Below are 144179 nucleotides of genomic sequence, written 5' to 3'. Positions count from 1 at the left end.
TGGAGATGCATGATCCCTTGTATACAGTAACAACAATTAACCTTTACATTAATGTGTGTGTGGGTATGTGGGTGAAGTACATATAATAGTAGGTTTGTCATAATTGCAGGGATGCAGTTCAAAGTCAGGATTTTATGAATGCTGGGAAACAGCACTTACCCTGAGGTGTACCTGAAGCTTTCTTTCTTCTCTAATGGAAGAAGATATCTATATTTTACCATCATGACTGTAAAGAAATGTTGTTTTCGTGATTCTCCTTTCATTTTTGAAGAGAAAAGCCTTAATAAAAATGTTTCGCCTGGTTGTATGAGTTTATATAAATTCTGCTCTTTGTCTTCTGCTCTCAATTTTGTTGAAGTAATGTGAGCAGACTGCATTTGTCTTCACTGGGATAAGAATTCAACATTTGTTATCATAAAGGAAGTCAGTGCTTATCAGTAAACCTTGGAGGAAAAATCAATTTGAAATACTTAATTCTTGGTATTTATTTTTCCTATTTGTTAAAAATACATGTTTTTGCTTACTGACAGAAGTTTTATATTATATTATAATCAAAGCCTACTTGTCCTTTCCCATGAACCCTGCAGTGCATAAACTAAAGAAGTATATATAGATGCATGTGTCGGGGGATGCTTGCAGGTGCATAAAAATGGTTTCCAATTGGTAATCTCTCTCTCTCTCTCTCTCTCTCTCTCTCTCTCTCTCTCTCTCTCTCTCTCTCTCTGTCTCTCTCTCTCTCTCTCAACTCAATGCAAAATCCTTAGAACAATATTCCAAAATTCCAATTAATTATGTGGCATTTATTCATTCGCTCTCTCTTAGTGTGGTTACCAGTGGCATATGGGGATAATACAAAACACACTGCATAATTTCTAGCAGCCAGTTTATGCCTATAGTTACATTCTTTCTGAATTCAACTGTGAGTATCATAATTGGAGAATTGTTTTAAAATGTAAAGCAGCAAGAAATTAAGTTTGCAAATACCTTAAACCCATGTTCATACAGTTCTCTGCTTGTCATGTTCTGCCAAATTTTGTACCTGATTTCCATTTCTTCTCTTCACTTTCCAGGAAAACAGTTGGAGTTTTCTGCTGTGGACCCAGTTCTATTTCCAAGACTCTTCATAATTTGAGTAACCGGAACAACTCATATGGGACAAAATTTGAATACAATAAAGAATCTTTCAGCTAAAACCTTAGGAGACTACTGGGACTCTAAAGAAGGAACAAGTGCAATTTCTAAGACTTAGAGACTCGGCTGAATCAGACAGCTATGCTATGCCAAAGAATATCAAAGTTTTGCTATTTATGATTATTTAAAATGAGAATTCAAAAAATGTGGCAAAATGACATGGTTAATCTGCAAGCCAAAGGGGCCCTGAAGAATATTTGATGTGGTGATTCACATATTGATGGGCAAATTAAAAGAATGCTGTTAGATGCACACTGTTGATTTTTATGGGAAATTCAAGAACTCTTTAATGAGGAGCTGAACTCACTCACTCTGAAGCTGATAGCCGCAGCCCACTTTAAATTGTTTTCAGTCGAACAGGTTCAAAGATTGAACAAAATTAAAAATTCATTGAAACTCAGACTCCATTTTCTACCTTGTGAATAAGTGGAGTGGCTTTAATTTAGATGGGCTCCAGGCAAACACTTGGAGGTTGAAACTGTAGCACAAAACTTTCTATCAATACGGGTAGATCATGTCTGCTGCTTCACTACTGACTCTCATGCCTCCCTGTAGCGTTCCTAGTCTACACGCTCACAAGTCTTATGCCCCTGTGGATGTCGCACCGACTTTCGTATTTTTGCATCTTACCCTATGTGTAGGAAAATCTGCTCCCCCTCAGCCAACCTTTGACACAATGAAACAATAGAACTGTTTGATGACAAATTTGTTCAACTTAGTGCTATGGCGTAGTTATGAAAACTGAGAGCAGAGCCCCTTAAGGTGCTGTTTTAAGTTTATGCTTAGACCCCAAAGAGCTTTGTATCTTGCACGGAACACGGAAGCACAAGACCTCTCTCCACTGACTCCCTCTGTTTTCAGACAAGAGATGTGGAATTCATGTACCAGAAATGGTACCCTGCTTTGCTTTCTACAAATGTAGAACTTAAAATTTTAGTTTAGAATCACTAATATTATTTTTCCACCGTTTGAAACCATGGTGAGTTACTAGTTTTAAGTTCCCTGTTCATGTGATCCAATCAATGTATGACCTCTCACTATTTAATATTCCCAAATCAGAAGGAAAGTCTACATTACTAACTTAATAAAGAAGATATTCATACAGTTTATCCACTTTAGTTTGGTAGATAACTATTAATGCTATCAAATAGAACAGATTGCTGAAATTCATACCTTGCCTTATTCTTGTTAATCTTTTGTGTATCACATGATAACGATAAATGTCATTATTATTTGGCTTTCATGTGATTCACCGATAAATAGTCAAGCACACTACAATATCTAGCACCAACGACCACATGTATATTTAGCTACACATATTGTTCTTTTATCCTTGGAACACTTTCTTATCCCTCCTACGGGCAACGTGCAATGCTCCTGTAGATAAAACTGTGGAGACAAATAAATTACGACATCTTTGCAATACTGTCTAGATGAAAAAGGCTTTTCACAAAACACATATGGCAAAGAACTCATAAAAAAGAAACTTGAGTTGATCCAAGCTTAATGTGCAATACTGACTTCTTACTGATTATAACGTATTCATATGACTGACTATGAGAATCTATCAGATTTCAGTAATTCAGGTCAAACTTTTAAAAAACAAAGATGATATTTCAGACTTGCTTGCTAGGTGGAGTGAACTTCCTTGCCTAATCTAAATTCCGGCGCATGTTCAAGCATCTGTTTGTTAAACACGTTTATGTTAGAACAGGAATAAGTTAAAGCTTTCTCACACATAGAGAAGACAGCTTCGTTTCCTTTGAAAGATTGTATGGTGGCAGATTCTGCTGTGTAAGCCCTAAATCGCTAATTTTGATGGCAATAAATACTAAAATTAAAATGGTGTCCATGGAATTTTTATAAATTTAGCCATGCAACAGATAAATCAACAATCTCGAGGAGAGGGAGTTGTTGGTTTATGAAAAAAGAAAAATGATTGAAGAAGTACCGTCTAACCACACACTGGCATGATAACCTTAGGAAATGGGGTTCTATCATTGTTAATGTCATAGTCTGGTCATGTGAATGTGGCAAGTTGCCTCTCATGCTGGCCTTAAGATTTTTCAGTTGAGCTTGGTGAATATTGTAAAATAGTATTACATCTTCAATTGTTTTGAAACAAAGTCTTATGTAGAATAAATCATCCCCAAACTTGTTATGTAGCCAAGATCCTTGAGTTTCATTTCCTCCTGTCTCTTGTTTCCCAATTTCTAGAATTAGAGCATGCACATATGCAAATATTAATTATTTTATGTAATCTATCTTTTTGAGAAAGTAATGCAATCGTGTTATGATATATAGCATTCTGGATATAATTTGGGGAGACAAGCATTCTCAAACAGCAAGATCATATATTTAAAAATCTGTAGAGGACATAATTTCCACTATAGGTCTTCCTGTGTATTTCTTTTTATTTAAGAAATTATCATTAATTTATAGGATGTTACTAACAAATTTATTTTATAGATAGAATCTATAGAATCAGCCATTCTGATGTGTGTAAGATGGAAACTCCAAGTTATTTAGATTTGCATTTCCCTGGTGACTAAGGACTTTCAACATTTCTCTATGTGTGCCTTGGCCATGCGAGATTCTTCTATTGTTAATTCACTGTTTAGTTCGGTAACCCACTTTTTAATTGGGTTATTTGAGTTGTTTGTGTCTAACATCTGAGTTCTTTGTAAATTTTGGATATTAGCCCTCTGTCAGATAAGGTTGATGAAGATACTTTTCCAATCTATAGGGTAACATGGCCTTTACCTTGCAGTCTCATGCTATTTATTAATTGTTTGTCTTAGAGTCTGAGCCATTGGTGTTCTGTTCAGGAAATTGTATCCTGTTCCAAAGTATTGAAGGACATTTCTTATTTTTTTATGAGATTTAGTGTATGTTGAGGTCCTTCATTCACTTGGACTTTTATGCAGGGTGATGAATATAGATCTATTTTCATTCTTCTACATGTAGACATTCAGTTACATCAGCATCATTTGTTGAAGATGCTTTCGTCTTTCCATTGTATGGTTTTGGCTTCTTTAATCAAAAATCGAGTGTTCATAGATCTGTGAGTTTATTTTTGAGTCTTCAATTTGATTCCATTGATCAACCTGTCTGTTTCTATATTAATAACATGCAGATTTTTACGCCTGTTGTTCTGAAGTACAACTTGAGAACAGGGATGTTGATTCCTTCTGCAGTTCTTCTGTTGTTCAGAATTGTTGTGGCTATCCTGGGTTTTTTGTTTTTCCGTATGAAGTTGAGAATTGCTCTTTGAAGGTGTATAAAAAATACATTTGAAACTTGATGAGGATTATGTTGAATCTATAGATTGCTTTTGATAAGATGGACATTTTCACTATGTAAATCCTACCTATCATGAGCATGGGAGATCTTTCTATCTTCTGAGATCTTCTACAATTCCTTTCTTCATTGACTTGAAGTTCTTTTTATACAGATCTCTCACATGCTTGGTTATATTTACACTAAGAAGTTTTACATTATTGGTGGGTATTGTAAAGGTTTCCTAATTTCTTTCTCTGCCCATTTATCAAAAAGGAGAGCTACTGATTTCTTTGAGTTAATTTTATATCCAATCACTTTGCTGAAGGTGTTTTTCAACTGTAGGAAATCTCTGGTAAAATTTTTGAGGTTGCTTATGTATACTATCATATCATCTGCAATTCCAATACTTTTTGACTTTTTCCTTTCTAGTTTGTATCCTCTTAATCTCCTTTATTTGTCTTACTGCTCTGGCTAGAACTTCAAGAACTATATCGAATTGACAGGAAGAGAGTGCTTAGCCTTGTCTTGTCCCTGATTTTAGTAAAATTGCTTCGTGTTTCTCTCCATATAGCTTGATGTCAGCTAATGACTTGCTGTATATTGCTTTGACTATGTTTAGATATGTGTCATATATTCCTGATTTCTCTACATGAAGCGTTGTTGGATTTCATCATAAGTGTTTTCAGCATCTAATGAGATGATCGATCATTTAATTTTTTTCTTTCAATTTGTTTATATGGTAGATTAACTTGATCGATTTTTGAATATTGAACCATTCCTGCATCCCTTGGATGAAGCCCACTTGATCCTGATGGATGATATCTTTAATGTATCTCTAGATATTTTATTGAGTATTTTTGCCTTGATTTTTATAAAAGAAATCAGAGTGAAGTTCTCTTTCTTTGTTGAGTCTTTGTGTGGTTTAGGTGTTATGGTGACTGTGGCCTTGTAGAATGAGTTTGGCAATGTTCCTTCTGTTTCTATTTTGTGGAGTAGCTTGAGGAGTACTGGTATTAGCTATTCTGGTAGAATTGTGCACAAAACCATCTGGCACTGGGGTTTGGGAGTAGGGTTGTTTTTGTTTATTTTTTTTTAATTTGGGAGACTTTTAATGACTACTCTTTCTTTAGAGGTTATAGGGCTGTTTAAGTAGTTTATCTGATCTTGATTTCAATTTAATAAGTACCGTCTGTCTAGAAAAGCATTCATTTTGACAAGATTTTCCAATTTAGTGAAGTACAGGTTTTGAAGTAAGACATAACAATTCTCTGAATTTCTTCAGTGTCTGTTCTTAATGTCTCTCTTTCATTTCTGATTCTGTTGATTTGAATACTGTTAAGGTTATTCGGTTAAGGTTTATCTTGTATATTTTCTCCAAGAACTCCAAGATTTTGTTGTTTCTTTGTATTGTTTTGTTTCTATCTGATTTATTTCAGCCCTGATTTTGATTATTTCCTCCCTTCCACTCCTCTTTTGTGTGCTTCCTTCTTCTCTTTCCAGTATTTTTTATTGGTTGTCTTATTTATTTACATTTCAAATATTATCTCCTTCCCAGTTTTCCTTCTGAAAAGACCTCATTGCACTCCCTCCCCTGCCTCCAGGAGGGTGCTCACTTACCCACCCACTCCTGCCCCACTGCCCCATCATTCCCCTATGCTGGGGCATCAAGCCTTCAGAGGATGCAGTACTTCCCCTCCCATTGATGCCAAACAAGATCATCCTCTATTACATATGCAACTGGAGCCATGAGTCTATCCATGTGTATTCTTTTGTTGGTGATTCCTTAATTTTCTTGTTGTTGTTGTTGTTGTTGCTTTTCCTACAGCCTTCAGGTATACTTTTAAATTGCTGGTATGAGAACTTTTTGATTCCATTACAGAAGCATTTAGTTAGTGCTATGAACTTGCTTCTTAGTACTGCTTTCATTGTGTCCCATAAATTAGGGTTTTGTGTGCTTTCATTATCATTGAATTCTAGAAAGTCTTTAATTTCCTTTTTTTTCTTTCCTGACCAAAGGGTCATTGAGTAGAGAGTTGTTGAATTTTCATGAGTGTATAGGCTTTCCAGTGTTTCCACTTTTAAAGTCAAGCTTTATTTTATTCCAAGTTGTTTGGATAAAACACAAAAAGTTATTTCAGTTATTTTGCTTTATTTTTTAAACTAATTAATTAATTTATTTTTATACTCCAGATTTTATTTCTCTACTGGTTCACCAACTGACTGTCCCACATCCCATACCTACCCCCCCCACTATCTCCACAAGGATACCCAACCCCACCCATCCCGCCAAACCTCTAAACTTCCTGGGGCCTCCAGTCGATTGTGGGTTAGGTTCATCTTCTCTGACTGAACCCAGACCCAGGAGTTCTCTGCCATATATGTGTTGGAGGCCTCATCTCAGCTGGTACATGCAGCCTGGTTGATCATCCAGTGTCTGAGAGATCTTGGGGGTCCAGGATAGTTGAGACTGCTGGTCCTCCTACAGGGTTGCCCTCCTCCTCAGCTTCCTCCAGCTTTTCCCTAGTTCAACTATAGGCTCCAGCAGCTTCTGTTCATTGACTGAGTGCACATATCTGCATCTGACTGTTTCAGTTGCTTGTTGGGTCTTTTGGAGTGCAGTCATGATAGGTCCCTTTTTGTGACTGCCCCAGAGCCTCAGTAATGGTGTCAGGTCTGGGGGCCTCCCTTGTGCTGGATCCCACTTTCTGCCTGTCACTGGAGCCTTGAACTTATTGGCACAAGGGGAAATTTCCAAAACTGAACTCCAATGCCTCATTCTCTAAGATCAAAAATTGATAGATGGAACCTCATGAAACTGGAAAGCTATAAGGCAAAGGACATGGTCAATAAGATAAATCGTCATTCTACAGAATGGGAAAAAATCTTCACTAGCCCCACATCTGATAGAGGGCTAATATCCAAAATATATAAAGAACTGAAGAAGCTAACCACCAAAAAACGAAACAAACCAATCAAAAAATGAGGTATAGAACAAAGTGCAGAATTCACAACAGAGGAATCTCGAATGGCAGAAAAGCACCTAAAGAAATATTCAAAGTCCTTAGTGATCAGAGAAATGCAAATCAAAATGACACTAAGATTCCACTTTACACCAGTCAGAATAGCTAAAATCAAAACCTCAGGTGACAACACATGTTGGCGAGGATGTGGAGAAAGAAGAACACTCCTCCATTGCTGGTGGGATTGCAAACTGGTACAATCATTCTTGAAATTGATTTGGAGGTTCCTCAGAAAATTGGAAATAGATATACCTAAAGACCCAGCAATAACACTCTTGGGAAAATACCCAAAACATGGCCCACCATGCCACAGGGGCACATGTTCCACTATGTTCATAGTGGCCTTATTTATGATAGCTAGAAGCTGGAAACAACCCAGATGTCCCAAGGCAGAAGAATGGATCCAGAAAATGTGATTCATTTACACAATGGAATACTACTCAGTTATTTTGTATCTATTGAGACTTTCTTTGTGACTTTGTGGTCAATTTTGTAGAAAGATCCATGAGGTGCTGACAAGAATGTGTGTTCTTTTATGTTTAGGTAAAATGTTTGATAGATGTCTATCAAGTCCATTTGACTCATAATATCAGATAGCTTTCATTATTTCAGAATTGGGTCCTGAAGTCTCCTGCTATTAATGTGTGGTATTCTATGTGTGATTTAAACTTTAGCAATATTTCTTTTACAAATGTAGGCGCCATTGTGTTTGGAGCATAGATGTTCAGAATTGAGATATCAGCTTTGTAGATTTTCCTGTGATGAATATGAAGTGTCCTTCCCAATCTCTTTTAATTAATTTTGGTTAAAAGGCTACTTTATTGGATATTAGAATGGTTATTCCAGCATGCTTCTTGCATCTGTTTACTTGGAAATTTTTTTCCAGTCCTTTATTCTAAGATAATGTCTATCTTTATTGCTGAAATATGTTTCCTGTTAGCAACATAATGATGGATCCGGTTTTAGCATCTATTCTGGTACCCTGTGTCTTTTTGTTAGCTCCATTGACATTGACAGATAAAAAAAGACCAGTAATTCTTTTTGCCCATTATGTTGATGTTGGTTGGGTTAGTGTGTGTGTGTGTGTTTGTGTGTGTGTGTGTGCACGTGCGTGCTTTCTTCATTTTTGCTGGTATGGAATTACTTATTTTCCTGTGTTTCTTAGATTTGTTGTTATGCTTCTTGAGAAGACCTTTTCATTCTAGTGTTTTCTGTAGGGCTGGGTTATCTATCTAGGAAGATATATTGTTTGAATTTGGATTTGTATTGAATTATCTTGTTTTCTCCCTTTATGTTGATTGTGAGTTTTGATACAGTTGTCTAAGATGTCACCTTTTCTTTTTTCTTTTTTTTCTTTTTTTTTTTTTTTTCGGAGCTGGGGACCGAACCCAGGGCCTTGTGCTTGCTAGACAAGCGCTCTACCACTGAGCTAAATCCCCAACCCGTCACCTTTTATTTTTAAAGGTTGTATGATATCTGTCCAGGACCTTTTAGCTTCTAGACTCTCTGTTGAGAAGTTGGGTATAATTTTGATACGTCTGCCTTTGGACATTACTTGTCCTTTTCTCCTTGCTGCTTGTAACTTAACTGATTACAGACTAAAGTAAGGATACCTCTAAAGTCCAACTTAGTGAATCAATGAGTTTTATTGGAGTTTTTTATAGGAATATTAGTGAGGGGCTACTCTCCTACTTCACCTATCATGGATGATGCCTGCCCATACCTAGAAACCGGAAAATTCAGATCTTACTGCACAACTTGCAGAGAATTTAACAGGATGAAGAGTGTCTTTTGTACACATCTTACTTGGTATGGGCTTCATCCATGAAGCTCTGCCTTTTCCAGATGACTTGGTTTCTATCAGTGACCCTACTCAGCTGGTTTGAGTCTGAGATTTTTGTCTGCCAGAAATCTTTTACAATTTATATATGCTTTCAGATGAAGAAACCTAGTATATCTGTTCTGTGTCCATGACTGCCTGAAGCCTTTCCATTACTTTCTAAACTTAATGAATGATGCTAATATTTAAACTCCCTTTGGAACAGTCTGAGTTCTGAAGAATTTTCCTCCAAGAAGAAATGCTTCATCTCAGAGGAAATGGCTACACAAGAGACAATATGGACATGAGTGCAAAATCATACAATGAGGAATTGCTCATTTTTAAAAGACTATACCATCCTCTTATGGCTATACACAGCAGTAGATGAAAACAGAAGCAGATACCCACAACAAAACATTAAACCGAGCGTAAGGACACCTAAGGAAGAGTTGAGGGTAAGATCAAAGGCCCAGAAGTAGATGGAAACTACACAGGAAGACCAACATAGTCAACAAACCTGGACACCTGGGAGATCTCTTCCAGAGAAATAGTTGTGAGATAGGTGACCCATTTAAGAATGAGCATTCCACAGATTATTATTTTAGTCACTTTTCCCTGGAGGTAAACCTTGGAAGCCCAATGATCTTACTTCCATATGCAGAACCCATCTAGACAAATATCCCAAAACTCTGAAAGATTGCCTCACCAGGGTAACAGAAAAAAATGACTCCCAAAAAGTTTCGCTCTGACCTCCACAAGTAGAGCACAATATTCTTGTGTCAATCTCTTCCTTCCCCTCTTAAATAAGAAATAAAAATAGCCATTGCTATTTATGATAAAGTTTATTTTTTCTATATTCAGTTATGATACAGTACTATAAAATGCTGAAGATAGAACTCTCCTTTTGTACTTAAAGAAATGGTGCCCAAAGAGAATGTGACATATTTTAAGATATCCATTTATAGCAAAATTCAGTTTTTAGAAATCAACTGACAGGCTCGTTCCATGTCCGTATAAAATATACATCCAACTGAATAGCAAGCCCTGTTATCTTGAATCTTTCTATAAATACCCTGTTTCATTTGGTATGGAAAATCAGGTCTCATTACTTTCAGGTGGACAAGGAGAACAGACACGTTTTTTGATCCAATCTTTATTCTTTGTGTGTTATATTTTGTCTACTGTATTTGTCTATTGTATTTTGTCTATTTCTATAGAGCAGTATTTAACTTTGGTGCAAAGTTAAATGCTAAATGGTAATTCTCCATATCTTAATGTTGGAAAATGCAAAGTAAAATTTTAGAGAGATCTTAATATTTAATATTTTCATTTTCAATGTAAGTACATAGTTTCAAATCATAACTTTACCAGCTTTCTAGCCTGCAAAACTTTTCTTGATGTGAAGACGTGATTATTTTCCTGTCTTCCATGACTATGACTTGCTGCTTGTTCATCAAGGCCAGTCTTTGTAAACTAATGAGAAAAGACATTTATGAACTAAAACATAATTGATTCAACATCACTGAACAGTAAGAATCTTTGTTCTGCTAAATATAAATTTATTTTCCATTGTCCCATATTTTACTCCATTGTGTGTTATTTTCAACAAACAATATTTTAAAATCTGTGAGACTAGATTTTCTAAAGAAAAGCAGAAAGTTCTAATAAATCACAAAGGAGAGTCAATTAAAGGGAGAAACAACTGGTGTAGTTTTTAAATTTAGCATAAATTCCATAATATGTTGGAATAGATATTTTCATTTAAATGTGGGATGCTAATGTATATACTTAATAATTGGTCGGGTCAAAAACATTCTCATAAGAACAATGTTAGAAATGAAGGAAGAATTACAAGAAACTATTTAAAAACATCAAGACAATTGTGCTTGTGTTTGTGTTACAGAAAATGCACAAAGAGTGGGAAGATGGAATGTGATTTTGACCTGTTTTGTTTATTAAAAACCTTTCCATATTTTCGTCCACATTAGTATTTAACAGAACCTTTGTCGTTTTACAGAATTGTGTCTGGTTATCTAAGAAATAGCAATTTGATGAGTTGTTTGAACTAGAAAAAGAACTGAGTACATTTTCTAATATAATATTAAATAAAGGAAGGGTGCCACCCATTGCTTTAGTTGAAAACCATGCAGTAAAACTGTCATTACAACATCCTATTTCACAGTTAATACTGAATGCAAAGCTCAACAAATGTAGACACTAATAAACCCATTCTCTATTGTGTTACTGTAAATCTGTTTGCTTATACTGACACATTCATTTGAACACTGTTATCAAGTTATATTAACTATATAATTTTAGTAATGAGAATTATGCATAGTATTCAACATAGAGACTTTGTTCATAGACTTACAAATTTGGCTTGGTAGAGCATGACAAATACAGATGCTGATGCTCGCAACCAACCGTTGAACTGAAAACGGGGTCCTCAATGGAGGAGTTAGAGAAAGGATTGAAGGAGCTGACCACGTTTGCAACCCCATAAGAACAACAATACTAACCAACCAGAGTTCCCAGAGACTAAACCACCAGCCGAAAAGTGCAGATGAACAGACCCATGGCTCCAGCTGCATATGCAGCAGAGGATGGCCTTGTAGGGCATCTATGGGAGGAGAAGCCCTTAGTTTTGCCAAGGCTCAGTTCCCCAGTGTAGGGGAATGTCAGGGTGGGAATGTGGGGAGGCAGGAAGGGGTGAATGGGTGGATGGGGGGACACCCTCATAGAAGAAGGGGAAGGGCAGATGAGATAGGGGAATTATTGACAGGAAACTGGGAAAGGCGATAACATTTGAAATGTAAATAAAGAAATATCCAATAAAAAAATATGGCTTGGTGAACACGTTAACTAAAAAAGACAGGTGGTTTTTTTTTGTTTGTCTGCTTGTTTGTTTGTTGTTGTTTTTAACTTCAACTGGGTCCTGAATGTAAAGTATCTTCTTGTAGCTATGTAATATGTGGCAGAAATATTATAAACTACGTAGTTCGGTAGAGTCTAGCTCTTAAGTCCAACTGACATCTTGGACATATCTGCTACTTGCCTGGATACTTTACACCTTTCTTTAACACATATGGTTATCTGCTTCGTGATTTCCATTACCAAATATTTTATTTTCTTATAGTTATAATTTGCTTTTAAATAAATTTTTATTTATTTAAGAAGTAAAACCATTTTGCTGCCCATATAATCTTAGATGCATGGCTTTTTTTTTAAATACATTGTATTCCACACAGAAATGGCCACACCTATATAGAAAACTAACTTTTCTTCTCCTGGTAGCCTCATTAGCTAAGGATGAAACTTAATGCCAAGCACCCTTCACCATGCTGAGGTCTTTGTCTGGCTTGAGCTTATTTAGGTCTTGTGTGCACTACTTTGAACATTGCTGAATGTTCATATATGCCATTTCCATGATGTATCTGGAAAATGCATTTTCCATTTAGTCACCCTTCTCCTCTGACTCTTACAATCTTTCACATCTTCTTCTCAGCATTGGAAGGAGAAAATGTGAAAAAGTGTGTGTCAATGAAATGTCTTAGCAAACTAAAAGTCTATTGTTTTAACTGAAATAATTCTAGAAGGAGTATACAATACGTTATTGCTTTCCTTCCAAAAAAAAATCTCTCATCAAAGATACTTTGCACTACTTGTTTCCAAAGCCATGCTGCTTTTTAGACTTTAATATTTAAATTGTATATGTAAGATCACAGAGGATGACCTACAGACAATGGGAGGAACCACATGGTCATAGCAGGTAAAGGACAGAAAATGAAGTGGAGGACTATTGCTAGAGAAACAGAAACTATTGTTAGAGAAGTGTTTAAAAAATGTCACTTTGTCTATAAACACCTCTTGTATTTATCTATTACTAGGAAGTATATAGGGTATGTTGGACAAGAATTGAGATAAACATCAGCTCTGGTATTGTTATTATTTAATCATAATGGAGAAACTTTGCACAACACCATGACCAAGCTTTAAAGTGTCTAGGCATCTTTACAACTGATCTTAAGAAAAGCATGTTTGAATGAAAATGAAATGCAGCCAGCTTATGTAATGACATTTTCCAAACTTCATAGTGTGGGAGTGGTTACCATTCAGTTGAAGAAAGCAAAGCATACTTTTAACAAAACATGATGTGTATACTGTCTCACTTAATGCTATAAGAGCTTTTCTAGAAGAGCGAATTAATACTGGGGAAAAAATTCAACTCCCTCAATTGTCAACTAATTTTGTGTCCTGGGCGGGAAATCACCTAGAATTTCTAGCAGAAATTTGTTTTCTTTGAACCTCAAAGAAAAACCAAATAATCAGAATAGTTATACATGTAAAGAAGGAAAGAAATTACTATTGAAGAAATGTTCTGAGAGCTGGAGAAGTAGCTCAACCTTATATATAGGCTAGGCTTACAACCAAAATAAATTTATTTAAGCCACTCTCTGAATGGTTATGCTTTCCATCTTAACACTGACACCTTACTTTCTATACGATAAGTAATTGGGAACTGTAGATTCTCATCATTAATATGTATGTGCTGAGTCTAAGACTTTAGTTTTATTTGAGGTGATTTTATTTTATTATGCTCAATTCTTACATTTGTTTCAAAATAAAAACACTAAATATTTATGAAATTTAGAAAGTCAAACCTAAGTAAATTTTAGGCCAAGAAAAAACAATATGTAATCTATTCCTTATAAAATCTACATGTAATTTTATATTTGATTGTTGTCAGTTTTAGCATGACGAAATGTTAACATAATGCCCAACTTCACATTCTGGTAATCACTCCTGATTCCAGCTCACCTCAACCTGATTGTTTCAAATGTGTCCTATCTACAAAATGAAGAATAATAGAGTACCTCCAGGTTTGTCTGATATTTGGGTAGGTGGGAAAGGAGACATTTGCATCAGTTTGCCTGCTATTGTCTGAAAATTGATTTACCTATCAGTAAGTTGAAAGCCAGAATTTTCTCTATAAATAATTCTCTTTTGTTTTCCTGTGTTGGCTGTCAATTTCAAGAGAATCTGTAATTCATCATTAGCTGAATAAGTAAAATGCTTTAATATTCATCAATATGATAGCCAATAGATCTTAAAATGTACCTCATATTGTACACAAAGTTGGAATAGGATGATGACTTTGTTTAAGCAGAGTGAAGAGAGTTTGCATCAGAATAAAAGACTTTACATTATTTATATTCCTAAAGAAAGTTCTTTACATTAGAGAATTACTTTTTATATGCTACTTTAAAATATATTTCTGAGTTAAATTAGAATGTGCTGTGTTCCAATTTTCAGAATATTTTAATAGTGATGACAAGATTGTAGGGTTTAAGCAGGTTATTACAATATACGGTTCTGAAAATTTTCAAATCAATTCCTACCTTGTAGCAATTCTTCAAGTCATTTAATTTCCAAGAATCTGCTTCCTTAAAATGATGCCTTGCCCCTCTTTTCACAATGCTGTCATACAATCTGTAATGAGCATTTCAGTAGGTCAAGTTCAAATGCATTTAGAAGACAAGATCATCAGTTATGTGCATACATTCTTCATCCACATTATCTGCTTTGTGTCAAAATGGGGTCATGAGTACATGCATTAATAGCATTAGTGTTGTAAAATTGCCCAGTAGGAAGAACACAGAAGATAATTGGAAAAATGGTTTTGCTGTGTGTGTGTGTGTGTGTGTGTGTGTGTGTGTGTGTGTGTGTAAATCAAGGAGCTTTTGATCCAAATCTCAGTATTGACTATGACAGATTTTAAAGTTATTTACATTCATCTTGATGAAGCAATTTCTGAAATTAAAATTTCTGTTTATTCTGATAAACATTTGTTGAGAAATTTACAAACAAATTCAGATATCAAGATGCTTGCTTCCGTCTGTGCCTGTGTTTCTCCTATTGTGGTATTACTAGCAGATTCCCATTTAGTCTTTCAAATGTCTTAATGAAATATTTGGAGGTGAGACTAAAATGTGGGACAGTTCCTGGCTTTGGTCTTCTAAAACAGGTTGAAGTAAAATGTCTGTAATAGATCACAATGTGGGTTTTGTTAGACTTAGAATTTGAAGTCAAATAACTGTAACTCGCAAATTCCACTTGCTATTAACAGGAAAGATAATTGAACAAGTAAGAGCACATGAAGGTTTAGGAGCCACAGCCACATCCTGGAAGTAAAGCAGTTATTAAAACTGCACTATGACATCTTCTCTTTTCAGTCAATGCCAACTGTCTTCATTTAAGGCTCTCAAACACAGTGTGGTCAGTGGTTTTCTCAAAGTTTTAAAGTATTTTTCCTAGGATCCCAGGACGTATGCCACACTTGATATGTACCTGCTTATATCATAGAATTTACATAGGCCCTGTTTGTTTTATTACCCAATTAGATTTTTATTTGCCATACAGGTCACAATGTGACATACTTGTTATCTGTTCAGCACACACTATCTTTCCAAGACAAGGTACTTATGTACTCATGGCTATTCCCTCTCCCAAAAGAAACAACGTAATGGGATATATATATCTATAGAGACTATTAAAAATTAGGTATTTTCTTCATTTACATTTCAAATTTTATCTCCTTTCTCAGTTTCCCCTCTGGAAACCCCATATCGCCTCTACCCACCCCTTGTAAGAGTGCTCACTTATTCCATCCCACTTATTCCGTCTTGCCTCCCCACCCTGACATCCACATACACTGCAGCATTGAGCCTTCATGGGACCAAGGTCCTATCCAACCATTGATGCCCAACAAGGCCATCCTCTGCTTCATATGTGACTGGAGCCATGAGTACTCCTTTGTTGGTGGTTTAGACCCTGGGAGCTTTGAGTGGTCTGGTTGGTTAATATTGTTGTACTTTCTATGGGATTGCAAGCCCCATCAGCTACTTCAGTTCTTTCTCTAACTCCTCTACTGAGGACCCCAGTTCTTAGTCTGATGGGGGGCTGTAAACATCTGTTTCTGTATTTCTCAGGCTCTGGAATAACCTCTCAGGAGAAAGCTATATCAGGCTCCTATCAGCATGCACTTCTTGTCATCCCAATAGTGTCTGGGTTTGGTGACAGTATGTGGGATGAATCCCCAGGTAGGCAGTCTCTGAATGGCCTTTCCTTCAGTCTCTGCTCGACACTATGTCTCCTTATTTCCTCCTGTGAGTATTTTGTTCCTTCTTCTATGAAAGACTGAAGCATCCACAATTTGGTCTTTCTTCTTCAGGAGCTTCATGTGGTCTGTAATTATATCATGGGTATTCTGAGCATTTGATAATATGCTCATATCCACTTATCAGTGAGTACATACAATGTGTATTCTTTGAAGATTGAGTTACCTCACTCATGATATTTTTTATTTCCATCCACTTGCCTAAGAATTCCATGAAGTCATTGTTTTTAATAGCTGAGAAGTACTCCATTGAGTAAATTACCACATTTTCTGTATCCATTCCTCTGTTGAAGGACATCTGGGTTCTTTCCAACGTCTGGCTTTTATAAATAAGGATGTTATGAACATAGTGGAATATGTGTCCTTCTTATATGCTGAAGCATCTTTTGGGTATATTCCCAGGAGGGGTATAGCTGGGTCCTCAGGTAGTACCATGTCTCCTTTTTGGAGGAACCTTCAGATTGATTTCCAGAGGGGTTATACCAGCTTGTAATCCCACAAGCAATGGAGAACCGTTCCTGTTTCTCTACATTCTTGCCACCATCTGTTCTCACCTGAAATTTTGATCTTAGCCTTCTGACTGGTGTGAGATAGAATCTCAGGATTGTTTTGATTTGCATTTCTCAAATGACTAAGTATGTTGAAAATTTCTTTAGTTCCTTCTTAGCCGTTTGGTAGTACTCAGTTGAGAATTTTTTTTTTTAGCTCTGTACCCCATTTTTAATGGGATAATTTGATCCTCTGTAGTCTAACTTTTTTGAGTTTTTTGTATATAATGCACATTTGCCCTCTATCACATGTAGACTTGGTAAAGATCTTTTCCCAATCTGTGGGTTGCTATTTTGTCCTAATGAAAGTGTCCCTTGCCTTACAGAAGCTTTGCAATTTTACAAAGTTCCATTTGTCTGTTCTTGATTTTAGAGCACAAGCTATTGGTGTTCTGTTCAGGAAAATTTCCCCTGTGCGTACATGTTCAAGGCTCTTCCCTTTTTCTCTTTAATTCATTTCACTGTTTCAGGTTTTATGTGGAGGTTTTTGATCAACTTTGGATGTGAGCTTTGTAAAGAAGATAAGTATGGGTCAAGTTGCATTCTTCTACATATTGACCTCCAGTTGAACCAGCACCATTTGTTGAAAATACCATCTCGATAGAATAGTTTTAGTTCCTTTGTCAAAGATTAAGTGATCACGTGTGGGTTTATTTCTGTGTCTTCAATTCTATTCCTCTGATCTACCTGCCTGTCTCTGTACCAATACCATACAGTTTTTATCACTATTGCTCTATAATACAGCTTAAGGTCAGGGCCAGTGATTCCTCCAGATGTTCTTTTGTTGTTGAGGATTGGTTTCACTATCCTGGGATTTTTGTTATTCAAAATGAATTTGTAAATTGCTATTTCTAACTATATGAAGAATTGAATTGGAATTTTGATGGGGATTTCATTGAATCTGCAGATAGCTTCTGGCAAGATGGCTATATGTACTATATTAATCCTGCTAATCCATGAGTGTGTGAGATCTTTCTATCTTCTGAGATCTTGTTTGATTTCTCTCTTCAGAGACTTGAAATTCTTGTCATACAGATCTTTCACTTGCTTGGTTAGAGGGTCACACCAAGGTATTTTATAATATTTGTAGATACTGTGAAGGGTGTCATTTCCCTAATTTCTTTCTCAGCCTGTTTATCCTTTGAGTAGAGGAAGGCTACTGATTTGTTTGAGTTAAATGTATGTCCAGCTACTTTGTTGAAGTTGTTTATGGACTCTAGGAGTTCTCTGGTGGAATTTGGGGGGTCACTTAAGTATATTATCATATCATCTGCAAATAGTCATATTTTGACTTCTTCCTTTCCAATTCGTATCCCATTGAACATCTTTTTGTTGTCTAATTGCTCTTGCTAGGACTTCAAGTTCTATACTGAATAGGTATGGAGAGAGTGGGCAACCTTGACATGACTTGATTTTAGTGGGATTTCTTCAAGTGTCTCTCCATTTACATTGCTTTTACTATGTTTTAGGTGTGGGCCTTGAATTCCTGACCTTTCCAAGACTTTTATCAAGAAGGAGGTTTGAAATTTATCAATTGCTTTCTCAGCATCTAATGAAATGATCATGTGTTTTTTTCCTTTGAGTTTGTTTATATAGTGGATTAAGTTGATGGATTTCTGTATACTGAACCATCATTGCATCCCTTGGATGAAGTCTACTTGATCATGGTGAATGATCATTTTGATATGTTCTTGGGTTCTGTTTATGAGAATTTTGTAGAGTATTTTTGGATCAATATGCATGAGTGAAATTGGTCTTAAGTTCTCTTTCTTTGTATGGTCTTTGTGTTGTGTAGGTATAACTGTACTTGTGGCTTTAAAGAATAAATTGTTCCTTCTTCTGTTTCTAACTTGTGGAATAGTTTGAAGAGTATTCTTATTAGGTCGTCTTTGAAGGTCTGATAGAATTCTACACTAAACCCATCTGGTACTGGGCTTTTTTTGGTTGGGAGACTTTTAATGACTGCATCTATTTCTTTAAGAGTTATGGGGCTGTTTAGATGGTTTATTTGATCCTGATTTAACTTTGCTACCTGGTATCTGTCTGGAAAATTGTCCATTTCATTCAGATTTTCCAGTTTAGTTGAGTAAAGGCTTTTGTAGTAGGATCTGATGATTTTTTTTTTAATTTCCTCAGTTTCTGTTGTTACTTCTCCCTTTTCATTTCTGATTTTGTTAATTTAAATACTGACTCTCTGCCTTCTGTTCTTGCTGGCTAAGGTTTTCTCTATCTTGTTGATTTTCTCGAAGAACCAACTCCTGCTTTTGTTGATCCCTTGTATAGGTTTTTTTGTTGTTTTCGTTGATGTTGTTATTATTTGTTTCTACTTGGTTGATTTCAGCTCTGAGTTTGATTATTTCCTTCAGTCTACTCCTCCATGGTGAACTTGTTTCTTTTTTTTTTCTAGAGCTTTCAGGTGCGCTGTCAAGCTGCTAGTATATGCTCTCTCCAGTTTCTTTTTGAAGGCACTCTGAGATACGTGTTTTCCTCTTAACACTGTTTTCATCGCATCCCATAAGTTTGGGTATATTATGCCTTCCTTTTCATTAAATTCTAAAAAGTCTTTCATTTCTTTCTTTATTTCTTCCTTGACCCACTTGTCATTGAGTAGAGTCTTGTTCAACTTCCATACGTATGTGGGCATTCTTTTGTTTTGTTTTTGTTTTTGTTTTTTGAGTTTGTTTTTTTTTTTGATATTGAAGATTAGTCCTTTGATGTTGAAGATTGGTCATCTGATAGAATGTCTGGGGTTATTTCAAATTCCCTTGTATCTATTGAGGCCTGCCTGTTTTGTGGTCAATGTTTGGGAAGGTACTATGAGGTGCTGAGAAGAAGGTATGTTCTTTTGTTTTAGAATGAAATGCTCTATATGGGTCTATTAAAACCATTTGGTTCATAACTTCTTTTAGTTCCACTGTATCTCTGTTTAGTTTCTGTTTTAATGATCTGTCCAGTGATGAGAATGGTGTGTTGAAGTCTCTCACTGTTATTTTGTGAGGTGCAATATGTGTTCTGCACTTCAGAAAAATTTCTTTTATGTATGTGGGTATTCTTGCATTTGGAGGATAGATATTCAGAATTAAGAATTCGTGTTGATACATTTTGTTTTTTCTTTGAAGAGTATGAAGTGTTCTTTGTAATTCTTTTTGAGAACTTTTGGTTGAAAGTTGGTTTTAATCGATATTAGAATGATTACTCCAGCTTGTTTCTTGGAATCATTTGCTTAGAAACTGTTTTTTTCAGCCTTTTACTCTGATGTAGTGTCTATTTTTGTCACTGAGGCACATTTGCTGTATGCAGCAAAATGCTGGGTCCTTTTACATATTCAGTCAATTTATCTATGTCTTTTTATTGAAGAATTGAGTCCATTGATGTTAAGAGATATTAAGGAGTAATGATTGTTGTTTCTTGTTATTTTTTGTTGTTAGAGGTGAAATTATGTTTGTGTGACTATCTTTTTTGGGACTTGTTGCAAGAAGATTACTTTTTTGATTTTTCTATGGTGTAGTTTCCCTCCTTATGTTGGTGTATTCCATTCATTATCTTTTTTTAGGGATGGATTTCTATAAATATATTGCACAATTTTAATTTTGTCATGGAATATATTTGTTTCTCCAATTATGTTAATTGAAAGTTTTGCTGGGTATAGTAGTCTGGTTTGACATTTGTGTTCTCTTAGAGTCTATAAGACATCTGCCCAGGATTTCTGGCTTTTATAGTCTCTGTTGAGAAGTCTGGTGTAATTTGATAGGTCTGCCTTTACATGTTATTTCATCTTTCCCCCTTAAAGCTTTTAACATTCTTTGTTTTGTGCATTTGGTGTTTTAATTATTATGCGGCGTATGGAGTTTCTTTTCTGGTTCAATCTGTTTGGAGTTGTGTAGGCTTCTTGTATGTTCATGGGCATCTCTTTCTTTAGAAAGTTTTCTTCTATAATCTTGTGAAGATATTTACTGGTCCTTTAAGTTGGGAATCTTCACTCCCTTCGACACCTTTTATCCTTAGGTTTTATCTTCTCCTTGTGTCCTGGATTTCCTGGCTATTTTGGGTTAAAAGTGTTTTGCATTTTGCATTTTCTCTGACTGTTGTGTCAATGTTTTCTATGGTATCTTCTGTACCTGAGATTCTCTCTTCTATCTCTTGTATTCTGTTCGTGATGCTTGCATCTGTGACTTCTTATCCCTTTCCTAGGTTTTCTATCTCCAGGGTTGTCTGCCCTTGTGCTTTCTTTATTCTTTCTGATTACAGATTTAAATCCTGTAAGTTTTTGTTCAATTTTTTTACCTGTTTGGTTGTGTTTTCATGTAATTCTTTAAGGGATTTTTATGTTTCCTACTTAAGGGCTTGTACCTGTTTACCTATGTTTTCCTGTATTTCTTTAAGGGAATTATTTCTGTCCTTCCTAAAGTCCTCTATCCTCATTGTGAGATGTGATTTTGAATTTTCTTTTCCAGATTGATTGGATATTGAGAACTTGCTGTAGTGGAAGAACTGGGTTCTGATGATGCCAAGTAGAGCTAGTTTCATTTTCTTATGCTTTTGTGCTTGCCTCTCACCATCTGTTTATCTCTTGTGCTACCTGTCCTTGCTGTCTCTGACTGGAGCCTGTCCCTTCTGATATCCTGGATGTGTCAGAGCTCCTTGGAGACAAGGTGCCTCTGGGACCTGAAATCCTGGTGTAACCAAGCTCCTGAAATCCTGTTATGTTAGAACTCCTGGGAGTCAAGCTTTTTTAGAATTTTGCAAGAGTGGGTAGATACCCAGAACTCAGGGTTTGCTCTGGAAACAGGTGCAAGCTGGAAGGAACCTGTGCCTCTGGCTGGGTGGGATTTGAATTTTCCTGTTTCTTATGGGGGTCCCAGTTATATTGAGTGTATAGAAAGATGTTGTGGCCTCAACTGTGATCTTGAGTGTATTAGAGCTCTAGTGCTCCTGGTTGTGTCTGGTCTCCTAGGAGTCAAGCTTCCCTTGTGATCCTGTGATCCTATGTCCCTGGGCATTTCAGAGTCCCTTTGAGCTGGAATCCTTTTGGTTGTTGTAAGAGTGGATGCAGAGTCAGCACCCCAGGGCTGCTCCAGTCCAGGTTCAGACCCGAAGGAACCTGTAGCACTGGTTGGGCAGAGGTTCTTGCATCCCTGAGTCCTGGGCAACAGAGTTACTCCAGGTGTTGGGGTAGATGTTGTGGCCTCTCCTGTGATCCTACGCATTTCAGAGCACCTGCAATTGGGCTCCCTCTGGGTGTTGTAGGTGTGAGTCCAGAGCCAGCATGCAAGGTCTGCTCAAGGCACAGGTTCAGACTGGAAGGGACCCATGCCTCTGGATTGGCGGAGGTTCATGCATCCCTGGATTCTGGGGGACCAGTTACTCTGGCTGTTGGGGCAGTTGTTTTGGCCTCCTCACCTGTGATCCTGGGATTGAGCACCTGAGAGTTGAGCTTCCTCTGTATGTTATGGGACTGGGTGCCGAGCCAGTTCCCACGGTCTGCTCCAGCATAATGGCTTTTACCATTCCAATATTTGTCAGCCTGAGGCAGGAGATTTACTGTACTGAGTTAGATCTAGATGCAGAGAGAGAGAGAGAGAGAGAGAGAGAGAGAGAGAGAGAGAGAGAAGAAGAAGAAGAAGAAGAAGAAGAAGAAGAAGAAGAAGAAGAAGAAGAAGAAGAGGAAGAAGAGGAAGAAGAGGAAGAAGAGGAAGAAGAGGAAGAAGAGGAAGAAGAGGAAGAAGAGGAAGAAGAGGAAGAAGAGGAAGAAGAAGAAGAAGAAGAAGAAGAAGAAGAAGAAGAAGAAGAAGAAGAAGAAGAAGAAGAAGAAGAAGAAGAAGAAGCTGAAAGAAATGAAAGGAATATTATAGCTGAGTCTCAGGAAATTTCCAATTTTCTGAGGAACACGCAAATTCATTTCTAGAGTGGCAATCCCAACAGCAATGGAGGAGTGTTTCTCTTGATCCACATCCTTGCCAACATGTGCTGTCACCTGAGTTTTTGATCTTAGCCATTTTGATTGGGGTAAGATGGAATCTCAAGGTTGTTTTGATTTTCATTTCTCTGATCACTAAGAACTTTGAACATTTCTTTAAGTGTTTCTTGGCCATTCGAGCTTCCTACATTGTGAATTCTCTGTTTATTAGCTCTAACACTCCTGACCCTATGCCCAAAAGATGCCCCACTATGCCACAGGCATGTTCATAGCAGCTTTATTTGTGATAACCAGAAGCTGTAAACAACCTAGATATCTGACAATGGAAGAATGGATATAGAAAATGTGGTTCGTTTATACAATGGAATACTATTCAGCTAGTAAGAATGAGGATATTATGAGTTTTGTAGGCAAATGGATGGAACTACAAAATATCATCCTGAGTGAGATATCTCAGACCCAAAAAGATATACATAGTATGTACTTACTAATTAGTGGATATTAGCCCCCACCCCAAAAAAAACCCATACCCAGGATACAATCCACAGAACTCAAGAAGGTAAACCAGACAAAGGGCCAAAGTGATCACTCCTCAATCCCACTTGGGATGGAGAAGAAAGCAGAGGGCAGATGGAAGGAGGGACCAGGGTGCTGAAAAAGAGGGGGAGGGGAAAAGGGAAACATGATCAGGTTTTGGGAGATGGGGTGGGGCGTAATGGAGTGAATCTAAGAAGGTCAACAGAATAAATTGAAATATGCAACCTCAGTAGGTGGGAGGTAGGGGGACCCTCTACAATGTATCAGAGACCTGGAAGGTGAGAGAATCTCAGGATTCAAAGGGAGAGACCTTAGATAAAATGCCCAACAGTGGGGAGAGGGAATTTGTAGAATCCACCTCCAGTAGAAAGACAGGGTACCAAGTGAAGGAATGGGGTTTCCATCACACAGTCAAAAACTCTGACTCAGATTTGTTTCTGTTTAAAAGAACTCTCAGGACAAAAATGGAGAAGAGATTGAGGGAAAGTAGGTCTGGTGACCTGCCCAAATTGGCGCCCATTTCAAGGGGAGGCTCCAAGATCTGACAGTATTTCTGATGCTATGATGTACTTAAAGGCAGAATCCTAGCCTGACTGTCCTCTGAGAGACCCAATAAGCAGCTGAAAAAATCATATACAGATACTTACACCCAACCAATAGACTGAATTCAGGGACCCCTGTGATTGAATTAGGGAAAGGCTGGAAGAAATTGAGGAGGAAGGCAATCCCATAGGAAGACCAGCAGTCTCAACTAACTTGAACTCCAGAGATCTATCCAATATTGAGCCATCAATCAGGTAGCATACACTGACTCATCTGAGACCCCGACAAATGTACAGCAGAGGACTTCCTGGTCTGGTCTCAGTGAAAGATGCACTTAACACTTAAGAGAATTGAGGACCCAGGGATTAGGAAGGTCTGGCAGTGTGTGTTTGAACATCTTCTTTGAGACGCCAGGGAGGGGGAGTTGGGGGAGTTGAGGGAGTTGGGGGTCATGGAGAAGAGTAATGGGATGAGGAACTGTCAGAAGGCAGAACTTGAGGGGGATAATAACTGGACTGTAAAATAAGATAACTTTAAAAAAAGAAGAGGAAAGGAATGGATAGAAAGAGGCAGGGGGAGGTAGAAGGAGGAAGAATAAGAAGGAGGAGGAAGAAGGAGAAATGCAGATTTAACAAATGTCAATTTTCATTCGTTTTAGTTGTATTATATGAAGTTGCTCTACACCGTTTGAATTAATGAAACCTATACCATTCCATCTAGTTAGGTTCTTCTGAGATTCTGATGACATTTTTTTCAGTCAACAATTGATATTTGCTTTTCTAGATAAAAACACACACAAATATCTACTATGCACAATATTTAAAGGCTAGAAAGATACCTCCATGGTTAAGATCACAACCTAAATTTCATACCCAGACCCACTATGATTAAAGAAAAGAACCAATTTTTCCAAATAGTTCTTTGTCTGGTACATACAAATCATGTCAAAAATGCCCCCACATACACACACACAGTATATTTACATAAATAAATATAATAAAGATTTAAATATATAACTTAATTTGATTAACATTGAGCTGTTGACCAATAGTACTATAGGTCACACTTAAACAAATGTTAGCTATTATTTTCCTCCAAAGCCCTGAAGACAGCCTGTTCTTTTATTTAATTTGCTTTTTTGTTATGCGACAGTTTCATTGATGAATGTAAAGAATTTTAATCATTTCCATCCCTCATTTTTCTCTCTCATGCATCTTCCACTCCTGCTAAAGCCATTGAATTCCCAACAAGTGCTCCTCTTACTTTTATGCCTTCCTCTTGTGTGTGACTAACTTAGTATAATTATAGTTGCTAACACAAACATGGGTGGAAGATAGAACAGGAGCACCTTATCAATGGCTATACCCCTGAAGAAAATGACATTCCTTTTTATAACAGCTATAAACTAGTCAGTCCCTCAGAGAAGGAGAGTCTCACAGGCCACTCCCATCAGTGATGAAATGTCTACGTATCCATGTTTGTGCAGCTTTTGTATAGGTAATGATAGCTTGGGTGACTTCATGTAGGTAATAGCTGTGTTATTTCTAGAAGAATTATATTTGCTGTATACCCCTCTGCCCTCTGGTTTTTACATTCTTACCACACACTCTTTCACTGATCTTGCTTAAGCATCAGAAAAAGTGAGATAGATCCTGTTTAAGGCTGAGCATTTTACCATCACATATTCTTAGCATTTTTACTGGTTATGATGTCTCCACTAGCCACCAATGGTGGTAAGAAATGTGCCTGCTATATAAACTGGAGTGTTTAAAGGAGCATTTAATGCCGTGGATCAATGTGATCAATGATGGTACAGTTAACTGTTCCAAAAAATTAGTTCTTTTTTCCATTGTCTTATCATGTCCTCCAGCCCATCATACTCCATCTTTCTCCCAATACTTCCTTTACCTCAGAGGACTGGCTATACACAAGGTAAACAAAATGCACTCTGTCATCTATTTTAAATTACACTGTGATGACTCCTAGTGGCCAATACAGAAACATTGGGGATTGGTTCTAATGCTTTGTCTTAATTTGGCTCCCCAAATCACACAGGACTCTACATATTCAGACACTGAGGGTACCTGTTTCCAATTGGTTTTTTGATTAGTCAATAAAGAACCAATAGCCAACGGCTGGGCAGGGTAAAAGAGGCAGTTCTTTTAGTTCTTTCCAGGCAAGAAACATAGGGAGAAATTCCATCATGAGGGGGCATAGAACAAATGTCTGATGACAGGGAAGCAGAGAGATCAAAATTAAGACCCATCACCATGTAAGAGTCAGAGAAGCAGCCCCAGGGTCCAGTGCCCATCTTGAGACTGGGGCAACAAAGATAAAATGTAGATTTAAAAGAGGGGAGTGCATGCTAGATGCGGGGAGGTTTGGAAGTGCCCAGTCATCAAAATTGAGCTGACGTGTGTGTGTGTGTGTGTGTGTGTGTGTGTGTGTGTGTGTGTGTGTGTGTGAGTGTGTGTGTCTTTCATTCATGTGGCCCACAAGGAACTCAAAGCTGATTAACGATTCACTACTACACTCTCACCTGACATGATAGTTACTATTCCAACATGGGTGCTTATCCTGGAACTGTCAGATTACTGTCAACATGAAGCAGGATAATATCTTTGTATCTATAATTATTTCTTTCTATGTGTCTATTTTTCTTGAATTAGTGCCCTTATGGATCTATAGAATTCCAGTAATTTTACATGATGAGACAAACTTTGAATTTAAAATCATACTAGCCAATGAAAAAAATCTGTTTCTAGCAATTTGAACTACAAAAGCTTGTACAATTTCATTTTCTCTATCTCTCTCTATCTCTGCTGTCTTTGTTTCTGTATATCTGTCTCTGTCTCTTTCTGTCTCTTTCTATGTATGTAGTATGTATGTATGTATGTATATATGTTTGCATGCATGTATACATGCAAAGGAAGTGCCTTCTTTGTTAATTTCTACTTATTCACTGGAGAAAGAGCTTCTCACTGAAGCTGGAGCTAGTCAGACAAACAGAAACTCAAGTGATTTTACTTTTGTCTCTATCACACTTCCTGCACAGCATTTAGGTTACAGGTGAGCATGTAACCATGGCCATATTTTGTATATAGATGTTGGAATCCAAATTATTTCTTTTTTGCTTGCACATAAGTGTTCTTTTCCATTGAGCATACCCCCAGCTCAGTAACTTCCACTATCCATGGAATGATGATATATGTGCAAACATATGTGAGATTTTCTATCACACAAAATAAATCCCCAGTGTTATTAGTAACGATGATAATTATAGTAAAGTAATCAAAGATGTGTGTGGAAGTCATGGAAACAATATGACTTTGTATGAGGAATAAGGATTAAAGTCATGGAGGCATAAATTAAAAGTTGTGATACAGCCAATTTAATAGCTTTTTTTACTTCTTAGAATATCTTTGTTATTCAAGATTTTTCATCATTAAAATAAAATGATACATTCATATTCAGTGTTCATATGACAAGAAGAAATCATATAGAGTAGTGGACTTGTGTCCAGTATATAAATGATGAAAAGGTCCTATTATAGTTGTCAAAGAAGAAATTAATCCAATCTAAAAAATTATGTCTTAGAATAGAGATCAGTAGTTATTTTCTATTTTATGACCTTATTAAATGGTGTTTTAGAATATTACTCTAGAATGGTTATATTTCCTTCATAATTTCATAAGTAATAATCTACTTTGCTCTGACCTCCATTTGCATTTTTCAATGTAGCATATGGTTTATGGGTCTTAATCATCTTTATAGCCCAAAAATCTAGCAAAGTATCTGCTGGCTAAGTTAATGCTGATTTCATTCTGTCTTAGTAAGTAAAATACATAACTACTTGGATTTTTTTCTTTTATCCTTGGCATATATTTATTGTACACTCTATTGGTATATATTTATTGAACACATTATAAATGTTATAATGTCTTCATTATAACATTTTCATGCGTGTATAACTTTTCTTTTTCTCATATTGATGCCACCCCAAACTACCCACAATATCCTCTCTTCCCCTTCATTCTGGGGCCCTTTTTTTTAACCAAATAGTTTCTCCTGAAAATATGAGTATATTCAGTTATATGCATATAGAATGCATATAAAATATATGTAGAGTAAATGTATATAGAACACTGTATTCTATAGAATACATGTATTCTATAGAAAAATGTATTCTATAGAATAAATGTATCAAGAAAATGTTATTTTCTTGATCTATGCATTCATCACCATGAACCATAAATTAATCACTTTTCTTGCAAATGACATTTAAAAATTCTTCTTTATAGCTGAACAAATGGTTACCATGTATATATGCCATGGTTTCTCTATCGATTTGTCTGTTGATGGACATCTGAGGTATCTCTACTACCTATCTATTGTGAATAGTACTGTTACAAACAGGTGTTCAGGTAGCTATAATGGTATATTGACTTAGATTTGGGGGTGTATATACTCTGCAAAAGCTACTATAGCTATTACCTAGGAATCAGATCATAACTTTGTCATTCAGAAAGTATGTACTCACTATGAAGTGAATATTAGCCAAAAGAAAGAAAGAAAGAAAGGAAGGAAGGAAGGAAGGAAGGAAGGAAGGAAGGAAGGAAGGAAGAAAGGGGAAAAATGACAGAATACCCAAGATACGGTCTACAGAACTCAAAATGGTCAACAAGCTGAAGGACCCAAGTGAGGATGCCTCAGTCCACTTGAAAGGAAGAAGAAAGCAATCACAAGGCAAGAGAGAGGGAGAGCCTGGGAAGGAAACTGGATTGGGGGATGGGAGGGGAATATTATTTGGTATTGAATGGGGGGGAAAGGCTTGAAGCCCTGAGGGCCAAGCAGAAAGAACCTTGGGAGGTAGGAGGTTGGAAGGACCCTCTAGAGGCCTGGGAGGTGAGGGACTCTCAGAATTCAATGTGGCAGTACCCTAGATGAACCAGAGAGCCCACCTCCGGCAGAAAGACAGGGCATCAAGTAAGGGATGGTGTTGCTATTCCACAGTTAAAACTCTGACCCATAATTGTTCCTGTCTGAAAGAACTGAGAGAATGGAAAGAGCCTGAGCGACAGACAGGCCCAAAGTAGGATCCAGCTCAAAGAGAGGCCCCAAGACCTGACACCATTACTGAGGCTGTGGAGCACTCACAAAAGGGAGCTATCCTGACTGAACTCCGAAAGACCTAACAAGGAGCTAAAAGAATCAGATGCAGATAGTTTGCACTCAACCAATGAACAGAAGCTGCTGATCCCTGTGGTTGAATTAGGGAAAAGCTAAAGGAAGTTGAGGAAGCTGAGGATGAGGGCGACTCTGTAAGAGGACCCCCAAGATCTCTCAGACACTTGATCACAAACCAGGCAGCATACACAGCTGAGATGAGGCCCCAAACACATGTGCAACAGAGGACTCCTGGGTCTGGGTTCAGTCAGAGAAGATGCATCTAACCCTCAAGAGACTGGAGGCCCCAGCGAGCTGATAGGTCTATTGGTGTGGGTTAGGTAGGGACATCTTCATGGATACAGGGGAGGATGGGAGGAGGTATGTGGAACAGTAGGAGGGTGGACTGGGAGGGGAGTGTAAAAATAAAAATAGATAGATAAATGTAGATAGATAGATAGGTAGATAATAAATAGAATATATATTTTAAAAATTAAACTAAAATTATTGTGTACATTGCTAAATATTTCTTTTTAAGCATTTTAACATTTGTTATCTAGTTAATGAAAAAATACTAGATTTTAACAACATAATAAATTTTTGCTTTCTTTTGTTATATTTTGTTTTGTTTTGAGGTTCTATGACCACCACATTATTTTTAGTATAACTTCAGCATCAGATAGTTAATTGAGCACCCATTATGAAATGCCATTAAAGATAGGATCATTGTCCTAACATAATAGAAATGGCTTTTTCATGTGAATTTGAAGTATCTCTCATCAAAACAGTCCACTTTCATCCTAGTACTGTATTATATCCCTGGAATATAGACTCCTGTCTGAGACTGGAGAGCCAATAAAATCCAGCAGAAAAAACCAGTTTATGCAACATATAAATCACTGATTTAGAAAACAATGTTTTATATTTCTGTATATTTATTTTTAATTTTGTAAAAGAAACTAAGAGGAAAAAATTGATAATAATTAGTAAATCTAATTTATAAAAAACTATATTCAACTAAATGTTCACATTTATTCAAGATATTATTGTCTCATGCTGTTTTACTTATCTATGGGACAAAGAGGATGCAGAGATGTTTAACGAAAGAGAATGAATATATTTTAAATTAGGGAAAAGGAAAATGAAAGTGACTACTATGAATTTTTAAGAATTTTTTTCGGAGGCATATTCAGTGGCAAGCCCAAAGTTGGCAACTAAATAATTAAGGTAAGTCTTGAATCTACTAGTGTAAATGGCTAATAATAAATTCACATTCAGTCAGATCTAATGACTGAAGATAAGTCTACATGAGCTTTCATCCCAACCCATATTCTCTTCATTCAACTATATTTTATAAATTTTTTAAAAAAATTAATACAATATATATCTACCCTCCACTTCTCATTGTGACTCTCCACAGACCCACCCCTTCCTCACTGCCTTTTTTCTTTTTTAAGTTTAATAACTCATTGACTATAACTTATGGTGTGCATATGCTACTGAGTTTAGATCCTTCTACTGGAGCATGAGGATTCTACCAGGACTCCTATAGAAAACTGAGTCTCCCTCAAAGAGAAGCCATCACTGCCCGTAGTGCATCAGTTAGGGGTTGAGGCTAAGGAATCTCTTTCTATTCCATCCTAGAATGTTGCTATATTTTAAAAGAAAAGTCCCAAATAATAAATTTGAGTATATAAAACTTAAATGAAACATTAAAAATATTTAAGTTGTTCATATGTAGTTTGCAACAGCTGGATAATCTTAAGGCTTTAATGGTATTAATAGCTTGTTTTCAATTTACATCCCATTTTATAAACTGCCAACTGATCTCATAAATGTAAATTTATAAAAACGTCGAAAGGCTACTGAACAACAATGACTTATGCTTGTTGTCAGCCTTGTAGAGACACTGGTTAAAATGACTTTTATCCATCCCAGATTAATCTCTACAGATAGAGAATTACATGTTTGATTTGGTTTAAAAAAAGATGACTAAAGCTAGTTTTAAAACACAAAACCCAGAGTTGAGGAAAAGGGGGGAAAGAATGCCAGTTATTTATTTCTTAAGAAAATGATGTAGCAACAGGACAGTTGCATAAAAAAATGAAACAGTTTATAAAATTTACACAGTAAGCAAGACTAAAATATGCAAGGTTGATGAGAATCTAATGAAACTTTCAAATATATTGAAATATCCATAATACAATTTTGTTGCCATAATAAGAAACTATATAGAACCAAAAAGATGGTGTGACTGCTATTCATATAGATATGTTGAGCCTCTAGAGAAAACAAACAAACAAACAAACAAAACAAAAAACAAAAAATACTCTATGATGGCATGCAGTGGCAAAGGAGGGCATTGTATTATGATAAAGGGGAAAACAGTTTATAAGACCCCTGTCAGTTGTAATGAACATTTCTTGGGTAGATGTATGTATACATCCTAGGTAGAAGAGTGCAAGAAAATGCTGGAATAGCATATACAAGGCCCTGGGTTGATGTTCAGTACTAGAAAAAAATAGTTTGGAAAACTAAAACTTTGCTTTCTGAAGTTTTACTAAACTAAAAAGTAAAACTAACATTTTATTTCACTAAAATAAAAATTTACTTTTCACTAAAAACCTACTTTCACAGCAAATTTCGGTGCGTCACAGAGTTGCGAAGGTCTCAAAGATGACCCATGCCATTGTACCATGAGATGTGGCCCTGATATTCTCCCACCAGAATCTGATTCAGACGGTTTTTCACATTTCTGTTTCCATTCCTTTGGCCCTTGAGCCTGATCATTACTAATCACAGTCAGACTGGCTCAAAGCTTCAGATGTTACTGTAGTCATCTGTTTTGATTCTTTTTCTGGCTATGAGTAATGTTCAGGTAATAATCTCTAGTTCACTCCTCCCAGAGCCACTCTTCTATTAGGCAGAACATTCAGATCTCTTGCCTGATTGTTTTCTACCAGTCACTGAATGTAGATAAGATAGATTAAATATGACAACTAATAAAAGCTGGCAGATATTCTCCTCTGTTACTGAGTTAGTAATTATTCATCTCTCCTAAACATTAATGAAATGAGTTCAAAAATTAGTGAGCATTTCTATCTGAGATTTTCAAAATTGTCAGGTAACATGGACACAGAGGCACAAATACACACACACACACACACACACACACACACATGAACGCACGCACGCATGCGTGCATGCACACATGCATGCACTTAGAAAGAGAGAGAGAGAGGGAGAGAGCAAAACTTTATTTTCTTGGAAATTTACAATGAAGTCAGGAAAACAAAAATGTGCTTCAAGTTCATAGGCATCAGTTTTTATAATTTTATTGTGATTTTATTTATTTTTTATTTTTTCAAATGACATGATTTTATTTTAAATCACCAAAACACATTCATAAAAACCAGCCCAAGAGAATTTTTTTAACAGAAATTTTATTTTGATACAAGTTATTTTTTAGGAAATACCAGTCTTTCCTTAGAAACTGAGGCGTGGGAAAAAACATGGGTCTGAGCAAAACCCAGTCAGACAAACAGCTATGGTCTATGTTTTATATTAGTTTAAAATTGTAGAAACACAAACAAATAGGTAGAGTGAGGTCAGACCTTTTAGTCCCACTCTGTTTCCTAGGATGTTCATAGATGGCTCTGGTACAGCAAGCTGTGGTAGTCATCTTTGTCCATGAGGAGGGGCTGCCTTTCCTCCTGGGGTTGCTTTTTCTTCTGATAGCATAGCCTACTGCTGAGCCCAGCTAGAGCTGTAGCAACAACAGCTCCCACCAGTGCTGCTCCAAGAAGCCATGGCCAGATACGACTAGCTTGTTCCAAGTAGGGCTCAATATAGTTTCGGTAAAAGCCTGGATCTGAAATAGAAAGAGATAATGCTGTTTTCAGGGATCATCAACATAACAGCATTTTAGCATGCTACTTAGCAGTAAGATGCTTGGGTTTGAATGCCAGCTATTTTGCTTGGTAAATAGAAAGAAAAGCTTGGGGAAAGTTAACCTATTCTTTCTCAGGTTCAGTTTCCTCCCTAGGAAGAAGAGAAAACAATTCTCTGCTTTTGGGACCTCATGAAACCTGCATATAAACCTCACTGTGTAATTTTGTTAGGTATTATTGTTATAATTTTATACAATTCCTTTGATGATTGTGTAATAGTACTGCCCATGTATGAAACATAGTTGTATTATTAACTGATGATGATCTGTTGGACAATTTAAGTTATTTGAGTAACACTGACTATATAGCTGGAAAAAGCTGCGTAGTCTCAGAGCATTCACAAGAACACTAAGACACGTGCACACTGTTCTTGCAGAGATCTCAGCTTTCAAATTATGTGTGCATATGTGTGTGTATGTGTTTGTGTGCGTCTATGTGTGTATGTATGTGTGTATATATGTGAGCATGTACATGTAGATGGCATCAAGGTTAAAAGAGGGTGAATGAGCACCTGGAGATGAAGCTACAAGTAGCTATGAACTGCCCATGTTGGTACTCGGATTTGAACTTCTGTCCTCTGTTAGAAGAGCAAACCTTAAACCCTTAAGATACCTCTCTATCTTTACAATTTTCAGTCTTAAGATAATAGATTTTAGTCATGAGTGTTTTTAAAATAATTTCAATTGAGGAAAACTCCTAGCCTTTGATTATCTGTAATTACTTCAAACCTCATAAGATAATACAATTGGGTTGGGATTAGTACAATTGTGACTCCTGCCATCCATACATAAATTTCTATCCCTGAATCTTCTAGTTCAGATAATCTAACATACATATTTTGAAAATAATGTACATGTGCGATTTCCCTGTACATTTCCTAAAGTTTTTCATAAAATCAAATTGCACCTTTAGTTTCATGAGTTTCCTAAAAATATTTTTCTATTTAGTCCAAGAATCCCTAAACATCTAAATATTATAGGTCTGGCATTTCTTCTACTATTACATCAACACATTGTATTAGAGAGAATACAATATATATTTAGTACGATGCTGACTCCTTGAAGACCCAAACTATGATGTATAGGGATAATGTCTTGTATACTGTGTGGAAGCATTATTGTTAATCAAAGTCTGATGCCCAATAAACTGAGGGAAGATTACAAGGTGGGACTTCTGGCAAAGAGAGAGGAGCTCTGAGAAGTAGCCACGGCAGGACTCACCACCTGGACTTGGCACAAGTTGTATGAGGTAACCAGCCATGTGGCAAACACAGAATGATATAAACAGGATAACTGAGATATAGGCTAGTCAGAGAAGCCTGGTTTAAGGCATACTCATTTATTAATAAATAAACAGGGTGAACAAGCCCCTGTAACTGAAACTACAAGTAATTAATTGGGAACAGGGGTGTGGGTGGAAAAGTAAAAGCCAGTGGTTACAATGAAGTAATTCTGAAATTTGGTAGAGTGCCTGGGCCCCATGAGAAAAGTAGATGATTAAGCCATGACTGAATGTATTATTGTACTCCAAAAAGGTAATGAAGAAATATTAGGCTGATTTAGTGAGATATTCAAAGGATATCGATGGAAAACAAATTATAAATTAGACATTAACTACATTACATTAACTACAATGTTCTGAGGTAAAATTTGTAGTTTATTTTTTAAATCTGGTATATAATAAAATTAATTATAATTAAATAAATAAATTAACTAATGTAAAAATAATTAAAATTTATATATATTAAAAATATGGAGCATTGGCTCTAAGAGAAAATAATATGAGAAATAACTATAACAGACTGATTCAATGTAGAAACAACAAAATTTAAGCTGTGTCTTTAAGTGACAATACCATATTGAGATGGTACAAATAAAATAGGTTTGTAAGAGAGTAAACTCATTATTTTTATATGAAAACACCTGAGATAGACTTCATCAATTAAAAGATATTATTATTTACATATTATTTAGAAACATGGAAATAATTTTTAAAAGTATAGCTGTGATACTTGGGACACTAACCTGCTAAGAGCATAGACATGGAAAGTGATGTCTTTGTTTTGATATTTGAAAAAGTCTAGCCTTTAAAATATCATACAATATTATTTGATAAAATGAAATTATTAATCATGATCAATGACATGATTCATGTATGGGAGTCAAATATAAACAAATACAAAACAGAGACAAACATAAATGGAATACATTATTTTCCAACACTTAAGAATATTTCGTTATACAATAGAGAAATGTACTTAAAATAGTACCTGAATTCTAAAGTAATAAATAAATGGTATGACGAGAAATGAATTATCAAATGATATATGATGAAGTAGGTTGTTTTTGTAGAAAAAATCATGTAAATTAATTACATGTGAATTCAAAAATTAGCTTCAAATATATACAATTAGAAAAATAATAGTCTTACTATCATGTATATACTTAAGACATACACTCATTCAAAGAATAATTTAAAGTGTATATGCTTCTAATTATAAATATTCAGTTTATGTAAATACAATTAAGGTCTATTTAGAAAAATTTAAAATTCCAGTAAACAAAGGACCCGCACTTAGTACTATCTCAATAAGAGGAGATAGATTGCTTACGGAAGACAACTTCTATATACTGTCTCTTCTTTGGGTTGCTTATATGAAATGCCACAAGAATATTGATGAGACATCATAGATTACAGAATCCAAGGGGAAGATTAAGTCTTAAGAAACATTAGGGTATAGTCTTCAAAATTATGGGCTATTTTTTTCATTAGAGTATTACTAGCAAAAAATTTATTCAAGCCAAAAAATTTTAACTCGTACCTTAGTATCACTGCTACCCACTCCTTCATTCCACCCCTGTTGAAGTGGAAACTACAGTAATTTTTTCATGATCATCTTCTTTAGAGATATTTGATATGTACAGAATAGATGCCTAAGTCATGATATTACTAATAAAGGCTCTGAATTCTCCATCCTGCAACTAAAACAGTGGATTCAGGAACTAAAGTCAGTAAGCAAAGCCAACACCATATAAGAAGCAGAAAATCAAAAGCTAGAAAACTGAAGACCTGGTCCTCTCTGTCTTTCTCCTTTCCTCCTTTTTTATCCTTTGAGTATTCCCATTTTTCTAATTTTATGATCAAATTATTGTTTTGTCTAATCTCATTCTTATTTGCTGATATTTGCTCTTCAAAAGTTCTAATGACTTTGAGAAGTTAATTAACTTCACATCCCACAAAAAGAAAAGAGATATACTCATGACATGCTGGAATGATAATTACATATAAATAATTCATAGTAAAATTATATACCTAAATCAAGGAAAAAGGCACCATTTACTTTATGAGGTATTTGTAAAACTTGATAATGTTCTGAATGAATGACATAGTAGTACGCTCCTTTCAATCTGGAGGATTTGTTAATTACTAATTGCATATTAAAGCTCAGTATTCAAAGAGGACAAAAATAGAACTTTTTTTTTTAACTTAAATGGTGGCTACAGGGAGAAATATCTATTTTTTCTGTTTCTTTTATTTACTTGTCTCTAAAAAATCATCTCATCTATCTCTAAAGCCTTTAGAAGTCAAGAAGCTTGTTTTAATGAAAATAGATTGTTTTTTTTTGCTTGTTTATCATCACCAGAAATGTCAATAAATGACTGATATAAAAATGTAAAGCTCTAGATTTGAGTGTCATTAATTTAAATAATCAAAAAATTGAAACCAATGAAAATGCAGCATTTATTTTCAGTAATACTGAAACTCACTCTTAAATACATTTTAAAAATATATTTTGATAATGGAACTTAAATGCCTAAATTCAACTACTCCCATTTATTTGCATACATAGCTGATTTTAAATATCTGTCAACATGTAGCAAATTGCATAATTAATACTCTTTCTTTTATGTCCTGGATATCAAAGGGAGCAGCTAGTGCTCTTAAACACTAACTAAGTCATCTCTCCATGCCAAGAAACAGCTTCAACTTGGAAAGGGGGTCCTGAGAGGGAAGTTTGGAAGACTCGACATCAATTGTGGGTACAAGCTGAGAGCTCTGTCTTCTGCTTGATAAAGCTCTCCAAAGATTTCCAGACAACTCAGCTCTTGCTAGAAAAAAATTCTAAAAGCTCTCTGGGTAGATAGTTCATGGACTTTCCAAACAATGTCAGAAAAGCTGCTAGAAAACCAAACAAAACAAAACAAAATAAAACAAAACAAACAAACAAACAAAAAACTCTTGGATCCTCAGACCTAGGTCAGAAATTCTGCTAGACTCATTGATAAATGGCTATTAGCCCAAATGCCTGAATTACCCTAGATGCCTAGAACAAATGAAACTCAAGACGGATGATCAAAATGTGAATGCTTCACTCCTTCTTTAAAAGGGGAACAAGAATACCCTTGGCAGGGAAGAGAGGGGCAAAGATTAAAACAGAGACTGAAGGGACACCCATTCAGAGCCTGCCCCACATGTGGCCCATATATATACAGCCACCCAATTAGATAAGATGGATGAAGCAAAGAAGTGCAGAAGTGTAGATCGCTCCTGAGAGACACAGCCAGAATACAGCAAATACAGAGGCGAATGTCAGCAGCAAACCACTGAACTGAGAATAGGACCCCCGCTGAAGGAATCAGAGAAAGAACTGGAAGAGCTTGAAGGGGCTCGAGACCCCATATGTACAACAATGCCAAGCAACCAGAGCTTCCAGGGACTAAGCCACTACCTAAAGACTATATATGGACTGGGACCCCTGGACTCTGACCTCATAGGTAGCAATGAATATCCTAGTAAGAGCACCAGTGGAAGGGGAAGCCCTGGGTCCCATAAGACTGAACCCCAGTGAACTAGACTGTTGGGGGGGGCGGCAATAGGGGAGGGTGGGGAGGAAACACCATAAGGAAGGGGAGGGGAGGGGATGTTTGCTGGAAACCGGAAAAGGAATAACACTCGAAATGTATATAAGAAATATTCAAGTTAATAAAAAAAAAAAAAAAGAAATTCTGCTAGAAAAATTCTAAAACAGCTGTAACAGCTCTCCAGGATAGCTTTTAGGTTTTTTAACCAAAGTCAGAGAAGCTGCTAGAAAAAAAATTCTTGGGTTTTTGGACCAAGGTCAGAAATTCTGTTAGAAAAATTCTAAAAAAGCAATATTTGCTCTCCAAACAGTTCTTTCTGGGTAGCTCTCTCTTTCAGACCAAACCTCAGCCTTTTATTTACATATCAATGTTGTCATTTGCTCCATGTTCCCTTTTGATTATCTCATGAATCAACCTTTTATGACTTTAGGCCCCTTGATTTCAAACAACAAATACTGTTTTTTTTTAAATGAATTCAGAGATCTAAGTATGCACAGACAGTAAGCTAGCTGGGTAAGATCCAGCTCTGAGATCACCATTCCTACAAATCCCTTTATCTCCTTCCTTAATATCTTTCTGACAGACTGGCTTATAGTGCAGTTGCTTCTGTTCCTTGCGGCCCATGAAGCTTCTTGTATAATTCATATTACTTTCCTATATTTTACATAGTTGAGAAATTATACACCTTTGAATTCATGTTTTTAGAATTTTTTTTCAACAGGCTATCCTGAAGTTCATAGCATTTACCATTTTGCTGAGTTCATTAGACACACCCTCGCCTCCCACAGTAGTGCTGTTTCTGATTATCAATGGGGTCATTAACCTTGGCAGAGAAGATATCCCCCTGAAGGGGGAACATAAAATAAATAATGTGAATTAAGAGACAAACAAATCTCGTGTGCACAGCAACCATTAACATTCATTCTTTAGAATTAAGACATCAAGACTTCTGGAATCATAAACCAAAATAAACTCTTTTTTTATTTTTTATTTTTTTTGGTGTTTCTGTCCTTGCCTTTTATCAGTTTTCCCTAAAAGAAAATCACTTGCTTCTCAGTTTTTAAAACATCACTAAATCTGATTACAAGAGAAAATGTTTGACAAATTCAGAATACTTAATACTTAAATACTTAAGTAATTATCAACATGAATACTTGGATGATGAATAATGACGGTCATGAACTAAGTTATTGGAAAAAATTTAATAATATTTTTAGAAATCTTGAAGTTTAGCAATGAATAGAGATAAAATTTAACTACTTTGAATGTATAAAGAAACAATAGTGAAGAATGCCTGAAAAGATAGAAAATAGGCAATTTCTATTATTTATTTTAAAATTAACTTTTTCTAAGGTTAACTTAGTTCATAGCTATACAGAAGCATAGCAAATCAGTAAAGTATTTCAAATCAATACTGTGTACTTTAACATATTTAGCAAAAATATATTCCACCTTCTCTTAGGAGTTTTGATTCTTGTCTCTCATATAGCTCTAAGGTCTAGGTATCTGGAGCTTCAAGTCTATGTATCGTATTGTGCTGAGAAATATTTACCCTGATGTTTCGTATTTTATCATTCTATTATAACAAAAATATGGACTTCCCCTTGTGTCTGGCCCTTTGTTTTATCATTGTTAAATATATCAGCAAATTATACTATAATTTACATCACAGGTTAAAAAGCTTCAAAGGAGTCCTATAATTTCTTTTTTCTTTACTCAGTATATAACTTACTTGCCAATTTCTATGAGTTATGTCCTAAAAATATAATGAGGAATAAACTGGTTCTTGGATCACACCCAGACAATGCCCCAGTCATAAAAAAACATACAATTTGTGTTAACTTTTACAAAACATCTCAATCTTTTCAATGTTAATTTCTTTGTCCATAACATCCAACAGAAGATTTCAATATTCCATAAATACAGTGGTCATCTTTGATTTTTAGTCTTATTCTTTCAGGTTAGGATATTTTCTGCCCTTTTCTATCTGCTGCCTACCAATTCTTTAAACATTGTCAATGATGAATTATATATAAATCACTGTTTACCTATCTGAATCCTTAAAAAAAATTGCTGTTCTGTCTTTGTACTTCTTTGCACAGTCTTTTGGACTTTGTAGTGATTTAAATATGCATGGTCCAGGGAGTGGCACTATTAGGAAGTGTGGCCTTGTTGGAGTAGGTGTGGCCTTAGAAAAAGTATGTCACTGTAGGGGTGGGTTTTAAGACACTTGTCTTGGCTGCCTGGGAGCCATTCTTTCCTAGCTGTCTCTCAGTTCCTCTAGCCCCATGTCTGTCTGGATGCTGTCACACTCCGACCTTGATGATAATGGACTGAACCTCTGAACCTGTAAGTCAGCCCCAATTAAATGTCCTTTATATGAATTGCCGTGCTCATGGTGTCTGTTCACAGCAATAAAACACTAATTATGACACACTTCCATATTGGATTTGGTGCTTACTGATATCCAAATTACATTAGTCATTTCAATGGAACTAAAGCTGATCATAAGAGCTAGGAGTTAGTAAGGCTCACACATTTGTTCATTTTTCCTTATTTAATGAACTTATTCATATTTCATTCATTTAACTATTTGTAGTTTTACATTGTGTTCTTCTAGCCTTTGTATAGAAGTCTTTATATGCAATAGTGAAAGCATAGTGTGTTAAGGAAACTGTCAAAACCTATTTCCTCCATATACTGGTATTTAACATTTAACAAGTCACTTCAATTCTATAAGACTGTTATTCTCAACTCTTTTATGGAAACTAATACCTATCCAGCAAATAATAAATTTATATATATATATATATATATATATGTATATGTATATGTGTGTGTGTGTGTGTGTTTTAAATAAAAAGGGTTCACCCACCCATACACCCAAAGACTTATGTTTTAAGGACTTAGCTGTCAGCTGATAGGTTTGAGAAGTTGTATCACAAGAGTTCTGACTACATCAATTGATTAATTAATTGATAGATTCCCAATATGATGCACTAATTAAGATGTGCTGGAAAGTAGGAAGCGAAGCCTGATTGGAGGAATTAAGTTACTGGGAGCTTGCCTTTGAGGGATACATCATGGATATGACTTCCTTTTTGTCCATAATACATATTCCTAACATCATGATATTTCTATCTTGCCTCGAGCTCTAACCAATGAAACCTGGCAATCATGATCTGAAACCTCTGAAACCATGAGAAAATAATTACATTAACTTGTCTTTCTCAGTCATTTGTCATTGCAACAAATAGGTAGACCAGAATACTAGGAAGTTTCTACATGGATTAGGCTTTCATTATTGCCTATTCCTTCTTCACCAAGAAGATATTAATGTAGTTCTAATTAGGAATACCAAAGCCAGTATATACTTCTAGTCCTAAGGCTTTACGTTATGCTTTTAGCCAAAGGAATACTAATTAAATTACAGAAGTATTATGAAACCCATTACTAGTTGGATTTGAAAGTTTCCATTATTGTATTGGTAATCTTACTAAGTGTATCCCAGTGAAAGATCACAAACTGCTAACTCCATATTATCCTGCATAGACTGAATTCTTTAACATGATTCACAACAATATATTGAGTCATTCCTATCTAAATATATAACAAATAAAATATGATTCACAGAAATTAAATAATATCCCTAGGTTATAAAATTGTTAGCGGACAGAATAATGGCTCAAAAGCTTCCCAATCCTATATTATTCAATAATTTAGCTGTACAAAATATCCTTGAAATATAGTTCTAGTTCACATGATTATAAATTGGTATAATAAAGTTTCTTAAAAAGTTTTGGAAAAAAATGTATATGCAATGGATTTTTTCTTTTTTACTATCCCAAAAGAGATTGCCCACATTAGACTACACAGTTCATCTTAATGCAACTGAGCCTTACCTGACTCTTGTAGGTAACTGTAGTCATATCCCAGATCCTTGGATGAAATGAAGAAATCACCATTTCTATAGAGCGGAATGAAAGGAACCATGTAGGATTCTCTGTTATGGCCAATAGGTGCATTGGCTTCTGGGTAAACTTCCAAAAGAGGGCGGTGTCTTCGGAGCCATCGTTCAAAAATACTACAAAGGGAAGGGTTACTCAGACTCAGGAACATTTTATATAAAGTCTAAATTTTAAGTTCTTAAAAGACAATCATTGATATCACTAGACTTAGTCAAATGCTATCTTCAAACTTTGACAAGTTACCATCTCCTATCCTAAATAAGGTCATTCATCAGAAGTAAGTGTGAGGATGACTTCAAAAGTTTCCTTATGAAAATTAAACTTTTATAGCTAGTATATAGGTTTCAGAATTCAACATTTGTTCTCATGAAATTTAGTCATAATCATAAGTTAAATATAACTTTAAAATGTAAGGAGAGTCAAAAGAAAAAACATAAAACTCAAATGACAAAGGACTAGAACTTAATCACTTTCTGTTTGTTGTTGCATGTGAGTATCAGCAATTTCATTCTTTGTCTTATGGTTGGGAAAGATCATGTTTTCTGAGGCAGAGCCTACCTTTAATAATATAAGATGAAACAGTCCATTTACAGGTACCCACAATAAAACAAAACCATCCTAGGAATATGAAATAGTCACATACACACACACACACACACACACACACACACACACACACACACACACACAGTGGAAATCCATACTAACAGTGTACAATGACAGTCTTTGGAATAGCATTGACTTTGAATGTGCAGCAGAGATTGCCAGGTCAGGTGTGGACTTGGTAGAGGTGGAATGACATAGTTCCTGGCCCTAGAATGAGGCCAGTAGGCATGGACCTTCATAAGTGTCAATGGCTACTGTGGACATAAGGCTTATTTAAATAACAATGTACTTATTTTCACATTCCTCTTTCAAAGATGTCCTCCCTGTTAATGTTAAAGACTTCATGATAATCAGAGATAGCCCAATTAGCCACAGGTGAAGGTATGGTTAATATCTCACCAAAATGATAAACCTGGACCCTTCAGCTCTTAAAGCTATGGAAGAAAACTCTAAAAACATGAGTTTGAAAATATATCATTTCTCAGCTATGAAAATATGATTATATAATGTGAACTGAATGGGAGGGTTATGAATCTAAAAGAACAAAATCAGATGCACTCTGTGCGAAATTGTAAGGAAGATAGTAAGGAAGGAGATAAAGAGATTTAAGAAGTAGTGATCATAAGGCATCCCACCCTTCTAAGTTTTTTGTTTATGCCTGCCAAGTCAGACAGATGCCTGAGATTACTGTGATTCTGGGACAGAGGGAATTTAGGTCCAGTACCAAACATGATAGCAATGGTAATTTCATGGCAGGATCCCAGCCAGCTAACTTATCATCTGCACAGATCTACAGACAGATCTTGGAATTCTTTTGCAATGTTAAAAAAAATGTGCGTGCTGTCTCCTAAGAATCAAAGGGAAGGGTCATGGGATACTTATTCATAAGATAATTAAAAGGGAATCTATAGAAAATGACTAGATTGATATGTAAAAATAAAAGACTGGGCTTATGATCTGCAAGATATGAGCTACCCAAAGAAAATTTAAAAATATCAAGAAAGAACTCCTTGGTGAACTGTCTGAAGCAGAAAATAGTAAAGAGAGCTGTCTGGAGAGCTCCAGAGAAAACAGACCAGAGAGAAAGCAATGTGGAAGGCTATCTCAAGCAGAATTTGCACCGAAAATTTGACTTTGAGTTGTTCCCTTCTCTCAGAATCTCCCTCAAGGCTGAGGCTGTTACTTGGCAGAAGACAGATGTACCATGAAAGGTACTAATCTGTTCTGCACTAATCTGTTCTCTAGAATGTGTGCTCAGAAGTTTGCGCTTATTGTTCTGATCTGCTCCTGAATGTGTTTCACAATAGTTCTGTAAGCTAGCTACATTTTCTTTTGGAACATTTCTATTAAAATAAACCAATGTTAGTTTCTATTAGACACAATAAAAACTAGCAATAATGCTTTTAAAAAAACTAATTGCATCAGAAGATTTGGAAAACTGAATTCTCAAACAGTAAGAGAATTTATAGAGAACTCTTAAAAAGCATGACAAAAAAAATCAATTTGTGTTGCCAGACTGGTTAAGAGGGGAAGAATGAGAAACCTGGTGTTGAAGTTTCCTTGAGCACTACCCCTGTGTTTGATTCTTTCATGATTAAAAAGTAAATTAAGGGCCACATCTGCTCACATTCCTGAACCTGCCTAGCGCCCTCTGGATACGGAAATATAAGAGCAGTAAGCAGCAGGAACCTCTTGGTTTCTTCCTGGACCCAGAACTGAACTGAAATGGTCCCACAGCTCTCTGTACCCAAATCCCATGGAGGAGAGAGCTGGTCTCACAGAAATGCAGACAATCCTCAGAACTCATAGGAGACAACTACCTCTGCCCACATTCCTGACTCAAGAGTGCCTTCTGTGCCCTCTGGGCATAAGAGCCTAAGATCAGTCAGAGGCAGGTCCCCTATGGTTTCTGCATGCGCCAAGAGCCAAAAGCCAGACACCAGGAGTGCCAGCCCACCTGAGAGCAGAAGTAAGACCAACTCTTCTGCTCCAGGTGACCTACCTGGTGGCCTTAGGACACACAAGGCAAAGGTCCTCTGATACAGGACACTTCCGGTTTCTGACTGTACCCAGAGCTGAACTTCTCCCACAGACTTCTGTACCCAAATACAAGGGGGAGAGAACTGGACTTTCAGAAGTGCAGACAATCCTGAGAGCTCATGGGAGACCACCACTTCTGCTCACATTCCTGGCCCAAGAGGAACCTGCCTAGTGCCCTCTGGATATAGGAACCTAGAAGGAGTCATGGTCAGGACCCTTCCAGTTTCTGCCAGCCCAGAGCTAAAAGCCAGTCACCAAGAGCACTGACACACCTGAGAGCAGAGGTAAGGTCAACTCTTCTGCTCCAAGTGACTTGCCTGGAGGCTTTAGGACACACAAGCCCAGGAGCAGTTCTCTGATGCCAGATCTGGCTGAAAAAAACTTGTCCATAGGAGTGCTGAAACACTGGAGGGTCAATCCACTGTCAGAGACAGCAAGACCAGCTAACAGGAGAGAAAACCCGATGAAAAGAATCAAGCACAAGAACCTAAGCAACAGAAACCAAGACTATTTGGCATCATCACAGCCCAGTTCACCCACCAAAGCAAATACTTGATATCCAAACACACCAGCAAAGCAAGATTTGGATTCAAAATCAAATCTCATGATGATAGACAACTTTAAGGACATAAAGAACTCCCTTAAAGAAATACAGGACAACACAGATAAACAGGTAGAAGCCCTTAAAGAGGAAACACAAAAATCCCTTAAAGAATTACAGGAAAACACAATCAAACATGTGATTGGATTAGACAAAACCATCCAGGATTTAAAAATGGAAAGAGAAACAATAAAGAAATCACAAAGGGAGACAACCCTGGAGATAGAAAACCTAGGAAAGAGATCAAGAGTCATGTATGCAAGCATCACCAACAGAATACAAGAGACCGAAGAATCTCAGGGGCAGAAGATACCACAGAGAACATTGACACAACTATCAAAAGTAATGTAAAAAATCCAAAAAGAAACAGGAGGAAGCATATTTCAGAAGTTTGATAGCAGACTTAAAAGTTGTAGAAAAAAAAGAAGCAAATACCCCCAAGAGGAGAAGAAGGAAGGAAATAATCAAATTCAGGGCTGAAATCAACCAAGTAGAAACAAAAAGAACTATACAAAAAAAAAAAAACTAACAAAACCAGGAGTTGGTTCTTTGAGAAAGTCAAAAAGATAGATAAACCCTTAGCCCGACTAACCAGAGGGTACAAATTAACAAAATCAGAAATTAAAAGGGAGACATAACAACAGAATCTGAGGAAATTCAAACAATCCTCAGATCCTACTACGAAAGCCTATATTCAGCAAAACAGGAAAATCTGGAAGAAATGGACAATTTTCTAAACAGATAACAGGTTTCAAAATTAAATCCAGATCAGATAAGCCATCTAAACAACCCCATAACTCCTAAAGAAATAGAAGCAGTTATTAAAAGTTTCCCAACCAAAAGAAGCCCAGGACAATATGGGTTTAGTGCAGAATTCTATCAGACCTTCATAGAAGACCTCATGCCAATACTATCCAAACTATTCCACAAAACAGGAACAGAAAGAGCGCTACCCAATTCCTTCTATGAAACCACAGTTTTGTTTATACCTAAACCACACAAAGATTTGAAAAAGAAAGAGAACTGCAGAACAATTTCTCTTATGAATATCAAGGTGACAATATCCAATAAAACTGTCACAAACCAAATCCAAGAACACATCAAATGCTCATCTATAATGATCAAGTAAGCTTCATCACAGGGTTTCAGGAATGGTACAATATACAGAAATCCATCAACATAATTCACTATGTAAACAAACTCAAAGAAAAAAACCACATGATCATTTCATTAGATGCTAAGAAAGCATTTGACAAAATTCAACACCTTTTCATGATAAAAGTCTTGGAAAGATCAGGACTTCGAGGCCCATACCTATACATAGTAAAAGCCATATACAGCAAACCAGAAGCTAACATTAAACTAAATGGACAGAAACTTGAAGCAACCCCTCTAAAATCAGGGACTAGGCAAGGCTGCCCACTCTCTCCCTACTTATTTAATATAGTTCTTGAAGTTCTAGCCAGAGCAATCAGACAACAAAAGGAGGTCAAGGGGATACAGATCAGAAAAGAAGAAGTCAAAATATCACTATTTGCAGATGATATGATAGTATATTTAAGTGATCCCAAAAGTTCCACCAGACAACTACTAAAGCTGATAAACAACTTCAGCAAAGTGGCTGGGTATAAAATTAACTCAAATAAATCAGTAGCCTTCCTCTACACAAAAGAGAAACAAGCTGAGAAAGAAATTAGGAAATGAGACCCTTCACAATAATCACAAATAACGAAATGTGGATGCTTCACTTCTTTTTAAAAGGGAGAAAATATCTATTGGAGGGGATATGGAGGCAAAGTTTTAGAGCAGAGCCTGCCCCACATGAATATATATATATATATATATATATATATATATATATATATCCAAAACTAGGTAATATTGATAAAGCTAACAAGTGCATGCTGATAGGACCTGTATACAGATGTCTCCTTAGAGATACAACCAGAGCATGTCAAATACAGAGGCGAATGCTAGCAGCAAACCATTGAACTGAGAACTGAACTCCAGTTGGAGGAATTAGAGAAAGGACTGAAAGAGCTGAAGGGGCTTGAAATCCCATAAGAACAACAATGCCAACCAACCACAGCTTCCAGAGACTAAACTACTACCCAAGGACTATACATGGACTGACCCATGGCTCCAGCTCCATATGTAGCAGAGGATGGCCTTGTTGGGCACCAGAGGAAGGAGAAGCCCTTGGTCCTGCCAAAGTTGGAACCCCAGTGTAAGGGAATATTGGGGGGGGATGGAAGAGGGAGTGGATGGGGAGAGGAACACCCATATAGAAGAAGGGGAGAGGGTGGGGTTAGGGGCTTATAGACAGGAGACCAGGAAAAAGAATAACATTTGAAATGTAAATAAAAAATCCAATAAAAGAAAAAACCTAGATAATATTGATGAAGCCAAGAAGTCCATACTGACAGTAGCCTAATGTAGCTGACTCTTTATAAGCTTAGCCCGAACATGACAAATACAGAGCAGAATGCTAGCAGTCAACCATTGAACTGAAAATGGGGTCCCTGTAGGAGGAATTAGAGAAAGGATTGAAGGAGCTGAAGGTTGTTGCAATCCCATAAGAACAACAATACCCATCAAACAGAGCTCCCAGATACTAAACCACTACCCAAAGACTACACATAAACAAACCAATGGCTCGATCTGCACATGTAGCAAAGAATGGTGGGAAGAGAAGCCCTTGGTCTTCCCAAGTCTGGACCCCACCCCCCAACTGCAGGGGATTGTCAGGTTGGGTGGGAGGCAGAAAGAGAGGTGGAAAGGGAGAATACCCTTATAAAGAAGAGGAGAAGGATGTGTTAGGGTGCTTATGGCCGGGAAACCAGGAAAGGGAAGAACATTTGAAGTGTAAATAAAAAATATCCAATAAGAAAAGTAAATTAAAAATAATGAATTTGCTGTAAACATGGTCCCTGTATCCTTACAATTTAACACATCCAAAAATTCAATATTAGAAAACATTTATGAAGGTCCAAATAAAGAAGTTATTGATAATTTTAAAGTTTAAGCGAGAAAGTAAGAAGGTAGTACATTGTAGACAGCAGGTTATATAAAAGGGAGACTGATTATACTTGAATGAATTAAAGAAAATTTACAGTTTAAGTTACAACAAACAGAAGAAGAAAGTCAAGTAGAAAATAACAGAATTTTTTCTATGGTTAAAGGCAATTCTGTTACTTGAGATCTGGATTTCAATCACTAGTCTAGTCAATATATTTTACCTGTACATGAAAGTAAACAAAAACCATAAAAATATGGATCATGAAAAATATGGATCATTTTTGGTTTATTATTAAATATATATTAAGCATATATTACATGTCAACTTCTAATTCAAAATGGAAAAAACCTATGGCAGAAAGATACTATGTTGATTAAAACAGCAACACACACAGATTGTTGATAGTAGCATTTTTCCAGATCCCTTTGCCAATCATCTTTCATAAGGAAAGTGAAATTGCTGTGACAGAAATATGAAGACCATATGTTTGGAGCCAGCTTTCTAATATTATTATTCTGGTAGACAAAATGAGGAAAGAATAGGCTTCTAAAGGTTTGATTTTCTTTGATATCCAGTTTTTTCAACTGAAAAAGATTAGAACTGGATTTATTAGATTGTACTTTTATCTTAAAAAAAGCCTTACTTGTTAATCCCATGCAATTTACATAATACAAACAAACCAAAGCATGAAAAGATAATATTTAATTGCTTTATATTTGGTTTTAAGATGTGTACATATGTATATATGTGTACATATATACTTGAACCATATGGGTATTATATGACTAATTTATAAATACATATGCATGTATGATATTTTATTAGTTTAAAATCTTATATTTTTAATTAGTAAGTGTATATTTTAGGTATATGTAGAGTCTTTGACAATTGGTTCTTTCCCAAACTGTCATACACTTTGATATAAGAACAGGCTAATATGCAAAGTCTGAAGAAAAAAATTGTACCTGATTTCATCTGAGAAAAATTACTATTACAGTTTAATTTATAAATAATCTTGTTTCTACCAAGAAATAAAGACAAAACTCTTACCTTAATAGGACAAGGGCATCAATCCTTAGCTCCAGATTTAATGGATGAGACCATTAATTTGCTTACTATTTTATCAACTTGTGAAAATGAAGACATTAATTTTGATTAAAACCTTCAGTGGTAGTTTTCATCTTCAGCTAATTTCATGAAACTGTATCTAGAATATGGCTTTCATTGAAATACTAATAATAAACTGTAAATTCACAGTGACAGTTTGGGGGGAAATCTCATTAGAAAACTCATATGCACTGAATCTGGACAGATTTCTGAAAGTCTGAGAAACAGGGGGAGAGGTATTATAGAATTAGGAAAAAGTGATCATAGAGAGATGGAATGATACGTTTTAAAGATAGACTATTTGGTTTCAATAAAATAGTAAAAAGTCCTGGGTTGCTATTGCCTAAATAATAATAAAAAGAAAAAGTGGAAAAGGAGCAACTTCTCTTGAACTCATAAGAAAATCCAGATTTCAGGACAAGTTTCTGACCCTAAAGCTGTAGGTGTATATATACCCTAAAGAATATGGCTAAAATCTATGTACTAGGAGCCAATGCAACTGGATTCATAAAATTCATAACACCTAAACATTTCAGGAAAACCTGAAGATTTATTCTAGGCTTGGGTAATAGTGACAAACTTCTGGGGTAGCAGTCTCATGGCTATTACAACACACATTATGATTTTACATCCAGGAATTCTACAAGGTTTTCAGGACGAAGATACAAGATCTTATCTAACTCTGTACATGCAAGCAATTATTGTGAAATATGTTGAGAACGTTTTACAATTAAGGTAACGCCCAAACTGGAGAAATGAATTTCTCCCAGTCCACCTCTGCTCTTGTCTTACTCAATGGGAAAAAACATAAGACCAAAGGACCCAAGGCCTCCAGAAAATATTTATGTAATGCTGAAGTAGGGGAAGAAAGAATGGGTTGGGCTAAAAGAGTTTAGAGAAATACATTTGTAGCCACAGCACCTGAACATTGGTGTACTAAAATGTACAAAAGTTTCAAAATATGCTATATGACTTCCTGGCTCTCAGGCTGTAACATCACACCAATAAAGACACAGTGTCAAATCAGAGATTACAACTAAAGGAACTACAATATTCTAAGGAACAAGATATATGTCCTTAAGAAAGGTATACAGGGAAGTCCAAAACCAAAAGAAAAAATGTCAAAGGTACTAGTGAAAGCTGAAACTTGTGTCAACTATAACCAGAGTAAATCAATTAAAGATTATTGAATATAAAAATATAAAATTAATCTTCTCAGTAACATTGTATTTACCTCAGCTACTGAAATTAAATAAAAACAAAACGTCCAAAGTAAGACAACTTGTATAAAGAAACAAAGTAACTATCAGAATTCCAAATACCATGTATACTTTTACCATCATAGAATTCAAAAACTATATTAATAATATGCTGAGTTCTAAAAGGAAATATGAAAAGTCACAAGACAAGATAAAATATGTAAGCAGATGTACAAACTCTAATAAACAACCAAAGAAAACATCAGAAATAAAAAATATCTACAATAAAAATGAAGGATGTCTACTGTGAGAGAGAAGAATCAAAGGAAAAGAGAAAGAAGAAATAAAAAATGCCCTAAATGAGAATTATTAAGTAATTTTAGAGATGAAGCATAATCATAACTGGAATATCAGAATATACAAATGGAAAAAATAGATAAACTCCAATAGAAAATTTTGTTTTGTTTTGTTTGTTGCAATAGCAAATGAATACATCTCTTGAGTATGAAAACCTTGTAGTGGCATAGAGTAAGAATATGATTAAAAAATACTTACTATTGAACATATACATAGATACAAACACACACAAACACACGGGGGGTAGGGAGAGAGGAAAAGAGTGACAGAGAGACAGAGAGAAACAGAGAGAGATGAGAGATACAGACACAGAGAGAGAGAGAGACAGAGACAGAGACAGAGATAGAGACAGAGACAGAGAGAGAAACAAACAGAGAGAAGCACACAGAGAGAAACACACAGAGAGAAACACACAGAGAGAAACACACAGAGAGAAACACAGAGAGAGAGAGAGAGAAATAATTCAGGACAAGGAGCAAACTGAAATTTTTTGCAATTGCTTAATATGGAGCAATTTAAACTAAAATATTATGTAGTATTGGTTTATAATCCAAACTATAAAATAAATAAAGTATATTCACACTAATATAAATGAATTAATAAGTAGCAGCAATTTATAATGTCAGATACTCTCAAATAATCATGTTGTTTTCTGTTTGCCAGAAGTGTATAAGGACTTCCTTCTGAAGAGAATTATCAGAGAGTGGAAAGACTTAAGAGTTTGAGAAACCTGTTAAAAACCACCTCTATCAGAAACCATACATTAATATTAACAGTGGTAACCTCATTATATGTCCTTGATATGATATGAAGCAAATGGTGCTTTACTTTTGTGATATTCTTACAATACAAGACTTGTATGCAATAGGAATCAAATTCTGGAGCTGGAGAGATGACTCAGTAGTTAAGAGCTCTGACTGCTCTTCCAGTGGTCCTGAGTTCAATTACCAGCAACCACATGGTGGCTCACAATCATCTGTAATGGAATCCGATGGCCTCTTCTGGTGTGACTGAAGACAGCTACAATGTAATCATATAAGATAAATAAAGAAACAAACAAACAAATAAATAAATCTTTTTAAAAAAAAGGAATCAAATTTTGTTGAGGGACATTATACAAGATACTCCAGTATGTCCAAAGGACATAAAAGGAAAGTAAGAACAGAGTTCCCTGCACCCAAATCCTGTGGGGAAGAGAGTGTACTATCCAGGAGTGCAGACATCCTGGGACAACAGGACAGACTGCCACCTCTTCACACCTTGGCCAACATCCCTGGTCAAAGGGGAAACTGCACAGTGCTTCTGGACACAGTGATATAGGAACAGACAGCTGCCAGTACTGAACTGAACAAGCCAAACGACTCCCTGCACCCAAATCCCATGGGGGAGAGAGCTGGACCCTCAGAAGTGTGGACACTCCTGAGAAGTCATAGGAGACTACCCTTTGCCCGAAGTCCAGACCCAAGAGGGAATCGAACAGTGCCAACTGTTCCCACTGGGTGCAAGGACCTACATGAGCAATCAGGGGCAGGACCCTTTGATTCCTGCTCAAGCCTAGAGCTGGAAGACAGTCTCCAGGAGCACCAACACACCGGAAATCAGAACACCTGTTCTCAGGAAAGGCTGAAAGAAAACAGGAAAACAGTTCTATTGGAGTGCTGACACAGAGGCCTACAGCAGGGTCAAGTTACTGTCAGAAACAGCAAGAAAAGCAAACACCAGAGACAACCTAATGGCTAGTGGCAAGCACAGGAACTTATGCCACAGAAATCAAGATTACTTGGCATCATCAGAGCCCAGTTCTCCCACCAAAGAAAATACTGGATATCCAAATATACCAGAAAAGAAAGATTTAGATTTAAAATCATTTTTTGATAATGATGGAAGACTTTAAGAAAGACATAGAACTCCCTTAAAGAAATGCAGGAAAACACAAGTACACAAGTAGAAGCCCTTAGGGAGGAAACACAAAACCCTGAAAGGATTACAAAAAAACACAACCAAACAGGTGAAGTAATTGAAAATGGAAATAGAAACAATAAAGAAAGCACAAAGGGAGACAATCCTGGATATAGAAAACCAAAGGAAGAGACAAGGAGCCATAGATACAAGCATTACCAAAATGATACAAGAGACAGAAGAGAGAATCTCAGGGGCAGAAGATACCATAGAAAACATCGACACAACTGTCAAAGAGAATGTAAAACACAAAAAGCTCCTAGCCCAAATCATACAGGAAATCCAGGACACAATGAGAAGATCAAATGAAAGGGTAATAGGTATAGAAGAAAGTGAAGACTCCCAACTTAAAGGGACAGTAAATATATTCAACAAAATTTTAGAAGAAAACCTTCCTAACCTAAACAAAAAGATGCCCATAAACATATAAGAAGCCTACAGAACTCCAAATAGATTGGACCAGAAGAGAAATTCCTCCTGTCACATAGTAGTTAAAACATCAAATGCACAAAACAAAGAATATTAAAAGCAGTAAGGGAAAAAGGTCAAGTGACATATGAAGGCAGACCTATAAGAATTACACCAGACTTCTCACCAGAGAATATGAAAGCCAGAAGAGCCTGGGCAGATGTCATAGAGACCCTAAGAGAACACAAATGCCAGCCCAAATTACTGTAACCAGAAAAACGTTCAACTAATATAGATAGAAAAACCAAGATATTCCATGACAAAACCAAATTTATGCAATATCTTTCTACAAATCCAGCCCTACGAAGGATAATAGATGGAAAACTCCAACACAAGGAGAGAAACTATACCGCACGGAAAGCAAGAATATGATTTCCTTTCAGTGAAACCAAAAGAGGGATCAACAAACAGAATTCCACCTCTAACAACGAAAATGACAGGAAGCGACAATCACTATTCCTTAATATTTCTCAACATCAATGAACTCAATTCCCCAATAAAAAGACATAGACTAACAGATTGGATACACAAAGGGGACTCAGCATTTTGCTGCATACAGGAAACACACCTCAGAGAAAAAGACAGATACTACCTCAGAGTAAAATGCTGGAAAACAACTTTCCAAGCAAATGGCCAGCAGGAACAAGCTACAATTGCTATTCTAATATCAAATAAAATTGACTTTCAACCAAAAGTCATTAAAAAAGATAAGGAAGGGCATTTCATATTCATCAAAGGAAAAATCCACCAAGATTAACTCTCAATCCTAAATATCTATGCTCTGAATGCAAGGGCACCTACATTCATTTAAAAAAATAAAAGCCTTACTAAAGCTTAAAGCACACATTGCACCTCACATCATAATAGTAAGAGATTTCACCACTCTCATCACTGGACAAAAACATAGAGAAACTAAAGAAATAATGAACCAAATGGGTTTAACAGATATTTATAGAACATCCATCCTAAAACAGAAGGATATACCGTCTTCTCAGTACCTCATGGAACTTTCTCTAAAATTGACCATATAATCAGTCACAAAACAGGCCTCAACAGATACAGGAAGATAGAAATAATCTCATGCATCCTATCAGATCACCACACACTAAGACTGGTCTTCAATAACAACAGTAATGACAGAGAGCTCACATATACATGGAAGTTGAACAATGCTGTACTCAATGAAAACTTGGTCAAGGAAGAAATACAGAAAGAAATTAAAGACTTCTTAGAATTTGATGAAAATGAAGATACAATATTCCCAAATTTATGGGACACCATGAAAGCAGTGCAAAGAGGAAAACTCATAGCTCTGAGCGCCTGCAAAAGGAAACAGTCTCGAGAGAGCATATGTCAGCAGCTTGACAGCACACCTTAAACCTCTATGACAAAAAGAAATAAATAAACCCAAGAGGAGTAGGAGGCAGGAAATAAGCAAACTCAGAGTTGAAATCAACCAAGTAGAAACGAAAAGGACTATACAAAGAATCAACAAACACAGGAGCTGTTTCTTTGAAAAAAATCAACAAGATAGATAAACCCTTAGACAGACTAACCAGAGGGCACAGAGAGCACATTCAAATTAACAAAATCAGAAATGAAAAGTGAGACATAACAACAGAATATGAAGAAATTTAAAAAATCATCAGTCCTACTACAAAAGCCTATATTCAACAAAACTGGAAGATCTGGAGGAAATGGACAACTTTCTAGACAGATACCAGGTCCCAAATTTAAATCAGGAACAAATAAACAATCTAAACAACCCCATAACTCCTAAAAAAAATAGAAGCAGTTATTAAAAGTCTCCCAACCAAAAAGAGCTCAGGTCCAGATGGGTTCAGTGCAGAATTTATCAGACCTTCATGGAAGACCTCATACCAATACTGTCCAAACTATTCCAAAAAATTGAAACAGACAGAGCACTACCAAATTCCTTCTATGAAGCCACCATTACTCTTATACCAAATCCACACAAAGACCCAACAAAGAAGGAGAACTTCAGACCAATTTCCCTTATGAATATTGACACAAAATACTCAATAAAATTATTGCAAACCAAATCCAAGAACACATCTAAATGATCATCCATCCTAATCAAATAGGCTTCATCCCAGGGATGCAGGGATGACAATCCATCAATGTAATCCACTATATAAACTAACTCAAAGATAAGAACCACATGATCATTTCATTAGATGCTGAGAAAGTATTTGACAAAATTCAACACCCCTTCATGATAAAAGTCCTGGAAAGATCAGGAATTCAAGGCCCATATCTAAACATAGTAAAAGCAATATACTGATGTATAACCAGTAGCTAACAGCAAACAGAATGGAGAGAAACTTGAAGCAATCCCACTAAAATCAGGAACTAGAAAAGGCTGCCCACTCTCTTCCTACTTATTCAATATAGTACTGGAGCTCCTAGCCAGAGCAATCAGACAGTGAAAGAAGGTCAAAGGAATACAAATTGGAAGGGAAAAAATCAAAATATTACTATTTGCAGATTACATGATAGTTTACTTAATTGACCCCAAAAGTTCCACCAGAGAACTAACTACTTAACCTGATAAACAACTTCAGCAAATGGTTGGGGTATAAAATTAACTCAAAAAAATCAGTAGCCTTCCTCTACTCAAAGGATAAATAGGATGAGAAAGAAAATAGGGAAATGACACCCTTCTCAATAGTCCCAAATAATATAAAATATCTTGGTGTGACTTTAACCAAGCAAGTGAAAAACTGTATGACAAGAAATTCAAGTCTCTGAAGAAAGAAATTGAGGAAGATCAGAAGATGGAAAGGTCTTCCATGCTCATGGATTGGCAGGATTAATATAGTAAAGATGGTCATTTTGCCAAAAGCAATCTGCAGATTCAATGCAATCCCCATCAAAATTTCTACTCAATTCTTTATAAAGATAGAGAGAGCAATTTGCAAATTCATTTGGAATAACAAAAAACCCAGGATAGTGAAAACTATACTCAACAATAAAAGAGCTTCTGGGGGAATCACCATCCCTGACTTCAAGCAGTAATACAGAGCAACAGTGATAAAAACTGTATGGTATTGGTACAGAGACAGGCAGATAGATCAGTGGAACTGAATTGAAGACCCAGAAATGAATCCACACACCTATGGTCACTTGATCTTTGACAAAGGAGCTAAAACCATCCAATGGGAGAAAGAGAGTATTTTCAACAAATGGTGCTGGTTCAACTGGAAGTCAGCATGTGGAAGAATGCAAATGGATCCATTTTCATCACCATGTACAAAGCTTAAGTCCAAGTGGAACAAGGACTGCCACATCAAACCAGATACACTCAAACTAATAGAAGAAAAAGTGAGAAAGAGTCTTGAACACATGGGCACTGGAGAAAATTTCCTGAACAAAACACCAATGGATTATGCTCTAAGATTAAGAATCGACAAATGGGATCTCATAAAACTACAAAGCTTCTGTAAGGCAAAAGATACTGTCATTAGGACAAAATGGCAACCAACAGATGGGTAACTCGTACAAGCACTCTGGAAATCAGTCTGGATTTTCCTCAGAAAATTGAACATTCCACTACCTGAGGACCCAGCTATACCTCTCTTGGGCATATACCCAAAAGATGCTCCAACATATACCAAAGACACATGCTCCACTATGTTCACAGAAGCCTTATTTATAGTAGCCAGAAGCTGAAAAGAAGACAGATGCCCTTCAACACAGGAATGGATTAAAAAAATATGGTACATCTACACAGTGGAATACTACTCAGCTATCAAAAACAATGACTTCATGATATTCATAGGCAAATGGAATGAACTAGAAAATATCATCGTGAGTGAGATTACTCAATTACAGAAAAACACACCTGGTATGTACTCATTGATAAATGGATATTAGCCAAAAAGCTCGAATTACCCAAGTGCGATCCACAGACCACAGGAAGCTCAAGAAGAAGGATGACCAAAATGCGGATGCTCCCACTCCTTATTATAAGGGGAAAAATATCCATAGGAGGAGATATGGCAGCAAAGTTTAGAGCAGTGACTCAAGGAATGGCTATTCAGAGTCTGCCCTACATGTGGCCCATCTATATACAACCACCACAAATTAGATAAGATCGATGAAGCTAAAAAACGCATGCTGAAAGGGACCAGATATAGATCTCTCCTGAGAGACACACCAAGAGCATGTCCAATACAGAGGTCAATGCTAGCAGCAAACCACTGAACTGAGATTAGGACACCCCTTCGGGAGAATTAGAGGAAGTATTGAAAGAGGTGAAGGAGCTTGCAACCCCAAAAAAACAACAATGCCAAACAACCAGAGATCATGAAGGGACTAAACTACTACTGAAAGATTATACATGGACTGACCCAGGGCTCCAAGTGCATATGTAGCAGAGAATAGCCTTGTTGGGGCACCAGTGGAAGGGGAGCCCTTGGTCCTGCCAATGGTGGACCCCCAGTGCAGGGGAATATGGGTGTCAATAGGAGGGGAGGGAATGGGAAACCAGGAAGAGTAATAACATTTGAAATATAAGTAAAGGAATATATCTAATGAAAAATTAAAAAAAAGAAAAGGGCAATTTGCAAATTCATTTTGAATAACATAAAACCTAGGATAGCAGACACTATATTCAACAATAAAAGAAACAAAACTCAAGGACCATCTAACTCAGTGAAATTCTTAGGAGTCCTGTAGTATGGGGCATACAGTGATATTCCTTCTAAGGTGAAAAGTAAGTTATTGCACCTGGCCCCTCCCACCACCAAAAAGAAACACAATCTTTAGTGGTTCTATTTGGGTTCTGGAGACAGCACATTCCTCACTTCGGTGTGTAACTCAGGCCCATTTACTAAGTGACTCTGAAAGATGTTAGTTTTGTGTGGGGTCTGGAACAGTAGAAGGCTCTTCATCAGGTCCAGGCTCCTGTGTAGGCTGCTTTACCCCTTGGACCATGTGATCCAGCTGATCTGATAGTACTTAAGGTGTCAGTGTCAGATAGAGATGCTCTTTGGAATCTCTGACAGGCCCCTGTGGTTGAATCTCAGATGAGACCTTTAGGATTTTGGAGCAAAGCTCTACCATCCTCTGATGACAACTATTCTCCCTTTGGAAAACAGCTCTAGGCTTGTTATTGGGCTTTAGTGGAAACTGAACATTTGACAGTAGGACACCAAGTTACCATCCTACCTGAACTGCCCATCATGATCTGGGTGTTATCAGACCCTCAAGTTATAGAGTAGGATATGCACAGCAGTATTCTGTTATCAAATGGAAATGGTATGTACATGATCGGGCCCAGGCAGGTCCTGAAGGCACAAGCAAGTTATATAAAGAAGTTGCTCAAATGCCTTTGGTGTTTACTCCTGTTACAATGTTTGATGACTGAATAAGAGAAGACTAGGGCCTAGTTTACTGATGGCTCTTCCCATTATGCTGGCACAACCCAGAAGTGGACAGCTGCAACTTTACAACCCCTTTCCTGGACAACCCTGGAAGATACAGGTGAAGGAAAATCTTCACAGTGGGCAGAACTTTGGGCAGTAGACATGGAATTACAGTTTTTTTGGATGAGGAAATGGCCAGACGTATGCTTGTTCACTGACTCATTGACAATGGATTGGCTGGATGGTCATGGACTTGGAAAGATCATGATTGGAAAATTGGTGAGAAAGACAACTGGGGAAGAAGTATGTGGATAGATCTCTCCAGATGGGCAAAGGATGTGAAGATATTTGTGTCCCATGTAAATGCTCACCAAAACAAGATTTCAGCGGAGGAGGAGTTCAGTAATCAAGTGGATAAGATGATCCATCCTGTGGACAGTCAGCCTCTTTCCCCAGCTATCCCTGTCATTGCTCAATGGGCACATGAACAAAGTGGCCATGGTGGCCAAGATAGAGCTTATACTTGGACTCAACTACTTGGACTTTCACTCACCAAGGCTGACCTTGCTACAGCTGCTGCTAAATGCCAGCTCTGCCAACAGCAGAGACCAACACTGAGCCCCAGATATGGCACCATTCCTCGAGGTGACCGGCCAGCAACCCAGTGGCAGGTAAACTATATTGGACTACTTCCTCCAGGGAAAAGACAACTTTTGCTCTTACTAGAGTAGATACTTATTCTGATTATATATTTTCCTTTCCTGCACGTAATGCTTCTGCCAAAACCACCATCTGTGAACTAACAAAATGATTTATCCATCATCATGATATCCCACATAGTATTACTTCTGACCAAGAAACTCATTTCACAGCCAAAGAAGTGCGACAGTGGGCCCATGATCCACTGATCTTAGCATGTTTCCCACCATCCTGAAGCAGCTGATCTGGCAGAAAAATGAAATGGCCTTTTGAAGATGCAGTTTCAGTGCCAATTAGGTGGCAGCAGTGTGAAGTGCTGGGGCAAAGTTCTTCAGAAGGTGGTGTGTGCATTGAATTAGTATCCAATAATGGTACAGTTTCTCCCATAGCCAGAATCCATGGGTCCAGGAATCAAGGAGTGAGGGGAATAGTTTCACTCACTACCATTCCTAGTAACCGGCTAGAAAAAATTTTGCTTCCTGTCCCCACAACTCTAGCTTCTGCTGGCCTAGAACTTTTGGTTCCAGAGTGGGGAGTGCTCCTACCAGGAGCCACAACAAACATTCCATTGAATTGGAAGCACAGATTTCCCCCCTGGTCATTTTGGGCTTCTAATGCCCTTAAACCAACAGGCTAAGAAAGGAATAGAAGTATTAGGAGGTATGATAGATCCAGATTACGACGGGGAAATTGGATTGCCTCTCCATAATGGAAGGAAGGATTATGTCTGGAGTGCAGGAGATCCCTTAGGGTGTCTCTTGGTACTACCATGTCCTGTGATTAAAGTCAATGAGAAACTGCAACAGTCTAATCCAAGCAGGATGGCAAAGGATGCAGACCCATCAGGAATGAAGGTATGGGTCACTCCTCCAGGAAAAGAGCCAAGACCTGCTGAGGTGTTTGCAGAGGGTGGAGGACATACAGAATGGGTAGTAGAGGAAGCTAGTTATAAATACCAGCTAAGACCACATAACCAGTTGCTGAAACAAAGATTATAAAGTTATGTGAATGCTTTGATATCAATTGGTATGTAAGTTTTGATACCAAAAGAATGTTCCCATATAGAAGGGGAGAGAGAGGACTTAGGGGGCTGATGAACAGGAAACTGGGAAAAGGAATAACATTTGAAATGTAAACAAGAAATACCCAATTTAATAAAAATGGAAGAAAAAAAAGAATGTTCCCAAAGGACATTTCATCATTGTAAATTTACAAATGTGTTTGCAGTTGTATGAGGAATAGTTATATCACATTAGGCATATTCATTACCTTGTTATTGTTTTCTGTGGACATGAGATATTTGTGTCAAGTTGACAAGGGGTGGATTGTAGTGGCTTCTCCTGGTTGTCAACTTGACTATCTAGAAAGAACTACAATCCAGAATTGGAAGGCTCACCTTTGATCCTGATCTTAAGACTGGGAGATACAAGTTTCTGACCTGGATATTGGTATGGGGATCTTGAGGCAAAGTGGTTATGAATTCCAGGAGTTTAAGGCAAGGAGATCTCTGAGTTCAAAGTCACCTGGGACAAAACAAGTCCCAGACCCAACTTGGTGGTACACACCTTTAATCTGGGACACTCCTTCTGCTGGAGATTTACATAAGAACATTGGAAGAAAGAAGAGTCTCTCTTTTTTCCCTCCTGCCTGCCTCCGGGAACTGAGCCACCACTAGATCCTTGGACTTCCATTCACAGTTTTTACTGATCATTGTTGGAGAGTTGGACTACAGACTGTAAGTCATCAACCAATTCTCTTCCTATGTAGAAACTACCTATAAGTTCTGTGATTCTAGAGAACCCTCACTAAGATAGGAATATTGAATGGCTGTTAAACACCTTTAGAAATGTTAAACATCCTTAGTCATCATGGAAATACAAATCAAAAACCTGAGATTCCACCTCACACAAGTCAGAATGGCTAAGGTAAAAAAAAAATAAAACAGGTGACAACAGATGCTGGCAAGGATGTGGAGAAAGAGGAACACTCCTCCATTGTTGGTGGGATTGCAAGCAGGTACAACCATTCTGGAAATCACTGTGGAGGTTCCTCAGAAAATTGGACATACTACTACCTGAGTACCCAGCTATACTACTCCTGGGCATATACCCAAAAGATACTCCAACATACAACAAAGAAACATGCTCTACTGTGTTCATAGCTCCCTTGTTTATAATACCCAGAAGCTGGAAAGTACCCAGCTATCCCTCAACTGAGGAATGGATAAAGAAAATGTGGTACATTTACACAATGGAGTACTACTTAGCTATTAAGAACAATTACTTAATTAAATTCATAGGCAAATGGATGGAACTGAAAATATCACCCTGAATGAGGTAACCCAATCACAGAAAAACACATATTCTATGCACTCACTGATAAGTAGATATTAGCGAAAAATCTCAGATCACCCAAGATACAATCCACACACCATATGAAGCTCAAGAAGGATGACCAAACTGTGGATACTTCAGACCTTCTTAGAAGGGGGAACAAAAATATGCACAGGAGGAAATACGGAGACAAAGTTTGGAGCAGAGACTGAAGGAAAGGCCATCCAGAAACCGCCCCACCTGGGGATACATCTCATGTACATACAGTCACCAAACCCAGACAATATTGCTGATGCCAAGAAGTGCATGCTGACAGGAACCTGATATAGCTGTCTCTTGAGAGGCTCTTCCAGAGCATGACAAATACAAAGGCAGATGTTCAGAGCCAACCTTTAAACTGAGAACTGGGTCCCCATCAGAGGAGTTAGAGAAAGGATTGAAGGAGCTGTAGGGGTTTGCAACCCCATAAGAACAAAAATACCAACCAACCTAAGCTCCCAGGGACTAAACCACCCTCCTAAGAGTACACATGGACAGACCCATGTCCATATGTGCAGCTCCAGCTGCATATGTAACAGAGGATGTCCTTATGGGGCATCAGTGGGAGGAGAAGCACTTGGTCCTGCCAAGGCTAGATGCCCACTATAGGGGAATGTGAGGTCGGGGAGGCAGAAGGGAAGGCTGGGTGGTAGGTGGGGCACCCTCATTATCATTGGGAGATGGGATAGGGCATTTATGGAAGGGAAACCAGGAAAGGGTATAACATTTGAAAATTAAATATAAAAATATCAAAAAAAGAAAAAATCACTTAAACAAATGAATAAATTTGTGGGAACTCAGCAAAAGAGTTTAAAGAGAAGGAAAAACAACAACATCAACCAGTAAGAGCCCCAGAGCTCCCCGGGAGTAAACCATGAATCAAAGAGTACACATGGAGTAACCCAATGACTCTAGCTGCATATGTAGCAGAGTATTGTATTGTCTGGCATCAATAGGAGGAAAAGCCCTTAGTCCTTTGAAGGCTCCTCTCCCTTGCTCAGGGGAATGCCAGGGTTTTGAGGCGGTAGTGGGTGCATGGGAAGGGAAGCATCCTTGTAGAAACAGGGGGAGGGGGAATGGGAGAGTGGGAAAATGGGAAATGGGATCACATTTGAAATGTAAATACATAAAATATCCAATAAAAAAAGAAAAAGAAAGAAAAACAAATTAAGAAAGCAAACAAAAGCGGTGTTGATCTACTTTTCCCTTCCCATAGATATTTAAGCATATATGTAGGTAGCAGGCAGTACAGTTGAAAATTTGGAAAGGAAGATGGATATAATGTGCAATTAAATTGAAAGATTTTATGGTAGATAGAAACTAAATTCAAATCAAACTAATTAAAATATACCCGTGAGCACAGTTAATCAAAGGGAATCTATGATATGGGTTCATAAAGAGCTAACCCCTTCTCTTGCCCCAAGAATATGCTGAATATGGAAAGGAGATTGGTTTACATTTGTCTCTCAGTATAAAATGTAATTTTGTATTAAATACCTCAGTGTTTCCACATCTGAAACCATAATAATGAAGCTTAACTTATCTTTCTCATTAAGATCTTCACTAATTTTTCAATACATTTTTCCATCATATACCCATTGTATGTCAAACTTCAAGAGTAGTTATTATTGCCTGTAGTTTTACAGAGTTCATTTTGTGTAGTGATTAGTGTGCATATGAAAATCCAAACAATGTAAGTGTTGCTCTTACATTTATCTTAGATAAAACCTGTGAGCAAACAGTTTTGCTAACAGGAGCAAAGGTGAAGGCAAAGGGGCTTTCTCAGAAGAGAGGACTTAAATCAGGAAAATTATGAAGAAGAAACTGACTGCATTTCAGTTACATCCTCACAGGAAGTTGGGGCATGATAACTGGAATGTAAAAGTAGTTAAATATAGGAACCAATATTGAATAATGCACGTCAAGGAGATGTGAACCTAGAAAGGTGAGAATTAGTCAGATTTTGGGAAGTCTTGTATGCATAAAGAGGGAGTGTGGATCGTACTTGAGGGCCCTTCTTCTGTGTATGTACAATAAAGAAGGTGTGATTGCTATTGGATTTTAAATTTCTAATTACAATTATATATATATATATATATTTCTATGTTGAATTAACTATTATAGTATATGATAGGACCAGTAATAAACAAAGCTAATGTACCTATGTGAAAAATAATCATAATTATATATATATGTATACACACACACACACACACACACACGTACTGAGTATATTTAACCTTTTTTCTTCTCTTTAAACAATGGAGGATAAATAAAAACCACATCCATAGCACTCACAGTGCTTGATATAAGTAATCCATGAATAATAAAAGTTTATAAGATTATGTATATAAAGTATGCTCAAGAAATATAGCATTGTATGTGAGGGACTTCAGCATCTGTGTATATGTGTATCCTTGAAAACACTCACGATAGCTGTATTAATTTCCTAAGATAGCTATTCTGCAATTCTTTTTTTATTATTATAAATTATTTTTTGTTTACATTTCAAATGTTGTTCCCCTTCCTGGTCTTCCTTCCATGAAGCCCCAACCCTAACCTCCTCCCCTTTGCCTCTAAGAGGGTGCCCCGCCCACCCACCCACTGCCACCTCACCCCTTTAGCATCCCTGTTCCTTGGGACTTCATGCTTCCAAAGGACAAGAGCCTCCCCTTCTATTGATGCCAGATAAGGCAGTCCTTTACTACATAAGAACTGGGCACATAAACTCTTTGGGTGGTGGTTTAGTCCCTGGGAGCTCTGAGGGGTTCGGTTAGTTGATACCGTTGTTCTTCCTACGGGGTTGCAATCCCCTTCAATTCCTTCAGTCCTTCCTCTAACTCTTCTATGCGGTTCCTGGGCTCAGTGAATGGTTGGCTGTGAGTTTCTTCATCTGTCTTAGTCAGGTGCTGGCAGAGGCTCTTCTGCAAATCTTTGTCATCATTAATTTTAGTAAAAGGAAAATAACTTTAAGATGGACTTAGTATAGGCACACTCTTAACATAACATTTCCACCAAGAGTGCCAGAAATAAGCACTCTTCATCCTCACTCAGAAGTTCCCAATACTATACTAATTTTCTATACATCTTTAGCATCCTTACTTCTTTTCCAGTTATGGTAGATTGTACTAAGCCTGCTCACAATACCCAGGATTACAATGGAAAAGTTCATCATGATGATGGGCTTCTTGCTTGTTTTGATAACTATTCACTACACCCAACTGTACATATGTTATTTCATACGTGAAATTTAGCCTGTGTAGTCTCACAAGTAAACAGCATGTCATTATAGGAATCCAAAGAAATTCTGCAATCATTCCTCCACCTAATAACCTACTAAGAGACAGATGAACAAAGTTGTAGTTGTAGTTGAACAAAGACAACAATTCCATAGTCATTAGTCCTTCTATTGCATCCATTATCAGTGTATTTATTTTCTTTGTAATTATAGATTTTTTGTCAATAAAAAATTACCAGAAGTATCATTTATCATTTTAGATCATTTGCAGGCCACATGCCAATTTATACTCTTTGCTTTCTGCAAATCCCCAATTTCTACCTCATTGTTGAAAATTAAAAGTAAAATAAACCTTTTCACTTTGGTTATTCATTTTAAAAATTAAAGAAAGTATGGTGATGTGAATTAAACAGGAAAAATTATGTTTGCCTGAGGATTTTGATTTAATTTTGTATACAGTGAGAGATATAGTTACCATTTGATGTGAAAAAAAATTGGCCTCAAGGAAGTTTTATTTGAGAATGTTATGCAGAATTTTATTTAAAGTTTCAGCTATGGTCCATATGGTGTGGTTTAGTACCAAGGGCCTATGTGATAGTAGTTAGAAGCAATGCATGAAGATATAACAACAGAAAAACAAAAGTAAAGAAGTTCACAGATGTTTCAACACCAGCAATGACATTTGTATAGAAGAAAATCACTATAAACTCAAATGTTATTTTCCTGCTAACAGCAAGTGTTCTATGCAGGTTTCAGTGTATTTATAGTGCATAACTATAGAAGCATATGGAGCACAAATACACAAATAATTTATACAGCAGTAATACTATTATCATTGGAATTCCAGGGATAGGAATAGTGTGTTTAATCTAGTGTAATGAATGAGAAAGATAAGGTAAAGCATTCTTCAGAACATGAATTCATCCAGGCAGAGGCTGACATTTAAATCACAACAAATTGTTCTTACCACTGGAAAGACAAACTCAAAAACACACAGACAAAAGTCTGAAAACAACATTATTTTTGTATTTTCCTCTCTGTATCTATCCACCTGTCACTATTATTTTTCTGAAGTGTAGCTCTTTACTTATACATAAATTCTCTTTCCTTTTCTACTCATTTAAACTTCTCTTTCAGTTGCAGTAATTGAAAATTAAAATTATTCCTTATAAATAACTCGTTGATTTCTGTGTCACCAGATCAGGAGTTTAAAATATGTAAACTGACACATTAAACAAATGGAAAACCTTTTACTCTGCTTTAATTTTTATTATGGGAAGGAAATTACAGTGAGGAAATGATTTCTATTTCTTTGTGTGTCAAGGAATGATCTTTACATAAGTGAAGATTAGTGGAAATAAATAACAAATCAAGAAATTCAACAGGGATCATCTGGAGAAGAAGCAGAGATGTGGGCCAAAGGGAATTGTGAAATCTTTATAAATGTCACAAAGTTGCTACCAATTTTTACCCATTTTCCTTTAAGTGGTTAGTCATGAAATCTATGAAACTTAAAGTGCCCAATTAAGTAACATTAAGGAAAAGGGAACTATGGAGAAATATTCTGCCTACAACTCAGAGGTTTGGTGAGGGTAATTTTGAAAGATAAAATCAACATGACAGTTATTTGCATAGCCCTCCTTGAATCCATCTGACAACCTCTACAAAGGTTAAAGGCATGATCTTCCTGTCTGCAGTCTGTCCTAGCTGCTTATGTATTTTGTCATTTAGAAATAATAATTTCATTTATTATCAATTCCCTCTAGCTTTAAAACTTCTTTGTTTCTTGTTTAAAGATGTGAGTTTTGTCAATAAATGTCCAACTCATCACTTTCTGTATGTGCTTAAAACACTTTTGCTCTCTACTTGTATATAAGCCTGCAAGAATTGTAATAATATCCCAGGAGATTTACTATATACTACGTCTGAGCTTAAAACTAATTTAGATGAATGAAACTTGAAAATAATCAAACATGCATGTAGCACATTGTTATCACTTAATGGGGGAGAAACAAATCCATCTTTCTTGAAGCAACAGAAAGAAAATGACACTATCAAAAAGCAATTTTCTCAAGAAGGAGAATACTTACATATATAATATATTTTACATATAACAGAATATTGGGGCTTGAAGTAATGTGCTGTCACTTCCTGAGGAGATGATAACTATTTACCCTTGGTTCATCATAATTTCCAAGAATTTCCCATGCAAATTAATCAATGAATCACAAAGAGCACAGTTTTATTTATGTATACATTAATATAGTGTCCTTTATTTCTACTTCCAAAAATAATAGAAGTTAGTGTGTGTTTTGTTTTTCAGAAAAAAATAAAGCTTGGAGGACTTATGGATTAAAACTATCATTTAGCCTTGAACATTGTCTAATGACATTCTTAAAAGAAAGAAACCATTATTCAAGAATATCTTATAAACATTAAGAATCCTGAGTGTCTGTGCCATGTGACTAGATTATATCACTTCCTCTCATTTAACTGAGAAACAAATCATCTTATTACTTTAACAGCATGTCTTCCAATCCCTGAGCAAGAGATATTTATTAATTTCACATTTATTAAATTTACTTCAATAATTTTTCTTTAGTTTTTAGCATATAAGTCATGCTTTTTGGATTGAAACTAATCTTAACATTAATCTCAGTGGTTTTGCAATCTGAATCAGGAGAGATACAGATTTCTGATATTATTTCTAAATGACAACCAAGAACAGTTGATTTAGTATGAGGTCTCATATTCAGTATGGGTGGCAAAGAGTATACTTTTACTTTTCAATATTTTATTTATTTTATATATTTGAGTACACTATACCTGTCTTCAGACACACCAAAATAGGGAATCAGATCCCATTACAGATGGTTGTGAGCCAGTATGTGGTTGCTGGGAATTGAATTCAGGACCTCTGGAAGAGCAGTCAGTCCTCTTAACAGTTGAATCATCTCTCCAGCCCCAAGAGTTTGCAAAAGCATGCTATAAATCAAGGGCTATCTGCATTCTTAGAAATAATTCATATTTGTACTTTGTGGTTGTATATATGTTCCTAATTCCAGGCTTACCAATTGTAGGTGTGAATATAGTTTATCCTTAAATTCATCGAAACATGGATGCCAGATTCCCACATATGCTGCTTTAGCATCATCGTGTGCGAGTTCTGTACATGGTATTCCTTATTAATTAATTTATTCAGCAAAGAATGCATGACACTTTAACAGTAGATTACCTATTGTTTGGGATTTTAAAATAAAAATGAAACATGTTGAGTAGAATACTTGAGCTATCTCAAGGTGTGCAAAGCTAGAAAAAGCACTAAATAACTAACTAAAAAGAAAAACACTTTTATGTTCTTTATATAATCCAGTAATGTGAAATTGTGTTGTGGTACAACTAACATTTCTATAAATTGTCTAAATTAAATCAACATTACTTATGTATTAAAATTATTTCTTTTATTTGTGAGACTATAATTACATCTTTTTTCCTTCCCTATCTTTCCACCAAACCTTGTCTTATTTAAAATTCATGGTTTTTTTTTCATTAATTTTTGTTAAACACACCCATCCACATACTCATTCACATAAGAACACACATCCACACACTTCTAATAACAAAAATATGACCTATTCAGACTATATAATGTTGCTTGTATATATGTTTTTATGGCTGACCATTTGGCATTTAATAACCAATTAATGTGTTCTATTCTAGAGAAGACCATTTCTCATGCTCTGAGAATTCATTAATTGCCTGTAGTTCTAAGTGTACAATTGAGCACTCAGCTGCCCCACCATTCCTCTCTATTTGGGAAGGCCAGTTGTTGCTGTCTTCAGCGATAATCACAGAAGAAACGGCAGAAAAATTATGAATCAGAGATCAAAGAATCAGGGTCTTTGCTATGTTCCTGCTGTATGATTATGTTAGAAGAAGGACCCATAACTCTTATAAGCATGGCTATATAAATATGAGCTGAACAAGGAAAGAACTTATTATATATAAATGAGTTCAATGTCCACAACCCTGTTAGCCTGGAAGCTAAAGAATAGTTAGAATCTTGAAAAATGAAAACCAGAGAAAAAGCATACAAGCACTTAGCATTGCTTTTCTGCAGATAATTACTAGTTGCTCATGAAAAAGATTAGGAAGCAGTGGGAAGGTGTACTGGCCTTTTCTTATCTGAAGAAGTGTCAGGCAATATACTCTTGGCAGCAATAGCACAAGTTATTAATGGAAAATTGATGAAGTATAGATATAAGATTGGCTTTTGTTGACTATACATGGACTGACCCTGGGCTCCAACCTCATAGGTAGCAATGAATAGCCTAGTAAAAGCACCAGTGGAAGGGGAAGCCCTTGGTCCTGCCAAGACTTAACCCCCAGTGAACGTGATTGTTGGGGGGAGGGCAGTAATGGAGGGGGGATGGGGAGGGGAACACTTATAGAGAAGGGGAGGGGGAGGGGGAGGGGGATGTTGGCCCAGAAACCGGGAAAGGGAATAACAATCGAAATGTAAATAAGAAATACCCAAGTTAATAAAAATGAAGGGAAAAAAAAGATTGGCTTTTGTTATGATACTTTCTATAATATAAAGCAGGATCACATGCTAGGAATTATACTGCCTTTTTACTAGAAAGAATAAGTGTGTCTTTGTGAAAAGTTTGGGACGTTGTCCACAGATTCCATGTTATAGTGACAAGAGGTCTAAGCAGTTTGCAATGGTCCAAGCAGCACCCGTGTTCAATTCGAGAATCCTACATTAACAAAAACTAAAGCTTTCTTCTGATAGATAGGAGGCCAAACATGCATTCAAGCTCTGTAGCAAAATGGTTTCAGTACCATGTATATGAAGAACAGAAAGGCCATTAGCCTTCTAGCCACTTTACTAAGTGGCAAAGATTATTACCACTAGAAGAAGGGTAAGAGTGCTAAGAGTTCCTAACCTTGAGGTTCAAATGCACAAAGGCAGCATAAACCTAATTGATACACAAAAATGAAAGCCTCTGTGTCCTCTGAAATAGCAGTGCAAGCATGAGAAGGGTACAGGTAAGTGGCTCTTTCCATTATAAATAACCTGCTTAAAGCTTTGGCTATAGCTAAGACATCATAATACTCTAGCAATCCAAATGTTAAATTCCTCAAAAAAATGTTAAATCATGACTGGAGGAGGAGGAGAAGTTTAAAGTTTGTGATTTATCAGAGATAACCATAAACTCAATAGTATATAAATTGATGGAGAAAATTAAATTTGTACTGTAATATTGTAATATAGGAAGATACATGTTCTTGCCTCTGGAAATAAAAGTTATTTACCTAAATATCAATTGTTCTTTTATATCTGTCTGTTAGCTATATATTATTTATAGAATGCTATAAAATAATTACATGACACTACACACACACAAACACACACACACACACACACACAAACACACACAGAGTACCTTGTCAGAGTATTTAAAAAAACATAACAAGAAAAACAAACCCTAAAAATTAAATAAAGGTCAAACACTGAGAAAGCCCACAGACTGATATTTTAAGATAGGCTTTTAAAGATAATGCCAGAGTTCAGTAATAAGTTTAATAGAAATACTAGAAAGTATGCCACACCAAAGGAAGGAAGGAATTAAGGAAATTGAAGATTTTTATATTGTTAAAATTGAGACCACTTTTACCATCGTGTTATTGGAATTAAAAGGACATGGGGATATAACAAAGAAGGAGAAGGAGAGGAAGAAGAAGAGGCAAAAAGAGGAAGAGATAGTCTAAGAAGAGGAAGAGAATAAAGATGAACGAAGGGAGGAAGGGAGGAAGAAAAGAAAGATGAAAGGCAAATTATGACCATGGAAGAGTAAGAGATAGATGAAGATGGAAAGTAAAAGAAGAAGGCAAAGAAATATTTAGAAGGGGCTTGAGACCCCATATGAACAACAATGCCAACCAACCAGAGCTTCCAGGGACTAAGCCACTTCCCAGACTATACATGGACTGACCCTGGTCTCTAACTGTGTAGGTAGCAATGAATAGCCTAGTAAGAGCACCAGTGGAAGGGGAAGCCCTTGGTCCTGCCAAGACTGAACCCCCAGTGAACGTGATTGTTGGGGGGAGGGCAGTAATGGAGGGGGGATGGGGAGGGGAACACCCATAGAGAAGGGGAGGTGGAAGGGTTAGGGGGATGTTGGCCCTGAAACTGGGAAAAGGAATGACAATCGAAATGTAAATAAGAAATACCCAAGTTAATAAAGATGGGGAAAAATGATGTTCTACATAATGTCAACTATTAAGTAGTTACTGAGTATTCTTAATACTGAAACTCATATTACTGATTGTGTTACAGTTTAGAATCCCACATGCACATGGTGTTCCATATATTTAATTCCAGCACTTGAATGGCAGAGACAAATTGATCTCTGTGAGTTCAGGGCAACACTGATTAACACAATCAATTCCAGGTCAGTCAGATTTGTATAATGAGGTTCTATAAACAACCAAATAAAAAAAACAAAACAACTCCCTAAACAGAAACAAAACAAAAAACTGAATAAACAAATAAAGAAAAGAAAGTAAGGTGGAAAGAAAGAAAGAAAACGGAAAGGGGTGTGATCCACTTGAGAAAAAAAAATGAGACCTACCTAATAAGGAAAAGACCTAATAAACAAAAATCTAAGGAGAACGAGTTTTGTTAAATAAATAAACATCAATGTTGATTCGAGACAGTAATATAAAGGATTACTTAACAAAAATCTTTTGTCTAGAAGCTCTAAGTGTGGAAAGAATTCTTTATCTAGCAATGTAACTTGACAACATGCAATTCAATTAATTAAAATGTATTTTTAAATGTAATTAAATGTAAATTTTTAACATTCATTTATTTATTTTGTGTATGTGAGTACACTGTCTCTCTGTTCAGGACACAGCAGAACAAAGCATTGAATATCAATATGGATGGTTGTGAGCCACCATGTAGTTGCTGGGAATTGAAATCAGGACCCCTCTAGAAGAGCTTAACCTCTGAGCCCTTTAAATGTAAATATAAATATAAATATAAATATAAATAGGTAGAACTGTACATAGAAATCAATTTATAATATTTAAATAATTTTTAAAGTTAAAGAAATGAATCACATGGCTTAATCTCTTTTATTAAGGGACATATAAATAAAGAAAAATTCAATGTAAAGAAAAGCAAAAATATAAGGAATTCTGAAATTGAAGGTTAAAAACAATGGAGAAAAACAACCTTAAGCTGTAGCTTATAAGAAAAATCAAGGATACCAATAAATTCTGGTGAGCTAGGTCTTAGCCTGCCTTCGGGACCCTTTCTCCTACTGAATGGCTTGTCCAGCCTTAACGGAAGTGAAGATGTTTAGTGCAGTGCTTACTGCAGCTGTTATACTAAGGCTGGTTGATATGTATGGAGGCCCTGTTACAGGAGAAGTGCAAGATGAGTAGATTCCGGTTTGGAGAGAGGAAAACCTGGTAGGAAGGGAAGAAGGAGGAACTGTATTCAGGGTTCAAAATAAATAAAATTAAAAGTAAATAAGGAAGAGGATGAAAGAAAGGAAGGAAGAAAGAAAATAAAAAAACAAAAATTGTACCATCAAAACTGATTATCAGGTGTCATACTGCAGTGCATACACACTAAAGGACTAAAAGTATGAAATATATTTGACCACTGTTTTATAATCTGACAAAATTTGGAAATTCCATGAAAATCACAAACTATTTAATGTATTTAAGAAGGAGGAGTTGAATAATGTTATATTAATGCTGACACTTGAACTTATTTTTGAAAGACCTATTGCAAGGAGAATTTTTGTTTTTCTTACTGGCGAATTCCACCATATATTCAAACAAGATATTAGCAGTTGAATATGAACACTTCCTCAAAATAGAAGAATAAGAGTAAGCATACCGATTTTGTGCAGCCAACGTATTTGATACCAACGCGAGGTAAGACTCTGCATAAAAATGAATGCATTATGCAAAATAACTTAAGAATCAAATAAATACTATTATGAGACAGAGATTAAAACACTTTCCTTAAGAAATTAAACTGACAAACTTTGCTACCTCCCTATAATGCTTAAATAAGATGTCTGCATTGGAAAAGATATTGAGGCAGTTGTGAGGAAGAAAGGAAGGAAGGAAGGAAGGAAGGAAGGAAGGAAGGAAGGAAGGAAGGAAAAAAGAAGGGAAGGAGGAAGGAAGAAGAGAGGGAGAAGGAAGGAGGGAGGAATGGAAAAGTAGGAAAGAGGGGAAGAAAGGATGGAAGAATGGAAGAGAGGGAGGAAGGACAGAAAGAAGGAAGGTAGGGTCTGCCATTGGTATGTAAATAAACAGAAATAGAGATGTTTAAGGGCTTTTAGTCTTGGTAGTATTTATGCTATGAATTTCTGTCTTTGTTCTATTTACAATAAATGATTTCTTTTATTTTTTTTCAATTTATTTCAGAGAAATTCTAGCACAGACAACTGAAATGAAATCCTGGTGGTTACTCTGAAGTTGGAGGCGTAATTGTTCACATGGTGAACAACACGAGAATAAAAACCTTTGTACTGATGGTCAGAGATTCTAATTAAATCATCCACCCAATCATTTAATCATGTGTGGATTTGATACCCCAGTATTTATTTCTCCAATGTCTTGTGTTCTTATTATTTAAAATAAATTATTGTAGTTTTGGTGCTAATAATAAATGACAAGACAAAGGGAAAGGTCCAAAGATGATGCCTTCCCTTTGAATCTGGTTTAAGTTCCTTGCACCACCCTTGCACCGCCCTTGTACCTGCCTGGTACTTCTATTTTTCTGTCTTAGCAGTCCATCATGTCTAATAAATGCAAAAATATTTGTTCCAGAAACTTAGTTTGTTTCAATTTCAGAAACTTGTTTTCACTTGCTTTCCAGCTCTATGTTTAGTTGCAAACCAGAAAATTAAATGATTTGCAAATTTAAGGTTTCAAGTTCTTCAAAGTATTAAACATCTATCAGGTTTGGGAACTGCTTCATTAATATGTTTGATTTTGAGTTTGCAGTACTCTTACTCATGGTGCAGACTTATAGAAACCTCAGATTTACACAGGAATTTTAGTCCTAGCCATGAAACCAAGCCCTTTATTTTTGTCAAAATCTAGCCAATAAGTTGCACAAACTAAAAACCTAATAGTTAAGGACAGGAATAGGACTAATTTTAATGTACTGGTACTTCCAATTTCTTTCTCTTTCCAGAATGTGCCTGAGCATGGTGTTTTGAGAAACAGGTATCATGTGTTTAACATGTGAAAACATCCTTATTGTTACATTTATTAATGCTTTATTGGTTAATCTAAAGAGAATTTGACCTTATCGTAGATTTGTGTCATTTCTAACCATTTTTCTAATTTATTTTCATTGTCTTGTACTTATTTTCTTTTAGTACTTTGACTGTATCCACGCTCCTTCTCCCACTCTGCCAAGTTCCACTCCATTTTTCAGAGCCCCACAGCTTTATGTCAAGACTATGATTTTTTTTTAAACCCATAAAGTCCAATTTGGGTGCCAATAGATTCTTGAATTTGTGTCCTATCACCAGAGAGTTGTCAACTTACCAGGGGCCATAACCTTAATAAACACTCACTCCCACTCACCCAGCTGTCAGTTGCCAGTGTCTCCTCATCTAGAAGTGGAATATCTGATAATTTAGCCTTATCTACCTTATACTTACTCAACTTGTAGATTTAAAATTATAAAAGACATTTTCTTAAAACAAGTGAAATGTCTTCCTTATAGCACTTGGGAAGTGAGACATTCGCAATCTGAAAAGATAGCAGAAAAGGGGGCATACGAAAGCTAAGGAACTGGCAACAGGTGGATTTTACGAATGCTCTTCTGTCTGCTGGGTCCCTTTACACTGTGAGTTTATACAGAGTTGTTTGCTCACAGTTCAGAGCAGTGAGCAAGGGCTCTCAAGGCCTTGCTGTCCATAGAACTAAGAGAAGAGGGATCACTGTGATTAAGGGATTGTATGTGATTTCTCTTCCCCAAAACATTTTACTTCTGGTTTGTTAAGGGAACATGGTAACCTCAATCTTGAATTTTGTCCTGTTGCTTGTCTTTCTTCTAAGATTAAGGGAGTTCTACTGTCGCTTTTTATCTTGTGAGGAAAATCACATTTAAACAAACCTTATTTTGGTAAATAAAAATGTTGTTCTGATAAATAAAGATGCAGTCAAAGAAAACTGGCATTTCTCTCTGACTTCCTGGGCATAGTAATGTCTTTTTCCACGTCCAACAGCTCTGAACCTTTCGTTATTCTAGATTACGTGACCGTTTGTACTCCACAGATGTGTCTTGGCTGCTAGAATGGGAATAACATTTGCATTATGCATCCTTACTTTCTTCTGTTTTGCCAAAAAGTACATGAAGAAATTCTGTTTTTATACTTCCAGAAGCACACAAGGCATCAGAATAATATTAATAACATAAATTCTTGGTATTAAAAATACCAGAAATAAAGTGACAAATCAATATTTCCTGTGGACATTTTTTACTTTTAATAATTTTAGTAATTATTATTGGCTTTGTTTTTTTTATTTAAGAAGAATTTAGAAATTTTTCCTTTCAAAATTAGCTTTTCAATCGAAGCCATGTAACTTTTCATTGTTTGAGTTTTAAAGTAGACCAATGTTCTTCACATCTAATGATTTTTCTACCATTTCCTTGGCAAAATTCCTGTAAATTGTAACACAAGTAACCTGCCATTTGGAACTAAAAATCTGTTCTAAAAATTATTTTTCTTCTTACTCTTGCTACCGCATCATTAAAATTTCAACTCTAGCTCATTTTCTATTAGCATTCTATCTTCCTCCAGTTTACAGTGACATTTTTACTTGTATGACATCTTAAAAGATTAAATGGACCAACACACCCAAGTCAATAATATATTGAACTACTAGTACTCAGCCCCTCATGATGTTACTGGATTTAAAGACAAAGTCAGAGACTGGCAATTAAGTTAAGTAAGTCATTAGTGGGAGCTACAATCAGATATGATCACTATCTGGAGAAGAATAGATACAGGATACAGACACACACAGAAAGAATTCTACATGAGTACACAGGAAAAGGATTACTATGCCCAAACCAAGGACAGAAATCCTCAGGAGAATTTAATTTGTTGACATTGATTTGGGGCATTTATTCTTGAAACTGTAGTTAGTATAAAGTCTGCTCTTAAGCCACTAGGCCATGGAACTACAATGACAATAAAAATTTGAATCCACTTCTTGGAAGGCTATATTTCTAATTTTATTATCCTTGATGTCAGAACTGATGTAATGACAGATCTAGAAGATGATACTTCCAATAATATGGAAGCCAATTGAAATCCTGAACAGTTTTGAGTGTGAATTTACAAAGTTTAAATATGAGTGAGAAAATTTACAAATCTTAAAATATGAAAAGACAGAGAGAGAGAGAGAGAGCTCTACTGCATGGTATCAAACAGGTTGTAAAGAACTGTACTATGCTGTAGAACTTTTCCATTGTCCACACCAGTATATTTCTTACCTTCAACAAACTACTGAAATACTGAACTATAATAAGAAAAAATTTTTCTAAAACTTTTTATAAATTTTTGTTTTTCCTTCTTATCCTCCCGAGTATCCACCAAATTTAAAGGTAATAAGCACCAATCCCATTGAATGGAGCAATGAATAAAAAAAAAGCAAGAAATAACACTAAAATACAATCAAAATACCTCACTTCCTCAACGTAACATTTGCCTGCATATATGCACCTACTCTCTATCTTTTCTTTTAAATATACAGAAATCAGGCATATCTCACAGGAGCGTTTCACTGGTTCCTGTCTTCACACCTCAAACATTAATGTGATTATTTGAATAAGAACAAACTCCCATAGGATTATATATTTAAATGTTTAGTTACCAGGTAGGGGTACTATTTGGGAAGGATGAGGAGATGTGACCTTGTTAGAAAGGTGTAGCCTTGTTGGAGGAGGCATGTCACCGGAAAAGGGCTTTGAGATTGCAGAAGTCCATGCAAGCCTCCAGGCTCTGCTTTCTACCTGAAGAGTAAGTTGTAGAACTTTCTGCTACTGCTCTCATGTCATGCCCATCTGCTTCCCACTACGATGATCATGGACTCCATTCTCCTCTACGACTATGAACCCAAAATTAAATACTTTCTTTTATAAGAGTTGCCTTGGTGTCTCTTTACAGCAATAGAACAGTAGCTAAGACAGTCAATCAAAATGCTGAGGTGATTTTCTCATTTTCCCTCTGTATCTCTTTATACAACTTAATTTCCTAAATCTTCTTCTTATATACCCTATCCCATTCTTTCTGTCCCACTTCTCATTAGAAATTTTTGCAAAGAATTGTTCTGAAACTTCCATTCTGGCTTCCTGTATTCTGAGTAGCTACCAAATTTTCTCTTGCATCAGGTACTACCAGGCCCAGTAACATCATTTTATTGTTCCTTTTAGAGCAGTAGATGTTTCTTGGTGTCCTTTTCTTTCTTTTTGTTGTTATTGATGATGATGATGATGATGATGGTGGTGGTGGTGGTGGTATTTGCTTTGTTTTATTTCTCATGTTCTTAAATGGATTTTAGGACCAAATACTGGTATTTCCTTCTTTGTTCCCTGTTGATCCTCCTGTTCCCTAATATGTATCTGCTCATCTTCTTAAATAAAGTTAAAGTATAGGTTAGGTAAGGTATTAGTTAAAGTTTTTAGGCTATTTCTTTTATTGTACTAACTTCCTGTGTAATTTAAACTGATTATAAGTATTTTCTGCATGCTAAATATTATCAACTATGTGTTTTCAAATGTCTTCTGACTTTTGAGTACCACAAGCCATGATCCAATCAAACAGTGGATGTTGTTTGGTATCTAATTGCAATATCTCCAAATGATTCATATATTGATATGTAAAAGTAACTTCTATTCACCTGATGTAATTGCCATCTTGTAGGCTTACTGCTGTATAAGCTCACCCTTTCCTAGTTCTTTCTATTTTCTTGTTGAGGTTTAGTCTTTTTCTATGTATGACAGTGGCAAGTGTAGTCCCCAAGTCCTGGTTGCCCCAGAGATGTTATGTGACCTTGTCCCCAAGTTATTTCTGATTGGTAAATAAGGAAGCCTACAGCTTATAGCTGGGCCAAATTAAGATAGGTTGTACTTGGTGTTCCAGCCTGGAGGTTGGAAAAGTCCATGAAGAAAAAGAAAGGGATCAGAAGAGATAGAGAAAGAGAAGGAGGAAGAGGAGGAGGAGGAGGAGGAGGAGGAAGACACCATGGTTATGAACCAAGAAAGCATGGATCTGAAGGCCAAACAATTAGAGATAAGAACAGCTTTGATTGATTTAGAGGACTCCCTTTTGGATGTAGCAAGGAAGAAATTGTTCAGTTCTTTTAGGCTGGAAATCATGTCTAAGGGTTAACATTGCCAGTGGACTTCCAGGGGAGGAGTATGAGGGGGCCTTTATGCAGTTTGCTTCACAGGAAATAACTGAAAAGGCTCTAAAGAAACACCAGGAAAGAATAGGGCACAGGTATATTGAAATATTTAAGAGCAGTCGAGCTGAAGTTAGAACTCATTATGATCCACCACAAAAATGTATGGCCATGCAGCAGCCAGGTCCCTGTGACAGATCTGGGGCTGGCAGATGGTTTAACAGCATAGGCAGAGGAGCTGGCTGTATTAGGATGAGGCATGGTGCTTATGGTGGAGGTCATGAAGGCTATGATGGTTATAATGGCTATAATGATGGCTATGGATTTGATAACCTGTAAGGCACATGAGTTTAAAGCTGTTTTTTCTCTTTTTAAGTAGATGAAGAAATTTTGAGATGCAATACGATTACTTTTTAGGAATTTTAGTCTTGGTGTTTGTATGAAATTCTGAGGCCTTGATTTAAGTCTTATATTGTATTGCAATTTCCTTTTAGGTGTATTGTGCTAAGTGAACCTTGTCAAATAAATCTTCCGTTTAAAAGCTAAAAAAAAAAAGAAGAAGAAGAAGAAAAAAAACAACAGTTCAGATGAAACATAGTAAGTAATAACTTTATCTATCAGAAATAAATTTTAATAGCATAGGGGTAGATCTCTGCTATGACTAGTGCTGATTAAGGATTATTTTAAAAAGAAGGGTTGTGAGTGTCTTTTATCTGGGAACTAAATGGTAAAGGTGGGTAGAAACCCGGATTGGTATTAAATAGTTTCTACAACAAAATAGCACTGGATTATGGCAGTTAAAACTCAAGCTTACAAACTAAAATGGACCTGGCAAAAAGCAGGAGGTAAAAGTCAGGCTAAGCAGCACCAGAGGTCTATTTTTTTTAAAATCAATCAATCAATCAACCAAACCAAAGGTTCCCAGAACAGTATAGGAGGAGAGGCTAGGAAGGCAATTCCTAGCTAATGAGCAGGAACCTACAGAGTGAGTATGAAAAGTGCCTTTTTTCTTCTTTTTTCAGGTTTAGCTTTTCTTTTTTAATTGGATAATTTTAGTTTACATTTCAAATGTTATTCTCTTTCCTAGTTTTTCTCCATAAATCCTCTATTCCATCCTTCCTGCCCCTGCTTCTATGAGGTTATTCCTCCACCCATCCACCCACCCCTTCCTGCCTCCCTGCCCTGACATTCCCTTACACTGGGGGTAGAGCCTTGGCAGGACCAAGGGCTTCTCCTCCCATTGATGCCCAACAAGGCCATACTCTGCTACATATGTAGCTGGAGCCATGGGTCTGTCCATGTGTACTCTTTGGATGGTGGTTTAGTCCTTGGGAGTTCTGGTTGGTTGGTATTGTTTCTCTTATGGGGTTGCAAACCCCTTCAGCTCCTTGGATCCTTTCTCTAACTCCTCCAATGGGGACCCCATTCTCAGTCCAATGGTTGACTGCAAGCATCTGCCTCTGTATTTATTAGACTCTGGCTGAGCCTCTCAGGAGACAGCTATAGGAAAGTGACTTTTTTAAAAAGCCTCTACTAATTTAAAGCAATACATAAAAGTTTGGGCTTCTTCCAGTGGCAGAAAGGCCAAGGGGGAGGAACCAGCTCCCATTTAAACACGGGCTAAATGTAGCAGATACAGCAGCCGATGGCAAAACCTTGAAAACTTCCTGGAGACCACGGCTGCAGGGTAAGTTGCCTCAGGTTCTCCCAAGCATGGCAGGACGGCTCAATGCTGTTATATGGGAATTACCTTGCCTTCATGGCAATTGAAAGGGCAGCCCTAGGTTGGCAGCTGTAAAGGAAGGCTGAAACAACTCCCTGTAAACAAAGGGATGGGGCATAGTCAAGTGTAACACAACATCTGCTCCATGGAAGAGGGGAGACTGTGAGGCAGATTTCTGAAAAGCCTAGGCCAGCCTGGTAGACATAATAAAGTCTCTCTGTCTCTCTCTGCCTTTCTCTATCTCTATTCCATCCTCAACTCCCCTCCCCATGCCCTAAATAAACTCTATTTCATACCATAACTCTCCCTCTCACCCCACCCTTCTCTCTGGCTTCCACTGCCTATGCTCAAGAACTTCACGAACTCATAAATATATTCAACTAAACTACACTGACTCTGACTGGCTGAGAGACCCAGCTGACAGATCTCTCCTTCCTTTCTCTTCTTGTGAGAGTTGAGCATATCCTATCTCTGGCTCATTTCTTCACATCTTTCCCTGATTCTTCACTTTGTCTGTCCCTCAATTAGATATCACTTTCAAAGATGGCTGCTTTCTTCTACAGAGTAACCTTACCACATTGTTTAAAATTAAAGGTGTATACTAAGTGTGAGTCCATATTCCAGCCAAAGGGATTTGAGGTTTGTGACATTTCTGCATTCCAGCCAGATCACACAGACCTAGAAAGGGTTTGGATGTGATCCCTTGGGAAAGCAGCCATGTTGCTGGATTAAAATTCCTCTACATTGATAAATGAGCAACAATTTATTTTTCACTGAGTTTATTACTTCTGTTGTCTACTCACATCTTTTTATAGCATTATTACTGGTTTTCATCCTAAGTATCCTTGGGGTTTCCTTGCTTTTTAAGTTATTATTTCCAGTTACACCAATATCATCATCTATTACATTATAACTTTTATTGATTTTACGTCTTAAATACTCATGAGCTGTTTTCTTCCCATCAAACCTCTGATTGATAACAATAATTAATGCCACAGAATTATCCCATCTATACTGAAGTTTTCTTTCAACAGTCTATTTGTCTCAGCAAACAAAGTAACTTGAAAAATCTTAATTGAGTTATTTCAATTTCGTCAATATCTTGGTATTACTAGAAGTCCAATAACATTAAAAAATTGCCCCCTCCCTTTAGAAGAAATGCCCAACAGTGGGAGAGGAAGCATGAAGAGTCTATCTCCAGTAGAATGACAAGGCTTCAAATGGAGGGATGGGGTTGCCATCCCACAGTCAAAAACTCTGACCCAGAATTGTTCCCATCTAAAAGCACTGCAGCAACAAAAATGGAAAAGAGAATGGGGGAAAGGAGGTTCAGTGACTGGTCTAAATCGCAAGCAGAAGCTCCAAGGCCTGGCACTATTACTGAAGCTATGGTGTGCTTACAGACAGGAGCCAACAGGGCTGCCCTCTGAGAGGCCCAACAGGCAGCTGAAAGAGTCAGATGCAGATACTTACACACAACAAATGGACAGAAGCCAGAGACCACTGGTGTTGAATTAGGGAAAAGCTGGAAGAAACTGAGGAGGAGAGCGATCTCATAGGAAAAACAGCAATGTCAACTAACCTGAACTCCCGAGACCTCTCAGGCACTGAGCCACCAACCAGGGAGCATACACCAGCTGATATTAGGCCCTGGCACATATACAGCAGGGGACTACTTGGTCTGGTCTCAGTGAGAGAAGACACACCTAACTCTGAGAGACTTGAGGCCCTAGAGAGTGGGGAGTTCTGGTGGGGTGGAGGATAGGGGTGGAGACATCCTCTTGGAGGTGGGGGAGGAGGAATGAGATGAGGAGCAGTTGGGCAGAATAGGAAGAAGATAATGACTGGACTGTAGAAAAATTAAATAATAATAATAGTAATAATAATAATAGTAATAACAACAACATCAATAATAATAATAATAATAATAATAATAATAATAATAATAGCAGCAGCAGCACTGGGTGGCCTAGTCAAAGCAGAGTTGGAGAATTTGCCCTTGTGCTGATAAGGGAAAGTCAGAGTGCTGACCAGCTCAGCAACCACACAGAGCCTAGATCCAGGGCTCTTAGTTTGCACATCCCCAAATTGGTATGATCTGCCTATGATCAGGGCCAGTTGAAAGGATTAGTCCTGTTGATCTAAATAGGATATCCATGACCCAGGGCAAAAACAGGAGTCCTGGTGAGGATCCAATATTGATGCTATCACATACTCCAGACACCATGACCCAGACCAGTGTCTCATTGCAATGAACTTGTGCAAGTGGAGATGTATGGACAGAGAGATATGCTGTGGAACACACTATGAGACACTACACTTCCACAATGAGGTACTTTTCTATATTTTGATGTGTGTGTGTGTGTGTGTGTGTGTGTGTGTGTGTGTGTGTGTGTATGAATGTGTGTGTGGGAAGGGAGGTTGCAAGATAGAAGGCAGATATGAAGGGATGGGAAGATGAGCAGGACTAGGGTGCATGATATGAAACTCACAAAAAATCAATAATAAGTAAAAAAAAAAAGAAAAAACAAAAAACAAAACAAAAAATCAAAAAGCATGCTGAACAAGCCATGGGGAGTAAGCCAGTAAACAATTTTCCATGGCCTCTGTGTCAGGTTCCTGCCTCAAGTTGTTACTCAGTATTTCTTTATGTTAGATTGTGAAATGAGATTTATAAGATGATCTGCACTCAAAGGTAAGGCTGTACAGCCCTCTGGACCCAAAACCTGCCTGGAGAGTACTGGTCTCCCAAGATCGCTCTCACTCCTAAGCCCACAGGTGAGACCCCACTTTTGCTCTACTAAGTGTCCAAAGAGGGACCTGCCAGGAGCACATAGGGCACAGGAACCGTGGAACAGCTTGGGACAAGACCCTTCCATTCTCCATCTACACCCAGAGCTAAGGCTGTCCCATAACCCTCCAAATCCAAAACCTGACCAGAGAGAGCTGGCTTCCCAGGAGTGGAATGGTCTCACTTCTACAATCATAGGCTCACAGGCTTTTAAGGCCCACAGGAGGGACAAGGTCCAGTCAGAGATAGAAAGACCAACTAACACCAAAGATAACCAGATGGTAAGAGGCAAGCATAAGAACCTAAGCAACAAAAACCAAGACTACTTGGCATCACCAGAACACATTTCTCCCACCACGGCAAGGACTGGATACCCCAACACACCAGAAAAGCAACATTTGGATTTAAAATCACATCTCATGATGATGATAGAGGACTTTAAGAAAGACATAAACAACTCCCTTAAAGAAACACAGGAAAACAAGTAGAAACCCTCAAAAAGGAAACACTAAAAACCCTTAAAAAGTTCCAGGAAAACACAACTAAACGGGTGAAGATATTGAACAAGCCATCCAAGGTCTAAATTTGGAAATAAATTAACAAAACGGGAAACAATCCTGGAGATAGAAAACCTAGGAAAGAGATCAGGAGTCATAGATGCAAGCATCACCAACAGAATACAAGAGATTGTAGAGAACCTCGGGGCAGAAGATGCCATAGAGAGCTATAAGATGAATTAACCTCCTCCCCAAACGAACAAAACATCAAATCAAAACAAAGTAAAAGTCTCATATGGAATACAAAAATATTTGGGTTGGGTGTGTACCTTGGTAACAAAGCACAAGGTCATGAATTCCAGCCACAATACCACACACAAATGCACATAATACTGAAAGCTATAACTTCATATAGATACTAATATTTAAACCATTTCCTGCCTTAGTATAGAAGGGCTTAGATAAAAGTATCATAGTAATGATCATACAAATGGATAACTTCAAATCAGGCATGCCTAGTACTAAATCATATGGTTTTAATATTATGATTTATGATCAACATGGATCCTGTTTTCTGGTAATTTGAATCATTGAGTAGCTCTCTTGGATCCACTATTTGGTGTTATTACAGAAGTTCTTTCTGGTCTTTGCTCTCTAAGTAAGGAAGATGAGGGCATTTTCTATAACCCTAATGCTTCTGCTTGACTTGGTTAAACACCTTATTGTTATGTTGAATAGTCTGTACTATCTCCTGGGAACGGATAGTTTGCATTTCTCCTTAAGTTTAGCAGAAAACTCTATGGAAGGATTGCTAAATTGCTTATGCCTTTGAACAGTTTAGTGCACTATTTTAAGATTCTTTTTCAGATTTAACAGTGAAGTTCTATTTTCAGATTTAATAATGAAGACCTATTTTTCTTTCTACTGTTGCCATTGAAATATTTAGGTTAACAATATTGTATTCTCCTAATTCTAAATTACATTGATCCTACAAAGTGCTGAGAGATTTTCTTCATTATAGGACATGTTTAAGGTTACTTGTCATAGCAACTGATTTCTTTATCACAAGATAAAGTACAATTCAATTGTCCCTGGGTGAATATTTTATCTCACAACAAAATGTTATCGATAACCTATACAGGCCGACTACTCAAAATTATCAATTACATGACACTTTAGGAAGTCTTAGTGGATGGCTTCTATGTGTAATGGACAGCAGTAGATGCCAGAGGCGATCAATATATAGACCCTGTCAGCAGAGAGCTCAAGATTTACTGGGAGAGACACACATGAATCAATTTAACAAAGACAAACTGTCTTAAGAACTAAATCTAACAGGAAAAGTGGCTGGGGGAATACAGTCGAATATGATTATAATGGTACAATGGCAATTTGATATAGAGAATGACTTCTGATTCAGAAAACAAGTAAGCATTTTAAACTGGGTTATAGGCCAATAATAAGAAAAGAAACAGAGAGAGAGCAGGTTCCCCTCTGACATCCCATCTGATGGCAAGTGGAGACTTGAAGATATATCGCTGATTTCTGAGATGACCTCCTTCCATAACCCTGATATTTCTGCCTTTGTGAGCAAGCTTCAGACTCCAGTCACCAGTCGGGAAGCAATCTGCTGTTCATTCCTGAAGTCCCAGGGACCTGTCTTGCTGCCACCCTTCTGCTTCAACTACTGTGCTGACAATTTGGTACAGCATCTGATTTGAGGGCATATGGTTTGGGCAGCCTTCTTAGCAAGCTAGCCCAGGGGACACTTGGTGAGTAGAGTGGAAGGAAAGCCTCTTTGGCAAATGCATCCAAGAAATAACAGCAGGAGAGATAATTATCTGTAGCTGAGGATCAAGGCAGGGCCACTATTCCTAGAATGCATTAGTTCATGGCTGCACTTTGCCCAGATTTTCCTACCCTCAAAAGGCAGACTTCAGAGACTGGCTGAAGTCCTGTTACCTTACTGGAGAGCACTGAGAGAATAGCAAATAGAGGCTATGTAACCACTCTAAGTGCCCTCCTTATCCTTTCCAGAGTTAGTCTTTGTATACTGTGCTATAGTTCGTAAAATTGAGATACATTATACTGAAGAAGGTTCATTAACATCATTTTATATGTGAGGAAACATAAATCCAGAGAGGTCTACCAGCTTTACCAATCTCACATAAGATTCCTTGAGCACTGTTAGAAGTTTCTCATAGGTTCTGACTCTAGAATTAATGTTTTTCTATCACACAATTTCTTTTAATATTTAGAATATGGGGCTTTGAATATGAACTACTACTGGTGAACATTTTATCCTGTTCATTTTCCTCAGCTCATTTGGTGCCTCAGCCTGTCTGCCCCCACTGTCATACCATTGTACCCAATGACATCAGACATCAGTTAAAATGGCTGGTTTAAGCTGGGAAAGAAAACTGGTACCAGGCCCATCTTGGTCATTCTTGTTTCAGATTACCGACACTCTGTAGTTCATTCTACTTGGATAGTGTCTTCTATGGCAAACACATTACCTGGTTACCATTAAAACAGCCACTGTAATGATAATTTCAGTTTTCCCACTAGTGGTAGACTATTTCTCTCTCTCTCTCTCTCTCTCTCTCTCCCTCTCTCTCTCTCTCTCTCTCTCTCTCTCTCTCTCTCTCTCTCTCTCTCTCCTATTAAGTATTTTATGAAGCAGGTGGCTTAAGCTCTGTTAAATTCTGTTTTTTGTTTACTTTTTTTTCTTTTTCTTTTTTGGAGCTGGGTACTGAACCCAGGGCCTTGGGCTTGCTAGGCAAGCACTCTACCACTGAGCTAAATCCCCAACTCAAATTCTGTTTTTTTTTTATCTATAATGTAATGGCATGGAACTTAACTTGCATGATGGTAGTGTCTGTAGACATGAGATGAGTCCATTTGTGCAACATTCAAATAATTCAGTATACATCTAGTTTCTTATAAATGTTACTTGTACTTTTAATACTTTCGTAGATTCTGTAATAATTAAAGCTAAAATGAGCCTTCTCTAGCTGCAAACTTCTTTATGGGTTTTGTCAGCTGTAGACTGACAGTTTTTCCTCCCAAATGCCACCAGTTAAAATTGTATCTATATTTCAAGAAGATTACAGTGATAAGTCTATACCATAACTAGTGAATATTTCCTTTGTGACAGTCACAATTTTAGTGTTGTGAGTTCATAGGCTAAAAAGGATGCCTGTCTGTCTTCACTTCAGTTGCGTTCTTGTGACATTTAGCAGAGAAGCTACATTTTACTGTACGTTATTTAATTTACATTTATAACTTGGATAGAAAGAGGTGGGGATGAGAAATAAGTAGTAACTGCTGCCTCTTCAAGCCCAATATGGCATATATAAAAGGTAAAAGTTGCTTATGAATGTACAGATAATTGGATGTATTCGTGCAGGAGTATGTTTGCTTTTGATCATATAAAGCCTTGAGTTATAAAGTGAGCAGTAAACCAATGTCTTAATATAGCTCCTTTCTGCTCCCAAACATTTATCTACCATCTGTGCTACCTACCAACAATGCATTACTTACTGAAGAAGTCCTCATTTTCTCAAAGACTGAAAATGGAAACATTTTTACCAAACTAAATCACATCAAAGTAAGGCATAGATTTGTGAGCCTTACCACAATTTCCATAAGAGAATTTGAAGACCAGCTAGCATAGAAAGTTAATAGGAGCGTTGCTGTAGAGACTTCACCATGGCCTGCTGGGCCAAAATGGGAAGACATTCCAGAAACCAAGGCTACAAAGGTATCACATAATATCTAATAATTCTAGGCAGCACTTTGAGCCGAATTGCCAGGAAGAAGTTCTCATTAAACCAACCAATGTAGAGAAGTCTTTAAAATAAATATCTCGCCGGAAATCTCTTTATTAAAAACTAGTGAGCATTCTTATCACCATGTACAAAGCTTAAGTTCAAGTGGATCAAGGACCTCTACATCAAACCAGATACACTCAAACTAAAAGAAGAAAACGTGAGGAAGAACCTCAAACACATGAGCACTGGGGAAATTTTCCTGAACAAAACACCAATGGCTTATGCTGTAAGATCAAGAATTGACAAATGGGACCTCATAAAACTGTAAAGCTTCTGTAAGGCAAAAGACACTGTTGTTAGGACAGAACGGCAACCAACAGATTGGAAAAAGATCTTTATCAACCCTACATCTGATAGAGGGCTAATATCCAAAATATACAAATAACTCAAGAAGTTAGACTCCAGAGAGCCAAATAACCCTATTAAAAATGGGTACAGAGCTAAATAAAACATTCTCAGCTGAGGATTGATCGAATGGACAAAAAGCACCTAAAGAAATGTTCAACATCCTTAGTCATCAGGGAAATGCAAATCAAAACAACACTGAGATTCCACCTCACACCAGTCAGAATGCTTTTAAGTTTTCAGAATTGATTCCATCATTGGTATTATTGAACCAGTATATTTATCCATTTCTAAATATTAACAAATTTTTTAATATGAATGAAACTGTGTCTAACCCCAAAACAGATATAGTTCACTAATATTTAATTATGCTTGTCTCTCATTTTTTAATAAGCAGATTCATACATGTTGAGACACATATGCTGTTGAAGTAGTAAATATCATGTTACCTCCATTCCTCATTTTATAATATAAATAATACTGTAAAACTCATCAATTATAGACACATTGGCATTATTTTAATGCTCTCTAAAAATCCCTTAGCATGCAAAAACTCACTACAATTAAGACAATTAATAATAGGAAATACATTCACCCAGATCTTCTACTCAACTTTTAAAATTAGAATATGTTAGTCACACATTGCAATCCTCCATTTATTCCATCAACTACACATTACATATTGTCATGCCGAGTACTGAGTAAACAAGTCATGAATGATAAAATTAAACTTGAACTAATGATTCAAGATGTATTTACATAAACTAGTACTTTGATGATTATGATACAATGAAGTAAGTAAGTTCTATAGAAAAGAGACCAACACAGATTGCTGAAGACATAGAACAATTCAATAGGCTCCCTGAAGAAATGGCGAGAGTTGCATAGTGAAGAATGTACCTAAAATAACCTTTGACTTCTAAATATTGGTACAGACTATGGCTCCATGCTTATTAACAAGCTCATTTATGAAGATAATATATCTTCAAAATTATATGAAGATAATAATGGCAAACTCATTGTAATTACTTCTTGCATAAACATTAATGTATATATAAAATTAATGAGATATCCTAAAATATTTTTACCTAGTAATACTAAATAAGCTTGCAAGAAATCTCCAACACCTTAATAGCACACACTGTTTTTTTAGTATCTTTTTTGGTATTATTTTTAATATTCAAACTTTAAAAGTAATGCACTGTTGTAGATCAGTTATTCAAATTGCTAGATATTAAGAATATTATATCTCACTAATATAATTTATCATTGTTATTACTTCTACCACTCAGTATTATGACCTATTATAATATTTCCATTATATATGTACCCCAGAGACTGTATGGTGCTCATCAAATCAGCCATATATTATATGTGGTGCCTACTGTTCAGATTAGTTTCACAGCTTGTTTACTTTTAATGACATCTGTATTCTTCATAGCTTCTCTTAAAAATCATATTTAAAGATACAAAAAGGAAAACTCAGAACACCTCCATGATTTATCTAAACTTCCAATGATATTCATTGATGAATTCTAAAATCAATAAAACCTTTCCATCCAGTGATTCATGATAGTAGTAACCATTCCCAACACATTTTTTTATGAAGATTCTGAAACATTAAGTATCAGGATATATTACACCTGACTAACTAATAACTTTACCTAAGTCCTCTCACATTAACATATCAATATGCTTTAAAAATAGTAAAAAGATGGGTTGCAATTCCTATGAAACATTAATGTGTCTTCATCTCTTCTGTGAAATCTGTCACCTATTCGTAGACAGTAGATTCCTTATATTCCTGTGTTTACACTTAACCACAAATATCTACAGGCTTCAAATTCAGCAGCATAAGCACATAGCCTCTATGAAGAATCAAGCTAGTACTTGGGAGTTCTGCATCCCCTATATAAAGCCAAGCTGTAACTATTGACTCTCAAGTATTAGACTGAATTTATTCCTGTGTCCTACTCTGATATCAAATAATGAATACCCCAAGCTGTCCCAAGACATGGCTGTATCTCACATTATGAACTTATACTGTAGCTTAACTTGAAAATTTTTATTTCCCTATCAAACCTTATACCTTACTGGTTTCTCTTCACTAAATATTACTTTAATAAGTCATTTGAAATTTTAGTGTTAAGTTAGGATCTCTCAAAATAGCGAACCATCACAATTTATAAGGTTTGGTATGATAATTAAAGTCATATTTGAAACACACATTAATAGTACATTTTAGTGCAGTGAACACATAATTCATGAGGAAATATCAACCAACCTGTCCACAAAAGCATGATGAAGAAGAAAAATGGGATCATTGGCCGATCCCTGTACTTGCGACATTGTTCCATTCATATAGATATGCAGAGCGTTGTGCATGCTACTTTGAGAAGAATCTGCTATCCCTGTGAGTGGACTGGCAAATCCTGTTGACACAGAGGAATTTAAAAGTAAGTTTCCCTAAATTATTGAATATCTAAATGATTATCTCATCGCATCTACAACTACAGAGGTAAGCCTAATTTTAAATAAACAAAATCAATAAGAAAACTCATTTGATATTGGGATTCTGAATATTCATTCAGATCTCTTCAGAACTGAAAGGTACACTGTGTGGTAGATTTAAGTGATGAGATAGGCTGGGCCAATATGGACTCTGTAATGGAACATCTTTGTTAAGTCCTTTGGATACTGCTAAGTCCCAAGAATCTTTGCAATAATCATCATTTGCTCTCATTTAACTTAAAAATATAAAGAATACATCAGCAACATATTAAAAAATAATACTGAGAGGAGTTCTTTGCAGTGTACTTATATCCTCTTGCTTTCTGTTTCTAACAAATATTTAAATTTTGGATCCTGTTTCCAGAAGAAGCATGAAATTGGTGATCAACCTTGTTTCTAGTCATTCATCTGTAATTGCCCTAGGAACATCAGATCATAATGTTTTTATTTTTGTGGAACATTCATTTCACATCTAATTAGAACTCATTTCAAGAAAAAATGAAGTTCTCTTCTCTCTGTAAATTCACTGTAAGAACTTATAATATTCTTTACTGTTCTTTCTTTTCTAAAAATATTGGGGGTACATTTTTAAGAACTTATTTTTTATTTCATACAATTCAGAATCATCATACAGATTATTTCTTTGCATTATCAGAGATGCAAAAACACTTAGTCAACTAAGTAACTGCATATGTTTATGCGTAGAAATAGGGATTGGAAAAAAATCTGTTTAATTACGGAATTTAAGTTTTCTTATGTAATAGTTTACTGTCTTTCCTATGTAGCAACATTCTGTACACTACTGAGGAGAATAATCTATGCAGGAATAGCCTTCAAGTTTTAGAATTAATGTAATCATAGCATCAAATGAAAGCTTTAGAACTTCATTTCATGTATAGTTTTAGATATTTTTAAGTGTATCCTAATTTTTATCAGAGATATAAATAAATTTTGAGGAATGATTCAGAGATATTGCAGATAGTATAAAATTTAAAGATAATATATATTTTAAAAATTATCCACCTTAATGATTTAATATTGACACCCATTTCTAAATATTAAGATAGACTCATGTATTTTATAATTTTTTTCTTTTTTCTTTTTTTCGGAGCTGGGGACCGAACCCAGGGCCTTGTGCTTGCTAAGTAAGCACTCTACCACTGACCTAAATCCCCAACCCCGTATTTTATAATTTTTATGTGCCTGCTTAAGTGATTCTTTCCTACAGAATTATTAAACTAAATGTTACAAATTCTATGGTAGAGATTTTGTTTTTAGGTTGGTAAAGTTTAGCGCTACATTAGTCAAATGAAATTTATGTTGGTGAAAAGAACAAGGCAGGTAGATCAACAGATATCATGTCAAAAAACTGTTCCTCATAGTGCAAGGTATACTTGGAAATTGCTAAGAAAATAGATTGTAAACATTCACACTAAGGAATAGTAAGTATTTCACATAGCAGACACGATGTTTAATTTGGTTTAGTTATTATATAAGGTATCTACCAATATCAAAATATCATATACCATAAATATAAATAATTTTTACTTGTCAATTAAATAAATTAAATAAATTAACCTAATAAATTTTTCCATAACTTACTAACAACACCCGCTTTGGCAACTTTAACCCCAATGTTTGTAATAACTTTGTTTTCAAAATCATAGAAATTTTCACCTCCCCTTGAGGTGGAATAATAAAAGTGGAAGCAAAATTATAGTTTTTGTAAAAATAATTATACAAAGGGATTGTGAAGTGCAGTAGTGTTGGAAGACCTTTAGTAACCTCTCAGCTAGATGTGTTTTGGATAATTATAGTAGAATAACAATATAGTAAATATGACTAACAAATAAATTCCGTTTAAACTTTCTGTGCTTTCGACTCTTCTGAGAGCCTAAAGCACGCTGCCTAGCTAGGCATGTTTCAAGACACTGCTGTAAAGGGTTAAACAAACCTGTCTTCAACTTCTCTGTTATTGAAAAGAAAGAAGTACAGTATTTATCAATTTAGGTAACCTTTTTTGCTTCCTTTTGTCATTGATATAATAGAAAATAGCTAAACGCATTTCTTCGGATGTAAAGATTAAATCTGATAGCTGGTAGGAAAGCATATAGCATCAATTTGATACTAGTGGTAGTTTTCTGAGTAGTCAGACTTCTCTGTGGTCTGATTTAGTTGATAAATGAGTACCCATTTTCAAAGCTGCTAACCCAAAGCATGCATTTTCCGTGTGTATCCAACAGAGGTGGGCAATGGGAAAGGCAATTTTCTCATCAAAACCTACAAGGGACCATTAAAGTTTTCTAATGTGATATTTGCCAAGGGAAATACTATTTGAGATTTAAATGATATTAACATCGAAATAAATTATTTTCTATTGTACTTCTTTACAGTTCATTTGGAAATAAAAAAATTGGAAATAAAAGGGGAAAGATTATGGCTACTGAAATTATCCCCATAAAATAAAAATGATTACTCTGTCAATTTCATTTCTTGTTGCATTTTGCTCTTTCCTGAAAGAAAAAATCCCAATACTTTCATAAAACCAAGCATTCAAATACCACTCATGTATATAATCTCATTTAAGTAACAGGATTACTTGATATTTGACAATATTATTGTTGTTCCAATTTTATTAATGAGGAAATGCCAGTTTAAAGAATTAATGTAGTGCACCTAAATTCAAACCAGTATTGAATTTAATACTAAAACTTAAAGTTAACTGTGATTGTATTGAAACTTGTGATCTTTTCCAAATAGCAAGTTAGGTTTCTTGAAAGAGATCAGAAATGACTCAAACATGAGATAAAATAATTTACTTAGACTAAGCAAAGCCAGAGTTTTTCTGTATTCAGAAGAAAAATATCCAACAGAGATTGAGAATAACAAAGATAGTCTTCTCCATAAAACCTAAGATGTTTCATATGAACTGGCCAAAACACTTCAGATATCTCTTTGTAGTGTGTTCTTGGAATTAGTTTGTACACTTACCCTGTTTAAAACCAGCTACAATACAGGAAGGTACAGGATATTAGGATGATATTGAACCTGTGTTTTCTTAAATTCCCCATGGATAGAACATCCAACAAGCTAGTAAGGACCATGTTAGACACCTCAGATACCAACATACCTCAAAGTTCTTTGCAAATGGCAGGAACAATCACCCGAAGTACTGAGAGTTATGTCTTCAAGTTCATGTGCCTCATTCATATGAGAGACTTAGGAATGTTTCAGATGAATGACAATAGGGAATTTCAATTTATCAATCCATATTCTTTCCTCTTTTATTTTTCCCCCAATTCTCCTCTAGAGAGGTTTGGGTTATTTGTTTTAGATATTGATGTTTATCTCTGATACCTGGAGATTTGGATTTAATTGATTTAGAATTGAACTCAGTCACTTATAGTCTTAAAAGTCCCTAAGTGATTCTAATGTGCAATCGGGGTTGAAATTTACTGAATGTGAGTAAATTGTTCTTTGTTTTCTAAACCTAAACTTACATTTCAAAGCATTTACTTCTCATCATATTATTTCTTTCATGTGAAATTTTCCTCTTCTATATTTTGACCTTAAAAATATCCAATAATAATTCTGCTTTTAAAATCTCACTGTGTAAACTGATGTGAAATAATTTCTTAGAAGTAGCCGCTACATATTTTCTTGAAAATAAGCTACTCTATGATAGGTAATGCAAAAGCATTTTCATCTGTTTTCTTTCCAGGATGTGAGATCATAGGTTATGTTGAACTTACATGGTTAACCCTGCTCGGTTTTGAAGTGTGAAATAACAAGTGACTAAATTTTCACTCGAAAGAAACATGTTTAATTTTTGTTTTCTTTAAACTCATGTTACTATTTAAATTATATTAATCATTCAAGGTGAATCTGGAAATAGAAATGAAGAAGGAAAACAAAACAGCAAACTCATCTTAGTGCCTATGAGGAACTAAGTGGCTCTCAGGCCCTTTGACTAACTTCTCTCTAAATTTACTCTCCTAACAAGAGACTTAGCAAAGAATTATGAGCATCACAGTTTTCAAATGATGCCATGATTTGGAGAGATTGTATTTAATGGCTAGAAACTTTCAGTTAATATTACTTACTACCTGTTAATATCATTTATAGTTAGGATCTAAGATGCAGATCAAAAAATGTAGTTTTTAAGTGAATCTTTAGATATTTTGGAACTCATCTAATTTTCCTAGTATTTTCAAAGATGATGTATTCTTAAAACCATAAATGGAATTAACTTTCATTTTTATTTATTCAACTCCTTTTTAAAAAAGCTCTCTCTCTCTCTCTCTCTCTCTCTCTCTCTCTCTCTCTCTCTCGTGTGTGTGTGTGTGTGTGTGTGTGTGTGTGTGTGATGTGAGTATGTAGAGATGTGTACTAGTAGAGATCAGAAAACAAGTTGGTAAGTTGGGCCTTCCCCTACAACTTGTATGAGGCAGGGTATTTTGTTTGAAACTGTGTGGAAGGGATATAGTCATGAGCTTACTAGTATCTTCTTGTGTCATCATGGGTGTGCTGGTATTAAGACTTCTGGCCTTTTGTAGGTTAAACTAGTATACTGGTATTAAGGCATCTGGCTTTCTGTGAGTTAAATAATCATTAGTTTCTAATGCTTGAGCAGTAAGTATTTTGTCTGTTGAGATATCTTTGATTTGATTTAGTACAACTGTCCAGTTGTAGGAAACAAATCAAGGAGCTGCCGTTATAGGGGGGTGCGTGGGCAGTGTTTTTCAACATGCAAATATTTTGAGTTAAAACAGTGATTTTTTTTTTAATTTCAAGAGAGTTACAGACCTATCACCATTGCCTATAACACTCATTTGTTCTGACCTCAGTGAAAAAGACACAGTCAAAAAGGGTTGGAGCTTACCAAACATGGCAGCAAGTGCTAGCCATTACTTTGATGCATAATCACGTTTTAGATATTTTAATTTTGATTATTATAAGTCATGGTAATATCTACAAACTAACATAAGTGATTCATATAAGTTTCCAATTGTAGTTTTAAATTATTACCATAAGCATTAGACTAGTTTCTCGGAAATTTGATAACACCACTGCTTGTGTGTATATCTGTTTAGTCTATAGGCATGTTATCAATACACAGTTTTCACATAACTGTGCAAAACTTTCAGTATATCCATAAGGCAATCTTCCACTGCAAAGGTAATGGACAATGTATTCATTTACATTTTTTTCTAAAACTTATTTTAAATTGTTAAATGTTCTTAGTTTTTAATGCTTTAAAAGTTTATAATAGCTATTTATACCCTTTTAAAGATTATATTTTTGTGCTTGCAGAGCAATAGACATACTGGATTATACAGCAATCAACTACAAAAATGTAACAAGAAAAAAATAAAAGATCACTGTAAGTAAATTTTTATTTATGTTTCCTTCTCCTTTCTGCTCTTCAATTTTGGTTGAATTAATGGTGCCTTGTTCAGTTGGCATAGTTTATATATTGTGTTAATACTCTGATAATTTTTTAATGATAATGCTAATTTTTTTATGAAACAAGCTTGGGAAGTCAACCATTTCACAACACTTTGCTGAAGACAATTCTTCATTTTTAGAATTTAAAATCCTGTGTCCTTGGTACAGGTGGCTTTATACAGAGACAAATGAGTATTGCTCAAGAAGAACCGCTCATACTTTATATATTGAATAATTTTTGAACAAGGTGATTGCTTTAGTTTGAATGAGAATGGCTCCCTTAGACTCATATATCTAAATGCTTAGTCATAAATTGGTAGCTATTGTTTAAAAAGGATTAGGAAGTGAGGTTTTGCGAAATGATGTGTGTCACTGGGAGGGGTAGACTTGATTCAAACTCTCTCCCTTTCTTCCTCATGCTTGTGAATAAGAATGTAAGCTCTCCCCAATTACTCTATTGCCATGTGGACCTGTCTGTTGTCACACCCCATGCTATGATGACCATGGGCCTGTCCTTTATTTCTGTAAGCCCCAGCAAACTCTTCTCTAAGCTGTCCTAGTAGTGATATCTTCACAGCAATAGAGAAGTAACTAAGATGTGAACAATATTTTTGTCTTTTACTGGCATCTGAAAATTATGTATTTGATGCCCCTTCTGATCTTGAGAAATGCTAGTCTCAGAAAACAAAGGTAGATAGATGGATCTGCAAATTTGCATACTACCAATTTGCAGTGATTCAGTTCCCACATAGCATTATTCTCTCATTATGATATAGGTAGATTAACAGTTCAAATAAAGACTGAAAAATGGGAATCATTGTGATATATCATGTGTTCTGTATCTTTAAAATGCTAGAATTTTATCCTTAAATATGATTCATACTTTTTGAGGAATTGCAACTAGCACCTCATATGCTAGGCAAGGACTCTATTTCCAAGATAAGTTCCTTGTCCTATTTAATTTCTTTTTTACTTTCTTTTTGCCACAATATGATAAATAGATACTGCTATTATTGTACTCCATCCATCTATACAGTTGGTACTATAATATATTTCTGCATGCTTTTATGAAACAGACTCCTCATAGACAGTCTGGAAACAGGATACTGTTTAATGAGGTTTCCGGTGATAACATGAAAACTTGAAGAGGCTAAGTGTTTTGTTCTAGATCTTTTATCTGTGTAACAGCTTGATTCAATTACATGCCAGGCATCAAAGATCTGCTCTTTATTATAGTCTCTTATTTTTCTTAGCTATGTGGAGCTATCATTTGTGTAAAAACTACAATGGGAAATAAATTCTTTGCTCAAGTTATGTTTTCTTAATAGGTATCATGCTCATTGAGATAAAAGCTGAAACCCTCTTTTCAAATTATACCTCAGGATAGGGAAGGCTCTCTTGTAATGAGTCCTTATCTGGATGAACTTTTCAAGGTTCATGTCACAAGACAACTAGGCCTTGGTTGGGAATCTTTACTAAACAATGGCAGCACTATTTAAAGAATTTTCCCTTCCTTTGTGTAGGATTATTTCATCATGATCTAGTTGTTAACATTATTATAAGAGAAAAATATGTTATATTCAATATTTATTCTTAATTTCTATAGAAAGTCTCTTGAAAGTATTTCATTCTCTATGATTTTGTTTCTTTTTTAAACAAACATTTATTTACTTTAGTAAAAATGTATATGGATTTTTAGGTATGCAGTAGTCTTTGTTCTGCTCCTTCACTGTACTGTTAAAACTGATACCTTTGTTTCCTCTGATGTACAACTACTGCGATAAATGCACATATTTGTAAATATACCAACATATACAATTTTAAATCTAAGTCTGATGTATGAGGAAGATTGTTAGTTTTGTCTTTAAGAGCCCGATTTATTTCTGTAAATGATTTCCATTTTCATCCATTTTCCTGTAAGTGTAAGGATTTAAATTTTCTTTATGACTGCATACATTTCCACAGTTCATATGCAAGAGAAAGGATTAGGGAAGACAGTGAGATCTGGAAGTCCTTTCACAGTAGCTGTCAAATTATTATATGAGAGGAAGATTTGGCCAAGAGCAAGGCTGTGCAACATAGACCAAACGCCATTGCCTGACAGATAAAACATGCTGCAAAAAAGCCAATGCTATGCAAATGAGTCAGAAAGCCCATGAAATGCGATCATTGTGTAGCATCAGTGTTGAGTTCTCAAGCCTTTACTTGGAACCACTACTGATAGAGAAAATCTTTCTCTTCTAATAAAACTCTACTTCTGCTTTTAACCATGAATCTTTATCTAATTCTCTGTTTAGAGATACAATAACTTGGAACTCTACAGGAAACCTCTCCAAACCACTGTATCTGATATTCTATCTTGTCTATTCTCAGCCAACTCTTGAACTATATTTGTCATCAGAACTCAATGGGAAGAATGTCCTTAAATGAAATAGGTACAGATTTGGGGCTACCAATTAGTTAGTGACCAAGCATAACCCATTATTTGGTGTTTATGAATCTGTCATCCCCTTTTCAGCCGAGCATAATGATGTCGTCTATAGACGATATTTGTAAAGTTTGAGACTTTACATATAGAGGGGTTGGCAGGGTATTCTGCACCTAGTCATCACTTTTTTAAAGCATTGTTTTATTTCTGTAAGAGAAAAATTATAATCTTTATCTTATCAGTCACAAAAGCCTATTTTAAGGTGGCTTTCCTTTCTTACATTACCTATAGGTATGAATCTTTAGAATTATATCTTGAAATGAAAGAAGAAAATGAAAAATGCTACCCAGGGCTGCACACTTTTGTAAAGTTCCTTCATTATGGTTGAACTGTGACAATTTCCATAGCTAAATACCCGAAGTGAGCTGTTTCTCTCACTTCTTGCCTGCTCTACACCTTAGACACAGGCAACAGCCATCCAGGATGTTTCTCAATCACTTAATGTTCTTTTATGGACTACTCAGTGGTTAACCCTAGCAATACCAAATTTGGGGCCAAAATGTAAACATTTTAACCTCATTCTTCTTTTTCTTTCCTAGGACTATTATCATTTGTAATTTATTTATTTGTTTGTTTGTTTGTTTATTGCTCCCATTTCTCAGTCTCCCCCTTACAGAGTACTTCCCCCACACTCCATTTCATTCTCCATAGACGGTACGATCCCCTTGGGTATCCCTCACATTAGTTCATCAAGCCTGCATAGGAATAGGCACATCCTCTCCCACTGAGGCATTTCCATTGGGGAGCAGATACCCTAGTCATGCTACATTTGCTGACATTTCAAAAGAGACAGTAAACTCAACCCCTAAGTAGAAGAACAATAGTCAGGATACAACACACTAAGAAAAAGATTCACTCTATAGAAGAAATGAAGCTTTTCTATATGATAGATTGTAAAGGAATTTTAATAATATCTGGTAGTAATTTCTGTAAGTTTTGATAGAGATTATCCCCAATGTTTGTTCATTTGTGGAATCTGTGGCTTGAGGGGTCTCTGTCTCTCTGTCTCTGTCTCTCTGTCTCTCTCTCTCTCTCTCTCTCCCTCTCTCCCTCTCTCCCTCTCTCCCTCTCTCCCTCTCTCCCTCTCCCTTTTAAAACTTGTGTGTGTATGTGTTGATAGATTTGTTTCCCTAATTCTAAATGAATTGAATGCAATGGGTATGTGAAAGGATCCATTTTAATTGCACATAAATAAACTAGTGTTGAAAGAAAAATGTGAGCATGTGCTGGATTAGGGAATAGAAAAAAATGTGAGAAACTATCTCTGATGAAGTGCAGATGTTGGGTAAATAGCCATTTATTGCTTTCCTCTGTATGTAACCTAACATCATTTACATTGGGTAAATGATATGTTATATATATAGTCTCCTACTTTTGAACAATGAAAAGGCTATGAATGGGGGTCAGATGGTATAGGATGCCTATAGCTTAGGTCTCATGGCTTTTCTGTAACCTACCTACCTGATACTTCCTTTGATGTACTTGTAATATTTCTTGACCTTTGATTTTTTTTCCATTACTGTAAGACTTCACAGAACTCTTATCATGTTAGAAAATGATTGAAGGAGCTGAGGGGTCTTTCAACCGCATAAGAACAACAATGCAAACAAACCAGAGCTCCCAGAGACTAAACCACTACCCAAGGACTATACATGGACTGACTCATGGCTCCAGCTGCATATGTAGCAGAGGGTGGCCTTTGTTGGGCACCAAATGAAGGAGAAGCCCTTGGTCCTGCCAAGGCTTGACCCCTAGTGTAGGGAAATGTCAAGGTGAGGAGGAGGGAAAGGGTAGTGTTTGGGGAGGAGGAATAATCTTATAAAAGAAGGGGGAGGGGGAGGGAATGGGGGCTTATGAGGAAAGGGAATAACATTTGAAATGTAACTAAAAAATAACCAATAAAAATTAAATTAAATAGAAATAAGGAAAATACTATTGGAAAATACTCTGACCAAGGTCACTCCCTTTTGGCTTTTGAGAATCTATCTTTTATTTTTCTTCATTTGAGATGAGAACTGGAATTTTTGTTATTATTTTAGTTTTTTGTTTTGCTTTATTTTGTTTTTGTGGAAAAGTGCCATCATGGGTATAGTATAATTTTCTATCACTACATTTCTAGAATATAGTGAGATATTCTATGCTGGCTAGGTTTACTATCTCCTTGGGTATATTCAAAGCTTAGCATTGAAAAACTCACAAAATTATGAAATATCTCTGAGCCCAGAATTTCTAAAAAGAAAATATAAATAAGAAAAAAATTTAAATGTAAAATTTAAAAATTTAAACATGAGAATATTACCTTCCAGTGTGTTTCTAAAGCTGAAATTGGCAGTTCTATCCATTGATCCAGATTCATACTGGGTCAAACTCAGACAAAATTCCACATCTGCTGAAGACGGGAGCCTGGGGGTTTTGGCTTTGTCTTGGTTTCCAGGATTACGTAATAGTGGTCCCTCAGGTGTTCCATCGCATAAAACCTGATGGCTATTATACTCTTCTGATCTGCTGCAAATGATCTGTGAAAACCAATTTATGCAAAATGAGTTATCTCTGAGACAAGGGAGAGATGTTGAAATTACATATCATTATTATCATTCAGCTTCCTGGCAGTTAGCTGAAAGTGAAGGGAGGAACTTAGGCTACCATGCTAGACATTTATTGTTCTTGTAGCTGGCATTTGCTAGTCTAATTTGTGTTCAGAAAGTACCCAACTAAACCTTGAGCTATTTTTAGTTATAATTCATAAAATGGAGCCACATTTCTTTTATGTGACATTGAATAACTTGTCAGTAGTGATTCTGCCTCCCAGACAGGCTCCCAAGTCACCATATTAGTCCAGTCTGTTTTCTCTTCTTTCTTTTTCTTTTCCGTGTACAAACTTCATAATACATGAGCACCTCTGTTCAAATAAACAAGTCTTATTTCACACTGTTGCACATTGACTTCCAAAAACGTATGCCAACTAGATGAAGAACTGGAAATCTGTTGTTCATTTTAACATAGAAGCGCTGTGAAAACATTGGCTACTGAACGCCTTTGCAGGAAGTTATAAATGCATGGAGACAGAAAAGGGCAATGTTTCAGTGAGTAAAAGACTTGCAATGCCAACCTAAGAACTGGAGGTGACATAATCAGCACCCTTTTAACTCCTGAATGTGAGAAGTAGATTCCTGTTAGTATCCCGGTGCTTGCAAAATGCAAACAGAAAATTGCCAGAGCAATCTGGCTAAGGAAACTAGTCATATGAATGAGTGTTTTTCCATCCAGTCAGAGACCATGCCTTAATGTGTACCATAGTAAGTAACTGAGAAAGACACTAAGTGTCAACCTATGGTCTCCATGGGCACACAAAAACATGTACATGTACAAGTACACTTGTAGATACCCATATACCTATCAACATATAAACACACGCTTGTTTGCATGCATATAATGTGTGCCACATGCATATAATGTACATGCCAGTAAAAGTAAATGAACAAATAACTGCACAGGGTACAATAAAGTTGGAGCTGAAACACTTGGTTTGTACTGGAAGCAAGGTCTTTTATCTTCAAACTGTCATTTACCTTCCCTGACTTTCAGTTTACTTATCAATATGGAAAACACCACCACATGACTTAAACAAAACATGTGCAACGTAACTCCTTAAAATACTTCCTATAAAACGTAAAGAATCGTGATTTTAAAAAATAATGATGATGATAATCTGCCAGAGAGTAACATAGGAATCTAAGAAACTGCTATGTTGTAAAATTCTCTAAGGAAAGACTATGCTGTATATCAAGCCAGACATTCAAAATGGATCTGTTATGACAAAACCAAAAAAGTATGAAGTGGGATAATCAGCAGTCTTAGCACTGACAAAGGATGCAGTAGAGTTTGCAGGACAAGGGATGGAATGTCAAACCCAGGGTGGCGTTCCCGTCCTCAATCTGATGACTTAGGTTTCCTGTGTGATACACATTCAATTGTGATGAAAGTGAGTACTTTATATAAATATTTGAGATAGAATTAATTTGTAAAACCTCTGCTATAGTTAACTGCCCTGTCCTCATGGCTTCACTATGGAACACAAATTCACAGCTAAAATTGTTTAGAATTTCATGACAAAAATAACAAGCTGATTAATTCTCAGAACTTAGGCCTGTTTTTCGCATTTTATACTACAATGGATATATGCCCAAAGATGGGACTGACCATTCTAATATCAATTACCAACCAAAAGAGTTCTCTATTAAAGTCAACGTGGCAATCTTATGTAAGAAAAACTTAGTTGAGATTTCCCTTCGTAAGTCTGCCTAAGTTTATGTAAAACTGACAATAAACTAACCAGCCCAGCCCTGAAGCTGGGCTTGATGTAGAACTCTGATTTATGCATTCTTTCTATCTTTCTCTTTATATTCCTTAGCTGCATTTAAGAGTGAGTTTCATGACCTACCGACAAATTACATTCATGAAAATTCTCATATTCTAAACTTGTACATCTGTTTACGACTTAAAATTTCAACGCAGTTTTCATAAATCACAAATATATTACTTACAACAGAAGACTCATTCCTTTCTCTTTACTTTCACAGCAAGCAGTCTGCAGCTAAAGACTGAAAGCAGTGGGTTTTATTGTGTGTAGTTCCCTCCTTTGTGTTTTTCACATTGACTTTTTCAAACATTATTTTCATTCTTCCCCTAAAACATGTTTTTAACCTGGCCTGTGTTCACTACATGCTCTCATCCTGTGTGATCCTGCAGCTGAGGCCACACTGCCGTTTCCCTCTGCATTCTGCTCATTTTTCTCTGTATTCCACATTTCTGACCATGCCTAAACACAGATTTATTCACATCCTAGGGTCCAAGATCCAGCATATTCTTCAAGAACAAGGGAGAACTTAGTAAAAACAACCTGTTACGTTACTCAAAAAGGTCAGACTAGGAAATGGACAGAGTCCTACAAATCCATTCAAATCATGCTGCCTATGCAGCCTCAGAATCCCAATCCAAAAATTCCAAATCCAGAACGTTGAAGCTCTAAAATGTCTTGATTTCTGTAAGGGAAATTCCACATTTCACTTCATTTGACAGATGCAGGGAAAAATATGTATGCTAAAATTGTATAAAATGGTCTGCAAGCTATATGAGTAAAGGATATGTGAAACATAAATGAATTTATTTAGACAGCTTTCTTCCTTAAAATATCTATTTCTTTACATATGAAGATATTTGAAAATCCATAAATACAGAATTTCTGATTCTAAAGCTTTGTCTACTTCATTTATTTTTCCATATTAATAACTGGTGGGTGGTTTATAAAACTAGTCCAATTTCTGCTATGAATGTAACAGACTGGATGGCTTTGCATTGTCAACTGACTAGACACCAAGTCAGGACAATTCAAATATTCTAACATATAATCACTGATCCTGATGTATCATTTAAAGCTCTTCTCATACATGGGACTCAAAAACATATGGCAAATAACACTAAACAAGCAACTTTCCATAAACTGATTTATTTAAATTGTTGTATAGTAATATTGTATTGAGTCACTGAATCTTTTAGAAACAAAAATATCTCTAAAATATTTAAGAAACTTCCTATGGGTCTTATAGGTATATTAGAGAAGTTATTTTAGTTTGTGATTACATGAGTCATAATGCCTTTTATCCATTTGGTTCTCTCATTAGCATAAAAAACAATTATATATTATAATAGCAGGGGTTTTTGTTGTTTCAAATTCTAAATGGCTTATTTGATAGTTTGGCAAATGGCAGAAATTAGACTGAGCCCTGGTCTTCTGATGAAAGTTTGGTTCTTTCTTCTTCTAACCACAATGGTTTGTAGCATATGTTAGGAGTAGCATAGTCAAATAGGCAAATACAAAGAAACAAAGAAAGGGACAGAAGAAACAGCTGTATTAGAACTGAACATGAAGCATTCTATTAAATTTAAGAAGTAGCAATAAACTATCAGCTCTTAAAAGCCTTCAGGAGCAAAGATTTTATTATGGTATTTAAGGTTTTTTTTCTGAAAAACTAGCAAACAAACAAACAAAAAACCTAAACCATATGACATTCCATGAAATCTTTTTTATAGAGAAAAAAGAGAAGCTGTTATTTCATGGAGCAGTTGTCATGGTTACCTAAACCCATGACTTTCTGCTGAAATGTGACTTTGTTTTTCTTCCCCCTGTGGCTTCCATGTGATATGCTTTCCACCTAATGAGTGAATTCCCTGGCTGCAGTTCACTCATACCTATTATCAGAAATGTTTTCCTCTCCACTCTGATCTACCATGACAGGTCCCTTTAACACACCTTTTCTTCTTAGGTTAGGTTCTCTGTGGATTGCATAAACAACATATGTAATAGTGCTGAACACAGGTATTTTGTTCTTAAATGTCATCCAGTACCCTCCAAACAAAACAAAACAAAGCAAACAAAAGAGAAAACCTGTGGACTATTTTAGTAGTTCTACTTGAAAAATATTTTTGAGAATAATCAAACAAATCAATGAATAACAAGATAGGAAAAGACTGATCGCAATTAAACCTTCCTAAAACTATTAACATTAATTACATGACTATATGTACTATCCTCTGTCAGAAAAATCATGTCAAGTAATAACTCATATAATGTTACTTATGTAAACCTGCAAACACTGTGCAAAATGCATTTACTTATCAAGCAAGAGCTATCTGATGGCTTTGTTGTGTCTTCTGCATCAAGTGCTGTGAAATATGTGCTAAAACTTCATAAAACTATCTAGGATAAGATTTAAATTTATCTCATTTTTATTTTTGTTTAACTCAGCATGTATTTATTAAGCTCATTCCATGAGTATATCATGGCTCTTCTACATATGGCTACAAATTTATTTACAAATAGTTTCTACCTTGAAATATCTGACAGTGATAGACAGAAATAATGTTAATAAACCATTCACATGTTCTGAATATTATAGAAATTATGTGATAAATCTCCAAAAAGTGTAGGACAAAGAGGAGGAAATTAATTCTATTTGACATAAACAGAAATACCTGTATTCCCCAGAATCTCTGGTTCATGTGATTTTTTTTAAATGCATATGGTGTTTTTATTAATGGAAATTCATGTACCATGTGTGTGCCTAGTGTCCATAGCGGACAGAAGATGTTGGATCTCCTGGCACTGGCATTACGAATAGTTGTAAGCCATCCTGTGGGTTCTGGGAATCACACCTGGGTCAACTGGACAAGAATTCAAAACAGTAAAAGTAACCACCTGGCAAATTATACATAACTAAATTTGTTTTTAGACCTGCTTTAAGTCTAAGTCAATGCAGCTTATATAAATGGCAATGAAGACACAGCGACTTAGTTTCTGTCCTCGACTAGTTACTTTAAACACATCCTCCTGCTGTTTCAGACCTATCATTTATTAACTGTGAGCGCTCCATGAGATATCACAAAAGATCTTTCAGCTTAGAGTGGGTAATGCCATCAAAACTCACATCTCCTTCTGTCAATTAAAAAGATAACTGAAGTCAAGCAAGAGTAGAAGCCTGTATGGAATGGGCTAGCTAATTTGGAAGGTATTAATGAGCTCATTTAAACTTGGAAGCTATTTGATCTCATCTAACACAAAACAGTCTAGTTTTTAATTTAAATGTTTAATTTAGACAAAGGCATTCAAATTAATGATGTGTTCATTACGGAAACTCTATTTTCATAACAGAAAGTAAAGAGATAGCTAAAACAATCTCCATATTAATTAAATCTGTGCATCTGAGCTCCGGCTGCACATTAGAACCCCATTAGGAGACTTAAAAGTACAAACAACCTTGGGGGGCTGAAGACAGGAGGATTGCTGAGATTTGGAGGCCAGCCGATGTTATAGAGTAAGTTCTAAGTCCGTCTACGGCTACAGTGTGAAATCTCTTCCTCAAATAAACAAAAAACATAGACACAGGAGCTTTACAATATTCTAACTGATTCTGTGCTTCTAGCATGTAAGTGATTGATGTTCAAGCCACTACAGAACAATAACAGAAATTGTGGATGATCACGATATTGACAGCAATTGAATGAAAGCACTGTAAACATGTCTTATTTATTAATTTATTATTTAATATCTATGTGTATGTCTATACACTGTGTGTGTGTCTGCTTCTCAGGGTGGTCAAAAGTGGCCATTGGATCCCAAGGAACTGGAGTTATAAGTGGCTGCAAAATGCTATCTGAGTGCTGGGACTTGAACCAAGGTTCCCTGAAAAAATAACCAGTGCTCTTAAACCCTGAGCCGTCTTTGCAGACCAGAACAATCCTAATTGCTTTGCTTCATTTCTGTAAGTTGTTATTTAGTTTTCTTTTGAAATGGAATATGTTTTTTCTCGTCAGCACAGAGTCACCGAACAGGGGTTTTATAAAGACACATCAGTGAAGGCAGACCATGAGTTTTGACAATATCCTTTTCTCGTGCTTTCCAACACTCCCCTAATGGGAAGTACGGAGGAGAGAAAAGTCTTCATTTTAGTGGGATTTTTACAAGAAAGGCTGTGTGAACAAAGAAAACAGACAAGCAGATTTAGTTTACTTTTCATGTCCACAACTTTTTATCCCTGGACACTGCACAAATTAAGTAGATAGAGCAAACTATTCATTTGACCTCATTTTAAAATAAGCTCATTTGTTTGCAAAGTTTTTCTTTGTTTTGTTGTCTTTTTTTGTAAATTTGATTGCTTTTGTTCAGTGATTTACTTCCCCCTCCACTTTGCTTATTTTACATAAAAAGTCCTGTTCCCCCATAACCCTTTAATATCAGAACATGTTTGTAGGCAATATTTTAGTAGTTACACCTCAGGACTTACTAGGCCAAATAAGTCTGTTGTGGTTTTAAACCTTTATTCATTTTTTTGTTTTGTTCTTTAAGAAAGTTATATCGTTGAGCATTAGCAAAAGGAAATAGAGGAAATGTTTGAGTTCAATACTCCCCCCAAAATTGAAAATATTAAATCTGGATATCATCTAGTTGTAGACTCTACATATAAATATTAATTTACATCTTTCTACTTAGTGGATATAATGCAACTTTTGATAATTTTAATAATCCTTCAGTCTATCTGCATCAAGTAAAGCTATATTGCAAATCAAAATGCTGTAACAGAGAATTCCACATCCAAGCCAGACAGAACTTAAAGCAATAGCTAGAGAAGTAAAAAGCTAGATGGGAGTTTTGCAGTTCATAAATTAAGGTAGAATGACAGAAAATATACAGCAATGCTATCTTTCAGCACAGCCCTGTGATCTGAAGTACTCACTAGGTTTAGGAAACACTTGGCACTATTAGCACCAGGAATTAACAGCTGTAATTTATTGTGGCCCTCAACAGTTTCCATTCTGGAAGTTTCCATTCTGGAAGTTTCCATTCTGGAAGTTTCCATTCTGGAAGTTTCCATTCTGGAAGTGCGTGATCAGCAGAGATAGAGGGCGTTTGTATTTCAAAATTGCAAGTGTGCGGCAACCTACGATCTTTTTATCCCATTTGAACTGGTAATCAGAAAATAGTTGCAATAGAAAACTTTAGAAGGTAGGCAGAAAAACATCCTTCACACTTGTGTTAATTTGAAGGAAAAACGATTTAACGTATATTCCTTTCTTTATCTTTTGCCTTCATTCCAGAATGAAGAAAAATAATAGGAGAAAAGAAAATTTAATCTCAAAATAATAATCCCTTAATTCTATGTCTAACATTTTTAAGGTAGGAAGAAGGCTAATTTCTTCTTCATTCTAGAGCGAAAAGTTAGGGAGAGCTGGATCCTTACAAAAGGGCAGTCTTCTCCCTGAAAATAACAGAAGTTAGCCAGACAGACCTTCTAGTCATTAACAAATACCATCTTTCTACTTACAGTGTTATCAAAAACTCACTTTTAGCAAATTATGAAGTATCTTTTGACTTTAAAAAGGAAATCTGTTTATATTAAATACACAATTAATTCTTTCAATAGCTATTCACATATTCTAAATGCTCAACAGACTGCAACTCTTTTCGTTAGCTATTTGAGAGCCAGCAACTTTTAAAATTTAAACAACTTAAGATTTTTTTTTATGTGATCATTGTCTAACAGGCAATCGTTCAATAAAGGCCACCATTGGTACTTAGTGAATTATCTCAGCACATTCCCTTGAAGATCCTGATTAATGGGTCTGTATTATGGCCGGAGATTTATATTTTAAAGTATCCTTATATATTTTACTGTTAACATTAATTTTATTATTCAGAAACAAGTACAAGATAATCTGGTTATCTCATTCATGCCTAAATAACTCTGAGCTACTGTTTATATCAGATACTATCAGAGGTGCTAACAATACAGTGGTGAGCCAAGCAGTCTTTGCTTATAGCAGCTTAGAAATCTAACCAAGCTGTTATATATTAAGACCAATAAGCACAAGATATCTGCTTAATAGCTATTTTGAAGTGTTCTGAAAAAAGAAATAAAATCAAGAAGCATCAACATCTGTTAGTAAGGTTCCTTTTCTGTGCTGAGATATTAGCAGAGATGCTCACAGAGACTGGCATGAAGATGTGGCTGCTGAAATATCATTTCTTGCAACTCTATCTATGTAGTGCATCTTACCTCCCAGGAGGAGAAGAAGGACGCTGGGCTGAGTAAGTTAGGATTTTCAGGGTGACGACCTCCCAGGTACTCATCTGTGCAAATGTCACAGTTTTCTGCATCTCTCCAGTCCCAATATGGAATGGTGAAATTCTCATCCCCAGTTAGTTCCTGCATTTCTTGTTCCCATAATAGCAAGAACAGTCTGTGCCAAGGCAAAAATCCTGGTGCTTCGTGAGCAAAATCAATGTCCCTCCAGATTTCAGAGCCCCCAAGCAGTGTGTCCCTTGACACATAGTAATGCATCCATACAAAGAGGTCATAGATGTTGATGTCCTTAAACATGGGTGTCGACCCATTGTTCATTTGGCCATAGGTGCCTGTGGGGATGACATAGACTGAGCTGATAGTATGTTTTGCCAAAGTGAGGTAAGAAAAGAACTTATTCTTTTCTGAGGCACTCAAATCAAAAATGTTTCGTCTAATTAAGAGTCGCTTCTCTGTACAATTTGGGCCCCCAAATCCAAACTTACAGTTTCCGCAATTGAAACCCATGAAGTTTCCAGAGCACTGGCAGGTCCTATTATAAAACACAGAGGGCCAGGACTCACGGTCATCCACCCCTTTGAAGGGGAACTGAGGTCCAGATGGTGCATTGGACAAAAGGATGTCCTGGCAGGAACCTCTCCCTGAAAGGTGGCCGCAGGGACTCCCATCACCCATCCATGGTGGGCAGCATTCTTTTGCCATCAAGTTCTTAGAGGAGGCACAGGCTCGAGGAAAATGGCCAGCAGAGGTCTGAAAACTCCACAGAAGGCAATACAAAACAGCCAAGAACATTTTTCCCTTTAGACCGTACAAGATCTGCTCAAACAAGTTAATGAGTGTCACAGACTTCTTTTCCAGCAACCCCTACAGTGACTATCACATGTCTTGGCTAAGACCTATATAACCACTCCCCCTTCCTACATCAAATGCTTTCAGCCCTTTTTACACTAAGCTTTTATCTTCTGCAAAGCACATGACTAACTTTTTCTTGGAGTTTATACATAGCCCACAGTGAAGTACCTAAGTTATAGATATGCTATTCTAATTGATATGAAATTAATAATAATTTGCATTCACAAATGAGAAGTATTATCAATAATAGATCGTCTCCTATGAATAAAAGTCAAGAAACATCTGGATTCTGAATAAAAGCCTGTTGTATTCAGGGACCATAAATGGACAACATTCATAGAATTTATTTTTCAAAAAGATTTTCTTTAGATCTCAGAATAATGCTTTTATCTGACTACTGCTGGCCATATTTATTTTATAAAAGTAGTCAGCCTTAAATATTTGTTTCACACTTTTCCTTGATTATCTTGATGTATTGATTATTTTGATGATTATTCCAAAGATATTTTACTCTGTTATTTTGGTTTACCGCTTCAATGAATAAAGTTTTCTTTTTCTTTTTTTTTTTTTCTTTTTCTTTTTTTTTTTTTTATTAACTTGAGTATTTCTTATTTACATTTCGAGTGTTATTCCCTTTCCCGGTTTCCGGGCAAACATCCCCTTCTCTCCCCCTTCCTGGGTGTTCTCCCCACCTCCCCCATTGCTGCCCTCCCCCTGACAGTCTAGTTCACTGGGGTTCATTCTAGCAGGACCCAGGGCTTCCCCTTCCACTGGTGCTCTTACTAGGATATTCATTGCTACCTATGAGGTCAGAGTCCAGGGTCAGTCCATGTATAGTCTTTAGGTAGTGGCTTAGTCCCTGGAAGCTCTGGTGGCTTGGCATTGTTGTACATATAGGGTCTCGAGCCCCTTCAAGCTCTTCCAGTTCTTTGATTCCTTCAACGGGGGTCCTATTCTCAGTTCAGAGGTTTGCTGCTGACATTCGCCTCTGTATTTGCTGTATTCTGGCTGTGTCTCTCAGGAGCGATCTACACTTCTGCACTTCTTTGCTTCATCCATCTTGTCTAATTGGGTGGCTGTATATATATGGGCCACATGTGGGGCAGGCTCTGAATGGATGTTCCTTCAGTCTCTGTTTTAATCTTTGCCTCTCTCTTCCCTGCCAAGGGTATTCTTGTTCCCCTTTTAAAGAAGGAGTGAAGCATTCACATTTTGATCATCCGTCTTGAGTTTCATTTGTTCTAGGCATCTAGGGTAATTCAGGCATTTGGGCTAATAGCCACTTATCAATGAGTGCATACCATATATGTCTTTCTGTGATTGGGTTAGCTCACTCAGGATGATATTTTCCAGTTCCAACCATTTGCCTACAAATTTCATAAACTCGTTGTTTTTGATAGCTGAGTAATATTCCATTGTGAATAAAGTTTTCTAGTGCAGAAAACACACAATCTCCCTCCTCCTCCCTTCTCTCTCTCCTTCATTCTCACTCTATCTCTTTTATTGTTTTGCCATAAAATCAGGAAGTTAGTAATGGACTTTCTGGGTGGTTTGCGTAGCACTGCTCTAGAAGCTGAAGAATAATGAGGATGGTCAAGAAACACATGCCACTTGAAGCTCCCTTTTCTAGGCTGTTTCATACTAAAAGCTGAGTAGTTCTCTGAGTTTATAGTGTAAGGGAAAGGAAGTGAAGGTTTGAAGAAACCATTGTCTGAACACTGTGGCTGAGGGTATCTAGAAAAACCATCGTTTTCCTGATGATGCTGGAACGTCAGCCCGGCTCTGCTTCTTTTCTTTCCTAGGGTTTGGTTCAGTATTTCAAGTGTTGATTGCTACATAGGATTCTCTTGAGATTCAGGGCAGCCTTTGCAGGTAGAGAGAGCAGTGTGTGGGTGCAGGAAAGAGAAGTTTCCATGGAGATTTTGTCTCTCGCTGGGGTAAGGAAGCTCTCACATGATTTCATTCAGGAGGCTTAGTCCTTTTATGCTTTTCTTCCCTTAGAGCCAAAAAAGAGATTAACACAGGACCTCTCTCCCCTGGGGAGTTTTTGTTATATATTACTTGTAGCTACTGTGGCCTTTTGAAACTCTTTCCCATTTAGTTGCAGGTGGATTTCAGGTTCTCCTGTTAAACTTAATTAACAACTTTTTCACTTGTTCCCCTATCAGGCACGTTAGCAAAACTGCTTAGAAAATCCTCACCATGCTTTCTAAGAACATTACATTTGGTTTCCTAGGTTCATATTCAAAATCTGTAGAGCCTCCTTAAAGGAATGACTAAAATGTGGTTTTCTGTCTTCATTTTCTTCATAGGACTGATTCTCTTAAGTTCTCTTTATTCCTCTGATACACAGTCTATTGTTGATAAGTTAATCCTATCACCAGTCCTGTTCTCTGTAAATATTCATTTACACGGGTATTTACTGTGTCTCTAGATGCACATTTGGTGGGTGTGAGCAAGCTACAGAGTTTGAAAACACCCTATCAATCCAGTTGACTATTGTCTACCCTAAGATAGACTTAATGCAAGCTATATTAGCTATCGCTGAGAACCCATTAAGTATACTGCAGGTATTTATTGATCATCTCTTGGGCATTTTCTGAGGTTAAAATTGGGATGTTATGACAAATATAATAGGACAGTTTCCACGACTGTCAAAAAATGACTTTTGATCGCAATTTAATCTTAATAGTTATAGCTAAGTATGTTTAAATAACTTTTCCTGAATTAAATAAAAATTCGAAGTTCCTATAAAAGAGTTTCTATGGGGAAAACGAAGTGTATAAATTTTGAAGAAAGGTGAGGAGACTTTTCTGGGAGAAACCATATTTCAAGAGACATCTGAAGGAGTCATAAAGTAAAAGTAGAATAGCAGTTGTGTAAACTTTAATAGATTGAGTTCCTGAATTAAAACTTCAAGTGGAAGTGGCATAGCACTCCCAAGAATTCTGAAGACTGCTAAGGTTCCTGTAGCCACAAAGCAATAGAAATGAGATGTAAAGTATGCATATGGACATGCAAATGGTTGAAGCAGTTTGAATGTATCTCATGGGAATTTAAAACATGTTCATATATAAACTGCTAAAATGTGATATAAGCATGGGGTTACAGTGAGAAGAAAAATAGCTCTTAAAAGAGTGTTGAAGTAACAAGGGAATGTTGATGTTGATTGGCCCAGAGTGATGATTTCAGAGATGAAAAATGATCAGGATTGTCTTGAACCAGCTATGCTGTCAACCTGGGCAGAAATTCCTGAACCTTCTGCCTCTGTCTCCCTAGTGCTATATTATTCATGCGTCCCAGTTTCTCTGAATCTTATTAAGAAAGTCTTTATTTTTTCTACTTGTGATAGTTTTTTCATCAACTTGATAGAATCTAGAAGCACTCGGGATATGGTCCTCTGGGCATGGTGTGGGCATTCACTAGATTATGGTTCATGTGGGGGAGTCTCATCTCAATTGTGATGGGATCATTCCCTAGATATGAGATTCTGGATTTCATAACATGGAGAAAGCAAACTGAACATGAGCATGAATTCCTTCCTCTGTACATTCTGATTGTAGATGTAGGGTAGATGCTTCAGTCCTATCCTGTCCTGATTTTCGATCATGATAGGGAGCTGTTAGCCAGTACAAACTTTTCTTCTTTAAGATGCTTTTGTCACAGTTTGTTTTTAATCCCAACAGAAAACAAAACTAGGATAGTACTCATTCCAAGATACTTGAGTACAGTAGCTTTTGGTTTTCCTTTTGTCTTTTTAACATTGATCAGTAATGTGAAGTGATTTCAGACTATTCTGTCATATAATTTTCTACCAAAACTTTGTAAGGTTTTAATATTTTCAAGAAATGCTTCTTATATACATTATTTTGCTAAAGATTGCAAGAATGACTCACTTTCTAATATTGCCATTGTCTTACATTTACTAATAATGATTCCACATGCTATTTTTCTTTTGCATCAAGGTGAATTATTATTGGGTGTGATAATTTTTTTCTTGCAATTAGTAATTAGTTTGGGCATGTGTGTATTTGTGTCTGTGTGTGTGTGTGTGTCTGTGTGTATATACAAGGGCCAATGTGTTCTAGATGCTTCAGTGGAAATTAGAAAACAACTTGTAGTTTTTTTCTTCAGTTCTTTTCTTCAGCATGTGTATTTGTTGATTAAACTCCCTGTCTTCAGGCTTGGGAGTAAGTGCCTTTTTCTGTTGAGCCATCTGGCAATTTCAGATACAAATGTTAACTACCACTATAGTTTTGCTTACTTCTATGCTTAGATACAGTGATTAAATCTCTGTAGTTAGAGTTTAGACACACTAATTTATTCCATAAATATGCAGCTCCTACAGTTCTTAAAACCTTATAGATTTAAAGTGGTAAAAAAATTTAACAAATCATTGATTCTAAATTTGATGCGATGAGGTCAGAAATCCTAAATTTTTAGTTAAAGTTTAGAGTTAGTGATTTGGGTGGATAGATAAAAATGGGGAAGAGAGTAAGAATGTAATTTGGATTTGTTTAAACCATTCTCTTTATCACAACTTTAGTATACTCATCCCTGACATGAAGTGCTTTATCACTTCAAATGATCTAATACATGCCAGGGACTCAAAATAAGTTCTGACATAAATTTAAGTATATCATGAACAGCTAGTGTTTTTATTAATGACTCCCAATGGGGTACTTGTAATGGTCATCATTATTGAGTTCTCATTACTGGGAAACCTTTTGCAGTGCAAAAACCTAGATAATAAGTATTCTATTAGAAATACTTTGATACTGTACCTGGAACCTTTTCTACCAAACAGTCTCTCTTGCTCTGTGTCCAACTAAAACCTTCCTCTCTTACAGAGATCTTGCAAGTGAACTGACATGTCAGAGATTATCTCATTCTCCTTCTCCTTAAAATGAGTTCTTCCTTTTCACTTTTGTGATTTCTACAGACACAATACTATTCAATGCCATTGCTGCAGAAGGACTGTGCTGATCTACAGGCTGTGGGATGTTTCTCTGTGCTCTTGGTTTCCTTAGTTTGCCTGTACAAATGTACTCAATAAATGATTTTATAAAAATCATGACACAGCTTATACTCCTTATAAAAACTGAGTCTTCTGAGTGTAAAAACATGTGGATTCACATTAGATAGTTGATAGTCAGGGTTTACCTATTTAAGTGCTTACTAGATGCATGGCAACTAGTTGAGTATATATACAAATTTCTTGTTTTCATTATTTTAAAGATTTAAAAACCTTTCAAACATGCCATAGAAGAAAATAAATGAAATGGATCACAATTTTTTCCTATATTTATTTAACAAACTTTGATACTTTAGACTAACAATTATCTTTCTAAAATGTAATATTTTATTAATTATTTGATAATTTTAAGCAACATATTTGGATGATATTGACTACCTTTCCTGAACTACCTCCTTCAATGTCAACCCCAACCACTATATTCCTAAATTCCTGCCCTACATTTTTTGTTTTAAAGATTTGTTTTATTTATATGAGTATACTGTAGCTGTCTTTAGACACACCAGAAGAGGGCATCAGATCCCACTACTGATGGTTGTGAGCCACCATTTGGTTGCTGGGAATTGAACTCAGCACCACTGGAAGAGTAGTCAGTGCTCTTAACAGCTGAGACATTTCTTCAGAACCCCCCCTTAACTTTAAATCTATTAAGTCCAGTTTTGTTTCCCCAATACTCTTGAGTATGAGGCCATACCCTTCAGCATAGAGAACCTACCATGGCTCAAATCTGTAAACAAAACTGACTATCTTCTTCCTAACATCATGGATGGCCTTTTGTGGTTATTTTATGGAGGAAAAAACACGAGTCTGATCAGAACTTTTAGTTCAGACAGACAGAACGCAGAAAACAATCTGCATAAAAGTCTCAAAATGAGAGAGGACAGGGAGGGGAAAAGGGGACCATGATCAGATATGGTGGGGGGCAGGAGTGAAGTCCTGAGGGCCAGCAGAAAGAATGGAAACAGGCAACCTCGAGAGGTAGGAGGTAGGGAGACCCTCTAGAATGTACCAGAGTCCTGGAAGTTGAGAGATGAACAGGACTCAAAGGGAGGGACCTTACATAAAATGCCCAACAGTGAGAAGAGGTAACTTATAGAGTCCACCTCCAGTAGAAAGACAGGACATCAAGTGGAAAGATGGGGTTGTCATCCCACAATCAAAAACTCTGACCTAGAATTGTTCTTGTCTAATAGAACTGCAGGGACAAAAATGGAGAAGATACTGTGGTAAGGGAGGTCCAGTGACACACCCAAATTGGGAGTCATCTCAAGGGGAGGCTCCAAGAACTGAAACTATTCCTAATGTTATGGTGTGCTTACAGGCAGGAGCATAGTATCCTGCCCTCTGATAGGCCTAACAAGCAGCTGAAAGACTCAGATGCAGATACTTACTCCCAAGCAACAGTCTGAATACTCTGTGGTTGAATTAGGAAAAGGCTGAAAGAAGTTGAGACCACATAGGAAGACCAGTAGTCTCAATTAGCCTGGAGCTCTACCATCTCTGAGCCACCGAGCCACCAACCAGGCAGCATACACTAGCTGATATGAGCCCCCACCCCGACACATATATAACAGAGGACTGCCTGGTCTGGTTTAGTGAAAGAAGCACCTAACCCTCAAGAGACATGAGGCCCCAGGGAGTAGGGAGATCTGCTGGGGTGGGGTGAGGTGGGGTGGGGTAGGGTGGGTCATTCACTTGGAGAAGGAACAGGGTGAGGAGGAATGGGTTGAGGAACAGTTAGAGGATGGACTGAGAGGAGGATAATGACTGGACTGTAAAAAAGATTAAATAATAATAATAATAATAATAATAATAATAATAATAATAATAATAATAATAATGGAATGCAAGTAGCATATATATTAGGGTATAAACCTAAGTATTTCGAAAGAAGCTTTGTGCTGTATGAATTTAGCTGACCAATGGTCAATGGTAATGGGTTTTCGCTAAGGCCTAGGTCCTCTTCGTTTAGGAATTTTTAACTGGGTTCACAGTAAAATCCACACATTGTATCATGAGGATGTGGCCTCAAACCAAGCAAAGCATGCATGGTTGCCTCTATAACAGTTGTGCCACTGTTGTGTCAGGGCACATATTTTGCCTGTCAGGTTGTCATTGTTCAAAAGATTATCAGCTGTGTATGTCCACGAATGTTTTTGGTCTCATAGCACCCTGTATTGTATTTTCCAGCTTATAAAAGCTGTTCAGCAGAGAGAAATAGTTAAATATGCATAAACTGTGTAGATACTATGAAAAGTTAGATAATTTTCAGTATTGTCATTATTGGTTGGAAATATAACAATTCCTTTTACTTGAGCTCAAAACATGATGCCCTGCAGTACATTGCTCTAGTTTGCATATTATTATTATTATTATTATTATTATTATTATTATTATTATTATTTGAATGGAAGATGTGGGGGAAGACTTCTTTGACATTTTCCATTTTCCTAAATTCTTTTCTGCATTTAAGAATGGGTCATGGAAACCTTTTTAATCTTTTTATATAATACTTTAATCGAAATGTTCATCAAAATTTAATTGTCAACAAGAGACTCACAACAATGATAAAAGCAAGATAATTGAGTTTTGGTCATTGTATTAGAAAATGAATTCATGATTTTATAAAGTAAGAGAGGCTTGGGTTTTCTTCTATTTGGAACTTATTACATTATCCTGGAATATAGTTATAGGAGTCTAAGACATGCTGGCAGTGGGCTTATACAGTCAAATTAAAAACAATGTTCTCTTTGCCTATCTGATTGAGGTCTTTTCCACTGTTATGTTCAACCTGTTTTTGGACTCAATAAATTCTAGGCAAATAAACAAACAAACAAAAGAGGACAGACATTGAAAAATGGACCTACAATAAAGTCAAATAAAAATCTGGCTGTTCCAGTTTGGAGTAGCTATCCTGGTAGCTCATAAGTTACTTAAACTTATCATTATTCATTATTATTATTATTATTATTATTATTATTATTATTATTATGGTGCTGTTCTGTTGTGTGTGACTTTCAGCAAATAACTACTAATGTGTAAGTTTTCACATCTGTAAAATGTAAGTGATTATATTTGCTTTGTCTACTTCTACAGATTGTTAAAATATGACATTATACAAGTTTGCAATCCCACCAGCAATGGAGGAGTGTTCCAAACTTCTCTACCTACTTCCCAGCATGTACTTTGTTTGAGTTTTGATCCTACCCATTGTAAGGTAGAATCTCAGATTCATTTTGATTTGCATTTCCCTGATGATTAGGATGTTTACTATTTCTTTAAGTACTTCTCAGCCTCTTGAGATTTCTTTGTTGATAAATCTCTGTTAGTTCTTTTTTTTTTTGATTTGTATCAAATGTTGACCATTTCTTTTTTTTTTAGATTGCCCTTAATTGTATTTTATTTTATTTTATTATCTTGAGTATTTCTTATATACATTTCGAGTGTTATTCCCTTTCCCGGTTTCCGGGCAACTCTGTTAGTTCTTTAAACCATTTTTTAATGGCATTATTTGGTTTTCTGGAATCTAACTTCTTTAGTTCTTTGTACATTTTGGATATTAGCCCTCTAGCGAATGAAGAGTTAATGAAAATCTTGTTGCAGTTTATAGGTTGCCATTTTGTCCTATTCACAGTGTCCTTTGCCTCACAGAAGCTTTTCAGTTTCATGAAGTCCCATTTGTCAGTTATGTGATCTTATAGCTTGAGCCATTGCGTTCTGTTCAGGAAATGTTCCCCTCTGCCAATGAGTTCGAGGCTCTTTTCTACTTTCTCTTCTATTAGATTCTCTGTCTGGTTTTATTTGGCGGTCCTTGATCTACTTAGACTTGAGCTTTTTATAAGGAGATAAATATTGATCAATTTACATTCTTTTACATGCAGACTGCCAGTGATACTAACACCATTTGTTGACAATCCTTCCTTTTTTCCAAATGTATAGTTTTGGTTTCTTTGTAAAAGATCAAGTGTTTATAGGTGTGTGGGTTTATTTCTGCCTCTTTAATTCTATTTCAATGATCTATTTGTCTGTTTCTATATATACCATGCAGTTTTATCACTATTGCTCTGTAGTACAGCTTGAGTTCAGGGGTAGTAATTCCCCCAGAAGTTCTTTTATCATTCAGAATTATTGTCGCTATGCTGAATCTTTCATTCTTCCATATGAAGTTGAGAATCGCTCTTTCCATGTCTGTGAAAAAAATCAATCTGGTCATTCATCAGAAAATTGGAAATAGTTCTGCCTGAAGACCCAGCTATACCACTTCTGGAAATATACCCAAAACATGTGCCCTTTATGTTCATAGCAGCCTCATTTGTAATGTATAGAATTTAGAAACAACCCAGATGTCCCTCAACTGAAAAATAAATACAGATAATATGGTTCGTTTACACAATGAAATACTATTCAGCTTAAAAAAAAAAAAAAGAGGACATCATGAATTTTGCAGGCAAATGAAGGGAACTAGAAAACAGGATCCTCAGTGAGGTGACCCAGGTCCAAACAAATATACATGGTATGTACTCCCTGACAAGTGGATATTAACCAAAATATTCAGAATACCCATGATACAACTCACAGACCATAGGAAGCTTAACAATAAGGAAGGCCCAAGTGTGGATACTTCAAGCCTATTTAGAAGGGGGGACAAAATAATTATGGGAGGCAAATGGAGAAACCTGGGTGAGAGAAAAGAGGAGGGGAGGGAAAAAGGAGGGGTAGAATCAGGTCTGTGGGAAGACAGGAGAGGGCCAGGAGAATGAATTGAAATATATAGCAGTAGGAGTTTGGGGGCTGGGGAAACTTTAGAAAGTTCCAGAAACATGGAATGTGAGGGAGTCCCAAGATTCAGTGGACATGGCATTACCTGAAATGCTGAAGAGTGGAGAAATGGAACCTGGAGAGACCACCTCCATGAGATAGACACGGCCCCCAGATGAGGCAGGGTAGACACCTACCCATCTTCAAATTTTAACCTAGGTTGTTCCTGTCCAGAAGAAATGCAGGGACAAAAATGGAGCAGAGACTGAAATAAAGGCCAAACAGTAACTGGCCCTACTTGGGATCCATCTCATGTGCACACACAAAATCCTGACACTACTACTGATGCCATATTGTGCTTGCACACAGGAGCCTGGCATAGCTGTCCTCTGAGAGGCTGACTGAGACAAATGCAGATATTTACAGCCAACCATTGGATCGAGGTCAGGGACCCATGTGGAAGAGTGACTGAATGAGCTGAATGTTCCTATTGCAACACCATAAGAAGAACAACAGTGTCAACTAACTCAGACCCCTCAGAGCTACCAGAGACTAAGTCAAAAACCAAGGAACATAAATGGCTGGTCCATGGCCCTGGGCACATGTGTAGCAGAGGACTGCCTTGTTTGGCTTCAGTGGGAGAGGATGCATTTAATCCTGTGGATACTTGATGCCCCAGGAAAGAGGGATGCTGGTGGAGGTGAGGTGCGGGTGGGTGTACAGGTGAGGGAATACCCTTTCAGGGACCCGAGGGCATGGGTGGGATGAAGTGAAGAACTCCAGGGAGAAAAGACCAAGAAGGGAAGTAACTTTTGGAATAAAAATAAATAAAACAATTCAATAAAAAATAACATTATATTTTTATAGCTTAAGAAAAATACCTTCATAAGCTTATTCTTTAAAATTTGCATTTAAAAATTTTTATTAAATTCCACTTTCAATTTATTTTGGATGAATATGTGTGTGAATGCATGCATGTGTGTAGAGGTCAATTGACAACTTGTAGAGGTCAGTTTTTTATCCCATAAGTATTTCAGGGACTGAATACAAGCCATCAAACATGACAGCAAACACTTTTAGCTGTGGAGTTATTTTCCAAGTTTGATTATCTCCCATGACAGAACAGGTTTTCATCAGAATCTGTGATTTTTGGTTGGCCATTGGAAATTCACCATCTTTCACTGAATTGCTCATGTTGCTTCCTGACCTTCAGTGATATCTGAATTAGAGGAAAGATTGTAATGGTTCAACAACAGACATTATCATAAAACAATTTTAAAACAGAGCTCTTATATAAACAAGAGTGACATGAATCTCAGTGATAATAAAATAATCAATTCCTATCCAAAGATGCCCTAAACATGTTCTATGGAAATACTGTTTGAAATAAAATATTTATCAGTAATAATCGATTTAGTGTTTTCTTCTTGACTTAATTTTTTTTCTAAATACTTACTCTATACAGATTCCCAAACAAAGCATCAGTTTATGAACACATCCCCTGAGTAATAACTGCCTATCTTTCCTAGAATCTCAACTCAACATGTATACCCTAAACTGATTTTAAATGATAATTACCTTGACTTGTTCACTTGTTTACATTTTCCTGAAACATTCTATTTAATAATCTTATACTTCAATTCTTATGGAACAAATTTGCAACCATACTGCCAGCACTTTCTTAGCACCCACCCTGCATTATTGTGCTCAAGGCTTTAGCTGAATATGAAGCACCATTTACATTTAAGGAGTCAGAATAATATGCATTCTATGTTTATTCAGTGGATCAAAGAAATGCTTGTTTTGTGTTTTTATTTTCCCAGCATTGAGTGGGACAGCAGAAGATAACAGGAAAGCAAGCCACATCTCCAGCGTTGTAGAAGCTCACAATCTGGGTGGGAATATAAAAAGGTGCAATTTCAAAATTCTTTATTAGATACATATTGTTAATAATATTGCAGTCAGCCAGGAGCCCAGCAGGAAGCAGCTGACACACTGAAGCTGACTCTTTGAACAGAGTATAAGAAAGAAGCTATTTACAATATTGGGGGTGGAATTTAAGAAAAGGACAGTGGATAATGAAAAGAAGAGTCAGAGAGGAACTGCTGGAACACAGACATCACTGTCTTGACAAAGTCAGCTGGCAGGAACCATGACCTTGGAGAAGCATACAAGCAATATTCCAGTTATGTGGCAAGGAGGAAGTTGGGGATCTTTGACTTTACTCTCCTTCTGTCCCTAATTTTCTAGCTGTGAGGAAAGTCAAGCTCACGTCAGGGCATGAAGGAATCTTTTAATGTAGTTATTGATAATCAAGATCACAGGACCTAAAACAATTCAAGGAAGAATGCAATGGATTTGGCGGCCCACGAAATGATTCTTACCACAAATGCCACATAATTCACTGTTGAAAATAACCTCCTTTAAATAGTTATTCTAATCTTGAATTTTCAAACATGAAGTTCATAAAGTGTGAAGATGTATGAAATAGTAACTGATGGGTTCAAGTGAACACTCACCATGGAACAAGGAATTTATGTTTTATTACCAGGTCTATATGTTGGAATTTATACTCAAGTAAATATTGGGGCATTGTGGAGACATAACTCATTTCCTCTACAAATGGGACTAAGAGACAAGATAGTTAGAAAAGACTGCTTGAAGGGGCATAACAACTCTTCTTAACCATGAAAGAAGAGTAGTGTAAATAGATAAATTTGGAAGAAGGGAAAATGTCAAGTGTAGGAAACAGAAAATAATGTGTACAATCATTACAAAATACTGCAATGATTTCAAGAAACTGATTGAATTTGGGACAAAGAACAAGAACAATGAGAAAAAATAACACTGTGGGGAAATTATACATGGGTTAAAGTTCATACACTTTGTAGTTAATGTTTAGGTTTGATGGTTCATGCAAGCAAATGAGCACAATTGCTATAAGTGAATATTTAGAGGACAATCATTTCAGAGAGACAGTGTAATAACATATTACTACATTCGAAATCTTGCTACTGATCATTACTGCAGAGCTCTAGGCCAAAATTACCTAGTTTTATTTCTACAAAATTTCTAAATATTTTCTTCCTTACAATACTTTTGATGGGATTCAAACTCCTAAATCCACTATGAAGCATATATATATATATATATATATATATATATATATATATATATATAATAGTTACCCAAAAAATCTAAATCAAACAGAGGATTAATAAGCCTTTTAGTCCCAAAAGTATGTAATAACACAAGTGCTATAGATTAGTCTGTATATCATTTAAACACGAACTCTAGTGTATTAATGAAAAATTATTTTATTATATGTATAACAATTTTGCATAAAGATAATCATGGTACAGAGAAAAATCAAACATACACACACACACACACACACACACACACACACACACACGCTACCATCACCACCAATAACAAAATAACAAAAATTAACAACCATTGATCATTAATATTGCTCAATGAAAATGGACTCAATTATCCAATAAAAGCACACAGGATAACAGAATATATGCAAAAAAGAGGATCAATCTTTTTGCTACATATCAAAAATAGACATCAACATCAAGATGGACATTACTTCCCATTTAAGGATTGAAATAAAACTTTTCAGGAAAATGGATTTAAGGACCAAACTGTTGTAACCATTCTAATATCTAATAACTAAACAGAGTCCTCACAAAAATTAGTCAATAGAGATGGAGAAGGACATTTTATGCTCAACAAAGGAAATATTAATCAAGATAGCAGTTCAGTTCTTAACATCTATGCCCCCAAAATAGCGTTGCACATTTGGAGAAGAAACAGTATGAAAGCTCAAATCACAAATTGAACATTATACATTAATAGTGGGATACTTTAATATTCTACTCTCACCAATGGACATGTCATCTAGACAACGCTAAATTGAGAAATAATGGACCTAACAGACTTTATGAATCTGGAAATGGACCTAACACATATTTTTAGAACATTTTCTCTAAATAAAAAAGAATGTACGTTCTCAGCACCTCCTGGAACCTTCTACAAAATGACCATATAGTTGTTCACTAAAGAAGCCTCAAAAGTTATAACAAAGTTGTAATAATGCCTTGTGTTTTATCAGACCACCATAGAGTAAAAGTGGATTTCAACAACAAAAACAACAGAAAATCTCCAATTTGTGAAAGCAGAACAAGTCCCTTCTGAACGACATTAGGTTCAAGGCAGAAAAAAGAAATTAAAAGTTCCTAGATTTCAAAGTAATGCAAGATATATCCAAACTTCGGGAGCACAATTAAAGAGGTGTTAAGAGAAAAGTTCATAGCACTAAGTATCTTCATAAAGAAATGGAGACATCTCATACTAACAAAGGCACAGCTGAAAACTCTAGGACAAAAAAAAATGTAAACACACCCAAGAGGAGTAAAAAGTAGGAAATAATCAAACTAAGACCAGGAATCAATAGAATAGAAACAAAAAGAACGCACATTATCAATGAAACAAAGAGTTGGTTCTTTGAGAACAACAATAAGATAGAAAAACTTATTTAAACTACCTTAAATTCAAGCAGAGACTATCCAAATCAATAAAATCAGAAACAAAAGGGGAACTTAACAGCAGATACCGAGGAAATACATTTGCTCATATGTCAAAACATGTACTCCACAAAATTGGAAAATCTAAAAGTAATGGACAATTTTCTTGATAAATACTTACCAATGTTAAATGAAAATCAGATTAATAATTTAAATAGACCTGGAATAACTAAGGAAATAGAAGCAGCTATTAAGACTCCCAATCCAAAAAACAAAAACAAAAACAAAAAAACCAACAATAACAACAACACCCCCAAAACAAAACAAAACAAAACAAAAAAACTAAACCAGAGAGTTTTAGGACAGAACTTTTGCAGAATTTGCAAAGAACACCTATTACCAAAATCTCAAAGCATTCTAAAAAAAAAAACAAAAAACAAAAACAAAAAACAAACAAACAAACAAACAAAAAAACAGAAACAGAAGGAATTTTGCTAATGCATTTTATGAGGCCAAAATCATCCTGATCCCAAAAACACACTAAGATTCAATAAATAAAGAAAAATTTAGATCAATTTCTCTGATGAACATTGATGCAAGAATACTAATAAAATACTTGCAAACTGAATCAAGCAACACATCTGAAATACCATCCACCATGATGAATTAGGTTTTGTCCCAGGGAAGCAGGGATTATTCAAAATATGAAAGTCTTTCATATAAACAATCTTCTATATAAACAAACTGAAAAAAAAACCTGCATACTCATCTCATTAGATGTAAAATACCTGTAAGAAATGCAACACTCTTTCATAATAAAGTCATGGAGAGTTCAGGTAAACAAGAGACATACCTAATTATAATAAAGGTAAGAGAAACTGGAAGCAATTCCACTAAAATCAGAAACAAGATAAATCTGCCCACTCTGTGAAAGTTTTAAAGCAGTAAAAAACCTAAAGGAGATCAAGAGGATAGAATTTGGAAAGGAAAAAGTCAAAGAATCTGTATAGCAGTTGATATGTTAGCACACATTAAGCAACCCCAATTATTCTTTTTTTTTTTTTTTTAATCTCATGGCAATGCAATTGGCTAGAGGATTTTTTTTATTGGATATTTCTTTATTTCATTTCAAGTGTTATTTCCTTTCACAGTTTCCTGTCCTTAAGCCCCCTAATCCCTCCTCCCCTTCTTCTATAAGGGTGTTCCCCTCCCCATCCACTCCCCTTACTGCACCCTCCCAACATTCCCTTGCCCTGGGGGTCCAACCTTGGCAGGACCAAGGGCTTCTCATTCCATTAGTGCCCAACAAGGCCATCCTCTGCTACATATCCAGTTGGAGCCATGGGTCTGTCCATATTTAGTATTTGGGGAGTGGTTTAGTCCCTGGAAGCTCTGGTTGGTTGGCATTGTTGTTCTTATGGGGTTGCAAGCTCCTTCAGCTCTTTCAATTCTTTCTCTAAAACTTCTTACGGGGGTCCCATTCTCAGTTCAGTGGATTGCTGCTAGCATTCGCCTCTGTATTTGACATGCTCTGGCTGTGCCTCTCAGGAGAGATCTATATTAGGTTCCTGTCAGCATACACTTCTAAGCTTCATCAATCTTATTTACATTTGCTGGCTGTGTATATATGGGCCACATGTGGGGCAAGCTCTGAATGGCCTTTCCTTCAGTATCTGCTATAAACTTTGCCTCCATATCCCCTCCTATGCATACCCTCTTCCCCTTTAAGAAGGAGTGAAGCATCCACAGTTTGGTCATCCTTCTTGAGCTTCACGTGGTCTTTGGATTGTATCTTGAGTAATTCCAGCTTTTGAGCTAATATCCACTTATTACTGAGTGCATACCATGTGTGTTTTTCTGTGATTGGGTTACCTCAGACAGGATGATTCCTTCCAGCTCCATCCATTTACCTATGAATTTCATGAAGTCATTGTTTTTGATAGCTCCATTGTGTAGATGTACCACAATTTCTGTATCCATTCCTCTGTTGAAGGGCATCAGGCTTCTTTCCAGCTTCTGGCTATTATAAATAAGGCTGCCACAAACATAGTGGAGCATGTGTCTTTGTTGTATGTTGGAGCATCTTTTGGGTATATGCTGGGTCCTCAGGTAGTGTAATGTCCAATTCTCTGAGGAACCTCCGGACTGTTTTCCAGAGTTGTAACAGTTTGCAATCCCACCAACAATGGAGGAGTGTTCCTCTTTCTCCACATCCTTGCCAGCATCTGCTGTCACCTGAGTTAGCCATTCTCACTGGTATGAGGTGGGATCTCAGGGTTGTTTTGATTTGCATTTCCCTGATGACTAAAGATGTTGAACATTTCTTTAGGTGCTTTTTGGATTTTCGATATTCCTCAGCTGAGAATGTTTTGTTTTGCTCTGTATCCCATTTTTAATCGGGTTATTTGGCTCTCTGGAGTCTAACTTCTTGAGTTCTTTGTATATTTTGGATATTAGCCCTCTATTAGATGTAGGATTGGGAAAGATCTTTTCCCAATCTCTTGGTTGCCGTTTTCTCCTTATGACAGTGTCCTTTGCCTTACAGAAGCTTTGCCATTTTATGAGGTCCCATTTATCGATTCTTGATCTTAGAGCTAAGCCATTGGTGTTTTGTTCAGGAAAATTTCCCCAGTGCCCATGTGATCAAGACTCTCCCCACTTATTTTTCTATTAGTTTGAGTGTATCTGGTTTGATGTAGAGATCTTTGATCCACTTGGACTTAAGCTTAATACAGGGTGATAAGAATGGATCGATTTGCATTCTTCTACATGCTGACCTCCAGTTGAACCAGCACCATTTGTTGAAAACGCTATTGTTTTTCCATTGGGTGCTTTTAGCTTCTTTGTCAATGATCAAGAGACCATAGGTGTGTGGATTCATTTCTGGGTTTTCAGTTCTACTCCACTGATCTATCTGCCTGTCTCTGTACCAATACTATACAGTTTTTATCACTATTCCTCTGTAATACTGCTTCAAGTCAGGGATGGCGATTTCCCCAGAAGTTCTTTTATTGTTGAGAATAGTTTTAGCTATCCTGGGTTTTTTGTTATTCAAAATGAATTTGTAGATTGCTCTTTCTGTCTATATGAAGAATTGAGTTGCAATTTTGATAGGGATTGAATTGAATCTGTAGATTGCTTTTGGCAAAATGGTCATTTTTACTATATTAATTGTGCCAATCCATGAGCATGGTAGGTTTTTCCATCTTCTGAAATCTTCAATTTTTTTCTTCTGAGACTTGAAGTTCTTGTTATAGAGATCTGCTTGGTTAGAGTCACACCCAGGTATTTTATATTATTTGGGACAATTTTGAAGGCTGTCATTTCCCTAATTTCTTTCTCAGCCTGTTTATCCTTTGTGTAGAGGAAAGCTACCGATTTGTTTGAATTAATTTATTAATTTTATATCCAGCCAAATTTTGAAGTTGTTTATCAGGCTTAGTAGTTCTCTGGTGGTACTATTGGGGACACTTAAGTATACTATCATATCATCTGCAGATAGTGATCTTTTGACCTCTTCTTTTCCAACTTGTATCCATTTGACCTCCATTTGTTGTCTGATTGCTCTTTCGAGGACTTCGAGTACTATATTCAAGAGGTAGGGAGAGAGTGGGCAGCCTTGTCTGGACCCTGATTTTAGGGGAATTGATTCAACTTTCTCTCCATTTAGTTTGATGTTGGCCACTGGTTTGCAGTATATGGCTTTTACTATGTTTAGGTATGGGCCTTCAAGTCCTGATCTTTCCAAGAAGTTTAAGATGAAAGGGTGTCGAATTTTGTCAAATGCTTTCTTAGCATCTAAATGAGATGATTGTGTGTGTGTTTTTTCTTGGAGTTTGTTTGCATAGTGGATTACATTGATGTATTTATGTATACTGAACCATCCCTGCATCCCTGGAATGAAGCCTACTTGATCATGATGGATGATCTTTCTGATGTGTTCTTGTATTCAGTTTTCGAGAATTTTATTGAGCAATCTTGCTTCGATATTCCTAATGGAAATTGGTCTGAAATTCGCTTTCTATGTTGGGTCCGTCTTTTTATGGTTTAGGTATAAGTATAATTGTGGCTTCATAGATGTAATTGGGTAGTGCTCCTTCCATTTCTTTTTTGTGGAATAGTTTGGACAGTATTGGTATGAGGTCTTCTATGAAGGTCTGATAGTATTCTGCACTAAACCCATTTGGTCCTGGGCTCTTTTTGGTTGGAAAACTTATACTAACTCCTTCTATTTCTTTAGGAGTTATGGGATTGTTTAGATGGTTTATCTGATCCTGATTTAATTTTGGTACTAGAAAATTGTCCATACTCTCCAGATTTTCAAGTTTTGTTGAATACAGGCTTTAGTAGTAGGATCTGATTATTTTTTTGAATTTCCTCAGATTCTGTTGTTTTGTCTATCTTTTTCATTCCTGATTTTGTTAATTTGGATACATACTGTGTGTTCTCTGCTTAGTCTGCATAAGGGATTATCTATCTTTTTGAATTTCTCAAAGAACCAATTCCTGATTTTGTTGATTCTTTGTATAGCCCTTTTTGTTTCTCCTTGGTTGATTTCAGCCCTGAGTTTTATTAATTCCTGCCTTCTATTCCTCTTGTGTATTTGCTTCTTTTAGTTCTAGAGCTTTTAGGTGTGCTGTCAAGCTACTAATATGTGCTCTCTCCTGTTTCTTTTTGGAGGCACTCAGAACTATGAATTTTCCCCTTATCAATGCTTTCATTGTGTCCTATAAGTTTGGGTATGTTGTGCCTTCATTTTCACTAAATTCTAAAAGGTCTTTTATTTTTTCTTTATTTCTTCCTCTACCAAGTTATCATCTAGTAAATCATTGTTCAACTTCCATGTATTTGTTGGCTTTCTGTTTTTTGTTGTTGTTGTTGTTGTTGTTATTGAAGACCAGCCTTAGTCTGTGGTGATCTGATAGGATGCATGGGATTATTTCCATCTTCTTGTATCTGTTGAGGCCTATTTTGTGACCGATTATATGGTCAGTTTTGGAGAAGGTACCATGTGGTGCTGAGAAGAAGGTTTATTCTTTTGTTTTAGGATAAATGTTCCATAGATATTTGTTAATCCCATTTGGTTCATCACTTCTGTTAGTTTTCCTATGTCTCTATTGACTCTCTGTTTCCATGATCTGGTCTTTGGTGAGTGTAGGGTGTTCAAATCTCCTACTATTATTGTGGGAGGTGCAATCTGTGCTTTCAACTTTAGTAAGGTTTCTTTTATGAATGTAGATGATCTTGCACCTAGGGCATAGATATTTAAGATTGAGAGTTCATCTTGTTGGGTTTTTCCTTTGATTCATATCAAGTGCCTATACTTACCTTTTTGGATAACTTTTGGTTGAAAGTTGATTTTTTTCAACATTAGAATGGCTACTCCGGCTTGTTTCTTTGGACCATTTGCTTGGAAAATAATTTTCTATCCTTTTACTCTGAGGTAGTATCTGTCTTTGTCTCTGAAGAGTGTTTTCTGTATGCAGCAAAATGCTGGGTTCTCTTTATGTATCTAGTCAGTTAGTCTATGTCTCTTTATTGGGAATTGAGTCCATTGATGTTAAGAGATATTAAGGAATAGGGGTGTTGCTTCCTGTTGTTTTTCTATTTAGAGGTGAGATTATGTTTGTGTGCGTCTCCTCTTTTGGTTTTATTGCAAGGAGATTACTTTCTTAATTTTTCTAGAGTATAGTTTCCCTCCTTGCATATAGTTTCCTCTTCTACATATGTGGATGGAGCCATGGGTTGCTCCATATGTACTCTTTGGTTGGTGATTTAGTCTCTGGACACTGGGATGTCTGGTTGGTTGATATTTTTCTTCCTATGGGGTTGCAAAACCACCTCTGTTACTTCAATCCTTTCTTTAAGTCCTCCACTGGAGACCCTGTTCTCAGTCTAATGGTTGGCCATGAGAATCAATACCATTCTTTAAAATACATTTAGTACCTAAAAGCATAATTTAATATACTTATTTGATTCATGTCATGTAAAGAAAGAAGAAAGGGAAGAAGGAAACTTTGTCTTTTCTGGATTGTCGCAATCCATAGAAAACTGAAAGCCATTTTATTAGTGTCTCAATCCAACCCACATTAATAGCCAGAGAGATAATAACTGAAAGTTTAATTCGTATGTAAAATGAGTATTTGGCCTTGATTTAGTAGAAAGAGAGAAGCTAGTGTGGAAACCCTCATCTGGATGTGAATGTGTCAAGGATGCCCTTCAGGGAAACGTTGGACAGAAGGAGCGAATTCATAAGTGCAGGGTGGTGACACTGGCTACAAATGACTGAAGTTTTTCCTCAATGGAAACATCCTATGTTCTCAGTCAAGAAAAACTATGATCTGAAAACAAAATTAATAAAATGGAATTTTAAGAGTATTATGACAAAACAAGAAACCCAAAGGAAAATATCAATTTTAAAATAGAACCATACAGAAAGGAAAGAGTGCTGCTTCTTAAACACAGACAGTTATGAACAGTACAATTTGAACATACTATCACAGTGTAGACTTCACATTTTAAAAGTAAAGTTAGACAAAAACATTTTGTGAGGAAGATGAAAGTGATTTCAATAAAAGAAAAACTAAACTGTCTAATTAATTGTAAAGGGATTTTTAAAGGACAGAAAAAAAGATGCACTCTCTGGGACCTTCTTTGTAACAAAGAGAAACTTTTATTTTTTCAAAGGTTTTATAATACCCCCGCATGTATATTTAACATTGTATTTATTGACTTATTTGCCAAAAACTATTTGGTCTGTTTTTATACTAGGTTATCACTGAAAACATGAAAGGAGTTTTATCTTCAAAATAGTGTTTTTAGCATTTCTAGAAAAATAAAGACTATGTTAACTTTGGTCCAAGGGGGCTAATTACAGCAAACTTGGCAGCATCATCCATTTTGGAATTATTTCCCATAGGTTAGTGGTCCAAGATTCACATCCAGGTTCTAGAGAGTTTCCAAAGCCAGGAAATATGTAGACTATCAGAATTTCTACAGAGAGGCCACTGCATGAATATCTGAAAATGATTCTAAGCTTTAAAGGAACCCCTGAAATATTGAGTACCCTGGAACCATAGGAGTTCCACCAAAGGGAACTGCCTACATAGGTTGCAGTAAGATGGTGGGAAGTATGTATTTGATACAAGTTTCAGAGAACGAATGTAAGTGAGACTCAAACTCTTAGTATCCCAGATGATTTTGTGTCCGTGCCAGGTGCAAAGCGTCAGGGTTAGACTCTGTTGGGTTTTAGTTTTGTATTGGTTGAATTATTTTTTAGTAAGTCTCATTTCTCAATTTTACACTGATTGGGGGTATTATTTATTTTGTGTTAAGAGTCATTGGGTGTAAATAACATGCTTTTATTTTTATAAGAGGTCAAGTTATGAGATTGCCTTCGGTTTCTGAAAAGACTTAATCTTTGGATTTAAACAGAACTGAAACAGTTAATATAAGACCTTTCAGAGATGAACTGAGTAAATTTTGCATTACTAGAGAAAAATGAAATGTTATGGGCCGAGGTTGGAATATTAAGATTGAAATATATGGGAATACCCAAGATACCATTCACAGACCATATGGAGCTTAAGAAGAAGGAAGACCAAAATGTGGATGGATCAGGCATTCTTAGGAGGGGGAACAAAATATTCATGGGAGGAAATACAGGGACAATGAATGGAGCAGAGACTGAAGGAAAGTCCATCCAGAGACTGCCCCACATGGAGATCCATCCCATATGCAGCTACCAAACCCAGTCACTATTGCTGTTGCCAAGAATTGCTTGCTGACAGGAACCTTATATAGATGTCTCCTAAGAGGCTTTGCCAGATCCTTACAGATACAGATGAGGATGCTTGCAGCTAACCATCAGACTCAGCATGGGAACCCTAATGGAGGAGTTACAGAAAGGACTGAAGGAGCTGAAAGTGTTTGCAACTCCATAGGATGAACAACAATATCAACAAACCAGACCTCCTCAGAACTCCCAGGGACTAAACCATCAACCAAAGAGTCTACAAAGGGAGACCCATGACTCCAGCAATATATATAGCAGAGGATGGCATTGTCTGGCATCAATAGGAGGAGAAGCCCTTGGTCCTATGAAGATTCTTTTCCCCAGTGTAGGATAATGCCAAGATGTTGAGGTGGGAGTGGGTAAATGAGAGGGGGTGCATCCTGGTATAAGCACAGGAGGGGAGATGGGAGAAGGGAACCAGGAAGAGGGATAACATTTGAAATGGAAATGTATAAACTATCTAATAAAAATTGAAATATATGTGTTTGAATAAAAGGACAAGGGGTGGAGTTGTGATACTTAATCTTCTCTTTTAACTTGATGGTCCCCAGAATCACCATGGAAACAGAGTTTGGGGGATGTATTTACTCAAATTTAAGTGAGAAAAGAAGATACATCCTGAATAAAGCCTGGGATCCTGGACTGAAGAAAAAACTGAACAGGAACTTAACAGAATCTTCATGTATTTCTTCTTCCTGACTGCAAATAGGGTATGTCTAATTGTCTTGAATTCCTGTGCCCACGACTTCTCACCACAATGGACTGGATCCCCAAACAGTAAGCCAAATCAAACCCTTATTTCCTAAAAAGCAGTTTCAATTTTCTTTTAATGTAATTTAACAATGTGTTTACTGAACCATACACTAGTTTTCATTTCAATGTTACATGTTGAAGCAACTCTGGTTTCCCATAATAAAGGGAAAGGGAAAAAGAGAATAGGAGAAGGAGAGAGAAGTAGGAAGAAAGAAAGAGGAAGGAGAAGGAGAGAGGAGACAAGATGAGAGAAATTGACTTAAGCAGCTGGGAAGTGGTAGATATCATATCAGATATTTGCAATAGTGTTGGGCATGTATGTTAAACTTAGCAAATTGCATTGACATTGTTGTCTCTATTATATATCAATGACACCACAGTCCAACTGTTCACAAAAAGCCAATTGCAGCTTCAAAATAAGAAACATGACTGAGCCCAGTAGGCTTTCTTCAGTTCTGAGGATTCATTCATTCATTTATTTATTTATTTATTTATTTATTTATTTATTTATTTATTTAATTTTTTTACACTCCAGATTTTATTCTCCTCCTGGTCCACCCCATTCCAACAGTTCCACAACTCATACCTTCTCCATGCCATCTGTTAAAAATCCCATGCAGAATTGGAAGGGCATGCTTCATACGTAGGTCACAGTTTCTGGTATGGTTTTCATCCTTTTTCATAGCCATAAAAATCTTACAGAAAACTTCGTAAAACTACAGAAAACTACATAAAAAACTAAAAAGAAACTCTTTCTTTCTATTTATCTATCTACCTACATACCTATTCACCTATCTATCTATAACACAGATTGATTTAAAACTAAAATTGTTAAGAATTAAAGCTGCATCACTTATATAGGAAAGAACTAATTCATTTACCAGAAAACTAGTCATTTTATGAAACTCTATCCATCTACTCATTGCTCCAAAATTGAAGTTTAAAGATAGAAAAGGTTAAAGTCACAGGAATGGAGATATGACACAGAAGTTAAGAGAATTTCCTCCTTATATAGGTGACCAAGGTTTCAAGTACCCATATGGCAGTTTAAAACCATCTATAACTCTATCCAGGGGTTCTGGTACCCTCTTCTGGACTCCATGAGTATGATGCATATGCATACACAGAGGCCGAACACTCATACACATAAAATAAAAGGATATAAATCATTTTAATGCAAATACTACAATCATAAGAACAGAGACATTAAATGAAAGTGAGGAGTAAATTCTACCAAAAATTACATTTAGAAATAAAAATCTTAAATTTATTATGCATGTAAGATAAATATAATTTACAAAACTAGTCTCACAAAAGCAGACAACATGAACGTTTATGAAACAACTAACAAAACCATATATATATTATATATATAATACATGTGTGTGTGTGTGTGTGTGTGTGTGTGTGTGTGTGTCACAAATCCAGTCGCTTTGATAGTTGTGTTATTCCTGGAACAAATATCTTATATATTGATCTGTAACAAGTTATAATACCTCTACAAATAATTTTATGAATCTCGTTTTCTTTTTTGAGAACAAAACCAAACAAGTGCTCAATAAAAACAACATAAATAATATTTGTTAATACCATATCAAATTTTTCAATAAATTTTACCTAAGTGAACTAAATAAATAATTAAAATAATACATGAAAAAAGATTCGTCATAGTAAATGAAAGAAAATTCATTATTGGAAACATCTAGTTTCCAATTTAGAATTGGAATTTAGTTTAAGTGAAATTATAACTTCTTACTCAAGTTCAACACAATAATAATGGAACTCCTAAATCAATGCATTCTTAAGTATATAATAGCTAAAAGGAAAAGTGACTCTATGAATCTTGCAGAGGATACAGGAATTGATCGTACCAGCTACAGAGGAGGTCATGCAGATTGCCAGACTTGAAGACCTCAAAAGGTAAAGCAGATATTTTGAACAGCTCAGAAATTAGCAAAATAATTTAAAAGACACCTAGAAAAGTGAGTTTCAAGGACAAACTGAAAACAGAATATATATTTGAAAGTCTCTTAAAGATGGAATGTGATGTTAGATTCTGACCGCAGAAACACAGAAAAATACTCTTTGAGTTCATCCTTTGAATGACACAAAGCAAAGCTGAGGGTGTAAAAACTATAACTCATTTGAAAGGTTATGGAAAGTTTATCACATGACAAGATAAATACCTAATCCTCAAACTTTGTTTCAGGCTTCTTAAAGACTTTCTTCTAAGCATCATTCTTCCCCCTTTCTCTTCTTCCTTGCTTTATTTCTTTTCCTTTTAGTGAGCAAAATATTTTCCTCAAGAAATATGATGAGACTTAGTAAGTACCAGTGGTGTTAAAAATTAACCCTTTCAGGTCTCCCAAGTTTGAAGCTACAGCACCCAATATCCTTCTAGGTGTTCGCATTCCCCAGTAAGTGTTTCAGTTATCCAAATTCAAGTGTGAGTAAAACCACTGAATATTGAAAACAATTTGTAATGGAACAGGCAAAGATAGGATGGTGAGTGTGAACTTGCTTTGATGGATCCCAAGTGGCCTGGATAGTAGTAGTCATGGCTTATTCTTCCACTAAAACCTGGAAAAATGTTTGTTGCCTGTAGCGTTTGGTTTTCCAGATATGAAGATCAGTGATATTTTCTCCCCTTTTAGTTTTTATTAATGTGTATGATTGCCTGTTGCTTTGTGTGTGTACCATATGTGTGCAGTGCCTGAGGAAACAATAATAAGGCATCAGATGGCCAATAGTTCAAGTGGCAGACAGTTATGAACCTTAGTGTGGATGGTGTAAATTCAAGCTGAACCCTTTGAAAGAGCAACAAGTGATCCTAACTGTTGAGCCACTTTCCATTCCTTATTTTCTGTATTTTAACAATTATTTTTTGACTTGGATTTGGGGGAAATGATATAATTGAGCTTAATATTAAAAAATATTTTTATAAAGAAAATAACATTGATTTTAATAGTGAATACATTGTTTTAACATTATGACTACAATACAATTATTATGAAGCCTTAAATTTAATATTCTCTTGTTTTTTTCTTCAATAATAAATTTAATAGAGATAATCTAGGATAGCCTTATTGGGGCACCAGTGGAAGGGGAAGTCCTTGGTCTTGCCAAGGTTGGGACCCCAGTGCAGGGGAATATGTGGGGGAGCACTCAAGGGGGTGGATGGGGAGAATAACCAGATGGAAGAGAAGGGGAGGAAAGGGATGGGGCTTATGGACAGGAAACTGGGAAGGGGAATAACATTTGAAATGTACGTAAAGAAATATATCTAACAAAAAATTAAGAAAAATAAAATAAAATTAAGCATAGTTCTCAGTTCTGATATGTTAGTGTATATCTGGAGGACAATCCAAACATGGCTCATTTACACTTGAGTGGCACACATAAATAAATATTGAAAACACCCTTAATATTTCTTTGGGATTAGAATATCATTGTGTTAAGTTTTATATTTGGGGATAATTATGGAAAAGCAACTTTATATCTCTAAAACAATCACAAAGATATGGCTGCTCACAAAGAGGTGGCTGTCCATTTTCCTGTTCAGAAAGAATAGTGTACCTCTAAAGTCAATCTCAGATTATGGAAGGAGAGAAATAATTTCATAACTACTTTAACATGTGTAGAAATGTCCAGGTCAAAGGTAACTCATGGCTATAACTCTTCCTTGGTATTTATTTGTACATCTAATTATTTCAACTAGTTCTGTGACTTGCATTAAAAATCTTTGATTTTTTTTATGTTAGTGTTTACCTGAAAAGATAGTGCACAATTTGTTGTTATTTGTGTCTTTATAATATCATTCTTGGTAATCTTAAGGTGTCATGTGTGTTTAGAAGTGTTAGATTAGTGCTATTTCAAACAAAAACAATTCTTAAATTGTCATTTCACAGGACTGTCACTTTTAAATTAAATATTCTTCTATGCATTCTTACTAAATTTTTTAACTCCTTTGTTGCAAATGATTTAAAATATTAACCCTAGGATATATTAATTTTATCTATTATGCTCAGACTCTGCTTGGCCCCATGAAAATAATTATGAATATTATATTACTATTCCTCCAAAAGGAGGAAAATGTAGTGTGAAAACAACTATGTAATGTATAATTTCAGCACAAATAAAAGCTTCCCCATCCTGTCCAGCATGGAGAATTAGGAAAACTCTTGGAGCAAATAACAAGTCTAAGCAATGGTGGGTGGCTATGAGTCTGAAAATGATCCCATGTGGTTTAATTTTTTTATATATTTTAGACTGTACAGGAGACATTGTGTTTTCTCATTCATTTTAATAGTTTTATGGAGATCTTATTCACATATGCAAATATCTCTTACAATGACTGTTCAGTAGTTTTCTATGTATCTATTTAATCTATGCTGCCTGCTCCTCCATTTCCTGTGTCCTGAGGGTTCTGAGTGAATACCTTGGAGCAGAAGTGATGGTCTTACCTGTGCTCTCAGGTGTTTCAGCACTCCTTGGAGACTAGGTTTCTCCCAGTGGGATCTGGGTACAAAGAGCTGTAGCACAGGGTCAGCTCAGGGTATGGGCAGAAACTGGAAGGATCATGTCCCAGATTGTTCCTCGGTTCCTATGTCCAGACTACTCCATGAGTGTTCCTCTTAGGTCAAAAATGTGAGCAGAAATGGTGTTCTCAAGTGTGCTCTTGGGTATGTCAGCACTTCTGGGAGACCAGCTCTTTCCCCGTAGGAATTGGGTACAGAGATCTGTGGTACAGGGTCAGCTCATGGCATCGACAGAAACTGGAAGGTACAATAAATAATTTTAAACCAAGGCTATCAACACATCAAAACATCATTCACTGTGATGAGGAAGCTTCATCCCTGACATGCAGGGATTGTTCAATGGATGATAAACTATCAAGAAAATCCACCTTATAAACAAAATAAAAATTAAAACAAAACAAAACCAATAACAACAACAAAAACATATGATCAGTGTTATTAGTTGTACAGAAAGCCTTTGGTAGACTCCAACAACCCTTCATGTTAAAAGTCTTGTATATGTCAGAGAATGTAACCTAAGCCTATCTAAAGATACCTAAACACAGTAAAGGCATTATACAACAAACCGATAGGCTACATCAAATTAAATGAAGAAAAACAAAGTAATTCCATAAAATCAGTAATAGTACAAGGCTGCCCACTTCAAGTACTATATTGAATAGATACTTGAAGACCAAAAGGTACTTGGTGAGTACTATGACAACTCACCAAGGACATCAAAGGGATACAAATTGGAATAGAAGAAAAGTATTTCTAGTCACAGATGATATGATAGTATACACAGGTATCCCCAAAATTTCTACCAGAGAACTATTAGAGCTCATAAACACCTCCAGCAAAGTATCTGGATACAAAATTAACTTTACAAAATTCAGTAGCCTTTCTCTATCCAAAAGATAAGTGAATTGAGAAAGAAATTAGGGAAACGACATCCTCTACAATAACTACAATAATATAAAATACCTTGGTGTAACTCTAATCAAGAAAGTGAAAGACCTCTATTTCAACTTCAGGTCTCTGAAGAAAGAAAATGAAGAAGATATAAGAAGATAAAAATGTCTCTAGATTTCTCATAATTGTCAGTATTGACACAGTAAATATGGCCATCTTACCAAAAAGCAATCTACAGATTTAATGCAATAATCACCAAAATTCAAACACAATTCTTACAGACTTTTAAAAACAATTCTCAATTTGATATGGAAAAAACAATAAATCCAGGACAGTTACAACAATCCTGTTTTAGAAAAAGTTTCTGCAGATAGAACCATCCCTTATTTCAGGCCTTACTACAGAGTAATAGTAATAAAACTGAGTGGTATTGGCATGAATACAGATAGGTTGAATTGAATTGAATTCTATTGAATTGAATCAAAAACTCAGAAATAAACCCACACTTGATTTTTGATAAAGAAGACAAAGAACTCTTGATTTTTGACAAAGAAGGTAAAAATCATACAGTGGAAAAGAGACAGCTTGTCTGAATGTTTCTTGCATGGAACTCAAGTCCAAATGGATCAAAGATATTAACATAAAACCAGATATCCTAATTGTAATAAAACAGAAAGTGATAGATAGTATTGAACTCAGTGGTTCTGGAGACAACTTTCTGAACAGAATACCAATAACTCAGGCACTAAGATAAGCAATTTGAAAATGACATCTTACTGAAACTGTAAATTTCTGTAAGTTAAAGACACCATCAATAGGATAAAACTACAGCCTACAGAATGGAAAATGATCTTCTCCAACCCTACATCTGTCAGAGGGCTAATACCTAAAATTCATAAAGACCTCAGTAAGTTAGATATCAACAAACCAAATAACCCTTAAAAGTAACTGGGATAATGAGCTAAACAGAGAATTCTTAGCACAAGAATCTTGAATAGCTAAGAAGCATTTAATTTTTTTAAAAAAACTGTTCAGCATCTTTAGTCATCAGGGAAAGACACACCCAAAAGTCCCTGACAGTCCATCTTATACCCATCAGAATGGATAAGATAAAAAACTCGAGGTACATACAGCACATGCTGCTAAGTATATGAATCAAGATAAAGACTCCTTCATTACTGGTGGGAGTGCAAACTTGTATACCTATCCTGGAATTCAATTTGGTAGTTTCTCAGAATTTGGGAATAGTTCTACCTTAGGACCAAGCTATACCACTCCTGGGTATATACCCAAAAGATGATCCACTATCCCACAATGACAACTATGCTCAACTATGTTCATAGCAGATATATTTATAATAGTCAGAAACTGAGAACAAACTAAAGGTCCCTCATCTGAAGAATGGATAAAGATAATATGGTGCATTTACACAATGTAATAGTATTCTACTATTAAGGATACAATGAATTTTGCAGGCAAATGGTTGGAACTAGAAAATATCACCCTGAGTGCGGTAATCCAGAACTCAAAGGACATGCATGATGTATACTCACTTATAACAGGGTATTAGCTAAAAAGTACATGATAACTATGTTATAATCAATAGACCCAAAGAAGCCAAAGAACAAGGAAGTCCCAAGGAAGGATGATTGAATCTTTCTCATGAGGGGAAATAATATAGATATTAGAGGTTATTGGAGGGAGGGAACTGTGTGGGAAAAGGAATTGAGAGGGGAGTGTGGCAGTGGTATGATCAGATGTAGGGAGAACAGGACAAAGAGAATGGAAATCAGTGGGGGTTGGGGACAATCTCTAGGGTGTTAGAGACCTGAGATGGGGCAAGGCCCCAGGAGGTCTATGGGGGCTACTCTAGCTGAGACTCATAGCAGTGAGAGATCTGCATTATTAATAGTGTCAGGAAATCATTCTTGTCCATGGCATGGGTCTCAATTTGGGGTAGTCATTGTTTGGCCATTCCTTCCATCTGTGTTCTATCTTTGTCCCTGCACATCTAATAAGCAGGACACATTTTGGGTTGAAGCTTTTGTGGGTGGCATACTGTCCTTGTCCCTCCACTGGGAGTCCTGTCTGGCTATAGACGTATGCCTGGCTACAGTAAGTAGTCACTTCAGAATCCATTTCTTCCACTACTATGTGTCTCCGCCATGTGTCCCACTATGTGTACTTTTTGGTTGGTGGTTTAGTCTCTGGGAGCTCTGCCAAGTCTGGTTGGTTGATATTGTTGTTCTTCCTATGGGGTCGCAAACCCCTTCAGCTCCTTCAGTTCTTTTCTTAACTCTGTCATTAGAGTCCCCATGCTCAGTCCAATGGTTGGCTTCAAGCATTTGCATCTCTATTTGTCAGGCTCTGGAAGAGCCTCTCAGTAGACAAGTAACAGTCTCCTGTTAGCAAGCACTTTGTGACATAAGCAATAGTGTCTGGGTTTGATGTCTGTATATGGGATGAATCCCTAGGTGGGGCAATCCTGGATGGCCTTTCCTTCAGTCTCTGCTCCATACTTTGTCTCTGTATTTCCTTTGGAGATGAGTGAGTGACCCACTCCCCCAATGAGGGGACTTGCCTAAACTCTGGATTTGGTGTCTACAGGTTCTCTCTCCCCTTTGTTTGGCATTTCTGCTAATCTCATCCCCTATGGGTCCTGGGAATCTCTTGCTTTCCTGGCATCAAGGATATGCTGGTGGCTATCCACAGTTCCTCATCCCCCATTCCTACAAACCTCTGTTCAATTCCCTGACCCTCTTGTATATCATCCATATCTCATCCCATACCACATCCTGCCCCTATTATACAGGTCTTCCTCCTCTCTTCCTTCCAAGTTCCTCCCAACCTCTACTTCCTATGAAAATTTTGGTTCTTCTTTTAAGACGAGATGAAACATCCACAGTTTGGTCTTTCTTCTTGAGCTTCAGATAGTCTATGAGTTTTATCATGGGTGTTTCAAGCTTTTAGTCCAATATCCACTTATTAGTGAGTACATACTATGCATACTCATTTGGCACTAGGTTACCTCATTTAGACAACCCATCACAATAGTCACAAATAAGATAAAATATCTTGGTGTGACACTAACTAAGCAAGTGAAAGATATGCACAAGACTTTCAAGTCTCTGAAAAAAGAAATTGAAGATCTCAGAAGATGGAAAGATCTCCTATGCTCATGGATTGGCAGAATTAATATAGTAAAAATGGCCATCCTGTCAAAAGCAATCTACAGATTCAATGCAATCCCCATCAAAATTCCAACTCAATTCTTCATAGAGTTAGAAAGAGCAATTTGCAAATTCATTTGGAACAACAAAAAACCCAGGATAGTGAAAACTACCCTCAACAATAAAAGAAATTCTGGGGGAATCATCATCCCTGACCTCAAGCAGTATTACAGAGAAATAGTGATAAAAAACTGTATGGTATTGGTACAGAGACAGGCAGGTAGATCAGTGGAATAGAATTGAAGACCCAGAAATTAACCCACATACCTATGGTCACTTGATCTTTGACAAAGGAGCTAAAACCATCAAATGGAAAAAAAGAAAGTGGGGAAGAGCCTAGAAGACATGGGCACAGAGGAAAATTTCCTGAACAGAATGGCAATGCTCAGGTTCTAAGATCAACTATTGACAAATGGTATTTCATAAAATTGGAAAGCTTCTGTACAAAAAAGGATACTTTCACTAAGACAAGATGGCAACAATCAGATTGGGAAAAATCTTTACCAATCCAACATCCTATAGAGGGATAATATTCAATATATACAAAGAAATAAAGAAGTTAGGCTCCAGAAAACCAAATATCCCTGTTAAAAATGAGGTACAGAGCTAAACAAAGAATTCTTAACTGAGGAATCTCAAATGGCAGAGCAGCACCTTAAGAAATGTTCAACATCCTTAGTCATCAGGAAGAGTCAAATCAAAATAACCCTAAGATTCCATCTCACACAAGTCAGAAAGGTTAAGATTAAAAAAAAAAAAACAAAAAAACAAAACCCAAAACCTCAGGTGACAACAGATGCTAGGGAGGATATGGAGAAAGAGGAACACTCCTTCATTGCTGTTGGGATTGCAAGCTGGTACAACCACTCTGGAAATCGTTCTGGGAGTTCTTCCTAACAATGGACGTAATACTATCTGAGGATCCATTCCCAAAGATGCTCCAACATATCACAAGGACATGTCCTCCACTAGGACTGTCCTTGTTTATAATTGCCAAGAGCTAGAAACAACCCAGATGCTTTTCGACAGGGGAATAGATACAGAAAATGTGGTACACTTTTACAATGGAGTACTACTCAGCTATTAAAAACAATGACTTCATGAAATTCTTAGGCAAATGGATGGAATTAGAAAATGTCATCCTGAGTGAAGTACCCCAGTCACGAAAGGACACACATGGTATGTATTCACTGATAAGTAGATATTAGGAACAAAGCTTGGAATACTAATGATACAACTTACAGATCATATGAATGTCAAGAAGAAGGATGGATGGATGCTTCAGTCCTACTTAGAAGGGGGAACAAAATAATCAAGAGTAGCAAGAAACCTGGGGAGGGAGAGCAGAGGAGGAGGGGAAAAGAGGGGCAGGATCAGGTGTGGGGAGAGATGGAGGAGGGGCTGTGGAAGAAGTACAGAGGGTCAGGAAATTGAATGAAGGTGTGTAGCATTTGGGAATTAGGAACTAGTGGTAGCCACTAGAAAGTCCTTAATGGCAGGGTAGCAAGAGGTCCTAGTACTCAATGGGAATGACATTAGTTAAAATACCCAGCAAAGGGGAGATAGAACCTGCAGAATCCTTATTCAATAGATAGGTATGGCCTCTGGTTAAGAGATGTGGCTACCCACCCATCTCAAATATGATAACCTCAAATCATTCCTGTAAAGGAAATGCAGAGACAAAGAGTGGAGCAGACATTGACGTTAAGGCCATCCAGATAATGCCTCACCCAGGAATCCATCCCATCTGCAGACACCAAACCCAGACACTATTCCTCACACCAAGAAGCTCTTCCTGACTGGAGCCTGTTATAGTCATTCCCTGAGAGGTTCTGCCAGAGCCTGACCAATACATATGCGGATGCTCACAGCCAACCATCCTACTAAGCATGGGGATCCCAATGGAGGAGTTAGGGGAAGGACTGAAGGAGCTGAAGGAAATTGCAACTCCATAGGAAGAACAAGATTAACTAACTGGATACTCCGTAGCTCCCAGGGACTGAACCAGCAACCCAAGAGTACACATGGAGGGATCCATGACCCAACGCGCATATATAGCAGAGGACAGCCTTTTCTGGCATCAATGGGAGGAAATGTCCTTGGAACTGTGGTAGCTCCATACCCCATTGTAGGGGGATGCTAGGGTGGTGAGGCAAGAGTGGGTGTGTGTATGGGGTGCATCCTTATAGAGGCAGAGGAAGGGGGATAGTTGGTTTGCAGAAGGGAAACCGGGAAGAGATACATCATTTGAAATGTATACAAATAAAATAAACAGTAACAAATAAAAAATTAAAAAGTTTTGTTTTTGAAAGAAATGTTAAAAAGTAAATTAAATAAGTGAAGAAAACAGGCTGTGTCTCTATACTCACATCCTACTGCATTTTAATTATGTGCTTACACTATTTTAATTCTTTCTCTAAGGGTTGAAAATAGATTGCTTTTAAATTTTTTTACCTTTAAAAATGTTCATGTTGTTCCATCTATTTGCCTGTGAAATTTGTGAGTCATTGTTTTTAATAGCTAAGTAGTACTCCGTTGTGTAAATGTATCACATTTTCTGTATTCATTACTCTGTTGAGGGACATCTAGGTTCTTTCCAGCTTCTGGCTATTATAAATAAGGCTACTATAAACATAGTGGAAAATGTGTCCTCGTTATATGTTGGAGCATCTTTTGGGTATATGACCAGGAATAAGTTGTATAGCTGGGTCCTCAGGTAGAACTGTTTCCAATTTTCTGAGGAACTACCAGACTGATTTCCAGAGTGGTTTTACCAGTTTGCAATCCCACCAGCAATGAAGGAATGTTCTTCTTTCTCCACATCCTCCCAAGCATCTGTTGTCACCTGAGTTTTTGATCTTAGCCATTCTGACTGGTGTGAAGTGGACTCTCAGGGTCATTTTGATTTGCATTTCCCTGATGAATAAGGATGTTGAACATTTCTTTAGGCACTTCTAGGCCATTTAAGATTCTTCAGTTGAGAGTTCTTTTTTAAATCAGCATATACTTTATTTTATACA

At 36.3% G+C, this 144179-nt stretch overlaps 2 protein-coding genes across 3 annotated transcripts in view; one reads left to right on the top strand and one right to left on the bottom strand.

The window, feature by feature from the left end:
• The window catches only part of Nox4 (NADPH oxidase 4), a 152374-nt gene extending 150654 nt beyond the window's left edge, over nucleotides 1–1720 (top strand). For both annotated transcript variants that reach the window (XM_032895944.1, XM_032895945.1), the window contains one exon: nucleotides 1071–1720. In XM_032895944.1, the coding sequence (XP_032751835.1) occupies nucleotides 1071–1191 (121 nt within the window). In that variant the 3' untranslated portion in view covers nucleotides 1192–1720. The remainder of the gene's footprint in view (nucleotides 1–1070) is intronic.
• A 30906-nt stretch (nucleotides 1721–32626) lies between these two features.
• Nucleotides 32627–109564, bottom strand: Tyr (tyrosinase). The gene is made up of 5 exons (XM_032895943.1): nucleotides 108746–109564; nucleotides 100435–100651; nucleotides 89973–90120; nucleotides 41915–42096; nucleotides 32627–33071 (listed from the first exon to the last, which is right to left on the bottom strand). Exons 1-5 carry the CDS (start codon nucleotides 109562–109564, stop codon nucleotides 32845–32847), a joined length of 1593 nt encoding a protein of 530 aa, XP_032751834.1. The 3' UTR covers nucleotides 32627–32844.
• Between the last annotated feature and the right edge of the window lie 34615 nt (nucleotides 109565–144179).

Source organism: Rattus rattus, chromosome 2 (assembly GCF_011064425.1).
Source record: "Rattus rattus isolate New Zealand chromosome 2, Rrattus_CSIRO_v1, whole genome shotgun sequence".
NCBI lineage: Eukaryota > Metazoa > Chordata > Mammalia > Rodentia > Muridae > Rattus > Rattus rattus.
Note: the sequence above shows the minus strand (reverse complement) of the source record. Positions and strands in the feature narration are given on the sequence as shown.

Coding starts and splice junctions, on each gene's coding strand:
- Tyr (XM_032895943.1), bottom strand. CDS start 109,564: ATGTTCTTGGCTGTTTTGTATTGCCTTCTGTGGAGTTTTCAGACCTCT. Junction 90,121..100,434: donor CTTTAGAAACACACTGGAAG/GTAATATTCTCA, acceptor CTGTGTCAACAG/GATTTGCCAGTCCACTCACA. Junction 33,072..41,914: donor CAGTTACCTACAAGAGTCAG/GTAAGGCTCAGT, acceptor TTTCTATTTCAG/ATCCAGGCTTTTACCGAAAC.